Source organism: Mangifera indica, chromosome 12 (genome assembly GCF_011075055.1).
Source record: "Mangifera indica cultivar Alphonso chromosome 12, CATAS_Mindica_2.1, whole genome shotgun sequence".
Taxonomy (NCBI): domain Eukaryota; kingdom Viridiplantae; phylum Streptophyta; class Magnoliopsida; order Sapindales; family Anacardiaceae; genus Mangifera; species Mangifera indica.
The window spans coordinates 12,882,735-12,995,083 of NC_058148.1; the positions used below are offsets into that span (position 1 = coordinate 12,882,735).

The window sequence follows — 112,349 nt, forward strand, 5'->3', positions numbered from 1 at the left end:
CCTCCAGATCTCTAGATGACAAGCGTCGTCTTTATTGGTCGATGCTCAATCGTCTAGAATAAACGACGAGCATTGTCTAGAATGAACAACGAGTATCATTTGAATTTAGATGAACTGTCGTCTAGATCCATATTAAGCAGCCTCCAATGTTCCATCTTTTATTTTAATAGAGTAAAAAAAAATTACATTTTAAATTTTAGTAAAAATAATGTTATATTTAAAATCCATATTATATTATTAAATTATTTAAAAATCTAAAAAAATTGGAAAATTCATCAATTCAATAAAAGATTATATAATATAAACCACATGTAACGATAAAAACCAACATGTAATTAAATTATATTCTTCTATTTTGTATAAATAGGTTGTATTAAGTATATTTATAATTTATGAAAGAATAAAGATTGTCAGAAGATTACGACTGTTGAAGGGTGATTTGTTCTCGAATGCCAATATGAAATTGATCCACGAATTATACTGTCCAATAATTCTATTATCTGGACAAAAAATCCTGTCAACATAGTCCAAAGGAGGTCGCCGGTATTTTAAGACACATCTTATTTCATACCATGCGGTGACATGCAGTCTCCAAATAGACTTTCTCCCTTTCTCCAATAATACCGCCAATGCAAAGTTTGGTCGTTTGTAAAAAGGAAAAAAAAAAGAAAAAACTATCTTAACTTGCTTGTCTCAGTAGTGCTGTTCTTTCGATCCCATTCAAGCAGTTCCTCACGGATCCTAATGAACGCACAGCTAGTTTCAGTGTAAGTTTCAGTATTTCATTTTAAGCCAATCACCGTGTGAGTGAGTGCAGTTGAATGCTAATCGAGTCTTCCTTTTTGCAGGATCATATATATGGTAAGCAATATGCGCAGAAACTGAAAGCATTTAAGCATATAGTTAGCATAGTAGGAGAAGATCTTGTTGAAGGATTTGCCATGGTTGATGCTGTTCAACGTTCAGGCATTGACTATCATTTCAAAGACGAGATTCAGCAAATTCTCCAACGGCAGTTCATGGTATTTAGTTCTTCTAATGGTCACGATCACAGTGACCTTTGTGAAGTTGCCGTTCGCTTTCGACTCTTGAGACATCATGGTTACCATGTACCTGCAGATGTTTAATTTATATCATTTATATGATCATTACCATTTTTTTTATTAATTATTTATTAATGAAATTTTTTCTTCTCTTTTCACCAGTGTGAAAAAGACATCTTTAACAACTTCAGAAACAAGGAAGGGAAGCTTAACCAGAAAGTCTGCGAAGATGTAAAAGGGTTGACGAGTTTATATGAAGCTTCACATCTACGTATACATGGAGAAGAAGTGCTTGAAGAAGCTGGTGATTATTGTGCCAAGCTCCTATCTGAACAGGTGAAAAATCTAGACCATTTTCAAGCTAAGATTGTTGAGAATACGTTGGCGCATCCCTTTCACAAACCCCCTGCAAGGTTGATGACCTACAACTTTTTTCTTACAAAGTTCCCAAGTGAAAACAAATGAACACATGCTTTTAAAGATCTCGCCAAAATAGATTTCAATTTGGTGCAATCCTTGCACCAAAAGGAAGTGGTACAAATATCAAGGTAAGTTTAATCATCTCAAGAATAGTTATATATGTTGTCATTATCAGATATTGTGCTTCCCTATTTTAGGTATATGTTTGTAATAAATATATTAGATGGTGGAAAGACCTGGGTTTGTTAAAGAAGTTTGAGATTGTCAGAGATCAACCTCTTAAATGGTACATCTGGTCTATGTCTAGTCTCACGGATGCAAATTTATCTTGGCAAAGGGTTGAGCTCACAGAAGCCATATCCTTCATCTACATTATTGGTGACATTTTCTATGTTCAGGAAACACTCGTTGAACTCACTCTCTTCACAGAAGTAATTAATAGGGATATATATATATCCATTAACAATAAATTATAAACCGATCAAGAAGTTTTTCTTTCTCAAATATCAAAATTAATTTGATTTGGAAATCAACTGTTGTAGATGAGATGTTGCTGCTTTAGATCAACTGCCTGACTACATCAGGACATGTTTTAAGGCTCTTGATGATGTTACAAATGAAATCAGTCTTAAGATATTCAAAGCTCATGATTATAATCCTGTGAATTTCCTGCGGAAAGCGGTATATTTATAATATCTTTACTTATTTTTATTTACCAGATAGAATTTGACATCGAATTTTACAAGCAAATATTATTGTTTCAGTGGGGAAGCCTGTGCAGCGCATTTTCAGTCGAAGCAAAATGGTTTTCTTTTCGAGACTTGCCCAACGCTGAAGAGTACTTAGAAATTGGGATTATTAGTTCAAGTGTAAACGTGGGGCTAGTACATACTTTCTTTCTATAGGGGAGAATATAACAACAGAGACTTTGGAACTTATTGAAAAAACCTAGTCATAATCCCATCTACCGCAACAATCCTTCGGCTTTGGGATGACTTGGGAAGTGCGAAGGCAAGTCGTGATCTCAAACACTCATTGCATTATGATAGTTACAAAAAATGATAGCACTTCATGATGTTGAAGAGTGAATCATATTTGTCCATTCAGTTGTTAATTAGTCATACTATTTAATAAATTAATATAATATTTAATTAATTTCAGGATGAGAATCAGGATTGGAGAGATGGGTTACTTATATTACCATACGAAGGAACACTCAGACTGTGATGCAGAAGCTGCTAAAAAACATGTTATCAATAAGATTTCTGATGCATGGAAGATCCTCAACAGGGAGCCCCTCTCTTCCAACCCATTTTCTTCTACAATCAAAAGGGCTTCTCTTAATCTTGCAAGAATGGTTCCCCTAATGTCCAATTATGATGACAATTAACGGATTCCAAGCCTCAAGGAATATATTAAGTCCCTTCTCTTTGAAGATGTACCTATCATAGGAATTTACAAATACACTTTAAACTTTTATGCAGAAGTTGAGGGCATGATATATTATTGGGTGATTTTGAAGTGAGAACAAATATATATATATATATATATATAATTACATCACTTAATTACAAATTGACATCATAGGTTGAACATAAAAGTTTTTACAATTTATTTATACACATAATTTATTATTTAGTTAAGCCAAAGGACTTGTTCTCGTCCAAAGATTACTCTTTTCCTAAGTTCCAACTATTTATTATCTTAGATTGTACACAAAAGTTCATACAATTTATTTATACATGTAATTTTATTATTTCGTTAAGTCAAAGGACTTGTTCTCATCCAAAGATTACTCTTTTTCCAAGTTTTAACCATTTATCTTTTAAAAACCTAAATACTCATTCATTTATTAAATTTTACTAATAGATTAAGGGTAAAAATATTAAAAAAAACAAAAACCTATCATATTTTTCCTCTTAATTTAAAAATCTAATAATTTAAGTTTACAAAGTGACAAATTTTCCCTAGGGTTTTGAAACTATTGTTAGAGACGATGTACTTCAAATTCATTGTTCGAATTAGTGGTTTAGTTCAGTATGAATAAGAAATTTTGAATAGTATTTAAGTAAAATAACGTCGTTTTATTATTGAACTATAAACTTGAGTCATACATTTAAACGATCAATTCAAGTCATTTATTAGAACTGAATCAAGCTATAAATTCGACCAATTGATTCGAGTTACAAAATCGAGCCAAACTGAAATTAAACCCAATTGAACTATTTTTTTCATCTAAATTAAACTCAAGCTAGACCATCTTTTATTTGAGTTAAACTCAAGCCAAAGGGTGTTCGAACTTGGTCTGGTTCGTATCTATCCGGTCATGTTTCTTAAAAGTAAGATGTGTATTATGGGTTTTTAGGAGTTACAAGGTCATTTTCAAGTTATCCTTACCCATCCATTTCACACCAACGTTATTCATAACTCTTGTGCAAGGGACGAATGGACCATTATAGAAAAGGAATCTTTAACTTACCTTCTCAAGTTTGCATCACCATGCATGTAAGCTGTGACGTAAACTTAGAATTGATGATTTTATGCATTGCGGGTAAGGGATAAATACTTAGCCATCCATTTAATTTCGGATAAAGAAATTTGGTGCCCCAAATTTCAGGAGTTTTTTATTAATTCAACTTTTTTAAGAGGTGGTTTTTCTTTTTTGTTTTTTTTGGGCAAAAGACTATTTTTTACTCAAGTTTTATCTTAATCTCAATAATATATTCACGCCTATTGAAAAATCTAAATACTCATTCATAGACTAATTTCTATTAGAAATTTTTGTTAAAATGAAAGATAAAATTGTTATGTCACTATTAAACCTTAAAACCTTAAATATTTTTATCATTTTTCTCCTTAATTTAAAAAATTAATAATTTTCCCTAATTATTAAACTTTAAAGAACTACATTCTCCCTCCTTCAAGGGTAATTTCCATCTGTGGTGACTGGTTGCTGTTCCCATCGTCAACTGGTCTTCCCACCATCTTTTTCTCTCTTGGCCGACATTCCCACCTGACCATTTTTGTCAAACGAAGACAAATAATTTTTATCCAACTGAAGAGACAAAGATGACATTGTAATATAGCTTAAAGTGTAATGTTTGATTCAACAATCACTTCAATAACAACTAAAGGTATAACACATTGCACCGGCGGGAGAAAAGCACTTGAATAGGAGAAAAATGTTTAACCTTTAAAGAATTTCGAGATGGAGATCAGACTTGAGTATTGCTCCAGCACAAATTCTTTTCCTTTTTAATTACAATTCAACCTGTAAAACTAATTAGGTAACACAATTTGGTGTATATTTATGTTGTAGGGTAATTTTCTTAAAAGCCAGTATGACATTGATCCATGAATTATACTCTCCAATAATTCTATTACCTGGACAAAAAAATGTTTTATCCGGTACACAATATACATCTCAACATAGTCCAAAGGAGGTTGTCGATATCTTATTTCATGCCATATGGTGTCATGTAGTCTTCCAAATAGCATTCTCTCTTTCTCCAATAATAGCGCCAATGCAAACTTTGGTCGTTTGGAAAAAGTGAAAAAAACCAAACGACCAAAGCGTTTAATTTCACATTTGCTCTTCAAAACTATCCAAAAATATGTAAATAATTTTCATCCACATATTCAATAGCGGCTCACCCATTTTCACAATTTCACATTTGAAGGGCTAACGTGGCTTACTTTGGATTCCTGAACCGTGAAAAGCGTTGATGGAAAATCTTAGTCTTCTTTTCCGGCGTATTCGTATTTTTAATTTTAAACATCCCAACATATTCAAGACAAATTGACTAATGTCATAAGTCACAACCAGTCTTTAGATAAGAAAAACACTCTCGCTCCACCCACTTTTGCTATTGTTCACTCATGATCCTTTTAAAATGGGCATCTTGTTAATTTAATCTTATTAATACAAAATTGGTATCTAAATTTTGTATATGATCTATGTAAAATTTAATTTAATAAAATTTTCTATTTAAGTTACCATCTGATAATTAGGACATTATGTCAAAGTAGTACCTACATAAATTAAGACCTCAATTTATATACATATCATTATTGATTGCAAAAAAGTTTTATGAAGTAATTTTTTTTTTACTTTCAAATTGGAAATATGGCAAGATTCTTTCATAGTGAAAGGAATAGTCCTATAAATTGGGTCGATCTCCTTACAATTCTCATTAATCTCTCTGAAGACATCCGGCTGACATACATTAATTATGGCTTACTCGTTTCCCTCTGCTCTTCCAGTTGTACCGAAAAAACTTTCACAAATTACTTATTTGCATAATGATCAGAAAAAAAGCACTACTCCCAGTAGTGCCGTTCTTCCGATTAGGGCTGGACTCGAGTCGAGCCAGTTTGAGCTGGGCTCGGCTTGGTTTGAGCCCGAAACGAGTCGGGCTCTGTTTGGCTCGATCGAGTTCAAATCGAGCTCGAATTGACTCAGATTGACTCGGTAGATTTTTTTTAAAAATTTTTTATACAAAACGACGTCATTTTGATTCATATATATACACAAAACGAAGTCGTTTTATATGAAAAATGAGTCGAGCTGAGCCGTAAACAAGCCGAGCCGAACTGGCTACAAGCCGAGCTCGGCTCGGCTCGAATCCAACCCTACTTCCGATCCTGTTCAAGCAGTTCCGAACGGATCCTAATGAACGCACAGCTAGTTTCAGTGTAAGTTATCAATATTTCATTTTAAGCCAATCACCGTATGAGTGAGTGCAGTTGAATGCTAATCGAGTCTTCCATTTTACAGGATAATACTTATAGTAAGCAATATGCCCAGAAACTGAAAGCATTTAAGGATATACTCAGCATAGTGGGAGAAGATCCTGTTGAAGGATTAGCCATGGTTGATGCTGTTCAACGTTTAGGCATTGACTATCATTTCCAAGACGAGATTCAGCAAATTCTCCAAAGGCAGCTCATGATATTTAGATCTTATAATGGTCACAATGACCATGATCTTTGTGAAGTTGCACTTCGTTTTCGACTCTTGAGACAACATGGTTACTATGTATCTGCAGGTGTTTCTATCATTTATTTCTCATTACCTTTTTTTTTTTTTTAAATAATTTATTAATGAAACCCGGAGGTAATTTTTTTCTCTCTTTTTACCGGTGTGAAAAAGACATTTTTAACAACTTCAGAAACAAGGAAGGGAAACTTAATCAGAAAGTATGCGAAGATATTAATGGATTGATGGGTTTATATGAAGCTTCACATCTAAGTATAGATGGAGAAGAAATGCTTGAAGAAGTTGGTGATTATTGTGCCAAGCTCCTCACTGAACAGATGAAAAATCTTGACCATTTTAAGGCCAAGGTTGTTGAGAACACGTTGGCGCATCCCTTCCACAAAAGCCCGGCAAGGTTGATGGCCAAGAACTTGTTTCTTAGTAAGTTCCCAAGTGAAAACAAATGGATACATGCTTTTGAAGATCTTGCCATAATAGATTTCAATTTGGTGCAATCCTTGCACCAAAAGGAAGTGGTACAAATATCAAAGTAAGTTTAATCATCTCAAAAATAGTTAGATTGTCATTATAAGATATTGTGTTTCTCCAATTTTAATATATATTTGTAACACATATATTAGATGGTGGAAAGATCTGGGTTTGTTTAAGAAGTTGGAGTTTGCCAGAGATTAACTTGTTAAATGGTACATTTGGTCCATGTCTAGTATCACGGATGCAAACTTGTCATGGCAAAGGGTTGAGCTCACAAAAGTCATATCCCTCGTATACATTATTGATGACGTTTTTGATGTTCAAGGAACACTCGCTGAACTCACTCTCTTTACAGAAATAATTAATAGGTATATATCCATTAATTAACGGTATCATATAAACTGACCAATAAGTTTTTCTTTCTCAAATATGAAAAGTAATTCGAATTGGAAATCAAATGTTGTAGATGGGATGTTGCTGCTGTAGATCAAATGCCTGACTACATGAGGACATGTTTTAAGGCTCTTGATGATGTCACAAATGAAATCAGCCTTAACATATTCAAAGCTCATGGCTATAATCCTGTGAATTCCCTACAAAAAGTGGTATATTTATAATATCTTTTTTTTTTTGTGTTTCCAAATACAATTTAACATAAAAATTGAAAAGCTAATATTTATTGGCTACAGTGGAGAAGCTTGTGCAACGCGTTTCTAGTCGAAGCAAAATGGTTTTCTTCTGGAAACATGCCCAAGGCTGAACAGTACTTGGAAAACGGGATTATTACTTCAGGTGTAAACGTAGGGCTAGTGCATATTTTCTTTCTATTAGGTGAGAATATAACAACGGAGACCTTGGAACTTATTGACAAAAACCCTGTCATAATCTCCTCTACCGCAACAATTCTTCGGCTTTGGGATGACTTGGGAAGTGCAAAAGTAAGCCATGTTCTAAAAAAACTCATTGCATTATGCTAACCACAAAAAGAGAAGCCACTTCATGATGTTGAAGTGTGAATCTTACACCTTCAATTTATTGTTGACAAAATAATTATAATATTGAATTAATTTCAGGATGAGAATCAAGATGGGAGAGATGGGTCATACTTATATTACTATAAGAAGGAACACCCAGACTGTGATACAGAAGCTGCTGAAAAACATGTTATCAATAAGATTTCAGATGCATGGAAGAATCTCAATAGTGAGTGCCTCTCTTCCAACCCATTTTCATCTGCAATCACAAGGGCTTCTCTTAATATTGCAAGAATGGTTCCCTTAATGTACAGTTACAACGATAGCCAACGGCTTCCAGGTCTCCAGGAATATATTAAGTCCCTTCTCTTTGAAAATGTACCTACCGAAGGAGTTTACAGTTAATGTGTTCATCTGTGCCTGTTAGTCAGTATTAAATAAATAGGAAAGTGTTTTATGTTTCTATATTGAGGGAAGAAAAAAAACCTGTTGAAAGCTTGTTTAAATAAAAATTTATGTATACCGTAGATTACTGTTTGGCTAAAAAGTTAAAGTTCGCAAGAAACCAACTGCTTAAATGGTATAATCTTTTCTCTGGGTTAGAATTTTAAAAAGGAAAATATTGAACTTATTGACAATAACCCAGGACCAGAAATACTATCCTCCGGTCCACAGCAACAATTCTTCGGATTTGGGAAGATTTAGGGCTTAGGAAGTGCCGCTGCCAAGCAAAGAAAGGAAAAACAAGACAATTTTATAACGGCCAGAAGACTTATTCTCACTTAAGATATAGTAAAATTATCAAGTCTTATCCTTAATTTTCAAAACCCAAATACTCACTTAAAAAGATAATATTTGTTAAAAATTCTAATTAAAAATAAAGATAAAATCATTATTTAATAAAAAAAAACTTTTATCATTTCACCTCCTCAAATTGGAGAACTCACAATTTCCCCCTTCAAAATTTCATTCAAAATTTAAAAAGTAGCAATTTCTCCTTTAGAGTTTTTTCCTCTTTTCTTTGGCAATAAACCATCATCTTTGGTCATCGGTCGTCCTCCCTCCCGTCTTATCTCTTCCTCCCAACCTCTCTCCCCCTCCTCTCTAGCTATGGATTGACAAAAATCGTTTGAAAATCTAAACGATTTTGTTTCAATGCATTGTCGTCTGTATAGGGAGAGATGACTGGATTTTTCTCTATGGACTAGGGTTTAAAGCACCGTCACCGGTGGCTGGAGATAGTGGTTAGAGTTGAGAGGAAGAAAACCTTAAGTTTGGGAGGGGGAAAGAATGCTACTTTTCAAAGTTTGAAAACTTTGGGTAAAGATAAAATTGTTAGTTTTTAAAATTTGAAAAAAAATTTAATGAATTTAATGTTTTTAAATTTTTTTATTAAATAATATTTTATTTTTAATTTTAACTAAATTTTTTAATAAAATTTTACTCTTAAATAAGTATTTAAATTTTAAAAATTAAAGAAAACCACTTTAAAGTCTCGCCATAGCTGATGGAAACAACTTTTGGGCCTCTTATAAATTTCAATACCAATCAATCTCGTGAATAGCAACCGCAAAGAGCAACCGACAAAGGTATTGATTGTAGAAGACAATTACAAGTATTGGACCAGTGTTATTGTCTCGCATGGAAATTTAATAATACAGTTAATTATTACATGAATTTCAGAAAGGGAAAGCTGGGTCATTTGTTCATGTACTACTACGCCAAGGTTCTGCAGCTTATGCTGAACAACATGCTGTGAACGAAATTTCAGATGTGTTGCGGAAAATATCCTTACATATGTGGACATATTTTTTAAGTCGGGATCAAACAGTTACAAAACAATAAAAATCAAATCACAGCGAGGAATTATTTAAGTAAGAAAACAATTTAAAAGTTTCACTCTAATGGTTAAAGTCAATATTTAGTTTGATAACATAAAATAGTGATAAGAACATGAATAAAAGTAAAAAATACATATATAATTAACAGCTATTACAGTTTAAAAAATAATTTTATTTCTTTTGAGCATTAAATCAATTTAGTTTGATTTTCATTTTCTTATTCTTTTTTAAAAAATGAAAAAAGAACCAATTTCATGTAAAATTATATGCGTAAAATACTTTTTATGATTATTTTAACTGATTTGGACATCAAAATAAGAGAATATGAATAGTAGGGCCAAGAAAAGGAAGGTTGTGTCATGTTTCTTCAAAGTAATATGTGATTGTTAGGATTTACAAATTCGTTTTCAAGTGAAAAGGTATCTTTAATTTACCTTTGGAAGTCTGCATCACCATGCATGTAAGCTGTGACGTAAACATGAATACATGATTTATGGCTATGCATTGCGGGTAAGGGATTAATATTTGGTCACCCTTTTAAATTTGGTATAAAGAACTCTGGTGCCCGAAATTTTAGAAGTTATTTATTAATGCAACTCTTTTAAAAGGTGGCATTTGATAATGTTGTTATTTGTAATTATTTTGATTTCTAATTTTCTTATGTTGTATGAAAATTTAATGCATTCTAATAGAATTATTTATCTTTTTGCACTTAAGAAGTTTTGAACACATTTGAAGCTAAGTTGGACCAAAATTCATTGTTTTGTGAGATAAGTAACAACTTATTAATTAGAACTCTTTGAGAAAATAATCTCTACTTTTCTTTACTATATTTTTATTATAAAAATTTAGGATTTTAATTTAGATATCAACGACAACACTTACCAACATTTACCTCTTTATTGCCCACGAAGTTTCTCATATTTTAATGAAAAACAATCCAAATATACAAAATTCTATTTGAAGTCAACTATTCAAGATTATCTAAATTGACAACAATTTCATGACTAAGAATGGACAAAGAGTGATTTCGATCTCAATATATTAAAATATTAACTTAATTGGTATAATGATTGTGAAACTGATCACTATACTCGAGGTTTGACCATCTAAGTGTGGTCGGTTTAATCCTAAAGGGATGATGATTACCTAGACAACAATTATTGTATTGATTACACAATATCTCAACATAGTTCAAAGGGGGTAGGCCTTATTTTAAGACACATCTTATTTCATACCATGTGGTGTCATGTAGTCTTCCATATACACATTAATTCTCTCTTTGTCCAATGATATCTTCAATGCAAAGTTTGGTCGTTTGGGGAAAAAAACAATCTTAACTTGCCATTCAAAACTATCAAAAAATAAGTTAAAAATTTTCATCCACATATTCAATCCGTGCAAACAAATCTTGTAGATAGACATCTATTGACAGTTGGGATGTGAGGAAAAGGCCGTCTTGCGGCGGTTCACCATTCACAATTTCACACTTGAAGGGCTAAATTGACCAGACAAGGACACAAGTAATACAAAACACAATGTATGGCACGAAGAAGAAATGTCAACTTGATGGCATGTGTAACATGCGCAAGACTGGATTCATGAAACACGAAAAGCGCTGATGGAAGATCTTAGACTTCTTTTCTGGCTTATTAGTCTTTAAATTCAAGCTTCGCAATATATTCAAGAAAAAAACACTCGCACCACCCACTTTTGCTCATATTTACTCATAATCCCTTTAAAATGAGCATCTTACTAATTTAATCTTATAAATACAAAATTGGTATTTAAATTTTGTATTTTGAACTATGTAACATTTAATTTAATAATTATAATCTATGCATAGAAAACAAAATTGTACATAATATAATCAAAGTAAAAATTTACAAAATATAAAGCTAACCATTTGCCATTGTTAGTATTGAGTTGCACCAGAGTATCAGCTAGCTTTGTCTACTGAATGCCAAGTCTTCCTGATAATTCGACTTCCACAAAAGAATGATGTATGTGTTTCAAAATTCGTCACCCAGAGATATAATTCTGATATCTTATTATATATCCTTCCATCAAAGATGTAACTGAAGTGAAGAATGGGAGAGTTAAGGACCACTTATTTCATTAAGTCCAACAATTACATGGTGATAGAGAGAAGCTGTCAATGATGTAAAATTAATACCAACATAAATTAGGGTCACAAATTTATAACGTCATTATTGATTTTAAAAAAGTGTCATGAAGTAACTTATTTCCAATTTAGATCACGTCATATTGACAAGAATAATCCTATAAATTGGGTTGAGCTCTCTATAATTCTCATCAATCTTTCTGAAGACATTCCTGCTGATAAACATTAATTATGTCTCACTTGTCTCCATCTGCTCTTCCAATTGCACCGAAAAAGGTTTCAAAAATCTCCAACCCAGTTAATCTCATTCAAGCTCCTAATGATCAGACAAAAGGCATTACTTCCAGTAGTGCTGTTCTATCGATCCCATTCAAGCAGTTCCTCACGGATCCTAATGAACTCACAGCTAGTTTCAATCTAAATTTTCAATATTTCATTTTAAGCCAATCACCATGTGAGTGAGTGCAGTTGAATGCTAATAGAGTCTTTCATTTTTCAGGATAATATATATAGTAAGCAATATGCGCAGAAACTGAAAGCATTTAAGCATATACTCAGCAAAGTGGGAGAGGATCCTGTTGAAGGATTGGCCATGGTTGATGCTGTTCAACGTTCAGGCATTGACTATCATTTCCGAGACGAGATTCAGCAAATTCTCCAAAGGCAGTTCATGATATTTAGTTCTTATGATGACCACAATCAAGATGATCTTTGTGAAGTTGCCCTTCGTTTTCGACTCTTGAGACAACATGGTTACTATGTACCTGCAGGTATTTATATCATTTATTTCCCATCACCTTTGTTTTTCTTTTCGGTTAATAGTTTATTAATGAAACCCGAAGGTAATTTTTTTCTTCTCTTTTTACCGGTTTTATGAAGACATCTTTAACAACTTCAAAAACAAGGAAGGGAAGCTTAATCAGAAAGTACGCGGGGATGTTAATGGATTGATGGGTTTATATGAAGCTTCACATCTAAGTATACATGGAGAAGAAGTGCTTGATGAAGCTGGTGATTATTGTGCCAAGCTCCTAACTGAACAGGTGAAAAATCTTGACCATTTTCAAGCTGAGATTGTTGAGAACACGTTGGCGCATCCCTTTCACAGAAGCCCGGCAAGGTTGATGGCCAATAACTTATTTCTTACTGAGTTCCCAAGCGAAAATAAATGGATACATGCTTTTGAAGATCTTGCCAAAATAGATTTTAATTTGGTGCAATCCTTGCACCAAACGGAAGTGGCACAAATATCAAAGTAAGTCTAATCATCTCAAGAATAGTTATATATGTATATTTTGTCGTTATCAGATGTTGTGTTTCCCTATTTTAAACTAGGGAAATTGAAATTTTTAGCACTATTTTATTCCGTGTATACAAAATTGCCACCTATCCTAAAGCTTTCACAAATATACCACAATAGTACTCACCTTCCCCAAAATACCCCTCTTCAATTTTTTATACACAAATTCTCTCTCTTCTTCTCTGCAACTTTTTTCTCTCTTCTTCCTCTTCTTCCAAAGTGATAAAAGAATCACTCTCTCTTCTTCCTCATCTTCAAAAACAAAAGCAGTAAATCACTTTGAAGAATTCTTCAGATTAAGAATTCTTCAAAGTAAGGATTTAAAAAAGAAAAGATCAACCCACAAAAAAATCAGCTACATCAATTTTATATCCTGGAAGAAATGACCATAAAAAAAATCATTTAGTAGGATTTAATTGAAAAAAAAAAATTAACATTTAAGGATTAAAACTGAAAAAAAAAAATTTGAGATAAACCGAAAAAAAAACAAACGTAGGCGTGAAATTCTGGAAATTATTCCTGTGCTGTACATATAAGGAATATATTATAATATTATATAATATAATATTATAATAATATATATTATATTATATTATTATATATAATAATATATATAATATAATATTTTATTATGATATTATAATAATATTAAAATATATTATATTATTAATAATTATATATTTTATATATATATAAAATGGTTGGCGAAATCGCCAACCCTTGGCGTCGCCAAGGGTTGGCGATTCCGCCAACCATTTATACTAATATATTATATATATTATTATATTAATATATTAATTTTTTATATTATTATATAATATATTATTATATTATTATATTATAATATATATAAAGGGTTGGTGGCCGCCAGCCCTTTATATTAATATATATAATATATTATATTATAATATTATATATTATATATATTATTATATTAATTTTATATATTATTATAATATATTATATAATATTATAATATAATTATAATTTATATTAATATATAATATATTATATAATATTAAATTATACATAATATAATTATAATATTCTAATTAAAAATATAATATAATATATTAAATATAATATATTATATAATTATAATTATATATTATAATATATTAAATATAATATATTATATTAATATATAATATAATTATATATATATATAATTAAATAATTATATATATATATATATATAAATAATGGGTTGGAGGAACCTTTTGCCTTTTAATATCTGTGAGGGTTGGCGTCGCCAACCCTCTGCTTGCTTTATTTTTTTTGAAGGTTAAAAAAACAATTAGCCAAACAATTATATTAAAATATATTATATATTATATTAATACTTTTTTACATGCAAATGGTTGGCGTCACCAGACACCAACCCATTATATTATATTATAATATAATATAATTATATTATATTATTATATATTATATAATATATTATAATATAATATAATATAATATTATATTATATAATTTAATATATAAAATAAACTGATAAGGGTTTTCGTCAATCCTGGTAATAATATATACATATATTATATTATATAAATATTATATATAATATATTAATATTAATAATAATATATAAAATATATTATAATATTATATATTATAATATATAATAATATATTAATATATATTTTATTATATATAATATATAATTATATATATTTTATTATATATAATATTTATAATAAAATATTTTATATATATATAATACCAAAGGTTGGCGGCATCGCCAACCTTTGGCGACGCCAAGGGTTGGCGACCCCGCCAACCTTTGCTAATTATATATTATATATTATATATTATATATTATATGTATAATATATAAACCAAGGGTGCCATAATATATAAACCAAGGGTTGGCGGTATCGCCAACCCTTGGCGGCTCCAAGGGTTGGCGATGCCGCCAACCCTTGGTAACAAAATTATATATTATATTAATATATATTATATAAAATATAATATAATATAATTATATATTATAATATATTAAATATAATATATAATTATATAATTATAATATATTACATAATATATAATATATATAATAATATTATATTATTAATAATATAATATGTTATTTTAATATTATATAATTATTTTATTAAATTATAATATTATATATTAATATAATATATTATATTTAATATATTATAATATATAATTATATAATATATTATATTTAATATATTATATTATATTTTTAATTAGAATATTATAATTATATTATAATATATTATGTATAATATAATATTATATAATATATTATATATTAATATAAATTATAATTATATTATAATATTATATAATATATTATAATAATATATAAAATTAATATAATAATATATATAATATATTATTTATATAATATATAATATTATAATATAATATATTATATATATTAATATAAAGGGCTGGCGGTCACCAACCCTTTATATATATTATAATATAATAATATTATAATATATTATATAATAATATAAAAAATTAATATATTAATATAATAATATATATAATATATTAGTATAAATGGTTGGCGGAATCGCCAACCCTTGGCGACGCCAAGGGTTGGCGATTTCGCCAACCATTTTATATATATATAAAATATATAATTATTAATAATATAATATATTTTAATATTATTATAATATCATAATAAAATATTATATTATATATATTATTATATATAATAATATAATATAATATATATTATTATAATATTATATTATATAATATTATAATATATTCCTTATATGTACAGCACAGGAATAATTTCCAGAATTTCACGCCTACGTTTGTTTTTTTTTCGGTTTATCTCAAATTTTTTTTTTTCAGTTTTAATCCTTAAATGTTAATTTTTTTTTCAATTAAATCCTACTAAATGATTTTTTTTTATGGTCATTTCTTCCAGGATATAAAATTGATGTAGCTGATTTTTTTGTAGGTTGATCTTTTCTTTTTTAAATCCTTACTTTGAAGAATTCTTAATCTGAAGAATTATTCAAAGTGATTTACTGCTTTTGTTTTTGAAGATGAGGAAGAAGAGAGAGTGATTCTTTTATCACTTTGGAAGAAAAGGAAGAAGAGAGAAAAAAGTTGCAGAGAAGAAGAGAGAGAATTTGTGTATAAAAAATTGAAGAGGGGTATTTTGGGGAAGGTGAGTACTGTTGTGGTATATTTGTGAAAGCTTTAGGATAGGTGGCAATTTTGTATACACGGAATAAAATAGTGCTAAAAATTTCAATTTCCCATCAAGTCTAATCATCTCAAGAATAGTTATATATGTATATTTTGTCGTTATCAGATGTTGTGTTTCCCTATTTTAAACTAGGGAAATTGAAATTTTTAGCACTATTTTATTCCGTGTATACAAAATTGCCACCTATCCTAAAGCTTTCACAAATATACATGCTTTTGAAGATCTTGCCAAAATAGATTTTAATTTGGTGCAATCCTTGCACCAAACGGAAGTGGCACAAATATCAAAGTAAGTCTAATCATCTCAAGAATAGTTATATATGTATATTTTGTCGTTATCAGATGTTGTGTTTCCCTATTTTAAACTATATGTTTGCGATGTATATATTAGATGGTGGAAAGACCTGGGTTTGTCTAAGAAGTTGGAGTTCGTCAGAGATCAACCTCTTAAATGGTACATTTGGTCTATGTCCAGTCTCACGGATGCAAACTTGTCTTGGCAAAGGGTTGAGCTCACAAAAGCCATATCCTTCGTCTACATTATTGATGACATTTTTGATGTTCACGGAACTCTCGATGAACTCAGTCTCTTTACAGAAATAATTAATAGGTATATATCCATTAATTAATGGTATCTTATAAACAGATCATTAATTGCTTTCTCAAATATGAAAAGTAATACGAATTGGAAATCAAATGTTGTAGATGGGATGTTGCTGCTGTAGATCAATTACCTGAGTACATGAGGACATGTTTTAAAGCTCTTGATAATGTCACAAATGAAATCAGTCGTAAGATATTCGAAGCTCATGGCTATAATCCTGTGAATTCCCTACAAAAAGCGGTATACGAATAATATAATTATTTATTTTATTTACCAAACAGAATTTAACATCGAATTTTACAAGCTAATATTTATTGTCTACAGTGGGGAAGCTTGTGCAATGCATTTCTAGTCGAAGCAAAATGGTTTTCTTCTCGAGACTTGCCCACGGCCGAAGAGTACTTGAAAAACGGGATTATTACTTCAGGTGTAAACGTGGGGCTAGTGCATATTTTCTTTCTGTTGGGTGAGAATTTAACAACAGAGACTTTGGATCTTATTGACAAAAACCCAGTCATAATCTCATCTACCGCAACAATTCTTCGGCTTTGGGATGACTTGGGAAGTGCAAAGGTAAGATGTGATCTCAAAAACTCATTGCATAATGATAGCTACAAATAAAGTTAGAACTTGATGATGTTGAAGAGTGAATCACAGATCTCCATTCAGTCGTTTATTGGTCATCCATATGCATGTTTAATTTGAGGTCGACAGAATAATAATTATACCATTGAATTAATTTCAGGATGAGAATCAGGATGGGAGAGATGGGTCGTACTTATATTACTATATGAAGGAACACCCAGACTGTGATGCAGAAGCTACTGAAAAACATGTTATTAGTAAGATTTCATATGCATGGAAGATCCTGAACAAGGAGTGCCTCTCTCCCAACCCATTTAAATCATCTGGAATCACAAAGGCTTCTCTTAATCTTGCAAGAATGGTTCCTTTGATGTACAGTTACGATAACAACCAACGGCTACCAGGTCTCGAGGAATATGTTAAGTCCCTTCTCTTTGAAACTGTACCTATCAAAGGAATTTACAATTAATGTATGCATCTGTGTCTGTTAGTCAAAATATTTTATGCTTTTATTTTGAGAGAAAAAAATACTACTGTATATATTTTTAGTTTAATAAAAATTAATGTATGTTGTGCACCTCGGTCTGGCTAAGAAGTTGAAGTTTGTAAGAAACCAACCGCTTAAATGGTATATTTAGTTCATGGCCTGCCTCATAGATGCAAGCATGTCATGACAAAGAATTGAGCTTAGAAAACTTACATCCTTCATCTACATTATTGATGATATTTTTTATGCTTACGGGACACTCGTTGAACTCTATTTTTGTATTGGATTTTAATGTAGTTTTGTGTTTAAAAGAAATGCAATCTAAAATCCCACATTAACACTTGGGATATATGACAGCTGATGAGTTGTTTTAATATTTTGATTATTTATTTATTTTATTATGGAACAAATTAAGATCAATATTAACAAAGATCATATTGGGTTGTTTGGTAGTTTCAATTCAACTGTTTATTTACCATTTTAATACAACTTTTGCTCGACATTCGTGTTTGTTTCATGTCTACTAGAGTTTAAATCAGTTTCAAATCAATTAATCCGATTTTCATCTCATTCCCTTATATTCCAATTTCTATTCCCACAGTATTAATGAAGATCGTTATTGTGTTAATTTAGAAGAGACTTAAAAATTGGTGTTCATGTCTCAGAAGTTTTATTGTATCTTAGAATAATTTAGCATAACCCTTCAACAGACCATCAATTTCAAGTGAAGACAAATATTACTTTGAAAAAAGGTTTAATCACCCTTTAAAGTCTCGATGCTGTTCTTTATCTTGTATTATTTTTCAACAGCATGAGTGGCCAAAAATGCAGTCCAATCACGAGGGCTAGAACACAGTGAGCAAAACCATGCATTATTCTGCCTTCATGTTCATGAAACACATGCATGTGGGCTCTAAAGGATCAACATCCATAATTTCTTCTTTTGAATTTTTGAGCATTAGGTGAAGATGATTTTTCCCTCTCTCTCTCTCTCTCTCTCTCGGTTTTAGAATATAAGAATCAGTCCAACTTCATCAATCCAAACGTTCGAAGGAGAAAATTTCACTTTCCATGTTCACATGCGAAAGTCAACAATTAATTAAATGTTTTCTATGTGGTTCTGAGAAAATTCGCATAAGAAGTTCTGAGGTGGCAGCCCTTACAAATTTTCCATAAATAATTATACTATGTCGGGTTATTTGATTTAAATAATAGTTTATTATTAAAATAAAAAAATTATTTTAAAAGTATATTATTTAAAAGATTATTAAATATAAATAATTATTATATTTGATAAAATTTGATAGGTATAAATAATTATTATTTTTAATTTAAAAATAATAAAAAAATATTAGTAAATTATTGTATTTAAATACTCTTGAATGTAATTATTTTTAAATATTTTTAAATTATTTATTATATTAATTAAAAATAAATTTATTTTTATCTCAAAAATATAATAAACAATAATATAATTATAATAAAATCACGATTACCTTAGTAAATATTTAATTCCTAAGGTGAAAATGATAATCAGATTATTATTTATATTACATGTCACGTTAACATTGATAATAGAAGATTACCGTAATATTTTATTACTGATGAATCAAATAAAATAATATAAATAATAAAAAATAAATTACTAAAATGATCTTTAAATCCCTAGAATCAAGCTACCCTAATTGTGGGCATATGATTTTTTTTGACTTCCATCAAAAGATTTTTCTTGTGGGGGTATGATTCCATGTGGGTTCAACCTGCCATGTTTGTGAAGAATGGCCCATAAAAGCAATTATTTAGCCCATATTGAGAAAAGCCCCAACAAAAAAAGCCGAAACAGGGGATGGAAAAATCCAATATGAACTCAGTTTAACCCAAAGCCCGGAGTTAGCCCAAGAGATTAACCTGGCACAAAACAAGCAAAACATTTACGTCCAAACCCAGAGGAGATAAAGCATCGCTTGGAATACAAGTATTCACAATTTCATTATAAACTACGCGTGTACTTCCATAATTCATCACCTTCATCATGAAGTACCCCCATGAGTTTATTCTATCATCTACCATTAAAGTAAAGAAGATTCAATTTAAAGTTTGAAGTAAAAAAAGGTCCTTGAATGTTAGAATCAATAACTGATTTTTTTTATATTAAGGTGGTAAATTAATGGCACCATCCTTTTATGAGCCAAATATGTAACTTAAAAATAAAACAAACAATAATTTAATCAAAAGTATGAAGGCATTCTTAAAATATTATTTAAAAATGATGAAAATGTGAGTAAACTTATAAAAGATACATTTCATTGAAAATGTGAACAACTGTATATCAGGTGATGAACTATGAAACTTCAAGGCTAGTTTGTGATGAAAATATTAGTTATATTCTAATATTAAAAAACAATAATTAATATCATTACACCAAGTAAATAAAAGATGAACAATATTGTATATACATACTTCTGGTATATAATTTGGATACACAGATGATGTGTATTACTTTATTTTTAATTTAAAATCATCAAATCACATTATCTGTATAATCAAATTATATACCAAAAAGGTATAAGCGTAGTTTTATTGATAAGGGATTCTCATTCCACTCTTTCCATTATTGACATTCCCATTCCTATTCTTATTCCATTCAAGAAGCTCTAGGATGACAGTGGTCAAAACTCTACATGTATTTTTAGCGGCTCAGGTAAATTTACTTGTTAACTCTTTTTCAAAGCTTAAAAGCATGCTAACTCCTCTAAACAGGCTTATAACATTTGCTTTTCTTCTTGAAATAAAACTCACAGATGCTAAACTCGGAGAAAAGTTCAAAAAGGAAATTACACCTGACCAAAATTATACCATGTGAATAACAGAGATACCATCAAAACTGCATAACATAATTGATATTCAAGTATAAAGCATAAATAACTCAAACATCAAAACAGTTTCGCATCAGCTTGATTATGGAAAACATGGAGAAAAAAAATCATTGCCATACTCCTACAAATTTGACAGTGATACTAAGGGAGATAAAACTTCACAAGGATCTAATCCATAAGAAAACAAACAAAAGAAGGAAAGCTTGAAAGACACTGTATTACTCATTTGAAGAAAATTTCAGATTGTAACGACAGTAATCATTCGTCTTTGAAAGCTCCACCAACTCTTTTGCCTCCTCAATCTTGGACTCCTTAACCAATGAATCCAGAACAAGCTGCAACAATTCCTCATCAACAAGGCACCGCCTACCAAAAATCTTCTTGCAGAGTTCAAAAGCAAAATCCAAATCACCTTTCTCACAAACTAAGGGAACGAGTATTGTAAAAGTTCCTTTGTTTATAGCACAATCACTCTTCTCAATTTCATCATACCACCACTTAGCTTCCTCCAACTTCCCCTCATTAACAAACCCCTTTATCAAAGCATTAAAGCTAAAGACATCTGGCTTAATTGTCTTATACCTCATCTCTTCAACTAACTCAACAGCTTCTTTTGTTCTCTTCTCCATTGCCAATCCATACAACTTGGCATTATAACTCCTAATATCAGGTGTAATATTCCTATTTGCCATTCTTTCCCATATCATCTCAGCGGCTCCAAACCGTCCATTCATGTAAAAAGCATGTAAAAGAGTGTTAAACGTGATCCTATCTGGCTCCACACCCTTCTTCTCCATGTCATCAAGCAACATAATTGCTGAATCCAACGAACCCATCTCACAATACGCCTTAACAACCGTGTTATAAGATACTTGATCAGGCTCTATCCCCAACTTCTTTGGCAAATCTGAAAACAACCCATCAACCATATCAAATTTCCTGGAGTTAACACATGCCCCCAAGAGAGCATTAAACGACAAAATCGTTTGCTTGCAATTTCGTTCACGCATTTCCTTGAACACCCTGTGAGCATTATCAAACATACCAGCTTGTCCATACAGAGCCACAAGGCGGACGGAAAAACCTTCCTTAGACACGTCTTTGTACTGTTTTTGGTGTTCTAGTATCTCTTCTATCCATCTAAAGCGTTTAGCATTGGCCAGGCGGCGAACCGTTTCCTTGTAAATGCCCGTTTTGGTGCGGAAACGTTCAAGGTCGGAATATCTTTTAAACTTATCCACCAGTCTTTTGAGATCTTTTTCTTTGTACAGGTCCGTGCTGATGGAGCCGACATTGGAAGTGGAGGTGGCAACGGTGGAGAACCGGTGAACGAGACGGGAAAGAAAATGCATCGTTTGGTTGAGTGGGGACTCAAGCAGAGAGAGTGTGTGCTAGCGAAGGCTGGGAGGACGAGGGTTTTAGGGTTTGGAAATGATTTTTGGTTTCTTCTATTTAATCGAAGGTATAATAGTAATGAAAATACTGTTTTTAATTTTTATTTTAAATCTTCGAAATTTTAATTAATAAAAAACTTTTTTTGGGTAATTAAAAAGACAATATAAAAAAGTTTTAAGATTAATAAACTTTATATAATTTCATATTTGAATTAAAATTTATTATATTAATTATCAAAACTAAACAATGTTTTTTTTTATTGAACAATATTATATGTATATATTTTTGTATACATAAATAAATACATATATGATATGTTATTATATGATTAAATAATTTAAATAAATAATAAAATAATATCTAATTACATATTAAAATATCATATATTTACCAATTTATGCACTCAAAAATGAGTATATATAATTTTATTATGTAAAAAATTCTCGATTAATTTATTTCGTCTTGTTTTTTGTCATAAGTTTTATATCTTGCAAAAATGATTAACCATTTTATTAATTGAAATAACCATATTTAGAGGAACTTATATAGAAATAATCAACAAATTTGTGCAATTATTAAGACTTATACAAGACTTTGCTCATATAAAGTGTTTTTGTCGTCAAAACAAGTTTATTTATTTGTTAAAATAATTTAAATTATCTATTTAATAATTAATTATATAAAATTATTTTTAATATTTTTTTAAATAGTTCACTTGTAACAAGATTATCCCCTCATCTGATTGATAATATTGCTTCCATCAAAATACCTTAAACCATAACTTATTTGATGTAAACTCTTATAAACATCAATGCATCCAAGTTTGAAAGATGAGTTTGAGCTTTAAATTGTGTTATCTCTAACATTGCAATGACGGTGTGTTGTTATATTGGTTAATTGTTAACACATAGGGGGAACAATTAAGGAAACATCCAAATCATAGATTTTTTTTACAAGGTTTTAGTTGAATTTATTTTTGGGTTTTCATGTGTTAATGGAGATAGTCTGTCAATGATACTTATCATTGGTTGATGGGAAACTAAGGCATGATAATATGTGATGCAAGACAAACGTAGTTAAAGTTGTGATTTCGTTTACAAAGACGATTAAAGGTTAATATGTCTCTTCATTTACTTTTTTCACTCAACTTTCCTCTTATTTCGAATCTTCCCTTAATCTATTTTATTTTTATGTTTTAACCTTGTTTTTCTTCCATGCCTTGGTCCCTATCATTAGTCCTTCAGTTCTTGTCATTTGGGAGCATGATTTAACCGCTTGGTGCTTATGGGAGCCAAATATTCAGTCATCGACGGTGAAAGGTTTCTCAATAACAATAAAATGATAATAAAGAACTAAATAGTTTCACAAGAATAAACAGAATAAGGCAAGGACACCCTAGCCCAGCACTGTGGGGAGAAAGCCAGGTATTATCATATTTATAGGTCGACTAACCATTTGATGTATTCAAATCAATGTACTGCAAGGGTACTCAAACTGGCAAGAAATTAGCAAAATTAGTTAGCTCACTTAATTTTTTATTTTCTTACTACAATTTGGAGGTATTTTAGAAAGAGATTTAGATTTTCACTGGTTAGAATGTTGCCTTTGTTTCTGTTTTGGTACAGCACATTAAAAATTAACATCTCTTTAGCATTGTACAGAATAAAATTGTACTACTGTGGAAGAGAATATGTATGTCTCAGTCTCACACAATTTGTACTTTCCAGTCAACAACAAAATGGCCAGGAGATAACAGCAACAAAACCAGTTGTTCAATATTTTTTTCAGTACTTCAACCATCCTGGCCATCTATTCATGGATCAATTATGAGTACAAGTGTACAACCATTTCTCTGAAGCCAAACTGTTTGTTGGGTTGCAATTTTTTTCAAAGTACAACTGACACAACACCCAGTTGGAATTTGGGACCATATTCTTTCTGTAAACACTCTGAAAACAATATAAATATATCTCCTAAATAACCACACAACTAACTCACTCTAGAGAAGCAGCCTTCATTAGCACACTCAACAAATGGAATTTTTAGGCTCTGGCTCTGATGCAGTACGCATTGCTCAAGCCCAGAGGCGACAAGTCTATGATGAAAACTCCGAGTACAAATCGAAGAACCTTCATGCGGAGAGACGCCGGAGGCAAAAACTCAGTGACAGACTGTTGGCTCTGCGTTCAATAGTCCCCATAATTACAAATGCAAATACCCCATTACCCATTGAAATTTTTTTAACACTTGTCAGATTATATTTTATTGTTTCTCTAATAACTATTTCTTGGTTTGATTAGATGAATAAAGCAACCATAATTGAGGACGCCATTACCTACATCCTGATGCTGCAGAGGAATGTCAATGCTCTTAGCGAGCAGCTTCTTGAAAGGGACTCATTATTCGTGGAAGAGAATGAGCAGTCAACAAGGGATGAGATTGATGCTTCGGAGCAGATGAAAAACTATGGAATAAAGGTTCAAAAGTTTGTACATTTTGTTTGTACACATAGTTATATTATCTATATTATGGCTTATCCAATGCATTGTATAACAAGCTTGCTATATTGTGTTTAGGAAGATGTTAAGGTGACTGATATTGATGGGAAAAGACTTTGGATAAGGATTGTGTTTGAGAAGAAAAGAGGTGCAATCACTAAATTTCTGGAGGCCTTGACTTCGGTTGGCTTTGAACTCACAGACGCCAATGTTACTACCTCCAAAGGAGCCATTCTTGTTTCATCGTGTGTCGAGGTATTTCCAAAGAATAATGTCACGGCTCAAGGTTAGTGAGCGTGGCAGTGACTTGGACAGATACGGTTAATGAGTATGCTAAAGAGTTAGTGTACATAATTGTTGGTTTCATGAGTGTCTTGGGGTCACTAGTTTCTTCTTGCATTGGACACATTAGAGGAGTCATTTTAACTCTTGACTTGTTTGCGCATGGTTGGTCCAGTCTTCCTTCAATATACCTTCGGCTGGAACATCCCATTTAAGTAACAGTCACGCACACTCACTTTTTAGCACGTCCATTAACTATTTGTCTGAACTCTTGTCACGCTCACCAATCTTGAGCTGTGACAATAAGCATTTTATGCGACTTAGTTTCAGAAGTAGTTCTTGAAAACAAAGGCAAAGAACAGTACTCAAGAACAATTGTAATGAGCTCTTTTTTTATGGCTGCAGGGGATTTATGGAGATGTACCTGTGGTGGAGCAAACCAAAAAGTTGCTTCAAGATATAATTAGAAACATGTAAAGACTGTGGTGGAGCATGTAATGTATGGTTGATAAAACTCTAAAGCTGTGAGAATATAATTCTGGTATTGAATAAAATAATAGTAATTTGGTTGTTGCAATTTGATAAGTGTCAGAACAAGTCTTGTTTTTTTCAGCCCTGTAATTGCTTTGATTTTCTGTTGATGACTCAACACCAGACGAGCAATGTTCATATCCACCTCTGAAACTGTGTTTGCCAAGTAAACCATGAATTGTAAAAGGGGCAAATAGTTAGGAAGCTCTAGGAAGCTGAAGATCCTGGGTAACTATTACTCTAATGGTCAATCTCCGTAGATTCTGGGTATGTTGATTAAGGTTATTAAGGCTTTGTTCAGTTCATTTGAGTTGCAATTTCATCTGCGGAATACTGCAATATAAGTAGTTGATGATTCCTTTGATTAACAAGAAGAGATATTGAAACTATGTAATTCAACACTGTGATGGCTTTTCTTGCCAATTTATATCAGGAAATGGTCTCTGCAGCATACGGGCTGAAGGGTATTCTTAAATAAGCACATAAATTACAATCAACCATTGGTTCCATAATTTTTTCAATTTCAATTAGTAGATGCCATGAATGCTTAAGTTGTTGTCTTCGATTATAAAAATGATGTTATCAATTATCAGTGTTTTATTAAATTATAGGATTTTTCATTCATTTAAATAATATCTAACATTAAAATGTAACACTCAAATCTATAAATAATAAAAACTAAACTCAAAACAAACTTTTATATAAATAAATTTTACGATCCATGTAACTTAAAGTAATCCTTAATCAATCATGAGACTTTTAGAAAAGCAAAGCTGCAAAAACGTATTCAACTATTAAATTCCAAATGTACACTTTAATAGTATTTTATTATTCTATCGTGTCGTTTTGTTTGGGATTAATCCATCTAAAAACAGAGGAGCATATTTATGAGGTAAAAAAAATCTTACAAATCTTTTAAATAAGCAATATGAGAATTATAACTTTATGTAAACAAGCAATGTAGAGAAGATTTAACGCACAATTCCAAACTTATTGATAGAGATTACACTATAAACTTCTGTGACTCCTCCATGTTGATGGATTACTTAAATCATCAAAGTGTGATACTGCCATGCTTACAATTAACAGAATCCCAAATCAAATTATAGGCCTGGTAATGTCTGCTTACAATGTTAAAATGATGTCCAAGGTCTGTGATGGCGGGATTACAGCCATGTGAATAAACTTGAATTAGGCAGCGGAGAAGTTGAATAAAAAATGTTTCCTAGTTTTTCTAGACAACAAATTGGTGCTGTTACAATATGAATGAATCCCTCCACCGAAATTTATTAATTCTTCATCCCATCTCGTATCTCTGCTTAGCAAAATATGCCACTTCATCACAATCCAACAAGAGAAACCAGCCATTTCACATCAATCTAAACATCACTTGATTGAGATCAAGTACGTATAAGATTTTTTTATCTGGAAAATTAACCGGCTTCTCCTTCAAAATCATAGCAACACACATTCATGAGTGAAAAAGGACAATGAAGAACTTTCAGTTAATAATCAAGGGATACCAAATATTTTTTATTCAATTTCAATACTTAATCCCCATTGTTCATTTTTATAGTCCTCAGAGCAACTATCAAGGAAACATAAACTCCATATTTTCCTCTAAAGTTTAAGAAGATGATAACACAACTTCAACTCTGCAATGTTCAAGCAAGCTTTCATCACTGAACTTGAGATCCCATCTTCCTCCCAACAATTTCTTGTAAAGCACCTGCATTTCAAGTTTATTTTCAAATATTTTAATACCTCAAATAGTAAAAATGAGTACACAGGGTTTTGATCTAAATTCAGAACCAAACAAAGGGAGATATACCTTGAGGCTTGCAAACAGGAGGATCTTCAAAGAGAGAAAGAGAGACTTGTTTTAAAGCAAGACCAATATCAATCATAACGAGCCCAGAAGATGGATCATCGACAATGATACGTTTAACAGGGAGCCAAAGAAAGAGCTCTTCTTGAGCAACACCTTCAAGTCCCATTAGCCCACCATAACTGAGATTAGCTTTCACCACATTGTTGAAGTAAACTCTACTGTCAAACCTGGTCAGACAAGGACTTTCCAGAAACACCTCCAACCGACCTGTTCGAAAATCAAACCTGTAGGATTCAACATTGTTTGGGAAGAGACCAGCAGGCAAGCCTTGGCTTTGAAGGAGGTCCTGTATTGAGGCACCAGGTAATAAGCCTTGGCTTTGAAGGAGGTTTTGGATGGAGGAGGTGACGGAGAAATGAAGAAGAAGAGCAAGAAAAAGAGACAGAATAGATTTTGCTGTCAGAGACATTTTTAAGGTTAAAGTACAGAAGCAGACCGCAGACAGACTGAGATGTTCTTTTTATTGTGGCTTTTGGGTGGTGGTTTTGTTAGGGATTTATGAGTAATCATGATTATTAAGAGGGGGCCAGAAGAACAGTCCAAATTATGGGTTGGCAAAACACTTTTAACACATTCTTACTCAGCGGCCAGCGCCCTTGGTTAGTATGCTTATCCTAGGTTTATGAAAAAGGTTATTTTCCTTTTTCCCTTAAATTACCCTAACTATAAACTTTGTGTGGGTATTTCCGCAATCAACACAATATGTTCACCCATATAAATAAAGGGTTTCATATGGTTAAAAGGGTAATATATTCTTGTGGAATTCATGAGACAATAAAGACGTTGATGGAGCGAGGTAAAAGTAAAAAGAGTTAGTCCTCTTAATTTTGAAAAAAAAAATATTTTGTATAAAATACAATAAAACACTTAATTTCTTATATTGATCCCTCAAAATTTCATTATTATTCAGCCATCTGTTATATCTTATTATTTTCTAACATTAATTCACTCTATTTCATTCTTAGCACCATCCATGAGTGAGGGCATGGGTTCATTTTTTAATAGTCTTTTTAATTTAGGTTTTAGTATTTTTCATTTCTTAAAAATTAAGACAAAATCTATTGTAATTTTGTTTATCTATTATTTGAGGCATGACGGTAATACAAATGCCACTTATTTGTGGTTAAAAGGGTAATATATTTTTTTACGAGAAAATTATATATATATACATTTAAATATATAATTAAATATACAGATAATATATTATCGAATGATTAATTGATTTGAAATAAATATAAAATAACATTAAATCATATAATGATATATTATTTATTCTTTTTTACGGTTAATTTTTTTAACTCTAACACCTTGCATATGGGAAATATATTACCTCTAGTAATTTCAAAAGCCAGAGGTGGTTTACGAAAAAAGCCCTTACAAGATCTATGTGTAACATTTACCATAGATTGTTGATGCGTAAGGGTGGTAGGGAATGAATTAGATGTAAATCATATAGCAATTTTATTGAAGGAATGATTAGATTAATTCACTTTATTTTTGTTCTAAAGCTTAATCATGAGTGATAATGCTGTTCAATTCATTCCTAACATAAACTAATTTCCTTCTTATCAACCTTAAGAATTGTGTATTAATTATGTATTTTTAAATTGATATTTTATATTACAATAAAATTATATATATTTATTTTAAGTATACAAATATATACATATTTATATATATTATCAGATGATTAAACGACCTTAAATTAAGAATAAAGTAATAACTAATTATATGATGACACATATAAGTGTATATATATTTTTATACTTAAAATAGGTATATATAATATTGCTCTTTATATTAATTCTTCCATCCTGGAAATTTAGTACACAGTATACACATTTTATATATGGTATATTATTAATCCAATAAATCGATTACCTTTTATAAAGAATTTTCATTTTTTTGGAGAAAATATTTAAATGGAGATTAATAAATTAAAGTTTTTGTAATAATTATCACACAAACCCAGCTGTTTTCAGAATAATAAAAAGTAATAATAATAACACTACAGTTTCGAAGAATAAATCCAAAGTATATACAACACTTCTATTAATATTTAAAACTTTTCTAAAGTATATATAAAATATATAAATAAATTTTATAAACTAATTTTATATAAAGTATTTTATTTAAAATAAGATACCATCAATGTATATAATTCTAGAGTTCAATTTGACCCTTGATTACAATAGGCCAAAGCCTTTAACGGATTAGGCGTTACTCTATGGAAGATGCAACCATCGAAGTCTAGCTCTAGGTCTTATAATTTTTTTAGGCCGAAGGACTATTTTCCATGCAAAATATGTTGATTTCTCAAGTTTCTTCCCCGTTAACTTTAAAAATCTCATTTACTCATTTACAGACGGTTAAAATTAACGATTTCAAGAGTAAAATCATCATTTTATATGTAATATTAAAAATAAACTTAAATTTGATTTTATTTCCTCTCCCCTCCCCCCCTTCAAACCCTAAAAATTAACAATTTCTCTCAACCTAAGTTTTCAAAAACAATATTTTCCTCCCTAAGATTTCCAAACTTTCAATTGAATTTTTCGATGATGACCGACGATCTCCAAACGGCGTCTCTTCCTCTCTAACATCTCTTTCTTCCTGTCGTGCTCCTTTCATCCTCCTCGGCATCATCTCGGACGAAGATGAATCATCTTCGTCCAGAGATGAAGACATCGTCTTTATAAACGATAAAGCCAAGGAGGATAGAAAAAGACGTCATCTGGAGATCGTCGATTGTCGTCGAAAAATTCAATCTGAAAGTTTGAAAATCTTAGGGGGAAAATGTTGTTTTTGAAAACTTGGGTTAGAAAAAATTATTAGTTTTAAGGGTTTAAGAGAGAAAATGATATAACTAACAGACTCAGTTAATTTTAACTACCTATAAGTAGGTAAATAAAATTTTTAAAGTTAACAGGAGAAAACTTGAAAAATCAATATATTTTGAGGGTCCTTTGGGCTTTTTTTTATTGTGATTATTCTTAAATAAACCTATGATATACAATCAACCGTTGGTCCCTTGATTGTTGACTTCCTATTAACATATGCATGCCTAAGTTGTTGCTTCCAATTATAAAATTGATGTGACCATCCATGAGTGCTCTAGTAGATTGTAGCATCTTTCATTTGTTCGGATTTCGTATATTGTTGGGTCGCAACACACAAACCCACTAATAATAAAAAGTAATCTCAAAACAAAACTCATACACAATCAAATATTTGATTCCAAGAGAGAAACTGCAAAAATGCGTTCAACTAGAAAGTTTCAATGATGAATAATCTGTCGTGTCGTTTACTGTTTAGGATCGATTTATCCAAAAATGAAATAACATATTTATAAGGAAAAAAGAAAACAGCATAGACAGAATTTAATGCAGAATCCAAAACTTATCGACTCTAAGCTTATGTGACTCCTCCATGTTGATGGATTACTTAATCATCAAAATGTGATAATGTGATGCTCTCAATTACCAGAATCCCAAAGCAAATTATAGGCCTGGTAATTTCTGCTAAAAATGGTTAAATGCAAATTGCAGATACGAAAGTATGTACTCACTGCCTCTGTTAAAATTATGTCCAAGGTCCGTGATGGCGAGATTGCAGCCATGTGAATAAACTTGAATATCTAATTCGCAGATTGAACAGCTTTAATTATGGACTCAAGCAGAGAACTCCATTTTTTATAATCCTCATCATAGCATCTATCAAGCAAACATGAACTCGATATATTCCTCTAAAAGTTTAAGAAGATGATAACATAACTAAACTCTGCAATGTTCAAGCAAGCTTTCATTGCTGAACTTGAGATGATCCCATCTTCCTCCCAACAATTTCTAGTAGAGCACCTGCATTCCAAGTTTATTTTCAATTATTTTGATACCCCCAAATAGTAAAAATGAGTACACAGGATCAGAAATAGATGTAAGGCTTTGAATTAAATTAAGAACCAAACAAACAGAGATATGCAGAATAGAGGAAGGTACCTTGAGGCTTGCAAACAGGAGGGTCTTCAAAGAGAGAAAGAGAGAGTTGTTTTTGAGCAAGACCAATATCAATCAAAATGACCCCAGAAGATGGATCATCGACAATGATACCTTTAACTGGAAGCCAAAGAAAGAGCTCTTCTTGAGCAATACCTTCAAGTCCCATTAACCCACCATAACTGAGACTCGCTCTCACCACACTGCTGAAGTAAACTCTACCGTCGAACTTGGCCAGACAGGAACTTTCCAGATACACCTCCAACCGACCAGTTTGGTAATCGAAAGTGTAGGATTCAACATTGTTTGGGAAGAGACCAGCAGGTAAGCCTTGGCTTTGAAGAAGGTTTTGTAAGGAGGAGGAGGAGGTGACCGAGAAATAAAGAAGAAGTGTTAGTAAAAGAGTGAAAATAGATTTTGCCGTCAGAGTCATTTTCAAGGTTAAAGGACAGAGGCAGACAGACACTGATGTTCTTTTTGTTGAGGTTTTGTGAGGAGGGTTCAATGTTTTATAACATTTGGTTAGAAGTTTATGATGACAAGTGGGGCCAGGAATGACTGTCCAAATTATGGCTTGGCAAAACACATTTTTTTGACTAAGGGCCTTGCTTAGAATCCTAGGGTATATGAAAAGACACAACAAAGCTCTAGCCTTTCTTTGAATGTTCCTAACTGGCAAAAGGGAAGATAGTTTTGGTTTTCAGTCTTGGTAAAATGAGACAGTGCGTTTTGTAAAGTTTAAAAATGCATAGTTTACATTTTACACTTTTAAACTTATCATGCAATAGGAAACATATTGTGAAACATTTACGCTAACTCCTTTAATTTTAATCTTCCTCAGCACTATATTTAACTCCAATTCATATACCAAAAATCCTCAGAGTATCTGCTCCCTTTAACACTAACCACTGCACCAACTTCTGCATCACATCTTCAATGCATTCACACATAATACTACATTAGAAGAAACACCTCCAGAGCCCTTCACAACTTTAAAAAACAATTACCAATACACCAAAAAAAAAATTCCAGAAGATATCACATAACCAGCAACTAAAACACCAAATATCTCAGTCAGCAATCACAGTCAATCATAATTGGCAACTGCAGTACAAAATATAGTTTGTAACTCTGAACAGACAATATCATCACCCAACTTCTTCAAATTTCTTTGAACTGAACTAACTTCTTTCAGTAATTTAGACCCATCAGTAAACTCTCTGTTTTCTTTTAACATGTTAATGGATCAACTCAACCAATCAACCATATTCAGCTTTCCTCTTCATTCCTCAAATATGGAAACAGATAAGGATTTAGTGAAAATGTCAACTGTTTGAAATTGGGTAGGCACACATTGAACTTTCAACTATTTTGCAGTTCCCTCACAACATGAATACGAATCTAAATATGTAATTTGAACTAGTACATCCATGATCGCAATATCTATATTTTAGAGAAAAAAACAACTGAAAAAAGAAGTTATTGAGCAATTATAATCATGTAAGAAGTGGCATATTCTGCATTGTTCCCTGTAATCTGCAGTCTTAATAAAATTTATAATAATACTAACTAATCATGTAGCCTTTGATTTCCATATTGAAGCCATGGGCAATGCCAAATATTGTTATAAAGAAATAAACACTAGACCTTTTACAAGGACCAGATCAGAAAATCTTGAACTTGTACGTCTGAGAATCATCATCATAATACTCAATCTGTCTGTGAAGAGCTTGTTCCTCATAATGCCTTTCATAGTTACAGATGGGTTCTCCGTAACTATCTTCTCCATTCCTTCTTTCGGCATACGTATTTGAACTTCCAAAAAGATAATCTGCAGTCTCTTTCCACTGGTTGCTGCTGCTTTCTTTTTTACATACATGTTGACAATCATGGCTACTCCTGTTATTCCTAGCTAAACAAGGCCAGTAACCAAATATGCTCTCACAAAGGTCCATTGCTTCCAAGCCATACCCGGATGGAATTTGAGTCACTCTCGTGTCGTATTCGTAGCTATTGCCTCCGTTAGATCCGATTCCATGGTTAGCCCAGGCAGGGCTATCTTCACAATCATGACCATCTTCTCCTGCGGAACCGCCATGAGCATTTTCGTACTCTATGTTTTGGCGATCTCCATTGCTAACCTGCAGCGTATCTTCATTCGTTGGAGCTCGTTTAATTTCAATATGAGGCTTTGCTGCAGACTCTTCAACGTCTTTCTTCCCATAAGGAGATTCTATGGATCCAAAATTGACACCATTTGAAGGCAAAGCACTTGAATTTGGCATCGAACGAGGATAACATAATTCATCTGAGGGCGGAAGGGGTTTTCCATACGTTTGAGTAAGATCATAGCCTCCACCATAAGGTGTGGGGTCATATTCTTCAAACTCAGCATCATCTAACTCAGAATTTGAGACAGCGTATGAGACCGTATACTGAGAAACGGAATTGTAATCACCATGGTAAAGGTCATATACGATAGATTTTGGCTCACAGAAAGTGGATACAGAGTATGCCATGGCTGAGTGGTTCACAGAAGAATGAGAAGAATCATAATAAGGAGTGCAATTGTACTCAAACAAGTTTCGGTTGCTGAATTCATCGCTAAAATCAGCAATGACTGAGTGGTTCACAAAGGGATAATAGGCATCATAATAAGAAACAGGATGGTACTCAAACAAGTTTTGGTTGCTAAATTCATGACTGCAATCAGCCATTAAGACTTGCGATGGAACATTATGATAATTTTCTCTATTGGGAATTTGATAACTCTCACCAGGATAAGAATGACGATAGTCGGAGCTGTAGAAAGCCATATGGTGCAATCGTCGATTCCCTGTCTTTATAGAACATAGACCTCCATAAGAACATATAAGTAAATACAGAAAAAGAGTCTAAAATCAGAGATAATTGATTCAAGGCTCTGATTCTTCTCCCTGTCTTCTTAATTTTCATCCATGTATCAGAATCGTTATCTCTGCCCAAATTGTTTGGTTGGGATAAGTGGGCTTAGCCCAAGGCGACGACAAGAAATTTCCAATTCACATGATGGGAAAAGAAATTGATCCCAAATGGGCTCAGATGAAGGCGACAGAAGGAGAATCTAAAAAGTTTCCATGCACAGTAATTGGAATTAATTGCACGCCACTCAAGTCGGCGCCACGGCCCACAGATGAAGATAAGTGTCGTACACTGTGAAGAGATGATTAGCGTCTGGATGGTCACATTGTGACTCAGCCAGTTGAGTCATTTTACGTAAAGTTTCAAGTGGAAATTTTAGAGATTGGAAGGAAGATACTAGTATTTTGGAAGGTAGTGAAAGGAAACAAGGGTAAAGATCAAACATATTAGCCTATTTACAAAGAAGAGAATCTTTCACTGTTTTCAGGGGCTGCTGCTTTCGTCTGCAGATCTCCCGCAAATATCAATTGAGGGACTATTTTATTTAGTGCAAATTATAATGCTTCTAAGTAATGTCGCTTTTGATTTTCTGATTCCTCTTTCTAAATTTGTACCCGATGGATTTGACTGTCCAGTCCACTACCCACCACCATTAAAACCATAATGAGAGTAGTCTTGTTGTGATTGACGAGACCGATAGTACCAAGGTTGACATCAGTTCTTTTCCACTCAAATTTACCATGAATGACACAAACAACAAAGGAATGGTGGCAGGTAGTAGTGGCTGTGGAGGAGAAAGGTCAAGGAATTCAATGGTTGAGAGGAAAAGCTGCCCTATTTAAGTCAGATCCGACATTATCCATTATGGTGGTATTCTTGAGGGTGATAAAGGGCGGTGGTGGCCTAGGGAAAAATGATGAAATAAAAGTATAGTTTCATCATTTTAATGTTATTTTAAAATTATAAACATTAATAATCAAACTTCCAAAGTTAACTATTTTTTTCATGTTTTACCCTAAATCCACTGGGAAATAGTTGTTCTCCAATTTTTTAAATCTACTATATGTTATTCGAAATTCTCACCATTTGTAGGTAGGAGCATTTAGTTTGTCTTCTTAATCCAAAAAGATTGTGGAATGGGAACGGTCAATGAAATCATACCACATGAACCAGCCCAATAATCTGGTCTGGTGACTCATAATGGACCGAACTAGCATTTCTTGTGTTTACACAGCAGGCCCAGATTTCCCCTCCTGAACCACTGACTCTGTCAGCTTGTTTTAATGAATTTCAATTCTCAATACTCAATATAGACCCTGTCTGTCTGTCTGTCTGTCTGTTCATTGATTTATCTTAATGAAGTTTTTTATAGCAAAATGCATAAACTTGTTCAATTATGGAGCAGATACTTTCAACAGTAGTACTTGTAATCGGTACGGTAGGTTAAATTTGAGCATATATTATTAATTAGACAAACATAGTCATCCCCAAGAAACATCCATTTTTTATGCATGCATCCAACTTTCAACGATCCAATCTAACTACTTAAAACAAACGTAAATCTGATGCATTGAAAACTGCTTTTTAAATTCTTTGTTGAAGTACTTCCAAGATTAGGTGAATTTTACATCACCAAAACTATGAACCCAGTTCAACAAAATCAAGAAAATGCCTAACTATATGCGTCAATCATAATTTAATAAGTAGTCTCCTTAAGTTAAGTATATATGGAGATGGCTTACTTCAGCAAAAAGACCAATGGATCTACGTATTATATTATGAATAATTATTTGACTAAATCTTATATTGTATTGGCAGTTCAACAAAACTTGTTTATTTTAGGAGACAGAAGCAGAGAATAGGGAAGAAAAAACACTAGAAAACAGGAAGAATAAGATAATATGTTAATATCTCTTTCCATATCATGATTTATATATGAAATTCCCGAAATTAGTAGTTCTATTGTTCAATTAACAGTACAACTAATTGCCTATTTTAACCAATCTTAACCGCCAATGCTAGTTTAACTAAGGATCTTTCTTAAATGGCTCTTTTTTTTTTTTTTCAAGTGAAGAAAGAAAAGCCGTCAAAAATTAGGTCCCTGGCTTATTCAGTATGACTTTCTTCAAATATTTGACAATGTAGTGAGAGCAACCCTATGATTTTCTTGTTTTGAAAATGTGGATTTCGGCCTGCAAATCATCTCTTATTTTCTTGGTTATTCACAATCTTACACAACTCGCTCATTCTAGCGCTGTATACATCACAATCATTATGAGGAAATTTTCTACCAAATGCACATCTAGGAGTAGTTTCACCTTCTTTTTGCGGGTCTTTTGGAATATAATTCTTGGAAGAAAGTTGTGTTGACTCTTAGAGAGGATTATGTATATATTAGTGTTTGACTTGAACTATATATGTAACGCAGAAGATAACACAATCGAATATCTAATCTTGTTTCCCACGCTTCACTGTCTCTTAATTAAGCTCATATAATTCAATACCTAAGAGGGCACCCCATTGGTATTATTGTCTTAATCTTGTTCTTATTATCATTTAGGGAAAATTACTTTACCCTTCCTACTTCTTCAATCTTCACCGACAACAACTAATTCTTTAATGGCCTCTATGTCATATCTCACACTTTGATAAAGCATTTCAATGTTCTTTTAATGAACTTGGAGTCCGAGTAATGAAGAGACAAAATAGAAAGAGTAAGATAGAAATTGTATGGGCAAAAACCAAGAAAAATGTTCAATCGACAATTATGACTACGTAAACTATTAACAAAATGAATAGGTCCGACTTATTTCTCAACTTTATATTACCATCATGAAACCCAAAATAAAATACTATAGTACTGAAAATATACATTCATAATTCATTGTAGGTGGGTATGTGAATGCCAAGTTGGTTTTCATAAAATATAATAAAGAATTTTAAAAATTTCAATAAAAATCCTAAAATCAATATATCTCCAAAAGAATTAAAAGGGTTAAAGAGGGACCTCTAGTATATATTTGATCAGCAACATGGGTCAATAATATATATATATATATATACATATATATCCATGACAACCCTACTTTGGTGGCATTTCATAAATCCACAAAGCCTGCCACCAAAGTTAATGATAAGGGATTTGTCCTCCTTTTGAATTTAGGAGGTCTCTCTTCTGTACAAATTGAATACATTTAAAAAAGGCCAACACACCATAGAAGTCAATCAAGACAAAGACGGCTATTGAATGAAGGTAACAACATAAATTAATTTAATATAAAAGAAAAAGGATGCGAAACTGGCGGATTACTTAAACAGATTAGGTAAGAATTACACGGATTTTGTAACAGGTAACATGATTTTAAATGGTCGAATGAGACATGTAGGACGGCAGGAAAAAGCAAGCTCTGGGCTTTAATTATTTTTTAGTTGAGCATGCTCTTATCCACACTTTCTTATAGCCATTAAAATATCTGCACATATTAACCCCCCTTTTTTTGATTTTATCATATCGAATACCCAACCATTGCTTTCTTTACTTTTTGTAAGAAAATAATTTAAAACTAAGAATAGTTGTAACACACTATTCATCAAATTACAACAGTAATTAAAGTCTTCTATTACTTAAATGGCCGTGATAGAATTACACAAGTCAAGTCTTCTATTATTTACTTGCCCATGAGCTTAAATTAACTTTTACTCGGAAATAATATTATAATAAAAGTAATATAATATATATTTATTTTAAATATATATTTATATCTGTCATTATATGATTAAGCGTTATTTTATTTTTAATTTAAAATAATTCAATCACATAATGATACATATTTAATGTATATCTATTGTGTTACATAACAATTTTTCATTAAAGAAACTCTTAAATATAAAATCTTCTATTTTCGAAAATAGTCTTTAATCATCATATAATAACAATGTTGTATAGATTGAATTCGGATAAAAACTAAAATCAAAAGTTGGATACCCGTAATTCCGAGTATAGGTTGGTTTTTTTCACTTACACTTATGTTGGTGTTCTCAAACCGTTTCAATTTGATTACACTTGACATACACGAAAATATATAATCTTAAGACATGAATAATGAAAACATAATGGTATTCTTTCGTATTATCATTGAAATCATTAATAGGATTTATTTGGAATTAAGACAGCCAGAAATACATTAGAAACTTGGACTCCAACCCCCTTTTCGTCAAAAGCTAGGGCTGCTGCAGCCAGCTGGCACTATTTGTTTTGCTATAAATTCAGTAGTAGTACTACTTTTGAAAAACTTCGTATTGTCTCTGAATCTTGGGTGGACATTAATTCTATCCGCGTTCGCACCATGACTGTAATTAATTAATTAATCTACCATGCATATCTATTTATCACCTCAGAATTGATAACTATGTTAAGGGCAGAAGTCTATTTATCACCTAAGGTTTGATACAAACTTAACTTTTTATTTATTAATAATTAAAATTTTAAATATTTACATATCTTTTAAATTTTATTGTTATTGTTAAAGATAAAATCATCATTTAAAAATTTTATTTAAACTCATATTTTAAATTACTTTAAAGTTTTTAAATATTTATCTTTACTTTCTAATCTCTTTTCTTTTTTTTTATGTTTGAAAACTGACTACTCCTCTCTCTCAAGTCTAGTTTTAAACGCTCATCTTTTTTTTCATTACAATGGCCCTTCAACTTTCTAAAAATATTGGTTTCACCCTTTTTCTCGTCCTCATTTTTCAAATCTAATCTATGGTGATCATTCGTTATCTCCGATCGTCACTCTCTCCCTCTCGGCCACTCTCCCTCCGCTCTTTGACTATCTTTGTCAGTATGAAGATGAAATCATTTTTGTCTTTGACAAAAACAGTTGAAGTGGGAGAGGAAAGCGATTGACAAGGTGAGAGGGAGAGACCAACGGCCAATGACTGCGAATCGTCGTCGGAGAGAAGGATAAAAGTAGACTAGGGTGCAATTGAAATTTTTTAAAAATCTGGAGAGTTGAATGAGAAAAAAGATGAGGTTTAAAACTCAAAACTTGGGTGAAAAAGCTTATTTTTAAACCTAAAAAAATATGAGGTTAGAAAAAAAAATATTTTAAGACTTTAAGATAACCTAAAAATATGGGTTTAAATAAAATTTATAAATAATTATTTTACCTTTAATAATAACAATAAAATTTAATATAATGATGAGTATTTAAATTTTTAATAATTAACGAATGAGAAATTGAGTTTGCATCAAACTTATCATTTGGCCTAAATTAATTGTAAAATTCTGTCAAAGACCACTCAAAAGCTTACACCCCATATATTTTCATGTGTATCGAATCACCCAAGTGTTAAAAATCCGTACAAAATTTATTCTATGGTGTGAAAGCATAAAAATAATGGTAATAATAATAATGAAAAATGTGAATATATAAATGTAATGGGCGGCTTTCTTATCAATGGTGCGTGTAAAGTTGACAAATTATAAGTTAAGCACGTTGAGGTTGCGGAACACATGGTCCGACCATTCCCAATATTTTTCATTTTCGTCTAAGAACAGAACATTTGGTTTGGACTCGTTACTTTTTAATGGTCAACCCATGGCCACAAACTCACTCATAGCTCGACCCTAATTAATTCCATCATTTCTCTTTACTATTTATATTGTCCTTTGAAATTCCTTTTTCTGGGCCCGTTCCCACGTGTGTTGTTTCATCCCTTTACCGCCACGTGATCCTCTGCGACTTTTCTTTCCGCCACAATTCCTCCCTTGCCGATCACCTCCTTCTACGTGTCCCTCCTTTGTCATCTTCTACACCTCACCATCGTCTAAGGATTGCATCACCCATATGACTCATGCCTGCTCCGTTTATATTTTAGTGTTAATCAAATAAATTCACGTATCAATTCATTAGATGGCTCGGAGTAAAAATTTGGGTAATTTCTAAAAGGGACTTTTTTAATGGGTATGATAAATCCGGGTACACGTAAAAAACATTAAATGAAATATTAGTACTTCCAATATTATATATATATATATATATATATATATATGACTGTTCTATATTCATAAATGATAGAATGAAAAAAGTGATAGATTTAAGAGTTAGCTAGATAAGATTATAGTATGTTATGCCCCTGGTTTATTCCACCGCCCAAACTGTCACAACACTTTGAACATTCTCCAGTTTTTGTGATAAATCCTAATAATAAAGAAGATGAGATTGTAATTACTTTTTTGCAACAGTTGGAATGAAGATGAGATATGTCATTACTATGTTAATTTTGCCTTTAAAAAGGCTATAAGCAACCATAGTTTCTTAATTTTAAAGAAACTCAAATACCTAAAAATTTCAATCATATCAACAAATAAATCTTAGTTTAATGGAATTAAATATCAATTTTGGACCGTTGTCTATAATTAAACAACTTTTATTGAAATGAAAAGATTAATTCAATATATATAGTAACCCTGTCCGGTAAATTATAACATAATATTACCAATTTTTAAGAATATATATAGGTAAAACACTCAATTTTTTTAATTTTATTTTACTTCATATTGATCTACCAGTAAAAAATTATAATGATATATCTAATGGTTTATACACATGAATTATATATATGGACGTCTTTATTTGTACCTAAACAATATTAACTATGTATGTTTAATCTCCACGGTAATCATGTGTCAACTTAAAGCCCTATGATTATAAATGTGATCAAAGTTATACATTAATTAATGAAAGTGGGAGCTTAAAATAAAACTTTAGGAGTACTCTCATTGCAAAGGGAACTAATTTATCATTTCTATTAATTATATATTTATCTAGTTTTTGTTTTTAAAAAATGATGAAAATCTTGAACAAATCTGTGTTATATGGTAAGAATCATAAGCCGTGACATCAGGGAAATGGGCAACAAAGGTCAAAGAACTAAATTTGAGAAGATAGACAACATTCCCCACGCAAAAGAAGACAAAGAGAAAATCCAAAGGTTTGGATGGCTTCAGCGAATACAAAGATCTATGGGTTTTGTACTTACTTAAACCACAGCCACAATTATGATTCCCAACATAAGCTTCTTTGCCTTTGTTAATGAATGTTAGAAACACTGACAATTGATTTTAAAAACAGCCTATATTTTTTGGGGACTTAATTTATGAAAGAATCTAAATAGTCAGATTCTCAAATTTACCATTAGACCCACAAGACTTTCTTAATACCAAAAAACAGAAAGTTGTCCATAAACAGTAAACATTCATAAGTCCATCAATATAAACCAATAAAAATTAATAACATTTTTTATAAAGGGTCGGTTCAAACTTAGATAAGTCTAAATAAGAGTTGACTTAAACTTGATTATTCCTCCTCAATTATAGATTGGCCGCTAAGAACTAAAATTTCAAACATACCATTCAACTTAGACGCATTATCACCTTTTCTGAAGGTTTGTAAAATATTTATAAAATACGTAATTATGATTTTGGAATATGAAATTAAGTAATTTTACAATGCATTTCATACTTCACTAATTATACTACAATTAGAAATGTGACTAAATATAATCTCTGATATTGATGCAAGAAGCTATCTCATGAGCAATTTATCATATTTGTTTCACACAAAATATTGACTAACATGTTATTATATATCACCAATTTCACTATCTAATCTCACATCGACAAAAGACATTAAACAAAGTTTAATATTTATTCTAGATCGAGCCTTCTTCTTTGAATATAAAGATGAAAATTATAATTTTTATAATTTCTGTTTTCTTGAACTAATTTTTTATAGATATTTAGATAGGTCTTCAAGAGAAGAATAAATCTTTTCTTTTGTTGTTTTTATTGTATTTTTTAGTATAAGTCTTTTAAATTTTTCTTTGTTTGATCATTCTTTTTTGCTTTGGGTAGGACGAGCTTAAGTTATTTTAAATCTTCTCTGTTGGTCTTTTTTTCCCTTGTATTATACACTTTTATTCACCAAAAGAAAAAAAAAAAGGTTCTATATTTGTTAAGAGCTCCTCCAATTCATGTGCACCTATCATAAATAAGGTTTGAGTTCGCCCATAACAATAGTTGTTCTCATTCAATTTGGGAGAAAAATGGCTTGTAAATTAGGCACTAGAAAGGTGTTTGATGGAGTTGCTCCACACCAAATCCCATCATGAAACCTTTTTAAAGAGTTATCAAAGCTCTTAAAAAATAATCAAATATTTAAGAAATTTTTGTTCAACGTTAGTTAAAAGTCTTTAATAACCATGAAAATAAACTGTTAAACACTAAAAAAATCAACAGAGTAATTGAATTTTTTCAGTCTTTCATTAACTTTCTTTACAATCTATTTATATAAGATTGAATATGACAATCTTGTATTTGGTGTAAAACCTTATTCTCAATCATTGATCTATTGAATAATAAAAACAAAAATAAATAATTAGTATGTTAATTATATCTTGTCAGCAAAATTTATAAAAAGAAATAGCTCTAAATTTATAAAATTGCGAAGAAATTGAAATTAGGAAAAAGATGTCGACGGTTAATAATGGATCGCGGCTGAAGTACGTGTGCGTTACGATAAATGATTGGGAGGCAGATTAAAGAGGTGTGTTTGACTCTTTTGCATTATGCTCTGGCCAAACAGGCCCCACGTGTCGTCGCACGCGCGCCTGCACTGTGGGTCCTTGTTGACTCATGAAGGTTCTTCTACTTGGTGATAAGCATGACGTCAAATTCTCACAGGAAAAGTTAACATTGGAATAATGAAGATGATTACCTTTAATTAATTGATTTTAAATTGTGGACTAAACCAGGGAATAATTTTATCAAAGTAAACACTTTGGAATAAATTAAGGTCTTAAAAATAATTCTGTTCGTTTGATCAATACTGTTAGCTTACTAAATTTTTAAATATAATAAAATTCTACATGATTATAATATAAAATTTAGGATAAATTTATTCCAACCGAATTATTTAATATTTTTGAGATGTTACATATATATTTAATTTAGTAACATTTTATTATTATATTTGAATAATAATAACAAAAAAATAGTTCACCCTTTTAATTTGAATTTGACTTTTTAAGAAAACGCAACAGTATTGACAAATAATTAGTATAAATTAAGGAACAGTACAATAATTTCTACAATAATTAGGAGTTGTAGTTCTCCACCACAAGTCTATAAATATAAAATGAATGGGAGAGAGAGTCAATAAGAGTCTCTTTTTGCACATTTCCTAGAAATAAAGTTAGAACTTTCATGGAACTGACCTAACTTGCTATTTTTCTGAACTCTGAGTCAATTACATTTGCTAACATTCTTCAATAATTTCTGTAATAGAGATGTTTTGACTACAAAACTCTATATCCATTTTGCCAAGTTGAGAAATTGTTCGTGTATTTGTAGAGTAGGACAAATCCGCTGACTTTGTTGATTGTCTCACATAAGAAAATTCATAAAGCCTTCACCTAAGAAATTAGGCAAAAGATTGTGCGGGCAACTTTAATGAATTAGCTACCCCTTATCCCTTCAACTTAATCATTTTTTCTTCTACTTTGTTAGCATGTCAAACACTAGTCTCTCTCTCTCTTTATATGTCCATTTATTTTGGGTCCATTGAGGCATGAACTGTCTCAATCTTGTGGACGCCATATCAAATTACGCCACATTTTCAGTTTGAACTTTCAACTCTACATTGACAATCAATTTCTAGAGTTAAATCTAAATAATATTGAACACAAAGGAAACGCGGAATCTTAGAAAAGAAAATACTATGCATTAAAAAAAAAAAAAGTTGACCCTCAACAAATACTTACGTGATAAACACTTAATAATTATTCATTAATTTGAAAACCCTCCAATATATATTATACAACTTTCATTATACCATATGGTGAACTCTATGTGAAAGTGCTCTTATTGTTCTTGTCTTCAATGTTTCTTCATTTTTTGGAATGTGAATAAAATTGGGCTAGCTCTTGATCAATCAATAAGAACTTGGGTTATGGCCGAACAATGGAAGAAGACAAGAGCACATGTGAAACAGTTCAGGATTCATATTGATAGCTACTGGGAAGCCGATTTCTGCCAAGTTGCATCCACAAACATTTTACAAATTTTCCTTGATCAACTGGGTTTAAATTCTAGTCCATTTATCAGCTTGATATGGTAATGTATAGAGGAATTAAGACAGGGATAATTATGGAGCCTGGACAAGTGTAACACACCTCTTAATTGTGTCTATACTGCCCGTGATCATTAGGTTGATTAATGCTTGGGAACATTCCAACCTATCATCATCGTTCAGGTATCACTTTTTTAATATCAGATAACCGTGTAAATTAATTTCAGTGCCAAGAGATTATAGGTAATAATACCCATAAAATTATAGGTATTAATTTTAAATATATAAATAAGTATATATTTAATATATAATATTATATAATTAAATAATTTTAAATTAAAAATAAAATAATATTCAATTATATAATAACATGGATAAATATATACTCATTTATATATTTAAAATATGTATATTACTCTAATAATAAATTATGAACTTTAATTGTAATATCAATTTCCTTCTGCACAGGAGGTCATAATCACCTAGTATGAGCTACTCTCATCGGCGGGGCACTTGTAGGATAGTGTGTGTATAGATAGATAGATAGATAGAATTCTTCTCACAGTAGGATAATTTGAAAATTTTTGTTATGCAGAATTTTAAATTTTGAAAATGATTTAGTGGTTAAGATTTACTTAAATTTTAAAATGAGGATGTGGGAACAATGAAACTGATAAGTGAAAGAGCAAAAGTTTGGTAAATAAGATGGGGAAAAATTATTTGAAAGTTTATATAATCAACAAAATTATGTATATTTAGTTACGTATACATTTAACTTAAGGTATATTATATTAAATAATTTTAAATTAAAAATAAAACAACATTTAATTATATGATGATACATATAAAATGTGTATTCATTTATATATTTAAAGTGTGTACGTATAACATTAATATTATATAAAATAAAAGGCTATTATCAACTTAAAGTTTGTTGAAATTATAAATTTTCATATTTTAAATTTTAAAAAGTTATATTCTCACACATCGTTTACTTCTGTAAATGAATTTCATTAGATAAAATAGTAATAATATCATATAACATATATGTGGGGTGACATGTAATTTTAACATTATATTTTTTCTTTCTAAAACAAAGTATATATGGTGTCAAAATGTAATTTTGAAAATAGTAAGAGTGTTATCAAAAATTTTTAAGAGTTTATTCAAAATTTAAAAAAGTTTAAGACTCATGAAATTTTTAAAATTTCAATATGTTTCTTGATAATTTCAAAAATGATAATTCGAAACTTAAAAAAATCGAACAAAACACAACATTTTAACTTTAGTTAGGGTTTTAATGTCTTTATAAGAATTTAAATGTTAAAATTTTAAACTAATAAAAATATATTAATAATTTAATATTTATACTAAATATTAATAATAATTTCATATTTTTAATAAAAAATAAAACCGTTATTTTCAAAAAATAAAATAAAATTTACTAACAAAATTTGATGACAAATATTCAAATAATATATTATCATATAATTAAATATTATTTTATTTTTAATTTAAAATTTATTAATTATATATTAATATATCATATTTTCCAACTAACCCTGGTAATTTAATTGAAGTTTACGTATGGTCAGGTTGAGACTTGAGAGTAGTGAAGTCCACGCGCTCCTACTGAAAGGTGTAGCAGGCCGGGTTAGGATATAAACATGTAAGCTACACCTAATATATATATACACGCTCACTCCGTAATCATTCTATTTCGGGACCATAAGTCCTGAATGGTCCTTGTATTCAGGTTTATCAACGTCCCCATTATAATAACACCAATCAAGGGGATACCAACCGTTTGATTAATAAAGAATCGTCCAATCTCATTACGTGTCAGTCAGATCAAAAGCCATCATCTTCATACCACATCCCTTTATTTATAAGGAACAAAAACTGCATTGTAAAGTTTGAAAAAAAAAAAACCAAATGTCTTATTATTATTATTTAAAAAAAAAGTAGAATTCTCTCTTTATTTTACGAAAAGGAAAGGAAAGGAAATTCGATTCAAATGCTTTCTCTTATTTGTCCAATCATCCTTGAAATGTCAACTAATTTCGGGCGATCTCCAGAGTCCGTACTCGTCAACCGTTTCATATATAAATTGTAAACCCCATTAGCCCTTATTGATATACTTACAAGTTTCATATTATACGTAACCAAGAGAGAAAAGATATAATCAAGAGGTGAATATATTTTATCATGGCGGAAGAGTTTCAGACTGGGATTTGTGGGGGGATTTGGTGGAATTCATCGAGGAACTCCTTCTCTCCATGTTCGGCATCAGGGATTGGTCTTACTGATCACATGGGGAGCTTTCTTTGGTCTAATACCGATATGGTTGATGTTAAAACAGCAACAAGGTCTTGTGAGGAATCAAATAATTCTGTTTCTGCTGATAGCTCCATCGTTTTCCAAACTGCTCAAAAGCCTCAGAACACCGATTCAGATAGTGGAGGCAGCAGTGTTTTGATGGACTCCACCTTGCAAATGATGAGTTTTGGCCTTTCTTCCTCCTCTTCATCGTCCAACGATTGGAACCCGGCCTTACTGTAAGTCTGTTTTATATATTTGATTCAATTTTTATTACGATTTACTTATACGTTCGTTCTATGTAAACTTCAACCACAGGTTAAAAGATTATGACTTTTAGATTTCTTTTATTGGAAGTCAATATGTTCAATCAATTAAATCTTTAATTTGCTTGGATTCTTCTTTTTTTTTTTTTTTTATCTTCTATGTTTTTGTAGTCGTGGAAATGGGACTGAGAGTTATCATTCTATTATTCAAGAAGATACGAATTCAAGGTTGAATTACAGGCAAGAACCAGGTATAGAAATTTCTCAAATCCAAAAGGATTGGGGTCCAAAGAGCTTTACTTGTGCAGCCGAAAATTCCTTCATCAATAGCTTTAGGTCTACTAATCAAGACTTTACTTTAGATCAGTCGCAACTCAAGTGTGTCACCAACTCCGATAACTCTCCAGGCTTATCCACCGGCTTCCCCATGGCTTCATCAACCGCTTCTTATGGATACCCTTCACCAACGTTGTATAGTTTGTTTGAACAATCGCTTTTCAACAACCGGTCAAACAACTATTTGTCTTCGTCATCAAATTATGCGACAAATTGTAATGAGTTATCGTCCAATTCTTGGCCAAAATTTGCTCCCAGTAACTTATTAAAACAATCATCGCCAAAACAGCAACCAAATAGCTTGCACTTCTCCAACAACACTCCCTTTTGGAACGCCTCCGCTACAACTGGATTAAATGATATCAAAGCTGGGTTTTATTCTTCATCACACACACAATTTCTCACACCGATACTTGAAGAGAAACCCAACTGTCACAGCCTCAATACAAAGGTAAATTAATATATAGTTACAAAGATGCCACCATGGTTGGATTTATGATAAGGGTAATGGAAAATTGAACTTTTTATTTATTCATGTTTCAGTCTAACAATGAAGAAGATAGAGACTCGGGGTCTGCGGTGAAGAAAGTAAGCGGTGAACCTCCATTCAAAAGGCCTCGAATTGAAACACCGTCGCCGTTACCGACTTTTAAGGTACAATATATTCGAACAAGCCTTTTGTTAGTGCCTAGAAGAACTTCAAACTTTTTAATTCTGCCCCGATTATTAATTTCTTTTATTTTAAAGAAATCAATTCTGCTTTGTTATCTGTAGGTTCGGAAAGAGAAGCTAGGGGACCGAATAACTGCTCTCCAGCAATTGGTTTCACCCTTTGGAAAGGTAAATTTTTGGATTTTTCAACTTTTTTCAATCTCTACATTATGAAAATAATCTCTTTACATTTTGATATGATTTAAAGCTTCTATATGCTTGGGATTGATCAGTATTATTCTTGAATTGTATATTTTAAATTTATTTCTCAGACTGATACAGCATCAGTTCTCCACGAAGCTATTGACTATATCAAATTCCTCCACGATCAAGTCAGTGTATGTTGCCAAGTTTAAATCTTTTTCTTGTTAAAACTGAATGCCGAACCTATCTGTGCTGATAAGTCATGAAGAAGAATAATATGCAATTATAAATAAGTCTAAAACTGTTTCTGATGAATGTTTATCAGGTTCTAAGTACTCCTTACATGAAGCAAGGAACTCCAATTCAACAACAACAGGTACATTTATAAATCCTTTTGATTTTATTTTTGCTGTAGAATAACTACTAATTGTACGTATAATGCATTCTTATTGAGATGGTCGTTGTATAATTGCGCAGAACTGTCATAAAGTGAAGGAGGCAGAAGTGGGAAAACAAGATCTTAGAAGTCGAGGGCTTTGTTTGGTGCCAATTTCGAGCACATTCCCAGTTACTAACGAGACTACGGCTGATTTTTGGACGCCAACATTTGGAGGAACTTTCAGGTAGAAGAGAAAGGATGGAGATTAAGTAAAGTGGAACTACAAAAGCAACTACTGATACTCTACCACTAATGAAAGGTCTAAACAAGCCAATTCCATAATGACAACTTGTATTAATCAGAAAAAAGGATAACTGAAAACTTAGAAGCTCCATTGCTTTGCTGTACCAGTGGCCGTGGTGAGAAAAAGCTATAAAAAACAAAGAAAAAGGAGAAAAAGAGAAAAGGAAGTGACTCTTCAAAGATGGACAAACAATGCTGGGCCAGCTACAAGCAGAATGATGGAAGGTAGAAAAATTATTAGAAACCACTCAATAAAGGAAACCACTAAATGATATCATATATATATATATATAGTTGATTGTAATAATCGATGTACTATTATACTTGTATAATCTTATCAGAGACAGGAACAGGTGCTAAATTCATCGAAATCAACATTAGTTTAGAGATAATTGTTGTTCTTGTTATAATAGCAGGTGAATTTAGCGGATTGGCAGGTGATAACTATAAGGAGCGCCCTTTTGTTCCTGTTGGTTTGTGTATGCCATAGCTAGCTGTCGCTGGCACTACCTTTTATCATTTAGGAAAAAAGAAAAAAATGGAAGATGAAAGAAATAAAGTGATTAATATTATTGTCTTGAATTCTTGTTATTGAAGAATAGGAGTGAGTGGAGGCCATTTGATTGGGTTCTAACTTTTTCATTTGTTTTTGTTTATATGTTCGGAATGCGGTAGTGGGCGTCAGAAGGAGCCCCACTGTCCCCTCTTTTAGGGTTTCTGATTATTTGAGAGAGAGAGAGAGAGACAAACCAGAAACAAACATTATTATTTCATCTGAGATACAGAGAGAATTATATATATGGGTGCATGCGCACCTCTATTTTTTGGAGTTTTTGTTTATTTTTTAACCATACATTAGAATGCCCACATTATAAGTATTAGATACGAGGGATTTTTCATCTTCATTACATAAATAAATGACAAATTTTGATTTAAATTTAAAAAATGTATAAAAGAAAGGAAGACCATTATATATATTTAATTTTTTAATTAATTTTAATAAAATTTTAAAATTAAAGTAAACAAGTTAACATGAATATCTTATTGTTAATTAACATTTTTTAAGATATAAGACAAAATTCAAGCTCTCTACCCCTTTCCTCTTTTAACATAAAGGGTCATTTGGTTTCCAATTAATAAAAAATATCTTAGAATCTATCTTTTATTACTTACATTATCTTATTTGATTTATCAATAATAAAATATTATGGTAATATTTTATTTCTAATACTGATATAGTAGGTAATGTAAGTGATAATCTGATTATTACATTCACCTTAAATATTAAAATATTGTCAGGGTAATTTTAATTTTATTATAATCATATTCTTATTTATTAATTTTTTATGAAAAATAATAACATTTTTAATTAATATAACAAGTAATATAAAAAATATTTTGCAATAATTATACCCAAATACATTTAAGTAAAATAATTTATTAGTGTTGTTTTATTATCCTAATCAAACACAATAACTATTTAGACTTACTAAATTTTATCAAATATAGTAATAATTTATATCCGATAATCTTTTTAGTAATCTATCTTCAAAGTAATCTTTAAATTTTGGTAATAAAATATTACTCAAACTAAATGTTTCCAAAAGAGTCACCCAATGGCTTGCCACTACTTCATGACTCCACCATGACCTACCTCTTTCAAAAAGCACCGATAAATAAGAATCTTAAGGACTTCTAAAGCCTGTTTTACGACCATAATCTTCTCCTAATCATTATGTGTTTATTATACTCTCATTCTTTTGTAAGAAGTTCAAAGCTAGGCTGAAAAATCCAGCTCAACTTTGTTTAACATGAACAGGAGCTCACATGACTTCTAGTTCGTATAATTGCTATGATTTTAAGATAATGCAGTATTAATTAAGCATTAAAAGTTGCAGCAGAAGTGGATGTTTTATCTAAAATGCAATTGAAGCTGCAGGCCACTACATTTATTTCAATCTGTATTAAACACTAGGTACCAGTTGTGATAATCACATTGTCCACATTACAATGATGGATGGTTAATTATCTTCATCATCAAACTGGAAAATTTTTTATTTATTTAATTTATATTCACATAGCGCCAACAACAGCTTGAATTCAATTGGTTTTATATACCTAATATATATTTATGTTTTAGCAAGTTCTACTTAGGCCACAAAAGCAATAGGATTTGCCAATGACTCTTATAGAATCAAGTCCTAGCTGAGCCCTTCCATTACAAACAAGTTAATCAAAGATTGACTTGATCTAAAATCTAACAAAAATAAAGGGGAGATTTTTCATGATCAGGAGAAAAGTAATACCATTTTATCAAAGATAATATAATTGTAGTTAGGGTTGAATTCGAGCCAAATTTGTTTAAGCTCAAATTGGAGTTTGAGTTCAGCTTAAATGAGCTCAAGTCCAAAAATTTAATATTTTCAAGATAAAAAAATTTGATATAAAACGATATTGTTTTGATCAATATACATTAAAATAATATTATTTTAGTAATAAACTAAATTCAAAGCTCAATTTAAGTTCAAACTTGAACTCAACTCTTTTCAAAGAAGTAGAGCTTGGGTTTTTTTTGAAGCGAGCTCGATTCTACGTAAATCAAGCCGAATTTGAACATAAACGAGTTTAAATTTTATTTGATTTGAATCTAATTCTAACTGTAATTGCTAAAAATTTTGTAAAAAATATTTTAACTACGTTCATTCTTAGCAAAGAAGAAAATAACTAAAAGGTATTTTAACCGTTGCATGAAAAGCCAATTTGGCAAAATTGAGTCGCAAGTCTCTTGCCCTTTCAGCCGCTCACCAGTCATGTAGTATATATAAAAATATAAAGTATCTTTGAAACATAAACCAGACATTTATAGTCATTACTTGTTAAAAGTTTGTTCCCATCAATCTTAGATATGCCTATGGATGATAGAAATCAATCCAATCTTGTATAAATAATTTATGGAAATAAAATATCGGGGAATCAAATGAATATATAGCTTACAATCAAAGTATGGAAATAAAATGATAAAGAAGCTTAAGATCGAAGAATCCTAATGACAATGACTAATCATAAGAAAAAGGACTTTAATGGTTAAAAATTCATGTTGATTGGTATCTATTTTCGCCAGCTTTATCATCTTTTTGTGACTTCGAAATTGACTGGCTGATGGGTATTAAACCATATACCTTCAAGCATCGGGATCAGTACCCTTTGCTAGCTATTGAGTACCCCTTCGATGGAATTCAATTCTATATAGGCCAAAACACTTTTCCCATCAAATGTTTGATGTAATTCAAAGTTTCACCCATCAATATATTTATGAGTCAATTTCTCAAAAAAAAAAAAAAATAAAATTAAAGATAAAATAATTATTTTTAATAATGATATTAAAAATATATAATTTATTATATTATTTTTCATCAAATTTTAAAAATTAATATATATATATTTTTTAAGTTTTTCTGTTTAAATAAATCACATTTCCCTTTCCAAAATCTAAAGATTTTTTTTTTTTCATATCTGATCATCATCTTCAACTCCAACAATCTCTCTTTTCCACTTTAAATCATTATTGTTATCGATTGTAACATTTTCTCCACCCTTAATCATCTAAACGACTATTTTTCTGAATGATGAGTCTCATACCGAAGAGAGACTCGCGTCTAGATGAATCTTTTAAAAAACGACATGTCTAAATGAATCGTATAGAAGATGATGCATCCAAACAATAATTTAGACGACCATTTTGGGTGGCAAAAAGGTTATAATCGATACTGGCGATGATTTAAAATAAAAAGGAGAGGTCATCAACACCAAAAATGGTGACCAGAGATGAAAAAAAACCTAAGTTTTTTTAGAGGGAATGTGACTTTTAAAATTGAAAAATTTAAGGAATGAATAAATTTGTTAGTTTTTATAATCTGAAAAAATATAATAAATTATATATTTTTTAAATATTATTATTAAAATAATGATTTTATCCTAACTTTAATTGATATTTTTAACAAAATTTAGCTCATAAATAGATATTTAAACTTTTTAAAGTTGACGGACGAGACTTTGGAATTACATCTAACCTTGGGTGGGAACAAGTCTTTTGGCCTTCTCTGTATATTTTAATTGGTTTCTTAAGAAAGATGGTATGTTAACTTGATAAAAAGAAGAACCATAAAAGGAATACAATAAAGAACAGCATCTAGGCATCATTTTGATGTTATTAAAGTGTGCAGCTCCCAGCAGTTAACAATCTTTAATAGAATACTTTCTTTTTTTTTTTTTGGTTGTTTAGGCTAATCAAAGTGCAAACTCAGCATGCATTTGTCTTCTGCCGCAAGTTTTTCCAGCTAGCAGCTCAAAAGAGTCTTTTCTTTTCGCAACTTCGAATCTAATCTTGAAATCATTTATAATATATCTAAACATTTATACGGCTTAAGCAATCCAGGAGAGAAGATTGATTTACCAATACCTAAAAGTCTTTTTTTTTTCGGCAAAGTTAACTTTTTTGGCAAAGGACTTTTCTTCTTCTTCTTCTGTGCTGTCAAATTCTTTGACTCCAAGGAAATGTTCCCATCTGAAAGGAGTTCTTCTCCATCTCTTAAAAAAACTTCCCAACAACTATCCACTGTTTTCTGCTTTATTAAAGTTAAAGATGTATTGCATTAGTACTTGTGTGTTAAGATAATTAATATTTTATAGCTTTCACGATCGACGAATTATGTACTGTGTGACACATGTGGATGATCAGTCAAGTGGCATCTATATGCTAAAATTTAATGAGTAAATCTCCCACATAAGGTTCCGTGAAATCATGAGTTTCCACCCATTGATTTTCTAAACAATAAATTCCCGAAAACTTACTCCATAAAAAAAAACAACAGTGGAAAGACATCCACATCATTTTTTTTTTTCCAAAATTTTAAAAAATTTACTTGTTATTGTGTAAATATCCACCATCAAGAAGTACATAAAATCAAAGAAATTTATGTGTAAGAAAATAGAATAAATAAACAAAACAAATAAATTATTTTTACATAACTCAACCAAAAAGGTTTAAGAACTTATATTCGTAATACTATTATTAAGTTAATAGATAAATATTACAAGATAATATGCTATTAGAACGATGGCTAATTTGGAATTTTTTTTTTGTATGATGATCTCTTACTCATTTTTCGTATTTATAGTAAGAGGATTGTATTTGAATAAATATTGTAGTTAAGAATCATAATGTTGTTGATAACATAATCACATTCTATTTATTGTTGTTGATTTTTTAATAATATAAAATGTATCATTAATGTTATGTTATTGTTGAAGTTTGGTGTACATGATTCTAATACCTTATTTAGAGGCTTCTTAACAATAGTTTATCCTTTTCGAGTCTTAATTCTTCAACTGATGAACTGAAATATTTATTTATCTCTCCCTTTGTTAATCGCTATTTGATCATCAGTATGTGTAATCACCTTTGAGAGTTGGCTTTGGGGAGGTCTCTCTACCTCCTAACAATCACCTCTAATTTCAAGAGTGCAAATAATGCTATAGAAACTTTTTTCTTTTGTACAAATTATTGTCATGTAGACGATCAAAATCTCAACTAGATAGATGTTAGTGAGTGTTAAGTATTTAATGTGTCACATGTGTGACTCATGTGCAAGTCGAGCATCTAATGTGTTCACATTTTTTAGTTTGTATTTTTACAATATTGTATTCACATGTATTATATTGTGTGATTATATTTTAAACGTAAATTTTTATCTTTTGGATACAACATTATTCATATCTTTTGATATGATATTATCATGATTTTTATTTTTAATATGTTATTATTTAAATATTTATTTATTCAATATAAATATATCGTTATTTTGATATATAAGATGGTTTAAATATAATCCAACTCTATCAATGACCAAGTAGAACAATATGAACTATGGAGTATAAGCAATGGCCCCTTTTTTCATCAATTTGTGAACGGGCCACCTATAATCAAATCCTCTGACAATACAACCATGGTTCTTGCCCTGGCCTTATCAATTGCAGCAGAAGAATGTGGAGTATAAGCAATCTTGCAAATATGATTTTTTTGGTTCAAATACTAAATCATGCCACTCAAATGATCAAATCAAAATTTGCAAATACAGACTACTTGATCTAAGGATAATATGCCATTGGATATAAAGAGTTTCAAGAATTTTGGAAAAGGAAGTCTTATAAATGGGCAACTTAGGGGTTAAAGAGTTTTTGTGAGACTAAAATAACACTGCTCTGGTATCTATTGTTTCATCTTCATTTGTGCTTTTCTGCAGCAGCCTTGGGTTTGGGGTGGGCTTTGAAAATACTCGTCGCATACTATTTGTTTGAGTCCATCTACGGCCAATCCAATTCTTCGACACAAACAAACCAACAACAGTAAAACAAAGAATAAATTCTCTGCAATATATTTTTTGAAGTTTACTGTGGGTACACTTGAAAAATTGAAAACAAATTAAAAGCAATGAAGAAAATCCAACAGCCGGAGGAGTCGGGTTCTCCCAAATAGGGATGGCAATGGAGAGGGGCAGAGAGGGGATATCAATCCTCGTTTCCGTCCCCATCTCCGACTCATCCCTGTTATAAGGATAACAAAAAATCTCCGTCCTCGTAGAAAAAAATCTTTTCTCCATCTTCTTGGGGAAAAATCTCCTCCTCATACCTGTAAATATAAATTTTAATTTCTTCCTATATTTTAATAAATAAAATAAATCATACTTTTCCAAAATATCATTTGCTACAAGAGCTACAAAATATTCATTGTTATTTTAGTTCAAATATAAAGTTTTCACAAAATTTAACAATATGCAATAATCAATCTCTTTATTAGTAACTCTTCATGTTGATATCATCATTAATTCTTCATGTTGATACAAAGCAACATTTTAAAAACAAACCTGCAATAATAAATTTTAAAAGCAAAATTAATTTAAAAGTAGCTTACATAGGAAATACTAACAAATTTGTAATTAAAAATATTAAATTAATTAAAATATACTAGAAATTATTATATTAATCTATTAGATTTAGGGGATAGATGGGATGGGGTGGGGTGGGGTGGGGACAGGGCAAGGCAGGGCGGGGCGGGGCGGGGCTGGACGGGGACATATATATTCCCGTCTCCAATTACGGAGATTTTTTTCATCTTTATCTCTGTCCTTTTTCTCATTTTTATTGAAGAATCCCCTCCCCATTAGAGTCGGGGAGGGTTGGGACCCATAAGGTATGACCCAAATTGCCATCCATACTCCCAACTCAGCAGAATGCTGCCTCAAGCCAAACAATATTTTTTCCTGGTTTGTTAGCCCTTCTCTTATTTTTATATTTGGTTGATTTTCTACTGAATATTTTCTGCTCCCCTGTTTGAGGCCTTATGCCTCATCTTATGCACATCAGGTTCTAACATTCTTTCAACTTATGATTGCTGGCCAAAACCCCCTTTGACAACTCGTAACAGATTACATAACAAGATAAAAGAAAATCTTCAATTGATGTAGTGGATGAGAAAGGCAAATCTTGAACTGAGAGAAGTGCTTCCCCCTTTCGGCTTTTACGCGAGGCCATGACTGAGATCATGTGCTTCTATGACACGACTTCATTTATGGGTGGACCACAATGAGTACACCTCTTGGAAATACTTTGTAAAATTCCCCTCCCTAATTGAAAATCATATGTGCATTCAACATCTAAGTCAAGTTCTACCAATCTTCCTCTTACTTGGTATGCTACACAGTTCATCAATTAATCAGTAGAAATGTATTTAGATTTTAGATTACGTCATAAAATCTTGCATACAGTACTTAGCACCATTGTCTTGAAAAATAAACAACATGGAAAGTTTGGGACAACTATTATTCAAAGTGTTTATTTAGAATGCGAAATGGAAACTCTAAAATAAGAAGAAAAATAAAAAATGAATTTCAAGCAATAGAAAGGTAATGAAAATTAAGCAGCAGCCTTGAGCTTCTTAGCAATGCCGGCAAAATACTTTCCCTGATGAAAAGCTTGTTCAAGTTCAAGCTCAGAAGGCTGTCTTGAGCCGTCCCCCGCAAAAGTTCCAGACCCATAGGGGCTGCCACCCTTTACTTTCTCCATCTCAAACATTCCAGCTCCAAATGTGTATCCAATTGGGACAAATAGCATTCCATGGTGAACAAGCTGAGTTATGGCGGTCAAGCTGGATAAATGAAACTTAAATTTTTAGCGAAATTCTTAAGAAGAAGGAAAAGATATAGAGAAACCAAGGGGAAACTCACGGGGTAGTCTCTTGTCCACCTCCTTGTGATCCAGTGCTGTAGAAAATTCCAGCAGGTTTGCCAGCAAGCTGTTGAGTTCTCCATAGACCTCCGGTTGCATCCATAAATGCCTTGAATTGTGAAGCCATCATCCCAAATCTAGTGGGGAAACCCAGAAGCATCCCATCAGCCTCGACGAGATCATTAGGTGAAATGATAGGAACATCACTCTTCGGTGGTGCACCCATCTTCGCAAGAACATCTTCTGGTAGTGTTTCAGGTACCTGCCGAGGCATCAATTGTAAAATCACAAATTTTCATCTATGAAGAACATTATCTAAATAAATGACACAAACAGCATTGCATACAGACCTGCCATAGTTTTACTTCTACCCCTTCCACAGATGCAGCTCCTTTCTTTATCTCTTCTGCTAACTTTGCAACATGTCCATACATTGAATAATAACTGTAAACAAATTGGTTTTTTTGATTATTACTTATACACTGAAAAAATATCATGAAATTCAATCGACAATACATATAATACTACATAATTTATACGCCAATAGGCTCCAAAAGCATTGCTTCAGCAGTTGAACTATATAAAAGCAATTTAATACAGTATTGGCTTCTAGATGGAAAGGTAAAATGGCACAATATTTAGAAGCTTATCTTAAAGTAGTGACAATGAAAGGCACTCAGAAAATTAATGAATAAAAAATGATAAACAATGAATCAGTTTCAACCATGATGAATGATGGGACCAGAGTTTTTATAAAGCTTCAGATGGCATTTCACTGTCAATTATTTTAATTTCAAAAAGTAGGTCAGGTTTGGGAAAATTTGCTTTCAGAATTTATATAAGTTTTTCTGATCTTTCTCAATTATACATGAGGCAATATAAATTACAGTTAAAGTATATATCAAGTATGAATACACCGAAAAGCATGAATTGACTCCTTGCACCATTTCAAGCAAGATAAACAAAAATTCAATGAAAGAGGCCTTCCCCAATAAGCAAGAACAAAAAGATAGAAAAATATCAATTAAGCCTAGGCCACAATTCAGGACTTGATGATGTCCACTAATCCAAGTTCTATGGCTTTCTCTCCTTTCTTTTCTGTACAGAAAATATACAATAATTCCAGAATTTATTGAACTTAAGTATCACTTTTTTTCTCAAGTTTCAAATCTTTAACCTAAGAATCATCAGAACCAAAAAAAAAAAAAAAAATTGAGGATAAGTTTCATCAAAATAAATCAAAACAGCCTTGTGTGCATTAAGAATAGCATTATATTGGAATCAACTGCAACATATCTATGAAATGAGATGCAATAACCAGATGAAATTGACCCTGTGATCTTAACCAAAAACATATTCAACAAAAATTCTGTAAAAAAAATTAAATAAATTCACTATTTTTTCAGTTTTTATATGATCTATATTCAAACAAAATGAAGAATACAAAAGGGTATCCAAAGTTAACGAGATAAAAGAGAATACAGTATTAAACTTGATGATAAAACCCCTCTTGGAAACATATGAATAACAGAGCAAGAAACAGAGTAATGAGAAATAATTTAAGCAAAGCTTACACGATGTAGACTTTCACTGCCATGGATGGGAAGTGTTTTTGCTTTTCTTTCTTTGCGTATTTTGCTTGTGAGTACGAAGCAGAAGAAGAAAGTGGAGGGGACCTTACTTATAACTGTCATGTTGAGAGGCCAATGGCTTGATTTTATATGATTAGTGGACTCATTTTCCTCTTTTTTTTTTTTTTTTTATAAACTAATATTGATGTCACCCCCATCATTTTCTTAATAAAATTTTTTCTTCTACTTCATTTTTAACATGACGAGCGTTCTACATATTTTCATACTCTGCATAATTTCATTTTGGCCTCCTGAACAAATTTGACAAACAAGGACTGAAAATCTTGCTAGATTTCTTAAATTAAATGATGGGTCAACTGCTTCTCCATTTGGATCCAGATTTCTTGGCTATGGCGGTATGGCCACATGCAGTCATGTATATGGACATGAAACTTTTTGCTTAGTGGATAGCACAGATCGTTGACCTTTCATTTCTATTCTCACATGATTGTATTAGAGAATTGGTTTTTTTAAATTCCCATCCCAGCACTCTGTTTCATTAACTTTCTGAATGGAAATATAGACTTGTTCAAAGATACTTGGGATCTTGTTACTTATTATAATAGTGATATATGTTACCATTCGAATGCCCTGCCTTGTCGTAAAACCAAAAGAAATCATTACTCTGCAAATATCCAAAAATAAATATTTTAAGAAAATCTACTAAATCACTTCAATAATAGAATTCACTTTTTTATCTGAGAATCCGATACGCAATGTTTAAATTTACAACTACTATTAAATAAGTTAAAATTTTACGAGTTATGACAGAGACTCGACTAAAAATTTTATTATTTTATTAGTTTTATTAATTTTTAAAATATATTTCATTTTAACCTTTTTATATCTAATCAATGACTGATTCAAAGATTAAATTTAAAAAGTAAAAATAGAGTAAAAATAAAATATAACAAGCCAATAAAAAATAAAAAATATTAACAAGAGTCAACGTAAAATTTTAAAGACTATATGAACATATTAATTTTCAGATCTAAGAAAGGTTAACTAACCACGGTTAACCTTCATTGAGTCCCTCATGCATGTTGAAATGGGATGATGACACCATTGTTTTTATAAGCATACCATTTTTGTTACCATCTTGGGGTATACGCTTTTAAAGTTTTGTTGGGTTGGGTTGGTTGAAACAATAAAATAGGACGTCCTCAATTAATGGAATGAATCGTATTATTTAATATAAATTGACACGCTTCTAGATTTGGACCCACACGTTAATAACTAGGAGATATGACTTTTGTTGCACGAATGCTCCTAGATGATACCCCTACCCCTCTCATCATAATCAATTCCAACTCAGAATTGCTTGTTAAGAGAAATTTCCCTTTTTTTCTTTTTTTTTTTTCTAAAAACCTGAAGCTTCTTCCCCACAATCATCAATCATGGCTTTAAAATTGGCGTTTATGGTGGTTGGTGTTAGGCTTTCGCGATTGATATTATTAATGGGAGCATTGTTGGTGTTGACGGGCTCACCATAATTTGCATTAATTTTCCAAACATGGGACCTGGGGCTGATGTTGAAATGCACTAATAATCATGATTACAACATCACAGACCTTAATTCCATTTTTGTTTTGCATATCTAATAAAAATACCAATTATATAAGTTGGGTTCTAATCTAAATCATGGGCTGTGAAATGGGTTCATGTTGAGGGCTTCAAGCCTTCAACTACCCAATGCAATTCGTTGCCTAAAATGTAGCCCATTCAGGAAAAATCAAAGAGACTGACCTGAAAATAGTAATTAAACATGGTTTCGTTTGCCAAGATATCACTATCAGGGCCAGCGGCAATCAAGCGATAAAATCATCAACATAATTACACAGGGACATTGGAACTATGACGTGTATGAAATCTGATAAATTTTGGGTGAATAGAAGCGACTGCTTTGTCTTCTTTGTTTCAATGATTGAAATTATTTTCATTGCTTCATAAGGCACATGAAAATTATTTTCAACTACCAACCAAGCAGAGGACCTTCATGTCAGATAACTGACAAGCAGATCATAGATAAGAACATTTTATACAGCATGCATTTTTGTAATTTTCGGTTACTAATTAGAGTTCAACCCCGTACAAGCAAACGGAGAGAAGGAAATATGAACAAGTCAATCACATAACAAGAGCCTTGCTTAGCAGATACTTCACCAGTTGTTTATCAGAAAAATTTTCCCAAGACACGGAATGAAAATCACACCAACATAAACTTCAATTTCAATCACCCCAAATATTAATACAACATGAATTCACACATTATAAGTGGACAGACTCGAGGCATAGTTTATCCAACTTAACCTCTAAAAGAACCAACCACCAATATACAAGGGCATCAGCAGAAGGAATCCGATCAGCTTTTCTTGTTAGGGATTCAAGTGATAATTAGGGTTCTCCCTCAGATATTTATATCAAATATAGTTTCATAAACAAATCCTACTTAAAATTTTCAACTCTGGTAGAAGAATCACAGAGGAGTGCAGTATGTATTGATTGCAGTACTGTACACGAATGTTAAGCAATCCATCCCACAGAAATTTATCCAACTGATTTAACTAAGTTTCAAATATGATGAACCATATGAACAAATTAAACAAGATCCCAGTTCGCAGAATATATGATATGAATGTTAACTCAGCAGCAATTGAGATATATGCATTCTTATCAATCACAATCATAGGCACAGAAGTGAGGAAAAATAATATTTATCCACTTCAATTATTTGACGATGCCTGTCTGTTTAATTTTAACTCTTCAAAACAAAACCAACCGCAGAATGAGATAAAGAAGAACATGTTTACATAAGCCAGATAATAAGGAACACAGTACAAGCAGTAACACACAAAGCTTCAAGCCACTCCATCGACCACGAATCAAGCCGAATGGTATGGAACACCAAAAAATAGATCATACATTCACCCATGAAAGCATTGGAAATTACAAACTAAATTACTTGTAAAAACTTCTTTGTTATTCTCATTGTAATTCTCCTAAACGACTGATTTGACAAAACAAATAAAATACAATATTTTATATGTTTGTTTAGCTAGAATTTGAGTTACACTTTCTTTTTCCATTTTCAATGGTTCATCTGTTACAGTCTTGCAGAACTTAATGGAAACAATTTGGTATACAAAAGTGAAAGGCTGAAAATGGATTCGACAAAACATATGCATTAACAACATGTAAAATTTCAAACTTGTGGCAAATTACAGTCTGATAAGCAATTTAAAACTTTCTACACTGGAAAGATCGATGAGGAGCTAGCCAACCACAAATTTATTTTCATGTACAACGTACGATTAAAAATTAAAAAGAAAAAACTATTCCACCAAAATCTAATCCTTTTCTTTACACGGACAACTATCGGCTAAAGAAATATAATCCATTAAGCACAAAATGGAAAAAAGAATTTTTTTTTTTCTTGAACAAAGAAAACCCAACTCACCTCCATTTGGCCTTCACCGCATAGAAGGGTTTCCACTTAAAGTTTGAATCAAATTATTAGCATTTCTCCTAAGCTTCTCATTATCATTATCATCTTCCACCAACCTCATACACATCTCTAAAACCCCATCTCTTCTAGCCTCCACACGTATTTCTTCACTATAACGACACAAACAATTCAATGTAAAAAGCGAACACTGGACCGCTGTTAAACTCCCATTTTTTATCATCCCAACTAAAACAGCAACACACCCTTTAACTCTCATCATCTCCTCTCTTCCTTCTGTACATTTCGCTAACATACTCAACACATCCACGGCCCTCTCAAGCCCCGACTCAGCTATTCGCATCAGAATCACCACCGCCCCACAATTCACAACCCGTTTTCGGTTACCCGGAAAAGAAGATAGAGCGTACAAAGCAGTGGCCGCTTCTTTTTTCTCTCTGATTAGTTTCCCGTTCTGTAAAAGCCAAACTAGCGATTCTATAGCCAATGGGTAGTCACCAATCGTCGCTTTGTTCACTTCTACCACAGCTAGGCTTGTTATTATTGTCGCTGCCATGGCTCGGCAATCGGGTGACCCGACCCGTAACGCAGTCACGACCCGACCAACCGCCCCTTCAGCAACGATGCCGACTTTATTGTCATCGTCGAGAGACAAAGCGAGTAGAAAAGAGAGCGCTTTCTCTTGAAGAGTAAAATTATCGGACTCAAAATTGAGACAGTTCAAAACGGCTGAAACAGCACCCGACTCGGTAAGTTTTCTCCGAGAAGCTGAGTCACGTTTCGAGAGGTTAACGAGTTGGGAGAGGGACTCGAGTTTGGAGTGTAGAGGAGAGGAATTAGATGTAAGAATGGAAATTAGAGTCTGAAGGTTGGGGTGGGCGGGGTCGGATTGTGCTTTGAGGAGAGGACTACGGGTAAAATTGGAAATTAAAGATCTGAGAGCGTGGTTAGGGATAAGCGAAGGTTGGTCGGGAAGAGGTAGCTGCGTAATTGGACATGTACGGTGACCGGACTCTAGCCACCGTTGGATTGAAATGCGGTCAAATGTATGACCCGATGATAAGATAACCGGGTCTGACATGATTTCTAAAGAAATCGGACACATAAAATCATCAGGGAACTGAGCCGCCATTTGTTTACAACTCGTTCCCAACTCAGTTTCCAGAGGGTTTATGAGGTTTCGAGAGTCTCTTGTGTTGGCGAGGGAGGAGAAACGGAGCTTCTTCTGTCAAGGAATTCAGAACACCAATCTAGTCATTGATTTTGATTTTGCATATTGTATATTAATATTAAGAAGGGCATTTTCGTCACACAATAATTTGTAGCGTCATGATTAAATACTCAAATCATTTAATAAACTTGTGAAATTTGAGTGGTTTATTCACCGTATAAATTTAGATTTTTAATTTAAAATTATTAATTATTAAATAATTTTAGAAAATTTAATATTCATAATTGTATATTTATTTTATCAATATCCAAAATCAATTTTTTGAAGATTTTATATTTTTTTTATAAATAATCTTATTCAAATTAGATTATTTTCAATTACTATGATTTAGGGATTCAATATAACCACTTCCTCTTATGAAAACAAAATAAAATCACTAAATATCACATAAAAATTTAAGATGAAATATTTTAATTATAATATATCTGATTTAAGAATAGAATGACTATAATAGCCCTTATATTTATAATTTGTTTTATTTTTTTCAGCATAAAAAAGGAATAAAAATAAGGCATATTGTCGGTTACTTTTGAAAGGGTAAAGTCATTATTCCCTACCAAAAATGAAAAAAAAAAAAAAGCATCATTCCCTTTATTTGTTTTCATTAAATGACTTCAACTTGTGCCATCATAAATTATGCAACGGCTCATTTTATGATGCAGAGACAACGGAGGGTGCGTGGGCAACGTAACTGATGTTACAAATGTAATACCGTTACGGGGTAACAGAATCACGGGCATCTATTTTCTTGAGTGAAATTACTAAAATAGCCTTGTCTTAGCTGTGGTGCCGTTTAGTCAACTGTCCAAAGTCCGAATTGGCGTGCCCACCAGCAAGAAGCAACACGTAACGTACGTGATAAATACATTTTAAAAGAAGAAGAGTAAAATCTTTCATTGTTCTTCACTGTCATAATTAATTTTTTTTAAATTAAAATAAATATTATCTTCCATTGAGACGGGAGTGGATAGAGTCCGTACCATCACGCAATAACTGTGAAGAAAGAGGTTGAATGAGTGATGGATGGATGGATGGATGGATGGATGGATGAGACAGGCTAAGTTATCTCAACCTCAACTTTAAAAGCGAACGTGATTCACGAGGTTTTGAATGCCCGCCCATCATAAAAATTATTATTTTATAAGCTTTAATTATATTTAGAATCTTGCTGTGAAAATTAAGCTAACAATAATTTTAAACTTACGATTTCACGCAATTTAGAATGTCCTGGATTTTTGTTTAGATAGATGGTTTATTATATCACTAATGTTATATATTGGTTTAAATTTTATATCAAAGAATTTTAATTTTAATTCCATCTGGATTTAAATTATATAAAAAATTTTTTAATCTTAAAATAATTTTTTAATATTTAAATTGATTATATTCGATTTAAATTAATATAAATTTATTTATTATTTTTATTTTTTAAAGTATTTTTATTATTTTAATTTCTTTATCAAATTATTTTGATATACTATTAATGAAATATATAAATAATATTTTATTTTACTGATAAATAATCTAAAATTTACATAATAAAGCTTTTAAAATACGTAAATAATTTGATAAATTAGATCAAATTCTTAATAATAAAATAAAATAAATAAAAAATAATAATATGGGTAATTATAATTATACAAAGATACAATTATATATAATCAACAAAAATTTTACTATAAAGATATAACATATAATTATAGTATGAATAAATACTTTAAAAGTCGTCTATAATCTAATTAATCGAATCAAATCCTCGATTCTTAATAATTAAATAAAATATTTAAATAAAAATAAATAATAATAAAAGTAATTTTAATATTGATATTCTCTTTTAATAATTTTATAATTTATCCCAAATAAATTATATTAAAATAACATTTCTTTAAAATATTTGAATTATATTAGGTTATTTTTGTGTAAACCCTAAAACTAATCGATTTAATTTCGAGTTTTGTCGGGTTGACTCAAAATAAATTTCGTGTTAAAAAACTCAACCCTAACCCAATAATTTTCGTATCATATTAGGTTAACAGATCGTATTGAAAATTGTCAACTCTAATTATATACACAATTTTTGTATATAAAATATGTGATTTGATGTTGTTTTATTTTTAATTTTTAACTGTCTAATTATATAATAATATGTCATTATTTATGCATAAAAATTATACACATAACACTACCATTTTTCTTAGTAATATCAGAGCCCATTATCATTAACACCCTTGGATTTTAATTTTTTTTGGTCAAGATTGTAGCTCACCCTACACATTATAATGTGGTTGAGTTTGATCTCAAAAGTTGTCTCTGTTTGGTTCGTTTTGATTTAAATTTGTTTAATTTAAATTCAAATCGAATTTAACTAAAAAGATTTTATTTTTTAAAAACTAAATCGAACTCAAATTAAAGAAAATTTAGTGTAGTCTAATTGACGAGTTGAAAAATGGTTTAATTCTATTTAAATATAACTTATAACATGATTCAAATTACATTAAACAATGTTTTTAGCATAATTAAATAAAATTAGGTCGTTCTATGGATGTGGCCTTTTGTGCATAAACACTTTGTTCAAGATTTTTCTCTCCCCATTCACTTCTATATTTCTCTGATTTCCTAGGAACGTGGCAACAACGCCTTGAAATTTCTAAGGTATTCCTGGAAAAATGCAATATAGGCCAACTGAAAGTCACTGTTTTGCATGCCTGAGGCAGTTTGCAGTTCGTCTTTCAGTGACAAGGTGATGAATGCAACTTTGTAGCAGAAATATATTAAGAGGGTAGAAGATATTAATAAACTTTTCACTACTTAAAGGTCCTATAAGATTTGAAACCATCAGCAGTTTGATTAAATCCTCTGTTGTTCTGGCCACTTACTGTCCCCAAAATTAACACACCGAAGTTGAACACATTTGATATTATACTTTTCACTACCTAGCATCTAGCATTGTAATGGTGACCTGGTTTACTGTGCATGATTCATCGTGCTTACCTGAGGATGAATCAGTTTTAGGAGGGTTTCTTTCTAAGCAAAAACCAGGGGTTTTAGGCTGGTGTATTGTTGCAGTTTCACTACCCAACATCAAAATCACGGTTGACATTTCTGGCCTTTCTTCTGCATTCTCTTGGACACATAAGAGCCCAACCTGTACACATCTCAATACTTCATGTGCAGGATATGAATCTGCCACTGCTGAATCTACTACCTCCAATGCCTTTCCTTCCTTCCACATTCGCCATACCTGCTATCGTGCCAGCTTAACTTACTTTCAGTAATATTTCAAATTACGACATGTCACTGAAAGATGGATCATTTGAATATGTACTTACTTGTCCAAGGAGGTTATGTTCACTGTTTGAGTGAAAAAATCCTTTATTCTTCTTACCACTTACAATCTCCAACAACAGAACTCCAAAGCTGAAAACATCGGATTTCGCTGAGAAGAGTCCATCCATTGCATATTCAGGAGACATATACCCACTATAGGTCACAAATAAAATTATATCAATAATTGTGTAAATTATAATTTATATAGTGAATGAGTACAGAAACTAGTTTATATACTCACTATGTTCCAACCACTCTTTTAGTCTTTGCTTCTATTTGATCTCCTCCAAATATTCTGGCCATACCGAAGTCTGATATTTTCGGGTTCAAGTCCTTATCAAGCAGAATGTTACTTGCTTTCAAATCCCTATGAATAATTCTAAATCTAGAATCTTGGTGAAGATACAGAAGTCCTCGAGCAATCCCACAAATGATGTTGAAGCGCCTTTGCCAATTCAGTAGGTTGCTTTTTGCTTTATCTAGAACCCAATTTGAATTAAAATAAGAAAATTGAATTCAAAATCAATTTCATATGATAATCAGAAGTAGTCTAGTTTAAAGCTCATTTAGTACTGAGAGGATTAACTGAATAAAATGGAATCCAGGCTTCTATATTCCATGTACTCGTATACCAGCATCTTTTCATCCATGTCAATGCAGCAACCAAGAAGCCGAACCAGATTTCTGTGCTGAAGCCTGGCAATTAATTTGACCTCATTCTTGAATTCTTCAATTCCTTGCCCAGAGTTTCTTGAGAGCCTCTTCACTGCTATTTCTTGACCCTCAATTAACCTACCCTGATTTGTTCAAATGTATTTCTGTAAGCAAAATATGGAGCATTTGATTTGAACATGACAGTGTATTACATGACAGGCGATTTACCATGTAAACACAGCCAAAGCCACCTTCTCCAAGTTTATTATCATCAGAAAAGTTGTCCGTGGCTGTTGCTATGGTGTAGAAATCAAACAGTGGCAATTCTAGTTCATCGGCTATTTCACTAGTGTAGTCTCTCTTGCTTGAAATAGCCACTTCATTCAATAGTGAATCTTGGCTTCTTTCCAGAGGACCTGATTTGGAGACAACAGAAGCACATGAAACCAAAATAAATGCATAACTGCAATTTTATGTTCATTTATTTCTATATGACAATGTATTCTTCTCACCTTTCGGTTGTGCCTTCCGTTTTTGTGTAAGCAATGTTTTCCCTTTCCACAGAAAAAAGGCGCCGAATCCTAAAACCGAAATGGATCCAGCAACTGTAAAGCCTATTATTAGAGAAGTTACATGCCTACCATCACCTGAAATGAAAAGCTCCTGATAAGTTATATTGCAGAACAAAATTTGCCAGAATTGTTTCTCTTTACAGTGGCGAGGTGCAAGTATATGATTCTGAAAAAAATTTCCCTTAGATATGCTTTAAGTTCCACTAGCACATGAGAGATGATTATAGAGAACAACCAAACAACTAAAAAACTAAACTGAGATCTAAGGTAAAGAGAAATTACAGGGCCATTGACTTCACACTCCTCAAACATCCATAATTGATTCTCAGACACAACTCCTGTCACCTAACCTTAAACGACTACTTCGTAGTTGAAGGAAACGTTGTTTTGACATAAGCCTTTAGTTTAGAAACTAAGAAACCAAGAAATGGACTAGCACTAGAAATAAAAGACGATTAAGATGTTGAAGAAGGAGAGGACATAACAGAAGTTGAAGAACTGAACATCGCCATTTTTGCTCCGAGCTTACTCTACTCACAGTTTTGGGCCGATTCTTAGGATCGAACAAGTGTTCAAGCCCAAGTTCGAAAACCTTATTGAACTAGAACTCAATTTAGACCTACTTCTGACCTAAATTTTATCCGACCCAAAATTTATTTTTGCCCGAACACTTGACATAATTGACAGACCCATCAAACATTATCTAGTGGATTAACGTATAAAATAATATATATATATATATATATATATATATATATTTTAACAACGTTACATATAAAATTAAATTATACAAATTTATATATAAATTAAAGTAATAATTTATTATTAAATAATGTAATTATTTACTCTTTTTTTTTGGTCACTATAAAATTGTCTAATAAGATATTATCATATCAAATTATATGAACAAATTTATATAATTTGTTTATATATGTAGTATTATTTTGTTATTTTATTCACTTACTATGTTAAGTTATTCTAGTTGTACACTAAGAACCTAAACTCATGCTTATTTTTTATGATTAGTGACACTGTAATAAATAAATAATAAAATTATCTGTACCTATTTTGAATACATAAATAAGTATAAATATGTTATGTGTTATCATATGATTAAATATTTTGAATTAAAGATAAAATAACACTCAATCATATAATAACAAATATAAGTATTGATTTATTTATGTATTCAAAATAAATACTAAGTATGTGCAGTTTTTTGACATGTTTGACATTATCATTTAAAGATGTGCAAATCATAGTGTTAATTTATTCTTTATGGATGCAATTTGGGTCCTAAATATTGTATTATTAGAGTGGAATATGGCCAAAGGGGACTTAATGTGAGCTTAAATTTCTACATTTGAGATATAGGCAGTGACAGTGACAAGAATTACACACTTAATCAATAATTTGTGCAAATCATAAAACACAAAAATTTGACCAATATTAGTGACTAAAGTTAACATAAAAACCCAAATTTGCTTACATATTGTAGAAAAGTCTATGCAAGCTTTCTTATGAGTGGACGAAATATATGAAAAGTACTATTGGGCCAAACTCAAACCGATTTCTATTGTCAAAAATGTCGGCCCACGAACAAGGCGATTTTCGGCCAAGCTTTTGTTGTTGTGGGTCTGATTCTGTGAAAGGGCATTTATCACAGGCAAACAAATCGGAATTTTGTTTTACGAAGTTGTGGAATCAGATGACGGACCTACCCAATAGAGGTTATGGTCCAGGTGGCATGACTCATCATTGACTGATACTCAGACCTATGTCAATGTTAAAAAATTATGAGCACGATTGGGAAATATTTTAAAAGAAAAGCCTGATTGGGTGATAAAGGGGTGTTATGTAAAGAGTTTGGATTCGAATTTTTAAGTAATATATTAAAAATTGACCTTATTCAAGATTGTGAATTTAGTCATTGAATTTCTAGCCAAACAGAATGGGATTCTTTATTTGAAAAAAAAAAAAAAAACTATCTGAGAATTTAAATGAAATTGAGTAGGGAGATACCTATGTCGGAAGCAGCCAATCTAACATAGAGATCTTGGCCTTGGCCACCATCTGCATATTGCCTCATGTCGAGGAGGTCACTCGTCCATATGACACAACCTAAGCCGCCGGGGCGTACATCTGCTTTGGCATAAGCCGTACAAGAACAATTCCTCGAGCACAACGCCGCACAATCCTTAAGAGTCATATTCATGTCAAAAAATGAGGTGGTAGTTTCAGGCAACTTCATGTTCTTCAAATGCAAAAACTTGTCCTTCTCGCATTGCAACTCTGTTTTTCTAACACACCCATCTAAACCCAGTCTCAAACTCCATGCCTGAGGATTTTTAGGCTGAAATCCTCTCATGCATTTACACACAGGTGAAGCATTGGCGTCACATATCCCATATGGACCGCACTCTCGATAATTGTCGCACTGATCCTTTGGTGCATACCAATAAGGGTTCCATGTTTGTCTCTCTTCAACCCATGTGAATCTTTGAAGTAGCCCAGATGAATCGACCATCAATCTTGACTGTAAATTCGTGTCAGTTATTCCAAATGAATAATATACTTCATCTTGATCTATAACAAATTCGAAGTTCATGTTAGGTAGAGGTTTCAATTCTGGAACACCACTGAATCTAATCCCATTCCATGGCCCACTCCGGTATTTTTTTTCTTGTTTGTTCCACAAAAATATTTCTGGGAATCCATGAGAATCTATCCTGAAAGAAAAGTCCCCAGATGAAGGATCATCTTTGCTTCTCCATGAAGTTAAATACCTATCAAAACCTGTTTCCAGATCCCACCCCAGCTTCATACCTGATAACAAAGTATCCGTTGGGTAGTCAAAACTTTGCCACAGAATCTTGCCGCCATTGTCTTGTCTTACAACCAAATTTCCAGAGTCTAGAAGCTGAGCAACAGGGTTGGCGGCCTCAGTTTGGTCCGATGACCACACAAGCGTCCCGACTTGATCAAAAAGAGCAATGCTTTGGTTGTAGATTTTGAGAGTTCCGGATGAATTTGTAAGGGGGGCGTCTCTGTTAGCAACCCACACGTATGTTGTATCAGGAATGTTCTTGTACCATATGCCAACATACCATTTCCCTGAATTGCCCGGTGTGAAAAATCCAAGCTCGAAGACGCCACCTTCAGAGACAAGAATTTCGCCATTTGTGAGACTACGAGTTGGTGTTATGGTGTCCGCAGAGATAGCAATTCTTGGGAACAAAATCATTGCAGCTAAGAAAAAATAAATGGTGTAACAATGGTGCTTGGGCATATACCTCATGTTCTTCATTTAGCCTTCTTTCTCTCACAAGGCATATGGTCATTTCGGTATTGTTTGATATATAGAAAGAAATAGAGCCAATGGACTTTCCCTCTATGTTTTTTAAGTCTTCGTCTTCCTTATTTCTGCTCACCTGAATTAAAAGCCCGCGGTGTGACGTAGACTTAACCTTCTCGAGTTTGAGTATTTCAGCCATCCATTTATTGATTTTCAGCAATTAATTTTGATGATCAGTTCAAGGTTCAAACAAATATAAGACAATAACAAATTTCCACACAAATGAGACGACTTAATTTTGAGCTTGGAATTTACTTATAAATGGAGAATTCTCACCACACAAATTAGCAAGGCCACTTTCAAAGACTTTGCTTAATTAAAATTTTCCAACAGTCCAAAAAATTCTATCAATAATACCGTATTTAATTCAATCACGTAAATACAAATATACAACCTTCCTAATTTTGAAATCACGAAGACTTTCATAAGAGATAATTAATTAAATATAGAAAAACATGTTGTTTTGAATCAATCTTAGAAAAGAAATATCTCATTTTTGTATATTTAATTCATGTAAGATACTTAAGATGAATTGATCAAGGCCATAGATGATTAGGGTTTGTAACCTTTGCAACAAGGATACATGCATGAATGCATTGAAATCCATGGAGCATATGTTCTAAAAGGAGAAAGTGGAAAGGCTACTACAAGCCATGCACCAGTGCCATATATGACTCTCAGAGTTTGTAATTAGCATTTTAGTTCATTAACATCTAATTAGATATTTAGTTTAAGTTTAATCTTAATATGTCATCAGAAAAAAAGTTTAACTCATACTCTCTTATATATGAAACTTTTTTTTTTATTATTCAAACTATCTTTCGTGGTTAAAATTTCATAAAGCAAATTTAAAGAAAAAGTAGTAAAAATATTAATTCCTTTCGAATTAAGAACAACATTTGATGAAGTCAAAAAAAAAAAAAAAAGGGTTGGTCTGCGAGGTCTGCCTGTTTGGTATGTGTAGACACAATATTGGACCATGCTTGGCCGAGTTTGATGCAGTGTACTGTGCCATAGCCCATTAATTGGTGGGCTTACGGCCCTGTCAATGTGCAAGCATGGTAAGACCCAGGACACAATCTAAGACCATCTAGACCATGTCTTTAGGAGCTCTTAAAGGGGTAGCTTCTGGATCATCTAGATTCTTCAAGGCAGTAAAAAAAATAAAATAAGACTTTGTCATGACTGAAGACGATTGAAGCCACTTTGGCACTTTCCCCGGAAAATCCAATTTACAATTATATAACGAAGTAAATAATAAACAAAGGGCATGCTAACTTGGCAACATCATCCAGATGTGAAACAAATTATTTTAAATTCTGATCCTTCTTCTGTCTCAAGTATTGTTAGGCCTTGCCCTTCCAGAACTAGAAGAGTCAAACAACAGAATATACGAACTAGTACAAATACAAAAGGCCTCAAACCCTCTAATTTAATGAAGGAATCCATTAATTGATGTAACTGTTTATCATAATTCAACCACTCTATCGTTGTCTATTGACTTATAATTTTATATATTTCTTTGAATTTGTCAGATTGTGCTGTCGTTTTGATGTTTGTCAGTCTAAGCATCAAATGTTTAATGTTTATCTTTTGTCTCTATGTGGTAGTCCTCTGGCTGCCTGAATATTTAAGCCAAATCTAGTTGTGAACACAAAGATGTTTCAAATAAGATTCTTCTATACAAACATTTCTATAAATAGAATATAGTTTAGTTACTTACAAGCCAGATTTGAGAGATTCAATTCCACAATTAATATTACAGTTTGATCTGATTAAAATTGATCTTTCCTGCCTCCACTCAGATCTGCCTGCACTAGAATCAGCTTAAACTCACATAGATGCCCATGTATCTTTTCCTTCTGACAATGAAATATCCATCTAATTTCCCCATTGTTAAGGAAAAACCAACCTCATATGTATATGAATATTGAATGTCAAAAATACAAACTCACAAAATAGTTAACAGAACAACCCAGAAAAGTAACAAAAACAAGCTAAGCAGAAAATTATACAGCCTGGAAACTATTTAATGAATAAAACAGCTTGTATGTGTGCCTATCTGTTTGTATGTATTTATATAATGAAAAGAGTTTATGTATTCATGGGGTTTCTATCTCCCAGCTACCATAGTCACAGTAAAATCATTGGAGGATACAGTATCATGAGTTCCCATAGAACGAGCGACATCCACAGAGTTCCTTGTAGATGCAAAGGTGGGTTGTCGAGGCGTTTCAAGTGTCGGAGTTTGACTCTCAAGCATCAGCACCACATTTGCCATATTTGGCCTGTACATTGTAGAATCTTGCACGCACAACATCCCTACATGTATGCATCTCAACACCTGACTTTGAGAACATGAATCTTGAATGCTCGGATCCACTAGTTCCATTGTTCTTCCTTCTTTCCAAAGTGCCCATGCCTGAAACAATGGCAAATTTTCTGTCATTCAACTTCTAACATATTAAGTTTAACTAGAAAGGAAAGGAAATTCAATCTACTTACATATCCAACAAGGTTATTGAATTCAGAGAAACGGAAGCTAGTGCACCTCTTGCCAGATGCAATCTCCAGTAATAATACCCCAAAACTATATACATCTGACTTTACCGAAAATAGGCCTTCCATTGCATATTCAGGGGACATATAGCCACTGCATTGTAAGAAATATTGTGAAATTCGGATTGATCAAGTTTTTGGTTTAAATGGAAAGTCGGCTATTAAATGAAGAAATATGTTATATACTTACTATGTGCCAACAACTTTGATGGTATTGGCTTCATGTTGATTACCCCCAAACATTCGGGCCATGCCAAAGTCTGAAATCTTCGGGTTCATTTCTTGATCCAACAAAATGTTACTTGCCTTTAGATCACGATGAATTATTCTAAGTCTTGAATCTCGATGGAGATAGAGGAGCCCTCGTGCAATTCCTTCAATAATTACAAAACGTTTTTTCCAGTCTAGCAGGGCTTGCCTTGCTGGGTCTGACATGATTGTTTATCAAAAGGTGCAACAAACATGAATACAGATGCATAATAAAAATCAATAACGAAAAATGTATTCAACTTAAGTAAATAACCTTACAAGGTAAAAGAGCACATACCAAATAGAAAGGAATCCAAACTTTTGTTTGGCATATACTCATAGACTAGCAACCTTTCTTCCCCTTGAATACAGCAGCCAAGTAGTCTAACAAGATTTCTGTGTTGTAGTTTGGCAATCAGTATAACCTCATTTTTAAACTCCTCTAAGCCTTGGAGAGATTTATTTGAAAGCCTCTTTACAGCTATTTCTTGTTCCCCGGGAAGCTTTCCCTGCAAAATAAACAAGAAATTTAATTTTTAGTACAATTCAGCTCACCAACACATACAAGCATTTAGCAACATCCAGAAGATACAAATTTACCCTGTACACAGGACCAAATCCTCCCTGCCCAAGCTTGTTTTCTTCTGAAAAGTTATTCGTAGCGATTGATATGCTGTTAAAATTGAACATTGGTAGATCAGCACCATTTACTTCACTAACATCCATAATAATGTCAGCTGGTCCTGAAAGATCTGTTGAGAATTCTTCATTCTTGCTCACATCCATGATTGGCGTATCGTCTGTCTTGCTGTAGCAACATGATGATAATGGGACTTTGCGCATAGCTACATTGACAGAAAAGGAGAGAAAAAGAGGAAAAAGAGTTTAGAGATCATTAACAAGAGCCAACATAATTTTCTTGCTGCTTCACATTACAGTGGAAAATAATTATCTTACTTCTCAGTTTCCCTCTGAATCTCCACAAAAGCCACAAAGATAAAACCACAAAGAATGATCCAACCACAGCAATTGAAATTATTGCAGCATTGGATAATTCTCTGCTGCTACCTATTTTGAACAGATGAAATTAAGAAGAATCAGATTATCATAGAGGCCAATGCTTTTTCAACGTATTATGCTTAAACAGAAACCGATGCTTAAATCAAAACAAAAAGTGAAATTTACTTATGCAAATCAATAGAAAATTCACCTAATTCAGCATGTGCTAGTCGGATGTGTAGTGTATTCCCACCGTCGTCGAAATTCTGAACATCAATCAGATCGCCAACCCATATCATGCACCCAATTCCTTCAACATCCGCATAAGCATTACATGAACAATTCTGCAAACAAATTTCTTTGCAAGTTTCAGACTTCCCCAAAGATACTACGGTGTCAAAATCAGGCAACTTCATGCCGTCAAAATCTTTGAAACCATCTGCACCATCACTTAGCCCTGCTTCACTAGTATTCCTCCGGCACTGCAACTCAATCCTCCTAACACATCCACCTGACCAATTTCGCATATTCCATTGGTCTCCATCCTTGGGCACAAAGCCTTCCATACAACTGCATTCGGGAGAACTATTCACCTTGCAGACCCCAAAATTCCCACAAAAATTGTAAACCTCGCAATCGTTTAGCGGCTCCATCTCCATCTGAGCCCAGTTCTTGTTACTCTCATCCCACTTTAGCTGCTTCTGGAATCCATCCCAGGTGAGATGGAACCTCAACAAATCAGAGGGATTTATTTGGTTATATGAAAAGTACATGCTTCCATTGGCATCAGGAGTTGATAGCTTGAAACCATAAATGAAATTTGTTCTAGCAGCCATGAAGGGAACCCCTGTGAAAATTTGAGAATCCCATTGCCCGCTTCTCCACCGCCTCTTTAATTGTTCCCACATCACCATCTGTGGAGCACCTTCAGGATCAACTCCCATTGAGTAGTTCCCTGGTGAAGGATCAGAAGCAGATTTCCATGAAGTGTAAGGACGTATCTTTCCGATTCTAGAGTTAAATTTAATTCTCATTCCTGGTAGGAACGTATCCGTTGGATTATCAAAACTCTGCCAGTAGGCCTTTTCCGTATTACCAATGTCTCCACTGCTTGACAGAACAAGATTTCCATCGTTGCTGAGCATTGCAACTGTATTGTTCGACTCAATCGAAGCATTAGATGACCAAACTGGAGTGTTATTCCCCTCTAAAACCACCAAATTACCATCTTTATCTATGGTTAAAGTTCCATTTCCATTTGAGATGGGCGTATCTCTATTTGCCACCCATACAGGCGTAATTAACTCAATCTTGTTATACCATATACCAACATATCTTAGATTAGAATCTTCTGGGCTAAAGAATCCCAGTTTAAAGATTTCGTTGGTGGAAATCAAGGCGTCACCCCCGTCTTTTATGGACTGGCCTTTTTCGAGGGTGTTAGCAGCATGGCAGAAACAAACAAACAAACATGCAAGAAAACAAAACGAAAGTAGAAAAACTTCAACTGGGCTCTTGCAGATTTTGTTCATTTCCCTGTCTCTGAGATAGAAAGCAAAGATTTAGAAAAAGTAAAGGCTTAAAAAAGTGGAAATCCAAAGGAAGATTTTCAGAGGGTGGCCGTTAGTGGTTTGGTCTGGAAGAGAAGTCAGACTTTAGAACCTGAATATAAGTGGCAGCTGCTGTGCTGTAAGCACAAGAAGTTCCGTTAAAAAGAAAGGCTGTCAATTTTTAATACATACCCCAGAACAGACGTAAGCCGACTACTTGTCAGCTAGAAAACAAGCACCGAGGGAATACACTCACCAAAAATTAATATATTTCCAAAAAATCTATAAAAATTACTCGCCATTTTTATAGAATAACTATATTAATTGAATAAGATGTAGAAAATCAGGAAGCTCGAGGCCTACGGCCTGAATAACAATGAATTAAAAGAAATGATTTTTTTTTTCGTAAAAAAATTAAATAAAACAAGAAAGAAATCGTTAATATTATTTTCTCCTTAAAATAGACTAATAAATACAACTTTTTATATAAATACTAATTCCTAACGGCACTTAAATTGGAAGTCCTGAGTCATCTATTTCGATAATACAAATCTAAATTGAGATAACACTAATCAAAATTAAGATAACACTAAAAAGATTATTAATAAAAATAATTTCTTTCTATTTAAGAATTTTAAGTTAATTTGATATGATTGTAAATTACTATTGGAAGCTTCCATTTTAAGGTCTTGTATTTAAATTGTGAAAATCAGTAAGTTCACATCTCAAAGAAAATAATTCACCTATAAAATGTAATTTGAGTGGTAAAAAAAAAAATTCTACAATAATATGTATAAAAAAATATAAGTTTAAGTAATTTCAGATGTATTAAGATCAAATTTCACTTGACCCAATTATCCTTTTTTTTTTTTTTAAATCATGAAGAATTTAAAATTATAGATTAAAAAAAAAAAAAACAAGAAATCAAACAAAATTATAGATTTAAAATTGTCATCACTTGTTTACTAGGTTTGCAAGAGGACTTTCACCTATAGTTTGCATTAATAGAATAACTAGTAACTATTAAAATTGGTGTAAATAAACTTTTTGAGTTTGTATGCTTTTTGGCTTGTGTGTTAATTAAAGAGGTTTGTAATTTTTCATATTCTAAAGGTCATATATTTATTAATTAATTGAGTTTTGAATTAAGATCACTTTGAATTAAGCTTAATTAAATATATTCTTGTTTTCTTTTCAAACAAGCTTAATTAAGATCATTTTGAGTTTGGATGTTGTGTCACAATAAGTGGTATTAAAACGTGGTTTGTGATTTAAGAAGAAACAAGTTTGATTTGAGAAAGAGCTTTGTTCCAAGGCAAAGTTTTGAGACGTTTTACGTGGACCAACAAACTCAAAATATCAGGAGGAAAATCTAGTATTTTTAAATTTAAGATTCCTTTATTTGATAAAAAAAACAAGTAATTTTATGTTGACAAATTACAATTCAAGATTTGTTATTACAACAAAGGTTGGAGGAAGTTTTAGAGGATAATAAGCTTGAAGAAATGACTAATAATAACTTGAATAAGATTCAAAAGAGAATGTATTGGTATTCTTTGAAGAGGATTGGTTCAAAGTCGGTAGTGTGATTTTGTGAGGAAAGATGATTGATAATTACATGTGCATGCTTGATAAAGACTCGATTGCTAAGAATATTGATGATGGAGAATTTCAAATTTATGTAATGAAAGCGAAGAAAGTTGACAAGTGACTTAATTTTGCCGATACTATAAGTTGTTGAAAATTCAAAGCAAAAGATAATCGGTTGAAATTATAATACGAATCTTTGTATTAAATTCACGAAAATATTTTTTCCTTGTAACTATATTTATTGTTTTAATAAAATTATATATATTTATTTTGGATTCATAAATATACACACACTTATTTATATTATTATATGATTAAATAATTTTAAATTAACGATAAAATAATATATAATTATACGATAATATATAAAAATATATATATACTTGGTTGGCTCACCCTTAAAATAGTGACACATCATGACAATTAAAAAGGTTTGTATACTTTTTATTTGAGTGAATATTGGGTTTGATTTTTATTGTAAAAGTAACGTCAAATGAAAAGTGACCCACCACCCCGCAGCAATTACCGTCAATTACATGTGCATCATGGCTAAGAAAATTGAAGAGGGAGGATTTCCAATTCATGTAGCGGAAGTGAGGATTTCCAATTACCGTGACATAATTTTGCTGATGCTATAAATTATTAAAAATTCAAGTAAATTATATCATGAATCTTTGTATTAAATTCATAAATGTACTTTTTCCTTGTAAATATATTTATTGTTTTGTTATGGTTGAATTATCTTTAAAACAATGACAATTAAAAAGGTTTGTACACTTTTTATTTGAGTGATTATTGGGTTTGATTTTTATTTATTTGTAAATGTCACGTAAAATGAAAAGTACCCTCCCTTCCCCTAGTTTTATTGCAAAATGTGATAAACGAAAATTTTATTATATATTTTTTTAGTTTAAAATTTTTATAATTATTTTATTTAATATTTAAAAAATATCATTTTTTAAGGTTTATAAATTGTACACTTATTTTATATTATTTTTTGTTTGACTGCTCCTTCCCCACGGCAATAGTATTTGACTCTCTTCTAGCAGACATAAGAAGGCTGTTCTAGAACGCCAAACTGGAATCTGGACGGCTTGGTAATTTGGACCACATCCTTCGGAGAAAAATAGAAAAGATAAAAACGCAAAATATCAAAAAACGACACATGAGACAATCATTTATTGCGTGACACACGACGATACGACAAGATTGACAATGAGATAAAAGAAAATTCTCTGAAGTGTTTCTCACGGTAGAAAATGAGTTGACGAAGACCTGAGTGAAGCCCCCTGGTTGGAGTTTCCAATAGGAGAATCCGGGGCCAGGTCAGTGTTTCCTCCTTAATTTGTATGACCGGTGCGTCTTTTCTAGTTATGTCCATCTACTCTCACTTTCAGCTTTTAATTTATCCACAGATAATATGCATTAACTTAGAATTGTCAAACGTTGATATATATGAAATACTTGGTTGGGTAACCGGGGCATCAGCCGTATTAATTGGCAGGTAAACTTGACAAAGATTTAAATCTAATTTTTTTTTTAAATTTTAATATTTTATTAATTTTATTAAATTTTTTTAAATATCTTAAAAGTTGATTAACCATTTAACTAATCTTTTCACTATCAAAATCATTAGAAATTTTTATATTTTTATCTCATATTTTAGCTGTAATTAAATTAATGAATGAATTTTATATCTTAATTAAATAAATTTATATTTAATTAAATAAATCTTAACTGAGTATATATAAAACCTAAAAATATTTTATATTTTAATCTTTATATAAGAAAAAAATAACTATACATATATATAAAAAAATTTATTTTAATGAATACCCCCAATTAAGATCCAAAGGTGCTCAAAATAACCATAGATTAACGTGTTGAGTAATTAATTGAAGTACAAATTCAACTTTTTGATCAATCTAGAAATGAGAACTTAAAGAATAATTAATTCTGACCCATCGTTGTCCTAGTATGAATCAACCACTAAGTTTGAAGCATAATTAGCTGCCACCTTGGAGTAGGTTTTTCATAACAGCCCGTTGGAAGTTTCAACGCCTATTTTAAGTAATTTTTTAGTGACAAATTAACATCCCAAACCAACTACAAAGTTCAAGACTGTGATTTACGTGGAAGTTGTTGAAAATTTGAAGTTACATGTCACCTAATCTAAATAATTTACGATTGTGAATGGCCACTAGAATAAATTACTCTCAAATAGGTACCGCTTACCAGGCAATGAATATGAGCCAACCTGCATCTCTGTAAATGCAGTTTGCTTGATGTTGAGTTTGATTCTACCCACAACGGATTGATACGATCTGATTACGTTAATTGCTAATGGACAGTCGGAGGGCAGTTAGCTTGGCTGATGAACATATTCAAAACTGCATTCTCTCATTTCTAATATACGCAAGTTTATTTCCTCCCAAAATGCAAGAACAAAGGGAGACAAAAATGTTGAATACGTCACAAAATCCAGAAAAGCAGGTAAACTGTGCTGTGGAAAATGATTAATCACACCTTAGATCGCCTTCAATACGTGTTGAACATAATTAAAATCTAGATACACAATTTACTATGTTTGATTTACAGAATTGGCATATTTTTCCAATCTATTGAATGATAAGACTTGTATAATTGGCCTATTTTTGCTCTGATATAGAAGAACTAATATTTAGATTGGCCAAAAGACTTATTTCCACTAAAGATATAGAAATCTCAAACTCCCACCCTCCAACTTTTAAAAATTTAAGCACCCACCCATAAACAAATTTATATTAAAAATCTTAGTTAGGATAAGGGATAAAACCATTATTTATTAAAGAAATTAAAATTTTATTATATTTTCTCCTTATGTTTAAAAACTTATAATTTTCCCCCAACCCAAAGTTTGAAAGGTGACAAATAACCTCCTATGTCAATCTCTCTGTCTCTGATGTTGGCCGTCCTCCCTCCCTTGTTATCTCTCCCTCCGGTCTCTCTACCTTGCCTCTCCGACCATCTTTGGTTGAAGATAAAGACAAACAATTTTTGTATGAGACAAAGAAGACGAGATAAAGACAACGCATCTTCTTCTTAGATGAAGACCATTCGTCTTCGTCTTTGGCCGAAGACGGTTGAAGAGGTAAGGGAGAGAGACCGAAGAGAGATAAGGGGAGAGGGAGGATGACTGACGGTCGGAGATAGAGAGATTGATGGTAGAGGAAGAGAAACAAACCGTAGAGCTTATTTGTCACTTTTTCAAACTTTGAGTTGGGTAGAGATTATTAGATTTTTAAATCAGGGGAGGAAAAATAAGTTAAAACTTAAAATTTTTAAATTTTTATTAGATGACTGTTTTATCTTTAACTCTAACTGAGATTTTTAACAGAAATTTACTTACATGTGAGTGTTTAAGTTTTTGAAAGTTAGAGGGTGGGAGTTAGGAATTTCACTATACCTTGGGTGGGAATAAGTCTTTTGGCCTATTTAGATTTAAACATATCTTATAATCTATATACATGAAAGCAGGGTATACTCGTGGCCGCCGAATTTAAGGAAGTCAGAATGTCACTTTCTTTCTAAACTTCTCATCTATACCTCAATAGAATGTACTATGAATGGAAGTCAAATTTTGTTCAGAAAGTCTTAATCTTTGTTTTTGGGTAAGTTAAAAAGTGTTTATCATTCGGCATTATCAAAACTTTCTTTTCATTTTCTAAGCCTCTGATCATCTTATTGCTCTTAAGTCCCCCTTCCACTTTACATTTAAGATACATTTAGTCACTAAAGTCTATCAATTAAAAAAATTGTAATTAAATTAGCCAAAAACAAAGGAGTCGAATGCATTACCCTCTTTCCCAGACCCTAAATCGTAACCTTTGTAGAATACACTTATTGATATACAATCCAGTCCCTCTTCTAGTTTTCACTCTTTCTCTCTTTTCCTTGCCTTTGATTTTCCAATCTAGATACACAATTTACTATGTTTGATTTACATAATTGGCATATTTTTCCAATCTATTGAATGAAAAGACTTGTATAATTAGGGCTGGATCCGAGCCGAGCTTGGCTCGGCTCAGTTCGAGCCCGAAACGAGCTCGGCTAAGTCGAGCTCGAGCCCAGCTCGAACTAGCTTGGTAAAATTTTTTTTTAAATTTTTTATACAAAACGACGTTGTTTTGATTAATATATATTAAAAATGACGTCGTTTTGATAAGAAAAAATGAGCCAAGCCGAGCCGAGTTGAGCCAAACACGAGCCCGAAACGAGCCGAGCCGAACTCGAGCCACTCATATATGAATCGAGCCGAGCTCAGCTCGGCTTGAATCCAGCCCTATGTATAATTGGCCTATTTTTGCTTCGATATAGAAGAACTAATATTTAGATTGGCCAAAAGACTTATCCCCACCCAGAGTATAGTGAAATCTCAAACTTCCACCCTCTAACTTTCAAAAACCTAAACATCCACCCATAAATAAATTTATGTTAAAAATCTTAGTTAGGATAAGAGATAGAACCATCATTTACTAAAGAAATTAAAATTTATCATATTTCCTCCCCATGTTTAAAAATCTTATAATTTTCTCTCAACCTAAAGTTTGAAAAGTGACAAATAACCCTCTAGGGTTTGTTCCTCTTCCTCCGACATCGATCTCTTTGCCTTTGACATTGGTCATCCTCCCTCCTCTCTTATCTCTTCTTTCGGTCTCTCTCCCTTGTCTCCACGTCTCTCCGACCGTCTTCGGTTGGAGACAAAGACAAACGGTCTTTGTTTAAGATGAAGATGATGAGATGAAGGCGACGCGTCTTCTTCTCAAATGAAGACCATTCGTTTTGGCCTCTAACCGAAGACGGTCAAAGAGGCAAGGGAGAGAGACCAGAGGGAGAGATAAGGGGGAAGAGAGGATGACTGACGGTCGGAGATGGAAAGATCGATGCTAGAGGAAGAGGAACAAACTCTAGGGAGTATTTATCACTTTTCAAACTTTAGGTTGGGGGAAAATTATTATATTTTTAAATCAGAGGAGGAAAATATAATAAAATTTAAATTTTTTATTAGATAACGGTTTTACCCTTAACTCTAACTGAGATTTTTAATAGAAATTTGTTTATGAGTAGGTGTTTAAATTTTTGAAAGTTGGAGAGTGGGAGTTTAACATTTCACTATACCTTTGGTGGGAATGAGTCTTTTGGCCTACTTAGATTTAAACATTTCTTATAATCTATATACATGAAAGCACGGTGTACTCGTGGCCGCCGAATTTATGGAAGTCAGAATGTCACTTTCTTTCCAAACTTTTCATCTATGCCTCAATAGAATGTACTATGAGTGGAAGTCAAATTTTGATTAGAAAGTGTTAATCTTTGTTTTTGGTTAAGTTAAAAAGTGTTTATCATTCGGCATTAGCAAAACTTTCTTTTCAATTTCTAAGCCTATGATCATCTTGTTGCTCTTAAAGTCCCCCTTCCACTTTACATTTAAGGTACATTTAGTCACTAAAGTTTATCAATTAAAAAAATTGTAATTAAATTAGCCAAAAACAAAGGAGTCGAATGCATTAGCCTCTTTCCCAGACCCTAAATCGTAACCTTTGTAGAATACACTTATCGATATACAATCCAGTCCCTCTTCTAGTTTTCACTCTTTCTCTCTTTTCCTTGCCTTTGATTTTCTCTTTTTCTTTTATATGTTTGAAGTCCAATTTTGAATCATTTCAAATTCTTGACGAATGAAAGGTCATTCTCAGCTTACATTAGTTGTTTCAAGTAGATAAAACACCAATAAATTAAGCCAAAAATATCTATTGGAAAATATTGCAAGTTTTTTTGGCACGCCGGAGTATTTTGGAATTCAATTGAAGTTCAGATTTTCAAGTCAATGTACAAGTCTACATAATTCTTTTGGTAAAATATGTAACTCTATTACGTTAAATCATCTCAAAATTAATGTTTAGATACCAACACGATACCTCAAAAATCATAAAGCAACTAAAAGGTTTTGAGATTTCAGCTTCTCATCAACTTGTTGCTCTAAGAAAATTGGTCTCTATCGGCCTTGGATAACAGTCACAGTAACATTGTTGACTGAACAATTCTTCTGGCTCTGTCGACCCAACTCAGAATCAGAGGCATTCTGCCTTACTGTGAAAGCTGGCTGCTTCGGAGGGGGAAGATCAACTATTTCACTACTAAGCATGGATAAAACAGTTGACATGTTTGGCCTATCTTTCACAAATTCCTGTACACACAACAATCCCACGTGAATGCATCTTATGATCTCCAATTCATAGCATGGACCAGATATCACCGGATCAATAAAATTGACAATGTTGTTTTCATTCCACAGTTTCCATGCCTGAAAATGTAATGCTTAATTAGATGCCATTGCCAGAAATTGCAAAGGGAGATAATTTAGGGGACTTACATAGCCTAGAAGAGTCAAAGAATACTCTTCCTGGTAAAAACCTGTGGTTTTTATGCCACTAATCATCTCTAATAACAATACTCCAAAGCTGAAGACATCAGATTTCTCTGAGAATTGCCCTTGCATTGCATATTCCGGGGACATGTAACCACTGCACATTTCAACATTCCAATATTAATAGAATTTTGTAACCGGATTGAAAAATTTAGACAAAAGAGTTCCCACTTACTATGTCCCAACAACCCTCAAAGTGTTGGCTTGATCTTGGTTCCCTCCAAAAATTCTTGCCATACCAAAATCTGAAATTTTTGGGTTCAAATCTTTATCCAACAAGATGTTGTTTGTCTTTAGATCTCTATGTATGATTCGTAATCGAGAGTCTCTGTGAAGATAAATCAAGCCTCGGCTTATTCCTTCAATGATGTTGAAACGTTTTTTCCAATCAATAAGCCCTTGCTTGAGAGGGTCTACATGATTTGTAGTCCAAAGAATATTAAAACAAACCATTTAAGTATTGTAAGATAAACGGAAGAGTATTATGATAAACTAACCAAAGAGAAAAGAATCCAAACTTTTGTTTGGCATGTACTCATAAATCAACATCTTTTCTTCTCTTTCAATGCAGCATCCGAGTAGCCTAACAAGATTTCTGTGTTGGAGTTTGGAAATCACCACCACCTCATTCAAAAACTCTTGAAGTCCTTGTCCAGATGTGTTTGAAAGCCGTTTCACTGCTATTTCCAGTCCATCTTTCAACATCCCCTAAAACACAAACAAATCTATAATTGTGTAAAAATTAAACAGAAATGCAGCAACAAAGTCTTACTGAGCAAACAAGAATTACCCTGTATACTGTACCAAAACCACCCTGCCCAAGTTTATTGGTTAAGTCGAAATTACTTGTTGCAATCATTAGCTCCTCAAAATTGAACACTGGCAGGTCCTGGAAATCAACTTGGTCTATGTTTTCAGAAGACTCTTTTAGATACTTTTCCCCTTTTTCAACTTGTAGCATCTTCTTCTTTCCCTTCATTGCTGATATTAAATCACATAGTGAGACACCGACTATAAAGCTAACATATTTCAGCATATAAATTACCTTTGCGCTTCGCCATCCACCTCCATGAGAAAAATGTACATATTGCAATTGTAACGATTCCTACTAGCGGTGGTACCAAAATAATTACTGTCAAGTCTTTCTGCTCTGCAAATGAGAACAAAAAGTAAATTTACCCAGCACAAAACTGGGCGCAGAAGTTTTTTCTTTTTCTTTTAACATGGTAACAACAAAGCAGAAAAATTGTATCAGTAAATTAATCAGAGAGCATTCAACATACCAAGTTCTGAATGTGCCAAACGAATGTAAAGATTGGTCCCATCCGTGGTGAATTTCTGAATGTCTGTTAAGTTTTCCCTCCATGTCATACAACCGATGCCAACATCATATGCATAAGCTATGCAAGAGCAATTATTCAAGCACCCATCTCCGCATTCATTTTCTAAAGCAGATGACAATTCTGCGAAGCCAGGCACCTTCATCGTTGGCATCTTCAAAAACCCATCAGCTTTTCCCACTTCACCAGTTTTGTTTATCCTTTCACACTGCAATAGTTTCCTTCTGACACATCCGCTAGTCCAGATTCCCCTGTTCCATTCCTCTTTATTCTTCGGCTCAAATCCTCTCAAACAGCTGCAAATTGGCTTTTTCTTATTGTTACAAATTCCATTTGCCCCACACTTGTTATAAACATCACACTCGGTTCTCGGGAAAGCAACACTAAAAATCCAATCTTCCTTCCCATCAACCTTATATGCTCCTACAAGTTTCCCTTCTGAATTTAAGACATAGTATGATAAAGGATTGCTTGGAACCGTGATACTGACATAATAAGTTCCCGTTTGGTCGTCTTGTTCAGGTTTAAACCCAGAACGATAAGCAGAATTCATGCCCTCAACTCCAATAAAGATTCGACCATTCCATGGACCTGTCCGCCAATAGGGCCGAGTTTCATTCCAAATGAAGATTTCGGGAATGTTTGAAATATGGAGGCCCAATGAGAAGCTTCCATGGGATGGATCAGAAGGACTTTTCCAGGATGTCACCTGCACTTTCTCACCTGTTTGTGCATTAACAGTAAGTTTCATATTCGCCAATAGCTTATCGGAAGGTTCTCGAAAAGTCTCCCATATTTTTTCTCCATTATTGCTTTTATTCAACACAAGATTTCCAGAATCTAAAAGCTGAGCACTTGCATTAGCAACCGAAGTTTGAAGATTTGATGACCAAAAAACCTCTTTCTGGCCATTCAATACAACAAGATTACCATCATCAGATATGGTAAAAACCCCGGATGAATCTTTGAGTGGATTATCCCTGTTTGCTACCCATACGATAATTTCAGTTTTGAGATTGTACCAAATTCCTAAATAGCGCTTTGTTGAATTTGGAGGGCTAAAAAATCCCAATTTGAAGTTGTTACCAGCAGAGACGATTGTTTGAGGATCTCTGATAGGATGAGAAGCTGTGATTGTGTCTATGGCTGTGCCAAAATCTGAATGAAAACAAGACAGCAGGAGAATAACGGCTACTGAAATCGATTTACTGGTAAATTCCATAACCAGTTAATTATTGGCTTCTTCTTGATAGAATAAACTTAATACTGGAACTAGCGCCTGCTGGGTTTTGACAGGGGCACTGGTTGAGGGGGATATTTCTCTTCAATCATGAGGTTTGAGATCAAATTACTAATATCAATTTTGTTGGCATGTTCCATTTACATTGTAAAGGTAAATTTAACGTACAGACGAAATTGACAAGTCAAAAATGGCTGCTAAGAAACGTAATAAATCAGTCCTTTACATAGTGTTGTTCTTCAGCATGGCCACAACTTTACTTGTCAACCTCCAAGATTTAAAATGTCACAATGACACTATTTATTATAAACAGTATTTTAGGGATTTATATAATAATTTTTAAAACTTTTTAGAGGCATATTGATATTTTCCCATGCTCATTTCGAAATTATTACATTCTCCCTGTATATTTGAAAACGTTATTATACCTCGAATAGTTGGTAATATGAAATTTACGCCCCTGATGTATAGTATTATATTCAATTTTTTAGGGTATAATTATCACTTTTGAAAATATTCGAGGAACATTTAAAATTTCCCAAAACACCTTGAACTTTTTTAATTTTCAAAGTCCCTTAAAATTTTCAATAACAACTCTAATATTTTTAAAAAATTGAGTTTGTCCCAAACACATGACAGTACGTAATTGATATATTTATCTAATTTTTGTTAATTTGGGGTCAGTCCTTAGCTTAATCCTTAATTTTCATTAGCCCTTTTAGATTTTATTTTATTTTTACGAACCTTATATATATTATTTTTATTCAATTTTGATCTTCTAAGTTTTATTTTTGGGTTAGGTTGTGTGTCCAAAGGATAACATAAGTACACGTTAATTACAGTGTGAGAACGAGATTTAACATGGAATATTTTTAAAACATAAGCTTGGATAATTTTATTCCAAAGTTAAAAGAATCGACTCTAAAATAATCCAAAAAAACTGTTTGGTGTTGTTTGAGTCAGGCCAAAGGATTATTTGCCACTTAAATTTTAATGCAAAGACAAGTACATACCCATGAGGTTTCACAAACTCAAATACTTATCTATGGGTTAACTTTTGTTAAAATTTTATGTTACAAGCAAAGGTAAAATCGTTATTTTATCACTAAACCTTAAAACCTTAAAAATTTATATCATTTCCCTCCTTGTTTGGAAAACTAACAATTTTCTCATAAGATTAAGTTTTGAAAAATTTCAAATTTCCCCCTAAATTGAAACCCTAGGGTTTCAAAATTTGGAATCCATAGTTGTGACAGAAGCAAATATGGACGACAACGAAAGTGCGTTCAAAATCAAGCAAATGAATCATCTGATTTGTCTTGATGATGAAAAAGACCTCATCTTCATTGTCGTCAAAATGAATCGTTTTGTCTTGAGTTATCAAGTCGTCGCCTTGAATCATCCTTTGCCGATGGAGATGATTCGTTTCTCTCCGTCAACAGATGTAGGGATGAAGACTTCGTCTTCATTCGTTCGTTGATGTCTCTTCGTCTCTCAATGGCCAGGGAGAGCCGATTGATGATTTGGGTGGGAAAAGGAGGTCATCAAAGACGGAGAGACAGCAAGAGAGGAGAGAAAAAAAAACCTGGGTGGAGGGGGGGGGGGGGGGGGGGGAGAGAATAGTCACTTTTTAAAACTAGAAAAAGTTTAGGCAGATATGAAGGTATTAATTTTCAAATTTTGGAAGGGGAGAAATGAAATAAAATTAAATATTTTTTAATAATATTATTAAAATGATGATTTTACCTTCATATATAATAGAAATTTTTAATAGAGTTTGGATAGTGGGTGGGTGTTTGGGTTGTTCAAACCCCTTGAGTGTGGGTTTGAAAATTGACTAAAACCTGGGTTGGCATAAGTCCTTCGAACTTTAGTAAATACTCGTAATTGGCAAAAGTTAAGATGTATGATAGGAAATGGTTGGCATGACCAAATAAAAGTGGTAGCTTCCCATGTAACTTCGAGGAAGGAGAACATTTTCAGAATACGAAATCCTCTGCGACCTTCTTCACGAATTCTATCTTATCAGTACCTTCGCTGTCAATCAACACCATTCTTCTCTTTCATGTTACAAACACGCCTTCCATCTTCACCTTCATAATTGACTCAAATCAACCTACCTTATTGTTTTTACGTTAATTACTTATGACATCTGCAAATGGGGTTGTTTTTGAGGATTATTTTCTGGCCATGGTGGAGAAATTGGGAGCTGAGGGGTTCATGCAGGAGCTTTATAATGGGTTTAGGTTGTCGATGGATGAAGGGAAGGGGGTGATAACTTTTGAGAGCTTGAAAGTTTTAATCCCTTTTTTTTTTTTTTTTGGGTAAGTTAAAAAGTGCTTATCATTCGGCATTATCAAAACTTTTTTTCATTTTCTATGCCTATGATCATCAGATTGCTCTTAAGTCACCCTTCCACTTTTCATTTAAGGTAATTTAGTCACTAAAGTTTACCAATCTTGATAGATTAAACTTAATATTGGGACAGATGCCTGCTGGGTTTTGGCAGGGGCACTGCTTGAGGGGGATATTTCTCTTCAATCCTGAGTTTTGAGGCATGTTACCTTATCCTGCAATTGTGGGTATGCAAAGGCTTTGAGTCTTATCAAATGACTAATATCAATATTATTGACATACTCCATTAACATTGTAGAGGTAAATTTAACATATTGACGAAATTGACAATTCAAAAAGGCCAGAGGACTATTTTTTACCCAAATTTTAATGCAAAGGCAAATACATACCTGTGGAGTTCGAAAAACCCAAACACTCATTCATTAATCAATTTCTGTTAAAACTTTTAATTTTCAATTAGGATGAAGGGTAAAATCATTATTTTAATAATATTATTAAAATATATATAATTTTATCTCATTCCCTTCAAAATTTTAGAAACTAACAACTTTATCACTACTAAATATTTTCACTTTTGAAAAGTGTCTATTTCCCCTCACCACTTATTTTTTTTCTCCCCTCTCCAGGCACCACCCATCTTTGGTGACTCCACCTTCTCCTCTGTTCAGTTGGCCATCTCTTATCGTCGAAATGGTTGGTTGGTGCATGAGATACAACGAAGAGACATAGACGGAGATCTCTTTGTCGGAGATAAAGAGACAAAGAGATCTAGATCTCTTCATCTCTTTGTATCGACATTGAGACAAAGAGATCTCTAGGACATCGTGTGATGGAGGAGAAATGGTCGATGTCAACTTGATTGCGGAAGAGAAGTAATGGTCGGTGAAGGGAGAGGCCATTAGATTTTTGAATAATATGAAGTTGAAGAGGGGGTTAAATTGAAGTTTTCAAAAATTTGGGGTTGGCTAAAATGGAAAAAAGCTGAAAACCCCAGGTTTGAGGGGAAAAATGTGAGTTTTCAAAGTTATAAAACTTTAGATAGGAGTGTAGTTGTTAGTTTTTAAAACCTAGAGGAGAAAATATAATAAATTACATATATTTTTAATAATATTATTAAAATGATAATTTTACTTTTCACCCTAACAAAAAATTTTAGTGGAAATTGGCTCTTAGGTGGGTATTGTATTTGGATTTGTTAAATCTCGCATTTATTTATTTGTCTTTGCATTAAAGGGAGGGGGGTAAAAAATAGTGGTTAAGAAAGTAGGCAAATAACACTAACATAGTAACATTAATAATTTATTTTTGTGGGATTGAAGTGTTTGTATTGGCCAAAGGACTATTTCCCACCCAAGGTTTAATGCAAAAACCAAAGCACACCTACAGGAGTTGAAAAATCCAAATACTCAAACAAGGTTTAGTCCAGTAATACCCATCCAAGAATTTTATTTTAAGGTTAAAGGTAAAATCATAATTTTAATACTAATATCAAAATAATTAAAATTATATATCATTTTTTAGAGTTTTAGGGTATGAGAGGATCTACATGATTTATAGCCCAAAGATGTTATAACAAACCATTTAAGTATTTTAAGATAAAAGGAAGAGTATTATGATAAACTAACCAAAGAGAAAAGACTCCAAACTTTTGTTTGGCATGTATTCATAAATCAGCATCTTTTCTTCTCTTTCAATGCAGCATCCGAGTAGCCTAACAAGATTTCTATGTTGGAGTTTGGAAATCACCACCACCTCATTCATAAACTCTTGAAGTCCTTGCCCAGATGCGTTTGAAAGCCGTTTCACTGCTATTTCCACTCCATCGTTCAACATCCCCTAAAACACAAACAAATCTGTAATTATGTAAAAATTAAACAGAAATGCAGCAACAAAGTCTTACTGAGCAAACAAGAATTACCCTGTATATCGTACCAAAACCTCCCCGTCCAAGTTTGTTGGTTAAATCGAAATCACTTGTTGCAATCATTAGCTCCTCAAAATTGAACATTGGCAGGTCCTGGAAATCAGCTTGGTCTATGTTTTCAGAAGACTCTTTTAGACACCTTTCCCCTTTTTCAACTTGTAGCATCTTCTTCTTTCCCTTCATTGCTGATATTAAATCACATAGTGAGACACCGACCATAAAGCCAACATATTTCAGCATATAAATTACCTTTTCGCTTCGCCATCCACCTCCATGAGAAAAATGTACATATTGCAACTGTAACAATTCCAACAGCCAGTGGTACTAAAATAGTTACTGTCAAGTCTTTCTGATCTGCAGATGAGAATAAAAAGTAAATTTGTCCAGCACAAAATTGGCCGCAAAAGTTCTTTCTTTTTCTTTTAACATAGTAGCAATAAAGCAGAAAATTTGTGCCAGTAAATTGATCAGAGAGCATTCAACATACCTAGTTCCGAATGCGCTAAACGAATGTAAAGATTGGTCCCATCTCTGGTGAATTTCTGAATGTCAGTCAAGTTTTCCGTCCATGTCATACAACGGATGCCATCATCATATGCAAAAGCTATGCAAGAGCAATTATTCAAGCACGTGTCTCTGCATCCGTTTTCCAAGGCAGATGACCATTCTGCGAAGCCAGGCACCTTCATCCTTGGCATCTTCAAAAACTCATCTGCTTTTCCCACTTCACCAGTTTTGTTTATCCTTTCACACTGCAATAGTTTCCTTCTGACACATCCGGCAGTCCAGATTCCCCTGTTCCATTCCTCTTTATTCTTCGGCTCAAATCCTCTCAAACAGCTGCAAATTGGCTTTTCCTTATAGTTACAAATTCCATTTGCCCCACACTTGTTATAAACGTCACACTCAGTTCTTGGGAAAGCAAAATAAAAAATCCAATCATCCTTCCCCTCAACCTTATATGCTGCTACAACTTTTCCTTCTGAATTCAAGACGAAGTATGATAAAGGATTGCTTGGAAACGAGAAACTGAAATAATAAGTTCCTTTTTGGTCGTCTTGTCCAACTTTATATCCACCAAGATAAACAGAACTCATGTCCTCAACTCCAATAAAGATTCGGCCATTCCAGGGACCTGTTCGCCCATAGGGTCGAGTTTCATTCCAGATGAAGATTTCGGGGAATGTTTGAAATATGGAGGCCACATGAGAAGCTTCCATTGGATGGATCAGAAGGACTCTTCCATGATATCATCTGTACTTTCTCACCTGTTTGTACATTAACAGTAAGTTTCATATTCGTCAATAGCTTATCGGAAGGCTCTCGGAAAGTCTCCCATATTTTTTCTCCATTATTGCTTTTATTCAACACAAGATTTCCAGAATCTAAAAGCTGTGCACTTGCATTAGCAACCAAAGTTTGAAGGTTTGATGACCAAAGAACATCTTTCTGGCCATTCAATACAACAAGATTACCATCATCAGATACGGTAAAAACCCCGGATGAATCGTTGAGTGGATTATCTCTGTTTGCTACTATTAGGATCCCAAGTGTAAGGTATGAGACTTGGATCCCACATTGGAAAGTATGGACAACTAATGTGGGGTTTATATGACCTTAGGCTCTCTTATCTCAATAGCTAGCTTTTGAGGTGTAGTTCTCTTTAGGTTGGTATCAGAGCCATCACCATGTCTCCTAGTTGCAATCGTGCGGCGCAGGTGGTGACGCCGACATTGCAGTGTTCGCCTAGGGCTAGCAGGGAGCTAGCGCACAGCCAGCCCGCGTGGGCACTAAGGCTGTGGAGCGTAGTGGTATATTAGGATCCCAAGTGTAAGGTATGAGACTTGGATCCCATATTGGAAAGTATGGACAACTAGTGTGGGATTTATATGGCCTTGGACTCTCTTATCTCAATAGCTAGCTTTTGAGGTGTAGTTCTCTTAAGATTTGTATCAGCTACCCATACGATAATTTCAGTTTTGAGATTGTACCAAATTCCTAAATAGCGCTTTGTTGAATTTGGAGGGCTAAAAAATCCCAATTTGAAGTTGTTACCAGCAGAGACGATTGTTTGAGGATCTCTGATAGGATGAGAAGCTGTGATTGTGTCTATGGCTGTGCCAAAATCTGAATGAAAACAAGATAGCAGGAGAATAACGGCTACCGAAGTCGATTTACTGGTAAATTCCATAACCAGTTAATTATTGGCTTATTCTCGATAGAATAAACTTAATACTGGATCTAACGCCTGCTGGGTTTTGGCAGGGGCACTGCTTGAGGGGGATATTTCTCTTCAATCCTGAGGTTTGAGGCATGTTACCTTATCCTGCAATTGTGGGTATACGAAGGCTTTGGGTCTTATCAAATGACTAATATCAGTATTGTTGACATAGTCTATAACAGTGTTGAGGTAATTTTAACATACTGACGAAATTGACCATTCAAAAAGGCCAAAGGATCAAGTTTTAATGCAAAAATAAATATACATCTATAAGATTTAAAAAATTTAAATATCTATCTATTAGCCAATTTCTATTAAAATTTTTAATTTTCAATTAGGATGAAGAATAAAATTGTCATTTTAGTAATAATATTTAAAAATATATAATTTTATCTCATTTTCTCTCTCAAAATTTTAGACATTAATAACTTTACCTTTGCCTAAACATTTTCGGTTTTAAAAAGTATCTATTTCCCCCCGCCACTGCCCGTCTCTAGCAACTCTTCCTTCTCCTCCATTTTGCCAGCTGACCTTCTCTTACCGTTGAGATGGTTGGCTAGCACACGGGGTACGATGAAGGGACACAGGCAAAGATCTTTTCATTGGAGACAAGGACGAAGAGATCTTCAAGACATTGTGCGATGGAGGAGAAATGGTCAACATTGACTCAATTGTCAAAGAGAAGCAATGGTCGAAGGAGGGAGAGGTCATCAAATTTTTGAATAATTTGAAGTTGAAGAGGGGGGTTAAATTGAAGTTTTGAAAAGTTTGGGGGGTTGGCTGAAATGGAAAAAAATGGAAACCTTAGGTTTGGTAAGGTGGAATATGAGTTTTCAAAGTTAGAAAACTTTAGATAGAGGTTAAGTTGTTAGTTTTTAAAACCTAGAAGGAAATTATATATATATTTTTAATAATTTTATTAAAATGACGATTTTACCTTTCACTCAAATTGAAAATTTTAATGAAAATTGGCTCTTAAATGGGTATTTGGGTTTTTCAAACATCTTGTATATATATTTATCTTTGCATTAAAATTTGGGTGGGATATAGTCCTTTCACCAATTCAAAAATGGTTGTTAAGAAATTAGGCAAATAGCACTAACATAGTAACATTAATAATTTATTTTAGTGAGATTGAAGCGTTTGTATTAGCCAAAGGACTATGTCCCACCCAAGGTTTGATATAAAGACAAAAACACATTAGTGGGAATTAAAAAACTCAAATATCCACATAAGGTTTAGTCCAATAATACCCATTTAAAAATTTTCTATTAGAGTTAAGAGTAAAATCATTATTTTATTGATAATATTAAAATAATTAAAATTATATCTCATTTTTTTTCTCTTAATTTAGAAAACAAATAATTTTTTTCAAGGATTAAGTTTTAAAAATTTCACTTTTCCCCCTGGGGTTTGATATCCTGAAATTTGACCACTACCCCTGGTGAATGATGGCCTCCCTCTTTGGTGTTTCTCTCTTGACAGCGTTTCTCTCTCAAAGGATAAAACCTTTGTTTGGACGATGGTTCATCGTCCAACGAAGGACGACGCTTCATTGTCCCTAAGTTTTGGGCGAAGTTGTCTGTAGGTGGGTTTAGGTTAAAAACTAGCAGTCGTCAATGATCAGAGAAATGAAAAAAAAACCTAGAGATTTGGGAGGGAAAAAGTCACTTCTCCAAGTTGAGAACTAGTGAAATGTCAATTTTCAAAATCAAAGGGGGAAAATAAGATATAATTTTATTTATTTTAATATTAATAATAAAATAATAATATTATCCTTAACCCTATCAAAAAATTCTTTGGTGGGTATTACTAGACTAAACCTTCGGTAAGTATTTGAATTTTCCAACTTTTACAGGTGTGTTTTTGTCTTTGCACCAAACCTTGGTGGTAAATAGTCCTTTGGCCGTTTGTATTTTATTGAAAGGGAGGCCAGGGTGAATATGCATCAAAGCTGAGAGATGAAGGGAATAACCCCATTCCTTGACTTCCTATTTCTTGATTTCTGTCTTCTGATATCAAATAATTTATTATGACAGATATGATCCCATAAGTTGATTTGCCATTTGCCTATCTTAAAGTCCAAAGATGTCAGCGCCGTGTTAATCAACAATGGAAAAAACACTTACAAACAAGATGACAGAAGAGTATTTCCATTTATGAAGTAAATTGACCTTGACTATGCTACGAGATGTTTAAGAACTTTCCTGGAAAGTGGTCGTAACTCATAAAATAAGTTAAACAAAAACCGAGGAACTAAGGAAACTCTTTGGTTGCAGCTTTTCTTATTCAGACTTCCTGACTAGTCCGTGGCTGGTGTTTTTTTCTTTTTTGAATTTTCTTTTGGTTGTTACATTTTTCCAACTAGAGTTTGATTTAAATACAATTTTTCATCTTTAAATAGAATGAATATTAAATAATATTTTTTTAGTTTAAAAAATTACTGGCTAAAAATTTATGGTGTAAGGTCTAAAAACTAATAAATCAGTTTTTAAAATATTATAGTATTTTTCAACCTCTAATATTTAAAATATTATAATGGCACTACTTCTGGATTGAATTATAAACAATTCTTTAGGGATTTAAAGTCATTTTTAAAAACGTTTGAAGGCAAATTGATATTTTCCCATGCTTGTTTTGAAATTATTATATTCACCTTATATATTTTGAAAACATATTATGCCTCCAATAGTTGGTAATATGAAATTTACAACCCTAAGGTATTGTAGTATGTTAAATTGTTTAGGGTGTAATTGTTAATTTTTAAAAATATCGAAGTACATTAATACTTTGAACTTTTTTTAATTCTCAAAACTCCTAAAAAATTTTCAATAACATCCCTATTTTCTTTTCAAAAAATATAATTTGTCACAAACATACAATAATACAAAATTGACATATTTATCTAATTCTTGTGAATTTGCGATCAGCCTCTATCGGCCTTGGATAACAGTCACAGTAACAATGTTGACAGAACAATTTTTCTGGTTCTGTTGACCGGACTCCGAATCAGAGGCATTCTGCCTTACAATGAATGCTGGTTGCTTCGGAGGGGGAAGATCAACCATTTCACTACTAAGCATGGATAAAACAGTCGGCATGTTTGGCCTATCTTTCACAAATTCCTGTACACACAACAATCCCACATGAATGCATCTTATGATCTCCAATTCATAGCATGGACCAGATATCACCGGATCAATAAAATTGACAATGTTGTTTTCATTCCATAGTTTCCATGCCTGAAAATGTAATACTTAGTTAGATGCCATTGCCAGAAATTGCAAAGGGAGATAGTTTAGGGGACTTACATAGCCTAGAAGAGTCAAAGAATACTCTTCCTGATAAAAACCTGTGTTTTTTATGCCACTAATCATCTCTAATAACAATACTCCAAAGCTGAAGACATCAGATTTCTCTGAGAATTGCCCTTGCATTGCATATTCCGGAGACATGTAACCACTACACATTTCAACATTCCAATATTAATATGATTTTGTAACAGGATTGAAAAATTTAGACAAAAGAGTTCCTACTTACTACGTCCCAACAACCCTCAAAGTGTTGGCTTGATCTTGGTTGCCTCCGAAAATTCTTGCCATACCAAAATCTGAAATTTTTGGGTTCAAATTTTTATCCAACAAGATGTTGCTTGTCTTCAGATCTCTATGTATGATCCGTAATCGAGAGTCCCTATGAAGATAAACCAACCCTCGGCTTATTCCTTCAATGATATTGAAACGTTTTTTCCAATCAATAAATCCTTGCTTGAGAGGGTCTATATGATTTGTAGTCCAAAGAATGTTAAAACAAACCATTTAAGTATTGTAAGATAAAGGAAGAGTATTATGATAAACTAACCAAAGAGAAAAGAATCCAAACTTTTGTTTGGCATGTATTCATAAATCAGCATCTTTTCTTCTCTTTCAATGCAGCATCCGAGTAGCCTAACAAGATTTCTATGTTGGAGTTTGGAAATCACCACCACCTCATTCATAAACTCTTGAAGTCCTTGTCCAGATGTGTTTGAAAGCCGTTTCACTGCTATTTCCAGTCCATCTTTCAACTTCCCCTAAAACACAAACAAATCTATAATTGTGCAAAAATTAAACAGAAATGCAGCAACAAAGTCTTACTGAGCAAAAAAGAATTACCCTGTATACCGTACCAAAACCTCCCCGTCCAAGTTTGTTGGCTAAATCGAAATTACTTGTTGCCATCATTAGTTCCTCAAAATTGAACAATGGCAGGTCCTGGAAATTAACTCGGTCTATGTTTTTAGAAGAATCTTTTATATACCTTTCCCCTTTTTCAACTTGTAGCATCTTCTTCTTTCCCTTCATTGATGATGTCAAATCACATAGTGAGACACCGACTATAAAACTAACATATTTCAGCATATAAATTACCTTTCGGTTCGCCATCCACCTCCATGAGAAAAATGTACATATTGCAATTGTAACAATTCCTACTACCAGTGGTACTAAAATAATTACCGTCAAGTCTTTCTGATCTGCAAATGAGAACAAAAAGTAAATTTGTCCAGCACAAAATTGGCCGCAGAAGTTTTTTCTTTTTCTTTTAACATAGTAACAACAAAAGCAGAAAAATTGTATCAGTAAATTAATCAGAAAGCATTCAACATACCAAGTTCTGAATGTGCTAAACGAATGTAAAGATTGGTCCCATCCTTGGTGAATTTCTGAATGTCTGTTAAGTTTTCTCTCCATGTCATACAACCGATGGCAGCATCATATGGATAAGCTATGCAAGAGCAATTATTCAAGCACCCATCTCCGCATTCATTTTCTAAAGCAGATGACAATTCTGCGAAGCTAGGCACCTTCATCGTTGGCATCTTCAAAAACCCGTCTGCTTTTCCCACTTCACCAGTTTTGTTTATCCTTTCACACTTCAATAGTTTCCTTCTGACACATCCGGTAGTCCAGATTCCCCTGTTCCATTCCTCTTTATTCTTCGGCTCAAATCCTCTCAAACAGCGGCAAATTGGCTTTTCCTTATAGTTACAAATTCCATTTGCCCCACACTTGTTATAAACATCACACTCAGATCTCGGGAAAACGGAAGCAAAAATCCAATCATCCTTCCCATCAACCTTAGCTGCTCTAGTTAATTTTCCTTCTGAATTCAATCCAAAGTATGATAAAGGATTGCGTGGAAACGTGAAACTGACATAATAAGTTCCTGTTTGGTCGTCTAGTTCAAGTTTAGACCCAGCAAGATAAGTAGACTTCATGTCCTCAACTCCAATAAAGATTCGGCCATTCCAGGGACCTGTTCGTCCATAGGGGCGAGTTTCATTCCAGATGAAGATTTCGGGGATGTTTGAAATATGGAGGCCACATGAGAAGCTTCCATTGGATGGATCAGAAGGACTCTTCCATGATATCACCTGCACTTTCTCACCTGTTTGTACATTAACAGTAAGTTTCATGTTCGCCAATAGCTTATCGGAAGGTTCTCGGAAAGTCTCCCATATTTTTTCTCCATTATTGCTTTTATTCAACACAAGATTTCCAGAATCTAAAAGCTGAGCACTTGCATTAGCAACCGAAGTTTGAAGATTTGATGACCAAAGAACCTCTTTCTGGCCATTCAATACAACAAGATTACCATCATCAGATATGGTAAAAATCCCGGATGAATCATTGAGTGGATTATCTCTGTTTGCTACCCATACGAAAATTTCAGTTTTGAGATTGTACCAAATTCCTAAATAGCGCTTTGTTGAATTTGGAGGGCTAAAAAATCCCAATTTGAAGTTGTTACCAGCAGAGACGATTGTTTGAGGATCTCTGATAGGATGAGAAGCTGTGATTGTGTCTATGGCTGTGCCAAAATCTGAATGAAAACAAGACAGCAGGAGAATAACGGCTGCTGAAATCGATTTACTGGTAAATTCCATAACCAGTTAATTATTGGCTTCTTCTTGATAGAATAAACTTAACCTGCTGGGTTTTGACAGGGGCAATTGTTGAGGGGGATATTTCTCTTCAATCCTGAGGTTTGAGGTCAAATTACTACTATCAATTTTGTTGAAATATTCCATTGACATTGTAATGGTAAATTTAACATACTGACGAAATTGACAATTCAAAAATGGCTGCTAAGAAAAGTAATAAATCAGTCCTTTAAATAGTGTTGTTCTTCACCATTGCCACAATTTAACTTGTCAACCTCCAAGATTAAAAATATCAATGACACTATTTATTTAAACAGTATTTTAGGGATTTATATAACAATTTTTAAAACTTTTTAGCGGCATATTGATATTTTCCCATACTTGTTTCGAAATTATTACATTCTCCCTCTATATTTGAAAACATTATTATACCTCGAATTGTTGGTAAAATGAAATTTACTCCCCTAATGTATTGCATTATGTTCAATTGTTTAGCGTGTAATTGTTATTTTTAAAAATATTCGGGGAACATTTTGAAATTTTCCAAAACACCTTGAACTTTTTTTAATTTTTAAAGTCCCTTAAAATTTTCAATAACAGTTCTAATATTTTAAAAAATTGAGTTCGTCCCAAACATATGACAATACGTAACTGACATATTTAATCTAATTTCTGTTAATTTGGGGTCAGTCATCAGCTTAATGCTTAATTTTCATTAACTCTTTTAGATCTTATTTTATTTTTATGACCCTTATATATATTATTTTTATTCAATTTTGATCCTCTAAGTTTTATTTTTGGGTTAGTTAGTGTGTCCAAAGGATAACATATGTACACATTAATTACAGTGCGGGAACGAGATTTAACATTGAACATTTTTAAAACATAAGCTTGGATAATTTTATTCCAAAGTTAGAAGAATCGACTCTAAAATAATCCAAAAAAATTGTTTGGTGTTGTTTAAGTAAAGCCAAAGGATTATTTTCCATTTAAATTTTAATGCAAAGACAAATACATACTCATGAGGTTTCAAAAACTTAAATACCTGCTTATGGGCTAATTTTTGTTAAAATTTTATGTTAGAGGTAAGGATAAAATCGTTATTTTATCACTAAACCTTAAAACCCTAAAAATTTATATCATTTCTCCTCTTATTTGGAAAACTAACAATTTTCCCATAAGATTAAATTTTAAAAAATTTCAAATTTCCCGCTAAATTGAAACCCTAGGGTTTCAAAATTTGGAATCTATAGCAGTGACAAAAGCAGATATGGACGACGACAAAAGCACCCACGCCTAGACTACGAAAGCACGTTCATAATGTAGCAAACAAATCGTCGATTCGTCTTAATGATGAAAAAGACCTCATCTTCGTTGTTGTTAAAATGAATCGTTTCATCTTGAGTTGTCAAGTCATCGCCTTGAATCGTCCTTTCCAATGGAGACGATTTGTTTCTCTCCGTCAGTAGACGTAGAGATGAAGACTTCGTCTTTGTTCATTCGTTGATGTCTCTTCATCTCTCGATGGCAAAGGAGAGCTGACTAATGATTTGGGTGGGAAAAGGAGGTCATCAAAGACGGAGCAACGACAGGAGAGAAGAGAAAAAAAAACCTAGGTTGAAAAGGGGGACGAGAATTGTCACTTTTCAAAATTAGAAAAAGTTTAGGCAGACGTGAATGTGTTAATTTTCAAATTTTGGGTATAATGACACTACTTCTGGATTGAATTATAAACGATTTTTTAGGGATTTAAATATCATTTTTAAAAACTTTTAAAAGCAAATTGATATTTTCCCGTGCTTGTTTTGAAATTATTATAGTCACTTTATATATTTTGAAAGCATATTATGCCTCCAATAGTTGGTAATATGAAATTTACACCCCTAAGACATTGTGTTATGTTAAATTGTTTATGGTGTAATTGTTATTTTTTGAAAATATCGAAGGACATTAAAGTTTTCCAAAATACTTTGAACTTTTATTAATTCTCAAAAACTCCTAAAAAATTTTCAATAACATCCCCATTTTTTTTTTTACAAAAAATATAATTTATCACAAACATAAGATAATGTGTAATTGACATATTTATCTAATTCTTGTTAATTTACGATCAATCACTCAACTTAACACATAATTTTCCTTTTTACTCTTAGATTTTATTTTATTTTTATGATCCTCATATATTTTGTTTTTATTCAATAGGGATCCTCCAAGTTTTATTTTTAGGTCAGTTTGTGTCTTTAAAGGATCACATATGTATACATTAAATGCAGTATGGGAATGAGATTTAACATTGAACATTTTTAAAACATAAGCTTGGATAATTTTATTCCAAAGTAAGAATCTGCTCTAAAATAATCCAAGTAAACTGTTTGGTGTTGTTTAAGTAAATATTTGTAATTGGCAAAGTAAGAAGAATCTACTTTGTTAATAATATTTAAGGACAATATTCTAAGCCAATGATCATCATATTGCTCTTGAAGTTCTCTTTCCACTTTACATTCAAGGAATATATAGTCACTAAATTTTATCAATTATAAAATTGTAATTAAATTAGCCTAAAATAAAGGGGCTGAATTAGTTAACCTCCTTTCGAAACCCTATACCTTAATCTTCCTAGAATACCCATATTTATATATAACCCAAGCTTTTTCTTATATTTCACTCCTTATCTCTTTTTCATTTCTTTGATTTTCTCTCCTCCTTTTTTGTTTTTAAGGTCTAATTTTTGAGTCATTTCAAATTCTTGACGAATCGAAAGATCATTTTTAGCCTACATCAGTAGTTTTTAATAGATAAAACACCAATAAATTATGCCAAAATATTGATTAGAAAAGTTTGAAAGTCTTTTTGGGAATGTAGGAGCATTTGAAAATTCAATTGAAGTTCACATTTTTTAGTTAATATCTTAGTTTACAAAATTCTTTTGATAAAATATATAACTCTATTCATTTATATTATTATTTGTATTAGTCAATAAAAGACAAACAAAATCTCGAATAAATTATAAAGAACCAATTTAAGTTAGGTTTATTTTTAATAATTTGGTTACAAAAAACTAATAATAAAACTATGTACATGTATAATGAGTATCATGTAATACAATTAAATTAATGTCTAGATACCTCAAAAATCATAGAGCAACTTAAATGTTTTTAGATTCAACTTGTTACTGTAAGAAAATTGGTTTCTATCGGCCTTGGATAACAGTCACAGTAACATTGTTGACAGAACAATTTTTCTGGCTCTGTTGACCGGACGGCGAATCAGAGGCATTCTGCCTTACTGTGAATGCTGGTTCCTTTGGAGGGGGAAGATCAACTATTTCACTACTAAGCATGGATAAAACAGTCGACATGTTTGGCCTATCTTTCACCAATTCTAGTACACACAACAATCCCACATGAATGCATCTTATGATCTCCAATTCATAGCATGGACCAGATATCACCGGATCAATAAAATCGACAATGCTGTTTTCATTCCACAGTTTCCATGCCTGAAAGTGTAAAACTTAATTAGATGCCACTGTCAGAAAACACAAAGGGAGATAGTTTAGGGGACTTACATAGCCTAGAAGAGTCAAAGAATACTCTTCCTGGTAAAAACCTGTGTTTTTTCTGCCACTAATAATCTCTAATAACAGTACTCCAAAGCTGAAGACATCAGATTTCTCGGAGAACTGCCCTTGCATTGCATATTCTGGGGACATGTAACCACTGCACATTTCAACATTCCAATATTAATAAGATTTTGTAACTGGGTTGAAAAATTTAGACAAAGGAGTTCCTACTTACTATGTCCCAACAACCCTCAAAGTGTTGGCTTGATCTTGGTTGCCTTCGAAAATTCTTGCCATACCAAAATCTGAAATTTTTGGGTTCAAATTTTTATCCAACAAGATGTTGCTTGTCTTTAGATCTCTATGTATGATTCGCAATCGAGAGTCTCTATGAAGATAAACGAGGCCTCGACTTATTCCTTCAATGATGATGAAACGTTTTTTCCAATCAAGAAGTTTTTGCTTAAGAGGATCTACATGATTTGCAGCCCAAAGAATGTTAAAACAAACCATTTAAGTATTGTAAGATAAACAGAAGAGTATTATGATAAACTAACCAAAGAGAAAAGAATCCAAACTTTTGTTTGGCATGTATTCATAAATCAGCATCTTTTCTTCTCTTTCAATGCAGCATCCGAGTAGCCTAACAAGATTTCTATGTTGGAGTTTGCAAATCAGTACCACCTCATTCATAAACTCTTGAAGTCCTTGTCCAGATGCGTTTGAAAGCCGTTTCACTGCTATTTCCACTCCATCTTTCAACTTCCCCTAGAATACAAGCAAGTCTATAATTGTGTAAAAATTAAACAGAAATGCAGCAGCAAAGTCTTACTGAGCAAACAAGAATTACCCTGTATACTGTACCAAAACCACCCTGCCCAAGTTTATTGGTTAAGTCAAAATCACTTGTTGCAATCATTAGCTCCTCAAAATTGAACATTGGCAGGTCCTGGAAATCAGCTTGGTCTATGTTTTCAGAAGACTCTTTTAGACACCTTTCCCCTTTTTCAACTTGTAGCATCTTCTTCTTTGGCTTCATTGCTGATATTAAATCACATAGTGAGACACCGACTATAAAGCTAACATATTTCAGCATATAAATTACCTTTTCGCTTCGCCATCCACCTCCATGAGAAAAATGTACATATTGCAATTGTAACGATTCCTACTAGCAGTGGTACCAAAATAATTACTGTCAAGTCTTTCTGATCTGCATATGAGAACAAAAAGTAAATTTGCCCAGCACAAAATTGGGCGCAGAAGTTTTTTCTTTTTCTTTTAACATAGTAACAACAAAGCAGAAAAATTGTAGCAGAAGTTTTTTCTTTTTCTTTTAACATAGTAACAACAAAGCAGAAAAATTGTATCAGTAAATTAATCAGAGAGCATTCAACATACCAAGTTCTGAATGTGCTAAACGAATGTAAAGATTGGTCCCATCCCTGGTGAATTTCTGAATGTCTGTTAACTTTTCCCTCCATGTCAGACAACCGATGGCAACATCATATGCATAAGCTATGCAAGAGCAATTATTCAAGCACCCATCTCTGCATTCATTTTCTAAAGCAGATGACAATTCTGCGAAGTCAGGCACCTTCATCGTTGGCATCTTCAAAAACCCATCAGCTTTTCCCACTTCACCAGTTTTGTTTATCCTTTCACACTGCACTAGTTTCCTTCTGACACATCCGGTAGTCCAGATTCCCCTGTTCCATTCCTCTTTATTCTTCGGCTCAAATCCTCTCAAACAGCTGCAAATTGGCTTTTCCTTATAGTTACAAATTCCATTTGCCCCACACTTGTTATAAACATCACACTCAGTTCTTGGGAAAGCAACACCTAAAATCCAATCTTCCTTCCCATCAACCTTATGTGCATCTAGTAATTTTCCTTCTGAATTCAATGCAAGGTATGATAAAGGATAGCTTGAAAACGAGAAACTGAAATAGTAAGTTCCTGTTCGGTCGTCTATTTCAAGTTTAAACCCACCAAGATAAACAGAATTCATGCCTTCAACTCCTGTAAAGATTCGACCATTCCATGGTCCTGTCCGCCAATAGGGTTGAGTTTTATTCCAAATGAAGATTTCGGGAATGTTTGAAATATGGAGGCCACATGAGAAGCTTCCATTGGATGGATCAGAAGGACTCTTCCATGATATCATCTGCACTTTCTCACCTGTCTGTACGTTAACAGTAAGTTTCATATTCGCCAATAGCTTATCGGAAGGTTCTCGGAAAGTCTCCCATATTTTTTCTCCATTATTGCTTTTATTCAACACAAGATTTCCAGAATCTAAAAGCTGAGCACTTGCATTAACAACGGAAGTTTGAAGATTTGATGACCAAAGAACCTCTTTCTGGCCATTCAATACAACAAGATTACCATCATCAGATATGGTAAAAACCCCGGATGAATCATTGAGTGGATTATCTCTGTTTGCTACCCATACGAAAATTTCAGTTTTGAGATTGTACCAAATTCCTAAATAGCGCTTTGTTGAATTTGGAGGGCTAAAAAATCCCAATTTGAAGTTGTTACCAGCAGAGACGATTGTTTGAGGATCTCTGATAGGATGAGAAGCTGTGATTGTATCTATGGCTGTGCCAAAATCTGAATGAAAACAAGACAGCAGGAGAATAACGGCCACTGAAATCGATTTACTGGTAAATTCCATAACCAGTTAGTTATTGGCTTCTTGTTGATAGAATAAACTTAACCTGCAGGGTTTTGACAGGGGCACTGGTTGAGGGGAATATTTCTCTTCAATCCTGAGGTTTGAGATCAAATTACTAATATCAGTTTTGTTGACATATTCCATTAACATTGTAAAGGTAAATTTAACATACTGACGAAATTGACAATTCAAAAATGGCTGCTAAGAAAAGTAATATATCAGCCCTTTAAATAGTGTTGTTCTTCACCATTGCCACAATTTAACTTGTCAACCTCCAAGATTAAAAACATCAATGACACTACTTACTATAAACAGTATTTTAGGGATTTATATAACAGTTTTTTAAACATTTTAGCGGCATATTGATATTTACCCATGATTGTTTCGAAATTATTACATTCTCCCTATATATTTGAAAACATTATTATACCTCGAATAGTTGGTAATATGAAATTTACACCCCTGATGTATTGTATTATATTCAATTGTTTAGGGTGTAATTGTTTTTTTGAAAATATTGGAGGAACATTTTGAAATTTTCCAAAACACCTTGAACTTTTTTTAATTTTCAAAGTCCCTTAAAATTTTCAATAACAGCTCTAATATTTTAAAAAAATTGAGTTCATCCCAAACATATGACAATACTTAATTGACATATTTATCTAATTTCTATTAATTTGGGGTCAGTCATCAGCTTAATGCTTAATTTTCATTAACCCTTTTAAATCTTATTTTATTTTTATGACCCTTATATATATATTATTTTTATTCAATTTTGATCTTCTAAGTTTTATTTTTGGGTCAGTTAGTGTGTCCAGAGGATAACATATGTGCACATTAATTACAGTGTGGGAACGAGATTTAACATTGAACATTTTTAAAACATAAGCTTGGATAATTTTATTCCAAAGTTAGAAGAGTTGACTCTAAAATAATCCAAAAAAACTGTTTGGTGTTGTTTAAGTAAGGCCAAAGGATTATTTTCCACTTAAATTTTAATGCAAAGACAAGTACGTACCCATGAGGTTTCAAAAACTCAAATACTTACTTTTGTTAAAATTTTATGTTAGAGACAAGGGTAAAATCATTATTTTATCACTAAACCTTAAAACCCTAAAAATTTATACCATTTCTCTCGTTTGGAAAACTAACAATTTTCTTATAAGATTAAGTTTTGAAAAATTTCAAATTTCCCTCTAAACTGAAACCCTAGGGTTTCAAAATTTGGAATCCATAGCGGCGACAGAAGCAGATAACGATTTGGGTGGGAAAAGGAGGTCATCAAAGACGGAGCGACAACAAGAGAGGAGAAAAAAAAAACCTTGGGTGGGGGGGGGGGGGAGAATAGTCACTTTTCAAAACTAAAAAAAGTTTAGGCAGACGTGGAGGTGTTAGTTTTCAAATTTTAGGAGGGGAGAAATGAAATAAAATTAAATATTTTTTAATAATATTATTAAAATGATGATTTTACTTTTATATATAATAAAAAATTTTAATAGAGTTTGGATAGTGGGTGGGTGTTTGGGTTTTTCAAACCCCATGAGTGTGAGTTTGAAAATTGACTAAAACTTGGGTTGGCATAAGTCCTTCGACTTTAAGTAAATTCTTGTAATTGGCAAAAGTTAAAATGTATGATAGGAAATGGTTGGCATGAGCAAATAAAAGTGGTAGCTTCCCATGCAACTTCGAGGAAGGAGAACATTTTCAGAATACGAAGTCCCCTGCTATCTTACCAGTACCTTCGCTGTCAATCAACACCATTCTTCTCTTTCATATTACAAACACGCCTTCCATCTTCGCCTTCATAATTGACTCAAATCAACCTACCTTATTGTTTTTACGTTAATTACTTATGACATCTGCAAATGGGGTTGTTTTTGAGGATAATTTTCTGGCCATGGTGGAGAAATTGGGAGCTGAGGGGTTCATGCAGGAGCTTTATAATGGGTTTAGGTTGTTGATGGATGAAGAGAAGGGGGTGATAACTTTTTAGAGCTTGAAAGTGTTAATCGTTTTTTTTTTTTTTTGGGTAAGTTAAAAAGTGTTCATCATTCAGCATTATCAAAACCTTTTTTTAATTTTCTAAGCCTATGATCATCATATTGCTCTTAAAGTCACCCTTCCACTTTTCATTTAAGGTACATTTAGTCGCTAAAGTTTACCAATCTTGATACCATTTAAGTATTTTAAGATAAAAGGAAGAGTATTATGATAAACTAACCAAAGAGAAAAGAATCCAAAGTTTTGTTTGGCATGTATTCATAAATCAGCATCTTTTCTTCTCTTTCAATGCAGCATCCGAGTAGCCTAACAAGATTTCTATGTTGGAGTTTGGAAATCACCACCACCTCATTCATAAACTCTTGAAGTCCTTGCCCAGATGCGTTTGAAAGCCGTTTCACTGCTATTTCCACTCCATCGTTCAACATCCCCTAAAACACAAACAAATCTATAATTATGTAAAAATTAAACAGAAATGCCCCTTTTAAGTTCTCATTTCTAGATTGATCAAAAAGTTGGATATGTACTTAGCTGGACTCATAATTCATCTCTTACTTTTAACTTCAATTAATCACTCAACACGTTAATCTATAATTATTTTGAGTACCTTTGGATTCTGATTGTGGGTATGGATTAAAATAACTTTTTTTTTATATGTATAATTATTTTTTTAATTATGTATAGTTTAAAATTTAAAATATTTAAAATAACTTTAGACTTTGTATTTATTTAGTTAAGACTCACTTAATTATAAACTTATCTACTTAAGACATAAAATTCATTCACTCACTGAGCTAACACTAAAATATAAGATGAAATAAGGTAAAAAAAATTTATGATTTTAACGGTGGGAAGGTTGGTAAGTGGTCGGCTAACTGATCAAACATCTAGTCAACTAATTTATTTTTAAAAAATTGGTTGATCAAATGGTTGGCTGGTCAATCATAATCTTCTTTTTTCAAAGATAAAGTAAATTTAAAAAATGATTATATTTGTATAATAAAAAAAATGATTACGCATATATAAAAGATAAAATAAATTATTATTTTAATCAACTAAATTTTATAAAACTTAAAAAAAAAAAAAATTTGAATTCATATCTTTGTTAAGTTTACCTGCCAACTAATATGACTGATGCCCCAGTCATCCAACCAAGTATTTCATATATATCAACGTTTGACAATTCTAAGTTGATTGATGCATATTATTCGTGCATAAATTAAAAGCAGAAAGTGAGGGTGGATGGACATAACTAGAAAAGACGCACCAGTCATACAAATTAAGGAGGAAACACTGACCTGGCCCCGGATTCTCCAATTGGAAACTCCAAACAGGGGGCTTACTCAGGTCTTCGTCAACTCATTTTCTGCCGTGAGAAACACTTCAGAGAATTTTCTTTTATCTCATTGTCAATCTTGTCGTATCGTTGTGAGTCACGCAATAAATGATTGTCTCATGTGTCGTTTTGTTGATATTTTGCGTTTTCATCTTTTCTATTTTTCTCCGAAGGTCCAGAAGGATGTGGTCCAAATTACCAAGCCGTCCAGATTCCAGTTTGGTGTTCCAGAACAGCCTTCTATGTCTGCTAGAAGACAGTCAAATAACATTGCCGTGGGGAAGGAGCAGTCAAACAAAAAAAATAAAATAAGTCCAGTTAAATAGAAAATACAAAAATATTTGGCTCGCCCAATTTAAGTTGACAAAATTAATATTTATAATTATGTGACTTTTACAATAAAAATAAAACCCAAAAACCACTCAAATAAAACTCTACAAACATTTTTAATGGTCTATATGTGTCACTATTTTTAAGATAAAATCATTTTTATTTTTTTATATGATAAAAACGATTCATTTTTATTTAAAAAAATGGTCACCAGTCTTTCAACTTTACCAAAAGAAAAAAAAAATTCTAAATTGAAAACAAAAATGATCATAAAAAAAAAGAAAAAACCTTAAGAAAAAGGTTATTTTTTAAATTTTAAATAAAATAATTATTAAAATTTTAAACTAAAAAAACATATAATAAAATTTTTGTTTATCACATTTTACAATATTTGATAAAATTACTGGGTATAAATTATTACTATATTTGATAAAATTTAGTAGATATAAATAATTATTATGTTTGGTTAAAGGTAATAAAAGATTACTAATAAATTATTTTACTTAAATGTCTTTGAATATAATTATTTTAAAATATTTTTTATATTATTTATCATTAATTAAAAATAAATTTATTTGTGTTTTAAAAAATTAATAAATAATAATATAATTATAATAAAATCAAGATTACCCTAATAATCTTTAAATATCTAAAGTGAATGTGGTAATCAGATTATCACATATATTACTTGCCACATCAGTATTGATAATAGAAGATTACTGTAATATTTTATTACAAACATACTAAACAAGGGATTAAAAGATAAATTACCAAGGTAATCTTAAAAAACTGGAACCAAATGCCCCCAAAGAATAATTAATACTGACCCATCGTTGTCCTAGTATGAATCAACTACTAAGTTTGAAGCATAATTAGCTGCCAGCTTGGAGTAGGTTTTTCATCACAGCCCGTTGGAAGTTTCAACACCTATTTCAAGTAATTTTTTAGTGATAAATTAACATCCCAAACCAACTACAAAGTTCAAGACTGTGATTTACGTGGAAGTTGTTGAGAATTTGAAGTTATATGTCACCTAATCTAAATAATTTACGATTGTGAATGGCCACTAGAATAAATTACTCTCAAATAGGTATCGCTTACCGGGCAATGAATATGAGCCAACCTGCATCTCTGTAAATGCAGTTTGCTTGATGTTGAGTTTGATTCTACCCATAACGGATTGATACTATCTGATTACGTTAATTGCTAATGGACAGTCGGAGGGCAGTTAGCTTGGCTGATGAACATATTCAAAACTGCATTCTCTCATTTCTAATATACGCAAGTTTATTTCCTCCCAAAATGCAAGAACAAAAGGAGATAAAAATGTTGAATACGTCACAAAATCCAGAAAAAAGCACTATACTAAGGTAAACTGTGTTGTGGAAAATGATTAATCACACCTTAGATCGCCTTCAATACGTGTTGAACATAATTAAAATCTAGATACACAATTTACTATGTTTGATTTACAGAATTGGCATATTTTTCCAATCTATTGAATGATAAGACTAGTATAATTGGCCTATTTTTGCTCCAATATAGAAGAACTAATATTTAGATTGGCCAAAAGACTAATTCCCACTCAAGGTATAGTGAAATCCTAAACTCCCGCCCTCTAACTTTTAAAAATTTAAGCACCCACCTATAAATAATTTAAAAATTTTATTATATTTCCTCCTTATGTTTAAAAACTTATAATTTTCCTCCAACCTAAAGTTTGAAAAGTGACAGATAACCTCCTATGTCGATCTCTCCGTCTTTGATGTTGGTCGTCCTCCCTCCCTTGTTATCTCTCCCTCCTATCTCTCTACCTTGCCTCTCCAACCATCTTTGGTTGAAGATAAAGATGAACAATCTTTATATGAGACAAAGACGACGAGATAAAGACAACACGTCTTTTTCTTAGATGAAGACCATTTGCCTTCATCTTTGGCCGAAGACGGTTGAAGAGGCAAGGGAGAGAGACCAAAGAGAGAGATAAGGGGGGAGGGAGGATGGCTGGCGGTCGGAGATGGAGAGATTGATGCTAGAGGAAGAGAAACAAACTCTAAAGGTTATTTGTCACTTTTCAAACTTTGAGATGGACAGAGATTATTAGATTTTTAAACCAAGAGAGGAAAAATAATATAAAACTTAAAATTTTTATTAGACGATAGTTTTACCCTTAATTCTAACTGAAATTTTCAACAGAAATTTACTTATAGATGAGTGTTTAAGTATTTGAAAGTTAGAGGGTGGAAGTTGGAGATTTCACTATACCGTGGGAATAAGTCTTTTGGCCTATTTAGATTTAAACATATCTTATAATCAATATACATGAAAGCACGGTATACTCGTGGCCGCCGAATTTAAGGAAGTCAGAATGTCACTTTCTTTCCAAACTTTTCATCTATACCTCAATAGAATGTACTATGAATGGAAGTCAAATTTTGTTCAAAAAGTCTTAATCTTTGTTTTTGGGTAAGTTAAAAAGTGTTTATCATTCGG

At 32.4% G+C, this 112,349-nt stretch overlaps 15 protein-coding genes, 1 long non-coding RNA gene and 1 pseudogene across 23 annotated transcripts; 5 read left to right on the forward strand and 12 right to left on the reverse strand.

Moving 5' to 3' along the window:
- The first annotated feature begins 1,320 nt into the window (after window positions 1-1,320).
- Window positions 1,321-8,312, forward strand: LOC123192084 (annotated as a pseudogene).
- A 3,754-nt stretch (window positions 8,313-12,066) lies between these two features.
- Window positions 12,067-18,262, forward strand: LOC123192601 ((3S,6E)-nerolidol synthase 1-like). 4 transcript variants are annotated; one of them, XM_044605214.1, is made up of 8 exons: window positions 12,067-12,149; window positions 12,373-12,643; window positions 12,753-13,049; window positions 16,594-16,672; window positions 16,775-16,993; window positions 17,089-17,227; window positions 17,312-17,560; window positions 17,733-18,262. In XM_044605214.1, exons 1-8 carry the CDS (start codon window positions 12,105-12,107, stop codon window positions 18,039-18,041), a joined length of 1,608 nt encoding a protein of 535 aa, XP_044461149.1. In that variant the 5' UTR covers window positions 12,067-12,104; the 3' UTR covers window positions 18,042-18,262. The 4 variants fall into 4 exon arrangements, with proteins under 4 accessions (XP_044461149.1, XP_044461147.1, XP_044461148.1 ...); XM_044605212.1 differs by having other exon boundaries at window positions 12,082-12,290; XM_044605213.1 differs by having other exon boundaries at window positions 12,082-12,278.
- A 2,670-nt stretch (window positions 18,263-20,932) lies between these two features.
- Window positions 20,933-22,378, reverse strand: LOC123192376 (pentatricopeptide repeat-containing protein At3g13160, mitochondrial-like). Of its 2 annotated transcripts, XM_044604909.1 has the most exons (2): window positions 21,981-22,378; window positions 20,933-21,842 (listed from the first exon to the last, which is right to left on the reverse strand). In XM_044604909.1, exons 1-2 carry the CDS (start codon window positions 22,285-22,287, stop codon window positions 21,154-21,156), a joined length of 996 nt encoding a protein of 331 aa, XP_044460844.1. In that variant the 5' UTR covers window positions 22,288-22,378; the 3' UTR covers window positions 20,933-21,153. The 2 variants fall into 2 exon arrangements, with proteins under 2 accessions (XP_044460844.1, XP_044460843.1); XM_044604908.1 differs by having other exon boundaries at window positions 20,933-22,378.
- A 1,965-nt stretch (window positions 22,379-24,343) lies between these two features.
- On the forward strand, window positions 24,344-25,645 carry LOC123230322 (transcription factor DYT1). The gene is made up of 3 exons (XM_044656494.1): window positions 24,344-24,807; window positions 24,907-25,083; window positions 25,516-25,645. The coding sequence occupies exons 1-3, from the start codon at window positions 24,631-24,633 to the stop codon at window positions 25,585-25,587; spliced, it is 426 nt and encodes a 141-aa protein (XP_044512429.1). The 5' UTR covers window positions 24,344-24,630; the 3' UTR covers window positions 25,588-25,645.
- A 1,568-nt stretch (window positions 25,646-27,213) lies between these two features.
- On the reverse strand, window positions 27,214-28,021 carry LOC123193758. The gene is made up of 2 exons (XM_044606846.1): window positions 27,473-28,021; window positions 27,214-27,370 (listed from the first exon to the last, which is right to left on the reverse strand). Exons 1-2 carry the CDS (start codon window positions 27,939-27,941, stop codon window positions 27,321-27,323), a joined length of 519 nt encoding a protein of 172 aa, XP_044462781.1. The 5' UTR covers window positions 27,942-28,021; the 3' UTR covers window positions 27,214-27,320.
- Window positions 28,022-30,813: 2,792 nt separating this feature from the next.
- On the reverse strand, window positions 30,814-32,843 carry LOC123193553 (uncharacterized protein At5g01610-like). The gene is made up of 2 exons (XM_044606589.1): window positions 31,528-32,843; window positions 30,814-31,389 (listed from the first exon to the last, which is right to left on the reverse strand). The coding sequence occupies exons 1-2, from the start codon at window positions 31,955-31,957 to the stop codon at window positions 31,334-31,336; spliced, it is 486 nt and encodes a 161-aa protein (XP_044462524.1). The 5' UTR covers window positions 31,958-32,843; the 3' UTR covers window positions 30,814-31,333.
- A 148-nt stretch (window positions 32,844-32,991) lies between these two features.
- LOC123193552 lies at window positions 32,992-34,577 on the reverse strand. Its single transcript, XM_044606588.1, has one exon. The coding sequence runs from the start codon at window positions 34,338-34,340 to the stop codon at window positions 33,189-33,191; it is 1,152 nt and encodes a 383-aa protein (XP_044462523.1). The 5' UTR covers window positions 34,341-34,577; the 3' UTR covers window positions 32,992-33,188.
- Window positions 34,578-46,561: 11,984 nt separating this feature from the next.
- LOC123192414 (transcription factor bHLH112-like) lies at window positions 46,562-49,603 on the forward strand. Of its 2 annotated transcripts, XM_044604953.1 has the most exons (8): window positions 46,562-47,121; window positions 47,320-47,399; window positions 47,511-47,935; window positions 48,028-48,138; window positions 48,259-48,324; window positions 48,468-48,533; window positions 48,665-48,715; window positions 48,817-49,603. In XM_044604953.1, exons 1-8 carry the CDS (start codon window positions 46,772-46,774, stop codon window positions 48,964-48,966), a joined length of 1,299 nt encoding a protein of 432 aa, XP_044460888.1. In that variant the 5' UTR covers window positions 46,562-46,771; the 3' UTR covers window positions 48,967-49,603. The 2 variants fall into 2 exon arrangements, with proteins under 2 accessions (XP_044460888.1, XP_044460887.1); XM_044604952.1 differs by having other exon boundaries at window positions 46,563-47,121; window positions 47,320-47,935.
- Window positions 49,604-56,788: 7,185 nt separating this feature from the next.
- On the reverse strand, window positions 56,789-59,028 carry LOC123192524 (probable NAD(P)H dehydrogenase (quinone) FQR1-like 1). Its single transcript, XM_044605105.1, has 4 exons — window positions 58,879-59,028; window positions 57,655-57,748; window positions 57,304-57,566; window positions 56,789-57,224 (listed from the first exon to the last, which is right to left on the reverse strand). Exons 1-4 carry the CDS (start codon window positions 58,899-58,901, stop codon window positions 56,993-56,995), a joined length of 612 nt encoding a protein of 203 aa, XP_044461040.1. The 5' UTR covers window positions 58,902-59,028; the 3' UTR covers window positions 56,789-56,992.
- A 3,069-nt stretch (window positions 59,029-62,097) lies between these two features.
- Window positions 62,098-63,669, reverse strand: LOC123192279 (U-box domain-containing protein 8-like). Its single transcript, XM_044604764.1, has one exon. It carries the CDS (start codon window positions 63,528-63,530, stop codon window positions 62,406-62,408), a length of 1,125 nt encoding a protein of 374 aa, XP_044460699.1. The 5' UTR covers window positions 63,531-63,669; the 3' UTR covers window positions 62,098-62,405.
- A 2,704-nt stretch (window positions 63,670-66,373) lies between these two features.
- Window positions 66,374-71,664, reverse strand: LOC123192551 (receptor-like serine/threonine-protein kinase SD1-8). The gene is made up of 7 exons (XM_044605135.1): window positions 70,205-71,664; window positions 68,123-68,257; window positions 67,839-68,026; window positions 67,543-67,753; window positions 67,198-67,435; window positions 66,959-67,109; window positions 66,374-66,870 (listed from the first exon to the last, which is right to left on the reverse strand). The coding sequence occupies exons 1-7, from the start codon at window positions 71,487-71,489 to the stop codon at window positions 66,559-66,561; spliced, it is 2,520 nt and encodes an 839-aa protein (XP_044461070.1). The 5' UTR covers window positions 71,490-71,664; the 3' UTR covers window positions 66,374-66,558.
- A 1,515-nt stretch (window positions 71,665-73,179) lies between these two features.
- Window positions 73,180-77,014, reverse strand: LOC123192573 (G-type lectin S-receptor-like serine/threonine-protein kinase B120). Its single transcript, XM_044605168.1, has 8 exons — window positions 75,556-77,014; window positions 75,303-75,413; window positions 74,946-75,190; window positions 74,644-74,854; window positions 74,287-74,524; window positions 74,043-74,190; window positions 73,696-73,959; window positions 73,180-73,418 (listed from the first exon to the last, which is right to left on the reverse strand). Exons 1-8 carry the CDS (start codon window positions 76,874-76,876, stop codon window positions 73,371-73,373), a joined length of 2,586 nt encoding a protein of 861 aa, XP_044461103.1. The 5' UTR covers window positions 76,877-77,014; the 3' UTR covers window positions 73,180-73,370.
- A 7,260-nt stretch (window positions 77,015-84,274) lies between these two features.
- LOC123193522 (G-type lectin S-receptor-like serine/threonine-protein kinase At1g11300) lies at window positions 84,275-87,631 on the reverse strand. The gene is made up of 7 exons (XM_044606551.1): window positions 86,234-87,631; window positions 85,996-86,100; window positions 85,741-85,931; window positions 85,448-85,658; window positions 85,126-85,363; window positions 84,897-85,047; window positions 84,275-84,827 (listed from the first exon to the last, which is right to left on the reverse strand). The coding sequence occupies exons 1-7, from the start codon at window positions 87,510-87,512 to the stop codon at window positions 84,519-84,521; spliced, it is 2,484 nt and encodes an 827-aa protein (XP_044462486.1). The 5' UTR covers window positions 87,513-87,631; the 3' UTR covers window positions 84,275-84,518.
- A 3,874-nt stretch (window positions 87,632-91,505) lies between these two features.
- On the reverse strand, window positions 91,506-93,153 carry LOC123192085 (G-type lectin S-receptor-like serine/threonine-protein kinase At1g11330). Its single transcript, XM_044604548.1, has 4 exons — window positions 92,297-93,153; window positions 92,059-92,163; window positions 91,804-91,994; window positions 91,506-91,721 (listed from the first exon to the last, which is right to left on the reverse strand). The coding sequence occupies exons 1-4, from the start codon at window positions 93,027-93,029 to the stop codon at window positions 91,506-91,508; spliced, it is 1,245 nt and encodes a 414-aa protein (XP_044460483.1). The 5' UTR covers window positions 93,030-93,153.
- A 3,713-nt stretch (window positions 93,154-96,866) lies between these two features.
- LOC123193523 (G-type lectin S-receptor-like serine/threonine-protein kinase At1g11330) lies at window positions 96,867-100,089 on the reverse strand. Its single transcript, XM_044606552.1, has 7 exons — window positions 98,678-100,089; window positions 98,440-98,543; window positions 98,185-98,367; window positions 97,892-98,102; window positions 97,571-97,808; window positions 97,342-97,492; window positions 96,867-97,272 (listed from the first exon to the last, which is right to left on the reverse strand). Exons 1-7 carry the CDS (start codon window positions 99,954-99,956, stop codon window positions 96,964-96,966), a joined length of 2,475 nt encoding a protein of 824 aa, XP_044462487.1. The 5' UTR covers window positions 99,957-100,089; the 3' UTR covers window positions 96,867-96,963.
- On the forward strand, window positions 99,848-100,202 carry LOC123193528. Its single transcript, XR_006497099.1, has 2 exons — window positions 99,848-99,945; window positions 100,017-100,202. It is a non-coding gene; the product is annotated as an uncharacterized LOC123193528 (long non-coding RNA).
- Window positions 100,203-102,964: 2,762 nt separating this feature from the next.
- Window positions 102,965-106,345, reverse strand: LOC123193521 (G-type lectin S-receptor-like serine/threonine-protein kinase At1g11300). Of its 3 annotated transcripts, none has more exons than XM_044606550.1 (7): window positions 104,914-106,345; window positions 104,621-104,680; window positions 104,366-104,556; window positions 104,073-104,283; window positions 103,751-103,988; window positions 103,522-103,672; window positions 102,965-103,452 (listed from the first exon to the last, which is right to left on the reverse strand). In XM_044606550.1, exons 1-7 carry the CDS (start codon window positions 106,190-106,192, stop codon window positions 103,144-103,146), a joined length of 2,439 nt encoding a protein of 812 aa, XP_044462485.1. In that variant the 5' UTR covers window positions 106,193-106,345; the 3' UTR covers window positions 102,965-103,143. The 3 variants fall into 3 exon arrangements, with proteins under 3 accessions (XP_044462485.1, XP_044462484.1, XP_044462483.1); XM_044606549.1 differs by having other exon boundaries at window positions 104,621-104,683; XM_044606548.1 differs by having other exon boundaries at window positions 104,621-104,725; window positions 104,914-106,344.
- Window positions 106,346-112,349: the final 6,004 nt, after the last annotated feature.

Bases quoted from the DNA above. Each gene is read 5' to 3' on its own strand.
- LOC123193522 (XM_044606551.1), bottom strand. From the start codon at position 87,512: ATGGAATTTACCAGTAAATCGATTTCAGTAGCCGTTATTCTCCTGCTG. The intron at 85,659-85,740 runs GTAATTCTTGTT...TTTGTGTTTTAG, and splicing joins GTTTTGGTACAGTATACAGG to GGGATGTTGAAAGATGGACT. The intron at 85,364-85,447 runs GTTAGTTTATCA...CAAATCATGTAG, and splicing joins TTTGGATTCTTTTCTCTTTG to ACCCTCTCAAGCAAGGGCTT.
- LOC123193521 (XM_044606548.1), bottom strand. From the start codon at position 106,192: ATGGAATTTACCAGTAAATCGATTTCAGTGGCCGTTATTCTCCTGCTG. The intron at 104,726-104,913 runs GTATGTTGAATG...TCTCATATGCAG, and splicing joins TTTAGCACATTCAGAACTTG to ATCAGAAAGACTTGACAGTA. The intron at 103,989-104,072 runs GTTAGTTTATCA...CAAATCATGTAG, and splicing joins TTTGGATTCTTTTCTCTTTG to ATCCTCTTAAGCAAAAACTT.
- LOC123193758 (XM_044606846.1), bottom strand. From the start codon at position 27,941: ATGTCTCTGACAGCAAAATCTATTCTGTCTCTTTTTCTTGCTCTTCTT. The intron at 27,371-27,472 runs GTATATCTCCCT...CTTGAAATGCAG, and splicing joins TCCTGTTTGCAAGCCTCAAG to GTGCTTTACAAGAAATTGTT.
- LOC123192376 (XM_044604908.1), bottom strand. From the start codon at position 22,287: ATGCATTTTCTTTCCCGTCTCGTTCACCGGTTCTCCACCGTTGCCACC.
- LOC123192279 (XM_044604764.1), bottom strand. From the start codon at position 63,530: ATGGCGGCTCAGTTCCCTGATGATTTTATGTGTCCGATTTCTTTAGAA.
- LOC123192601 (XM_044605211.1), top strand. From the start codon at position 12,105: ATGTCTCACTTGTCTCCATCTGCTCTTCCAATTGCACCGAAAAAGGTT. The intron at 12,644-12,752 runs GTATTTATATCA...GGTTTTATGAAG, and splicing joins TGGTTACTATGTACCTGCAG to ACATCTTTAACAACTTCAAA. The intron at 17,561-17,732 runs GTAAGATGTGAT...AATTAATTTCAG, and splicing joins ATGACTTGGGAAGTGCAAAG to GATGAGAATCAGGATGGGAG.
- LOC123193523 (XM_044606552.1), bottom strand. From the start codon at position 99,956: ATGGAATTTACCAGTAAATCGATTTCAGCAGCCGTTATTCTCCTGCTG. The intron at 98,544-98,677 runs GTATGTTGAATG...TCTCATTTGCAG, and splicing joins TTTAGCACATTCAGAACTTG to ATCAGAAAGACTTGACGGTA. The intron at 97,493-97,570 runs GTAAGTAGGAAC...TGAAATGTGTAG, and splicing joins TTGAGGGTTGTTGGGACGTA to TGGTTACATGTCTCCGGAAT.
- LOC123192085 (XM_044604548.1), bottom strand. From the start codon at position 93,029: ATGGAAGCTTCTCATGTGGCCTCCATATTTCAAACATTCCCCGAAATC. The intron at 92,164-92,296 runs GTATGTTGAATG...TCTCATCTGCAG, and splicing joins TTTAGCGCATTCGGAACTAG to ATCAGAAAGACTTGACAGTA. The intron at 91,722-91,803 runs GTAATTCTTGTT...TTTGTGTTTTAG, and splicing joins GTTTTGGTACGATATACAGG to GGGATGTTGAACGATGGAGT.
- LOC123192573 (XM_044605168.1), bottom strand. From the start codon at position 76,876: ATGAACAAAATCTGCAAGAGCCCAGTTGAAGTTTTTCTACTTTCGTTT. The intron at 75,414-75,555 runs GTGAATTTTCTA...TGTTCAAAATAG, and splicing joins ACTAGCACATGCTGAATTAG to GTAGCAGCAGAGAATTATCC. The intron at 74,855-74,945 runs GTAAATTTGTAT...TTTATTTTGCAG, and splicing joins GATTTGGTCCTGTGTACAGG to GGAAAGCTTCCCGGGGAACA.
- LOC123192414 (XM_044604952.1), top strand. From the start codon at position 46,772: ATGGCGGAAGAGTTTCAGACTGGGATTTGTGGGGGGATTTGGTGGAAT. The intron at 48,534-48,664 runs GTATGTTGCCAA...AATGTTTATCAG, and splicing joins TCCTCCACGATCAAGTCAGT to GTTCTAAGTACTCCTTACAT. The intron at 48,716-48,816 runs GTACATTTATAA...ATAATTGCGCAG, and splicing joins CTCCAATTCAACAACAACAG to AACTGTCATAAAGTGAAGGA.
- LOC123193553 (XM_044606589.1), bottom strand. From the start codon at position 31,957: ATGACTCTGACGGCAAAATCTATTTTCACTCTTTTACTAACACTTCTT. The intron at 31,390-31,527 runs GTACCTTCCTCT...CTTGGAATGCAG, and splicing joins TCCTGTTTGCAAGCCTCAAG to GTGCTCTACTAGAAATTGTT.
- LOC123192524 (XM_044605105.1), bottom strand. From the start codon at position 58,901: ATGGCAGTGAAAGTCTACATCGT. The intron at 57,749-58,878 runs GTAAGCTTTGCT...ATTTGTTTACAG, and splicing joins GCAGTGAAAGTCTACATCGT to TTATTATTCAATGTATGGAC. The intron at 57,567-57,654 runs GTCTGTATGCAA...ATGCCTCGGCAG, and splicing joins TAGAAGTAAAACTATGGCAG to GTACCTGAAACACTACCAGA.
- LOC123230322 (XM_044656494.1), top strand. From the start codon at position 24,631: ATGAATAAAGCAACCATAATTGAGGACGCCATTACCTACATCCTGATG. The intron at 24,808-24,906 runs GTTCAAAAGTTT...TATTGTGTTTAG, and splicing joins TGAAAAACTATGGAATAAAG to GAAGATGTTAAGGTGACTGA. The intron at 25,084-25,515 runs GTATTTCCAAAG...TTATGGCTGCAG, and splicing joins TTGTTTCATCGTGTGTCGAG to GGGATTTATGGAGATGTACC.
- LOC123193552 (XM_044606588.1), bottom strand. From the start codon at position 34,340: ATGGCTTTCTACAGCTCCGACTATCGTCATTCTTATCCTGGTGAGAGT.
- LOC123192551 (XM_044605135.1), bottom strand. From the start codon at position 71,489: ATGAAGAACATGAGGTATATGCCCAAGCACCATTGTTACACCATTTAT. The intron at 68,258-70,204 runs GTATCTCCCTAC...TTTTCATTTCAG, and splicing joins ATTGGCTGCTTCCGACATAG to GTGATGGTAGGCATGTAACT. The intron at 67,754-67,838 runs GTAAATCGCCTG...TGAACAAATCAG, and splicing joins GCTTTGGCTGTGTTTACATG to GGTAGGTTAATTGAGGGTCA.